Source organism: Cajanus cajan, chromosome 1 (genome assembly GCF_000230855.2).
Source record: "Cajanus cajan strain Asha chromosome 1, NIPB_CcT2T_4, whole genome shotgun sequence".
NCBI lineage: Eukaryota > Viridiplantae > Streptophyta > Magnoliopsida > Fabales > Fabaceae > Cajanus > Cajanus cajan.
In genome coordinates, this window is record NC_138517.1 from 3,962,485 (window position 1) to 4,106,663 (window position 144,179).

The 144,179-nt window shown below is 32.1% G+C and overlaps 13 protein-coding genes and 2 non-coding genes across 18 annotated transcripts; 9 read left to right on the plus strand and 6 right to left on the minus strand.

The window, feature by feature from the left end:
- Positions 1-14,458: 14,458 nt before the first annotated feature.
- LOC109801474 (Reticulon family protein) lies at positions 14,459-17,398 on the plus strand. The gene is made up of 5 exons (XM_020362553.3): positions 14,459-14,614; positions 15,449-15,629; positions 15,943-16,084; positions 16,166-16,235; positions 17,069-17,398. Exons 1-5 carry the CDS (start codon positions 14,515-14,517, stop codon positions 17,236-17,238), a joined length of 663 nt encoding a protein of 220 aa, XP_020218142.1. The 5' UTR covers positions 14,459-14,514; the 3' UTR covers positions 17,239-17,398.
- Positions 17,399-20,427: 3,029 nt separating this feature from the next.
- On the plus strand, positions 20,428-20,508 carry TRNAL-CAG (transfer RNA leucine (anticodon CAG)). The gene has a single exon. It is a non-coding gene; the product is annotated as a tRNA-Leu (tRNA).
- Positions 20,509-22,777: 2,269 nt separating this feature from the next.
- On the plus strand, positions 22,778-22,858 carry TRNAL-CAG (transfer RNA leucine (anticodon CAG)). The gene has a single exon. It is a non-coding gene; the product is annotated as a tRNA-Leu (tRNA).
- On the plus strand, positions 22,816-25,409 carry LOC109801306 (pentatricopeptide repeat-containing protein At5g66520). Its single transcript, XM_020362345.3, has one exon. The coding sequence runs from the start codon at positions 23,055-23,057 to the stop codon at positions 24,687-24,689; it is 1,635 nt and encodes a 544-aa protein (XP_020217934.1). The 5' UTR covers positions 22,816-23,054; the 3' UTR covers positions 24,690-25,409.
- A 537-nt stretch (positions 25,410-25,946) lies between these two features.
- LOC109801254 (uncharacterized) lies at positions 25,947-27,437 on the minus strand. The gene is made up of 2 exons (XM_020362274.3): positions 27,124-27,437; positions 25,947-26,490 (listed from the first exon to the last, which is right to left on the minus strand). Exons 1-2 carry the CDS (start codon positions 27,287-27,289, stop codon positions 26,219-26,221), a joined length of 438 nt encoding a protein of 145 aa, XP_020217863.1. The 5' UTR covers positions 27,290-27,437; the 3' UTR covers positions 25,947-26,218.
- A 3,022-nt stretch (positions 27,438-30,459) lies between these two features.
- Positions 30,460-33,804, plus strand: LOC109791305 (uncharacterized). The gene has a single exon (XM_083070280.1). The coding sequence runs from the start codon at positions 30,460-30,462 to the stop codon at positions 33,802-33,804; it is 3,345 nt and encodes a 1,114-aa protein (XP_082926406.1).
- Positions 33,805-33,942: 138 nt separating this feature from the next.
- LOC145955496 (uncharacterized) lies at positions 33,943-34,623 on the plus strand. The gene has a single exon (XM_083070313.1). It carries the CDS (start codon positions 33,943-33,945, stop codon positions 34,621-34,623), a length of 681 nt encoding a protein of 226 aa, XP_082926439.1.
- Positions 34,624-35,393: 770 nt separating this feature from the next.
- Positions 35,394-35,780, plus strand: LOC145955525 (uncharacterized). The gene has a single exon (XM_083070384.1). The coding sequence runs from the start codon at positions 35,394-35,396 to the stop codon at positions 35,778-35,780; it is 387 nt and encodes a 128-aa protein (XP_082926510.1).
- A 7,934-nt stretch (positions 35,781-43,714) lies between these two features.
- LOC109800787 (uncharacterized) lies at positions 43,715-50,101 on the plus strand. The gene is made up of 5 exons (XM_020361663.3): positions 43,715-44,340; positions 45,448-45,606; positions 49,007-49,105; positions 49,219-49,365; positions 49,737-50,101. The coding sequence occupies exons 1-5, from the start codon at positions 43,855-43,857 to the stop codon at positions 49,869-49,871; spliced, it is 1,026 nt and encodes a 341-aa protein (XP_020217252.1). The 5' UTR covers positions 43,715-43,854; the 3' UTR covers positions 49,872-50,101.
- A 1,696-nt stretch (positions 50,102-51,797) lies between these two features.
- LOC109801569 (uncharacterized) lies at positions 51,798-56,906 on the minus strand. Of its 2 annotated transcripts, none has more exons than XM_083073123.1 (10): positions 56,493-56,906; positions 56,057-56,134; positions 55,404-55,710; positions 55,089-55,312; positions 54,823-54,925; positions 54,319-54,423; positions 54,039-54,209; positions 52,464-52,634; positions 52,071-52,171; positions 51,798-51,943 (listed from the first exon to the last, which is right to left on the minus strand). In XM_083073123.1, exons 1-10 carry the CDS (start codon positions 56,760-56,762, stop codon positions 51,884-51,886), a joined length of 1,590 nt encoding a protein of 529 aa, XP_082929249.1. In that variant the 5' UTR covers positions 56,763-56,906; the 3' UTR covers positions 51,798-51,883. The 2 variants fall into 2 exon arrangements, with proteins under 2 accessions (XP_082929249.1, XP_020218268.1); XM_020362679.3 differs by having other exon boundaries at positions 54,039-54,213; positions 54,323-54,423; positions 56,493-56,904.
- A 3,837-nt stretch (positions 56,907-60,743) lies between these two features.
- LOC109799774 (Octicosapeptide/Phox/Bem1p family protein) lies at positions 60,744-63,739 on the minus strand. Its single transcript, XM_020360396.3, has 2 exons — positions 62,347-63,739; positions 60,744-62,080 (listed from the first exon to the last, which is right to left on the minus strand). The coding sequence occupies exons 1-2, from the start codon at positions 63,489-63,491 to the stop codon at positions 61,192-61,194; spliced, it is 2,034 nt and encodes a 677-aa protein (XP_020215985.1). The 5' UTR covers positions 63,492-63,739; the 3' UTR covers positions 60,744-61,191.
- A 20,557-nt stretch (positions 63,740-84,296) lies between these two features.
- On the minus strand, positions 84,297-86,905 carry LOC109799795 (heavy metal-associated isoprenylated plant protein 16). Of its 3 annotated transcripts, XM_020360425.3 has the most exons (4): positions 86,754-86,905; positions 86,555-86,633; positions 85,207-85,494; positions 84,297-84,619 (listed from the first exon to the last, which is right to left on the minus strand). In XM_020360425.3, the coding sequence occupies exons 1-4, from the start codon at positions 86,757-86,759 to the stop codon at positions 84,609-84,611; spliced, it is 384 nt and encodes a 127-aa protein (XP_020216014.1). In that variant the 5' UTR covers positions 86,760-86,905; the 3' UTR covers positions 84,297-84,608. The 3 variants fall into 3 exon arrangements, with proteins under 3 accessions (XP_020216014.1, XP_020216013.1, XP_082929269.1); XM_020360424.3 differs by lacking the exon at positions 84,297-84,619 and having other exon boundaries at positions 84,674-85,494; XM_083073143.1 differs by lacking the exon at positions 84,297-84,619 and having other exon boundaries at positions 84,674-85,494; positions 86,555-86,615; positions 86,754-86,865.
- Positions 86,906-106,502: 19,597 nt separating this feature from the next.
- LOC145953861 (uncharacterized) lies at positions 106,503-107,959 on the minus strand. The gene has a single exon (XM_083067652.1). It carries the CDS (start codon positions 107,905-107,907, stop codon positions 107,242-107,244), a length of 666 nt encoding a protein of 221 aa, XP_082923778.1. The 5' UTR covers positions 107,908-107,959; the 3' UTR covers positions 106,503-107,241.
- A 2,826-nt stretch (positions 107,960-110,785) lies between these two features.
- On the minus strand, positions 110,786-111,744 carry LOC145955544 (uncharacterized). The gene is made up of 2 exons (XM_083070440.1): positions 110,850-111,744; positions 110,786-110,805 (listed from the first exon to the last, which is right to left on the minus strand). Exons 1-2 carry the CDS (start codon positions 111,742-111,744, stop codon positions 110,786-110,788), a joined length of 915 nt encoding a protein of 304 aa, XP_082926566.1.
- Positions 111,745-137,169: 25,425 nt separating this feature from the next.
- LOC109800229 (disease resistance protein RGA2) lies at positions 137,170-141,589 on the plus strand. Its single transcript, XM_020360986.3, has 2 exons — positions 137,170-140,658; positions 141,247-141,589. Exon 1 carries the CDS (start codon positions 137,411-137,413, stop codon positions 140,636-140,638), a length of 3,228 nt encoding a protein of 1,075 aa, XP_020216575.2. The 5' UTR covers positions 137,170-137,410; the 3' UTR covers positions 140,639-140,658; positions 141,247-141,589.
- The last annotated feature ends 2,590 nt before the right edge of the window (positions 141,590-144,179 follow it).

The window sequence follows — 144,179 nt, forward strand, 5'->3', positions numbered from 1 at the left end:
AAACTAAAGTTTTAGTAGTTTTGAAGGATCAAGGCACACCCGTGAGAATACGAGGAAGTGTTTGGCAGTGTTTGGAAAATCCAGCCACAGGGTCTATGCCAATAAGTGCTGAAAAATTGAGGCTAGTTTTGGCGTAACCAAGTGCAACGGCAAAAGCTGTTTTTCCACCCTTGCTGTGACCTGATAGAACTAGTTTTTCCAAATTTGCTTCCACGTTCTCAGGAAGCAGAGGTTGAAGCCCCTTCGCTAGCCAATCCACCACTTTTCCTGCCAATTTCACTTCGCAGGGTCCAAACATTGGCAACCCATTGCAAAACTAATCATATGAGAAAGATGAAAACTCTGTTAGAGAAATCCAAGAACTAAAATACCTTTTGTAGATCAAAAAAAAAAAAAAAAATTCCCACAATTTCATACAAATTCATTATATCTCATAGGTTTATAAACGATAACTACATATATAAAAAGGATAAGTTGATTTATTGTATAAACAATTTTATCATTAAGTTCTTAAATAATACAAATTAATATTAAAATTAATTATTTTTACAAATATAAAACTCAAACTTGAGATATTAAAATTTAAAATTCAAATATAATATCAGTTGATTTAATAAATATCAATAATTTTTAAATATTTTTATTAAATAAAATATAAAGTCATAAAATACTCCAACTTTACTAATTAATTGAAAAGATATATAAACATGCGCAATAATTACCAATCTATGAACTTTTTTCTAGAAGAACCAATCTATGAACTAAACCGTATAACATATACTTTAGTTATGAAGAACATTGACATCAGAAAAAAAAAAATATATATATATATATATATATATATATTAATTTATATAAAATAAATGAATTTTGATTTTGAACTATGTAAAAAATTATCTTTATTTTTATATCTCTAAAATTTGAAATCAATATTTTTGAATCTTATGAAATCAACAAATTTTAGTTTTAATTTAAAAAAAAAATATTTTTATTCTAAAATTTAAAGTCATTAATTATGGTTCCAAACAATTTTTTTTTAAAGTGTCATATATTGACATATATCTTAGACAATTGTAGGTGTTGTTGGAAAAAAATCATTAAACCTTAAACATATAAGTAATTAATAAAGATCACATAATAATAAAAATTTAAAACAATAATTGCAAAAATGAAGAGAAATGAAAAATAAAGAAAATTGTATTATACCAAATTCAAAATCTGAATATTTTATGATAAGAACTAAAAATAATATATTTAAATATAAAATTATTATAAAAATATTGGTAGACAAGCAAATGACATTTCTTATGCAAAACTTAGCCAAGGAATATAGAAAATTAGGAAAAGACAAGAATCAATATAGAATTAAAAAAAAATAGAGAAGCGTTTCTCATATATAGCATTTCTTTAATTTTCATACAATTTCTGACACCTTGCTTGGAAATTGGTATTCAAGTAATAAGAAACATGGCGCGTTGAAAAAAGTTTTGTTTTGTTTTATTACTAAAGAAAATTGTAACGACTCATCTTAAGCCGTCACATCCAGAATCAACCAAAATAAAATAATATATAATAAAGAAAATAGAACAAATGTCAGCTACGCTAGAGTGTAAATATACAATAACATATAAAATTGTTTCCAAAATATATAACATATTTTTATAATAAAGTCATTATCTTCAGTAAAGTTATACATTAATGCAAAAAGGTAATATAATTACAACGTCATGAAGACATCAAAATAAGACACCCTAGGCGCTGGTCAAGCTCTAAACCTAGCCACTTCTCAAAGCAGCTATCCAAAAGACTCCTTGCTATCCCAATGCCTCATACCTGATCTGCTCCCTCACTATGCTCTAAACCTAGCCACTTCTCAAAGCAGCTATCCAAAAGACTCCTTGCTATCCCAATGCCTCATACCTGATCTGCTCCCCCACATAGTGAGATCATCACAGTCCATCATGGAAATATAAGGGTTAGCACATATAAAACCAATCATAGTACATCATAATAAAATATCATTAAACATATATTTATCCACAGTATTTATCCAGACTAACAAGTCATTTCTAAGCTAAATATAGACCAATCCAAAATATAATGTATACACATCCATGCCAATGCATACATATTTTATGATAATAAAGAATCCATAACCAATGTATACAATCCATACCATATGTATACATATTCCACATCCAAAACAAAGTCACACCACTGTATAATCCATGATGTAACCAACACATCCAAACCAAATGTTGGCCTCAACACATCCAAACCAAGTATTGATACGGTGAAACATATCATCAACCCATGTCTCACACCTAACCTCTCATGGAAAATATACAGTTGGATTACGTCGTCACGTAACCCTGGTGATCGTGGCCACCTCATCCATCGGTATGACTCGGCCTGGACCCATACCGGTAGCAAATAGAATATTTAGAGGAGTACTTCAGAATCCACCTAACATCTGAAGTGGTTTATTATATAACCTTTGGAAAAGTTCCATATTGGAATCCTCACCATGGGACTCCTAATTCCATATTTTTCCAAAGATTATATCCTGATCTCACCAAGAGATCTAATCCATACCATAACCTTACTCCTCTAAGTCCTATTAGCTTTCCAAACCACACACATATAGCATATTCCATAATTACATACAAACTTTTCCATAACCATGCCAAATCATTCAATATAATAATTAAATAATTAAACACCTAAAATAACCATCAACTTAAACACATGACTATCTTCATATAAACAAAATAGCATATTAAAAGTTATACTACCCCTATCATGCTCATACATACTAGATTAAGTCTTATAAGTACTACCCTTACTTGGATAAACCTGAACTGAAACTCGGGCAGAACCTCCTCCTCTCTCTTCTTTAAACAAGAACCGAAACTCGGGCAAAACCTCCTTCTCTCCCTCCTCTTTTCTTTCCCCTGGCAGAACCTCCTCTACTGGATTCCTCTTCCTCTCTTTCCTCTTTTCTTTCCCCTCCTCTCCCTTTCTCTCTCTAGGAATTCTTCTCTCTCAAGGCATGCATTTCCAACACCCCAAGGCCCCTATTTATAGAGTTTTGTCCTGCCTAACCCGGAACGGCCCGTTCCAAAAGTGGAACGCCCGTTCTGGGCCCTTCAAATCTACACAAATTTTTGAACTGGAACGGCCTGTTCCAAAATCAGAACGGCCTGTTCTCCTTGTTGGAACGGCCCGTTCTGGACCCATTCCCAACTTAAAATTTAGTGTCTTTTTATTGCTTGGAACGGCCCGTTCCAATTTTGGAACAGTCCGTTCCAAGTTACCCATTTACCCCTCAAACTTTAATAAAATTGCGAAAACGCCATTAATAAAAATTACAAAATTCCCCTTTAAAAGATGAATATTACAACAATTGTGACAGAGAAGAAATAGTGACAAAAAAGAAAGGAAAGATAAAAAGAGTAAAAATATCGATAACAAAGTTAAAGATTAAGAGAAATGTTTTACATGATAGCAAGTTTAACAATTTATTCGCCTTACATTTAGTATCATATTCTTTACTTAACTTATATTTTATTCTTTTTATTAAATTTCTCTCCTTTTCTTTTAATGCAACATATATGGTTGCACCACTAATATATTAAATTCATGTTAAAGTTTCATTTTTTTTATTCGCAACTAGTACAATGAAAGGGTTGGATGTTTGGTTCTTTAGATTATAGTATGTATTAAAACTTAATTATTGCAGTTTTTATGCGTTAATTAGATGAAGTTACATTTTTTTCCTTCTCTTTTATTTGCGATTGGAATGATGGGGAGGGGTCTAATGTTCTAGCTTTTAGATTGAAGGAGTACTATATTGAATTTTAATTATTGCGATTTTTCCTTTTATTTGATTTTCATGTGTTAAGTAGATTAATAGTTTGGTATTTTGTGTTTAGTTTTTATTTTATTTAATTTGATTTGTTGAAAATAATTGTATGAGAGTCATGTTTGAGGACCTTTTTATTTAATGAATAATTGTTTAGGATTTCAAATAAAATTAATATTTTTTAACTCATGCAATGATTGATGATATTAATTAAATAACAATTCTATCTTTTAATATCATCTAAATCAACAGTTTTCAAAATAGTCATTTATTATCAATAATTGTATGTAGAGAATAAATATAATTTGTTGTCTTCAAGATTATTGTTTAGAAAGTATTCAATATACAACAAATAATAACGTCAATTGAATAACATTTTTCATCTTTGATGTTATTGGATACGAGAGTTTAATGACTAGTCACTTGTTAACTAATTAAATTCTTATGTAAGGATTGTAAACGCCTAATCGTATTAATATTAATCATAGTAATATACGTGTATATATATATATATATATATATATATAATATTTCTAGCTAGATAAAATACATGTATAATAATAATATTATACATCATACCATACCATAAATATTTATCACTACGTGCGTAGTTGCTTACTTTTACATATATATTACATATTATTGAAAACATTTCCCATACGTGCCTATTTACACATCATAGTTTCTTTTTCTACTTCTATTATAATATTTACATGGGTGGTTGAAACAAATTTACAATAGGATTCACATGATTTACTGGAGGTAAGTAAAAAGTAACAACTATGGGCCCATCTATCACGGTTGGAATTTCTTGATTTGGAGAAAAAGTGAATGAAGACACAGCTACTCCATTGAAAGTAACTGAGTTGGCTACAACATCAACACCCCATGTTGTGCCAGAGAAGACTGCAGAAATTACTGAAGGAAAATGAGCTGGAATTGCTGGAACATCTATCTATATTTATTTAATTATTTTTATGATTATATTACACAAGAAAACATAAGGAGTGAGAACAATTTTCAAATAAATATTTATAATCACATAACATGCGTAGCAATAATTAATACTAAAAAAATATATATTAATGATAATTAACATTAAAATTTGAATTATACTTGTAGTGACTAGTCAGGATAAATGAGCATCATCATAATATATCAACCAATAAAAGGATATTTCACCTTAACCAACAATAGGATTTTTCACCTTCATTCCTTACTCACTTAAATCCCCAAGGTCAAACCTCCAGCTACAAATAATTCAAATTTTATCTTCTATGGCCATAGAACAATATTTATCTTTAAAACGAGTCAGAGACAATTTAACAAAGTTATATTATAATCAATCATAATCACGCTAAATAAATTTGAGAATTTATCATTATTTAAGTTTTAATTAAATAACATATACGTAAATAAAATATATTAGGAGCACCAATTAATTAAATGACAATGATAATCATTATAAAATAATTAAACAATATAAAATATGAACATATTAATAATTATTATGGATAACAATAATCATAGGTTAAGCAAATAAATGAGGTTAGGGGCACCTCACTAGATAAATATAAAAAATAACATAAATAAATAAACATAGGAGTATATAAAATTTCAAAGAGATAAAGTTCTCCTCCCCCTTACCTTAAGGTTGTTTATCTTTCTTTCTTTTTATCTTTCTCTTTCTTTCTCACTTTTCTCTTTCGCTCTCCGTTCACTCTCTCTTTCTTCTTTTTTTCTTACCCCGATTCCGTTCATTCTTCCCTATTTATAGGTAAATGAGAGCTCACATAGGTCACTGATTTGGGATAACATTCTTATATATATCCACTACAAAACCGGCTAGAAAGGTAAGGATTGCTTTCCACTTATATACTATTTAATTGCCTAATCTCTAGTCGATGTGGGACTTGGGTTTTTCCCAATACACCCCATCACGTCCAGCACTATTGGGTTTGGTACGTGGAGAAATGGTGAGTGACCCTTTTTAATGGTCTAGGATTGGCGAGACTTGATGGCTCTGATACCAGGTTAAAGTTCTGTCATGGGGGAGAGAAAAACAGAGAAAGTGTTTATGTGTATTCTGCTTATCTATGTGCACTTCATTTCCATTATATAAATAGCATTGAAATAGCATTGGTAGTCACGTGTATATATATATATATATATATATATTGAGAAAAACTTGTTTAATTATTAAAATAGGTATGTAGGAAAACCCAACATGAGTTGAACCTGTGACCTATACCTTATAGTCTCTATGTATAAATGCACAAACCATTGAGCCATTCCATTTTATATGTCTGTTGTTTTGTTATCTAATTATAATAAGATATTATAATTATTTATAATATAATTGGATATTAAACATATATATATTTATATATATATATATATATATATATATATATATATATAGTTTACTAAATATAAATAAAAATAGCCTACTAGTATTTACCTATTCATTTTAAATATACAAACTAAAATTTAAGAGTTTGTTTTAAAATAATAATAATAATAATAAAATTATAAATATTAGATGATTCTATTTTATTAATTAGATCATAATAATTATGTAATTAGGAATAAATATTTTATAATTTTATTTCAATAAAAATTTGATATATATATATATATATATTGTGAAAATACTATACTTATTCTCTATTTTATATATATATATATATATTATAATAACTAAAAATTTCAATCACTATTTTAAGAAGAGTACACTTGATAATAATATTGAGAATATTGTTATCTAAAAATTTAAGACATTACAAGGATTATTTCAAAAATAGGAAAGTCATCATCTTTTGTTCAAGTAATAATTCAATTTTTTTTACTATAATTAATAACGTTATTTGAATAATAATTATATTTTTAACTATATTTTGAGAGTTTAATTATTAGTCATTTACTAACTTAAATTCTTATACAAGTTTCCCTTTTTTTTTTAAAAAAAAAGAAGTATAAAAGAGGTTTATTTCATAGATAAATTATCTTCTTGTATGCAATGGTTTGTGATGTTAATTGAGTAGCATTTCTACCTTTAATATCACGTGAGTCATAAGGATTTCTAGAATAGCCCTTTGCTATCATGAACTTTTATATTTAGAGTAAATTATTGTCTTAAAAAATATACTTTAAAATTTACTTTAATATATAACAGCTAATAACTAGGATACAAGCTTTATTTCATCATAAGAACAAAGGAATCATATGTCTTTTATACAATTTGGTGCCCAAAACACAAAAATAGTAAAGTCACACAAAGACAACATAATAAGAATCAATGTAATTAACTATCCAGTCAAGCAACCAGTTCAGTGAAATCCTTACCATGGTGTATCTCTCAACAAGGTGAGTGTTTCACTTAATCCATACACTACATCAATGGAAGCCAACATTGATAGTTCATTCTTTTGATTCTTATAATATTTTAGGGGTTAAACACATGGTGAATGACCTTAACTCTCTAAGTGTTTGATCTTATGAATGATTTATGGTACATGTATCAATATTTAGGAAAGAGAAATCATGAGAGAGAACAAGTGTGAATAAGTTATAATGTGAGTTGATTGTTAACAACTTGAGGTGTTTTGGTGATAGTGATGCTTAAAGAATTAATGTGTGATATTAATAACATTTTTAGAATAGTTAAGTTATTAATCTAAATGATTAATTTGATGATGATTTCTTGGTGACTATGGTTGAGGTATTAACATATGATTAGACGATTTCATAATGATTCTATCTTAAGGTATATCAGATGATGTTGTGTAATTGTTATGCTTAAGCTAAGAACATGTGACTCTTGTACTAATTGATGTGAATAATTGAATATAATATGTTAAATATGTATTTATGATATTGATAGATATGATTGACATAACGATGTCAATAATATTGGTAAATTGGCAAATCAATGTGTGTGGATTCTATGAGGATCATATGATGAGAAGCCAAGGCTTAGTCACAATGTGAACATGTGATGATTATGAAGGAATGTGAAGTTATGAATGTGTGTTGTGATAACATGATATGACATTGAGTCTTGTGTAACATGCATCATATGCATAACTATTTTTGGATGCATACGATATAGAATACATTAGTAGGGAAGGTCCCCCTTGTGTAAAAGCTTGGGGATACTGAGACCTTGGGAATAACTGGATTTGAGAGCCTCAATTTCGCCATTTGTGTGCATCCTAGTGAATTTTCTCCTAGTCTAGAATGTGATAAGGGTGTGACCCGACATGATTTTCTAGGCTACTCTGTGTACTTTCATTTAGAAATATACCATAATGTGATTTTTACTAGCACTATCATGCATGTGCATTTTGTAGTCGTTTGTGTCTATTGTATTATGGGTGTGAATTCATTGTGTAATAAGTCATTGATACTTCTATGTTGGAATATGTTATATCATCACTTGTATTATACCTTGTTATTATGATAGAGTGTTAATACCATGCCTTATTATTGTCATACTCTTGTTACCTTATTGTGCGTGTTTGACTACTTGACTATATTTTGCACCGTGAGTCAAAGTGAGATAGTTTTCACCCCTGTTTCTTGTGTTTGTTTTATGTGAACGTTGCTACAGGTGAGGTTTAACATGATGATGATGTTGGAGAAAAGACTTAGAATTTGACTTGGGTTCATGATCTAATAGGATATGATATCGATACTTACTTAGGATTTAAATTTCGTTTTATGTTCATGTTTAGGATGAGTGTTAGTTTCCATCGTTATTAATTTTTAGTAGACATTTGAATTGACATATTGTTTTTTAGTTAGTATGTAATGTAACATCCTCTTATTAGACTTACATTATTTCTTTAGTTATGGATCCCTTTTTATTCAATTTTAAATATTGTGTTTAGTATTGTAACGACCCGCCATGGTCTCTACACTTAGTGGAATCGCACTACTACTAGTGAACTAAGGAAAATATTAAATTGGATAACTCATACGTACAGGTATAGATAAGAATAAAAATAACCAAATTCTTTAAATACAAAATAAAATGCCATATATGTACAGTTATCCCAAAAATAATATTTCCTAGTGCCGGTCAAACAGACAAAAATCGCTACCCAAAATGGTAACCCTAACACGAGGATCAAACTCCCCGTCTCGCAGCGGTCACCTCGACTCCAAGCTAGCCCTGATCTGCTCCCATATCAAGTATGATCATCGCAGTTCCACCACATGGAAACAGAAGGGTAAGCTAGAATTCACAAATGAATCATAATAATCTATACTACACAATCGTATTCATAGAGTCACACCATACACTCTATCCAATACTACTCATGCATAAAATACAATCCACCAATCATGAAGTCAAACACCACACTTCATCATATTAATAATCATGCAATAAATGCATCTCATGACAGATATCAATGCATATCAATCATCTAATGCGTCGTCACGCATACACCTAGGAGATCTCCATAACAATAGAGCTGTATAAGTGACATTCCATCCTACCGAAACCACCCCAACCGTTTTCACGCCCAAAGCGCCCGCTCGGTCACAGCTAAACAGGATATAATCCTCCCTCGGGTTTACTCGGATGATGTCACTTACACACTTGGAAGTCCAGATCCACCGTCAGGTATAGCACAGCTGGGTACGGGCTTACCACGACCTTGGCATGCATTAACCAAGTCAATAGTGGAGTTCGCCCACCGACTATCCGCAAGGATCCACGCACCTTCCCGAGTACTTGGTTAAGGGAATAACCCTCGACCTCATACCCCGCTCTAACACTAGCTAAGGACTTAGAGGAGACTCACCCAACCTAGTGGCCTATCTGAGCACCACTCTCCCAAATCCAGTGGCCTCCCAGAGCACCACTCTCATATATCAGTGGCCTATCCAAGCACCACTCTCAAGAGACTCTATGTGAGCTCTTCCAGTTCGAAAACATTTTTCCTCTCCTCAAGTCCTAGGCTAGACTCATGCCATAAGGCATCACATGCAATAATGCATCATACATCATAATGGTCTGCCCACCATCATGATCAACAATCATACACATGTCATAAGACGTCACATGCAATAATGCATCATACATCATATATGGTCTACCCACCATTATGATCAACAGTCATACTCATATGAACATATACGCATGTCATATCATATTCAAACATTCATACGTATCATCACAAAGCATACATATGAATCACACCTCACCATACATCATATATCATACATACATGATCTAAAACTTCAACTTTAAACATGCATAAGCATCAATTCATTCATAAACTTATTCACGCTCGACGTAGCCTGAGCTCGCCCAGCCTAATCCCAGCCTGAGAGTCCCAAGACTCATCCACGCCTAGCGCATTCAACCTGCGCCCGGCCTAAATTCCAGTAACAGAGTTCACAAACTCTCATCCACACTAACAAATCCAGCCACATGCAAACACAAAATACAATGCATAGGCTCCATACAACTTAAATAAACCTAGAATCAACATGCACCCATCTGATGCATCAAATTCACCAGAAACCCCATTTTTTTTCCAAGACTTTGAACAATTAGCGAATTCTCTGATCCAGCCATGGATCCTCAACTTTCATGCATCAATTGAGTTTCTAAACTCACATGCAACTTAAATAACAAATATTCTAGCTTCCCTTACCTGAAGATTGGCTCAGATAGCCAAAGACTGAACAAAAGTATAATTTCCCCTCGAGGCTCAACTCGGAACTTCAGTCCTCCCAAAACAAGCTTTCTAATCTGAATTTCAAGAAAAGTCAGAAGGAGTTAGTGATCTAGAGGAGAAAAGGAGTCAAACAGAGAAATTTGGGAGAGAAAGGAGCTCACTGACCCAGAGACCTTCTCTCTAAAACTTCTCTCTAAAAACTCCAAAACTCCTGAAGGCCCCCAACCCCCTATTTATAGACTTTCGGATTGGCCCAGAACGGCCCGTACCGAATTCGGAACGGCCTTTTCCGAACTCCCAAATCACGCACAAAATTAACGCCCAGAACGGCCGGTTCTGAAATCAGAACGGCCCGTTCCGGGACTCATCCGGAACGACCCGTTCTCCCTCCGGAACGGCCCGTTCTCCCTCCAGAACGTCCCGTTCTCCCTCCAGAACGGCCCGTTCTCCCTCCAGAACGGTCCGTTCTCCTTCCCAGAACGGCCCGTTCTCAACTACAATATGTAGTTCAATTCAGTAGCTTGGAACGGCCCGTTCCAGTTTGGGAACGGCCTGTTCTGGGCTACTGAATCAGCCTCTTTTTTTTTTTTTTTTTTTTTTTTTTTTTTAACAATGTTACAAGTATCATATATAGGATAGAGAGTGTCACACATAATTTTCATTTTATGAGCTTTTCTATCCTGCATATGTGCAACTTTGCACTCTCCACCTAATCAATTAAGAAGTCTTAAAATAATACAAAATTTTTCACTCATTTCTAATACAGTTAATCAAAATTAATGAATTGAAATGCAAAGATAACTTTAAAGATACTAAAAGTACATTATAAATGTCATATACTTTTTTTAATAAGTATGATTATTAAAAATAAAAATAAAAAATGTAAATGTAATAAAATTATTGTTCTCAATATATTGAGAATTAAAAATAAGTTATCAAATCAAATTATATACACTTATCTTATTTATATAAAAAAATAAATTATTAGTTAATTAAATTGTTTGTGAAAATAATTTAATTACCTTAAATTAAAATGTCTTTTTGCTATCTTAATTATCCTAATTAATATTTCTTATTTTGTTAAACTAACCAAAATTAGTGATAAAGATTAAAATTGAATAATTGAATAGTTAGAAAATGTCAAGGATCTTAAAATGACAATTTTTTTTTGCAAGAACTAAAACAAGACAAAACAATATTTGCACGAATTTAAAACTTATTTGAACCTTTAATTTTTGTATAGATTCAAAATGAGAAAAATATTTGAATGAAAAAGTAAAGATAAAAATTAAAAGAGTTGTTAATATGTTGAAAGGATTTAATACAATATTAAAAAATAAATGATATTAAATCACATGTTAATTAAATACATGTATCTATATTCTGTATGAATAGTCTAAAATAAATGAGTGAGAAATTATGTACTATTTCAAAGGCTCTTAATTGATTAGAGGGAATAAATAGGTATTGAATGCTTGTTAACCTTTGGAAAGTAACATAAGATAGAATAATCCTTAAACAATTAGTTTGTAGTTGTTCATGGATTTACAATGAAGAGAAATGTATTTACTTTTAAAAAGATTATTAGTTCCTAAGAATATAGAATTGAGTTTAACTCAATCCTATGCAATTAACTTATAAAGTAAGAATTATATATATATATATATATATATATATATATATATATATTATATCACTTGTTAATATGGAATCTCGAACACATCGTCTTATGTTAAAAACATAACATATTAAGTGAGTGTGAAGTCTACAAGAGTGAACATATGTGATAATCTGATAGTGGATGATAAGATAAACTTAATAACAAAACTTTGATACCATTTTAAAAATGTAAATTACGCTTGTTATATATTTTATTTTTAGTCATATCTTTAACTAATGTGAAATCTATGATATTAATGTAATGAAAAAAGATAAAATATAATAAAAAAATTGATATTTAAACATCAAAATTGTAAAAATTATTTATATGAATTTTTGTTAGAGTATCGTATATGTGTGTAAGTATGTAATTCATTCGTCAAATGTGTGTACAGGAACAAAAGTTTATTTCATGTTTAGGATGTCTACTGTTTTAAATAATAATATTTAAGGTTTAATTATGTTTGTAATTTTTGCAAATTAATATGTTTTATTTTGTTTATTTTTTTAAACATTTTTTTTAGTTTTGGTTCTTTTATTACAAAAATATTTACATAATTAGGCATTTCCATGTGTTAAAAAATACTTATGTGACAATCACATAACGTGACGGAATCATTTTTGTAATAGAAGAACATAAAATGGAAGATTTATTTAACCAAAATTAGAAGGAGATATATTTACGGAAATCATTAAAATAAGTAATTGCCAAACTTATATCTCAATTATTAAACATTCTACCTTTCTCCTTTTTTCTTTTATTACCTAAATATTCTTCATCGCTAAATGTACCTCCCAATTGCAGAGTAGAAAGATTCTTATGTACGATAGATTATTCAAATGACTCTCTCATGTGTAATATTTCTCCTTTAGTGTTCACACATGCTCCTAGTAGCAGCAACTAGCAGCATAATTAAAGATTGTATTAAATGTTAGCGACATTAAATATACTAAAATAAATTCGGAGAGTGTAAGAATAAATTAATTAAGTAGGTAGTCAAAGGTTTTACACCCTCCTTAACAGCTAAATCAAATTCAACTTCGTGAGAATTGAATTGAATTTTATAAAAAAAAAATAGTTCACTCAAATCAATTTGAACCAGCAAACAATTTATTTGAACTAAATTATATTATCTTTTTGTACGACAAATTGTTTTATTAAATTTGAACAAATTGAATTGAATTGTTTGAATTGAACTGATTTTTTTTTTTGTACATTTGAATGCAAAAGAAAGACTGAAAGTAGGGGGAAAAAATACCCTTTACAAAAAAAATAGTTCAATTTTCATGGTTTAATACTCAAAATCATATTAGTTTCATTTTTATTTAAAAAAATAGTTTGACTTAGTTTATATATATATATATATATATATATATATATAATTCAAATTTTTATGATTTAGTTCAGTTTGGTTATTTTTTGAACACCCCTACTTCATAGTTCATACCATTACCATGTTTACCTTGCTAGATTTGGATCTATTTCCTTCTAGAACCTTTTTTTATTTATACCTGATTTGTTTCTCACCCATCAAAAGCCCATACGATAGACAAAAAGAATTAGCCTTCTCTGGGCCTAACCCAATCCATTACCCATTACAGCAACGCACCGTTTTGTTTCTCCTGAATGATCTTTCAAACAATTAGGATTGTCATGTTTAAGATCTTGAAAACCTTCGTCGGATCAAGAAAAAGGAAAAAGAATAAACAGAAATTACATTCATACAATAAAAGTAAATAGATAAATATAGAACTAGAAAGCTCTCGAAAGAAACTTGATTCGAGGCCTTTAGGTTAATTTTGTCGCAAATGCATGTGAATATTTTATTATAAGTACACAAATTAAATATCCTATGATTATATGATTCATGTGATACGATAAATTATAACTATGTACAAGTGTTATGATTGTAAAGATATACATCTGTTTAGGAAAAAAAATGCTTTTATTTTTACTGATGGAAAAAATACTATAAACTTGAATGTTCGTGACAAAAGAAAAAAAAAAGTTTACTAATTAGTTTATTTTCCAATATGATGAATTGCATAAAAATTCATATTAGTTGGGAAATTAAAATACGACTGATCTAGATTCGGGGCATAGATACTTTAGAATTCTAAAATGCTAGCGGGAATGCAAAGGTATCCTAAAGTTAAACCCAAGTCATTCCTTACTTTAGTACTGAGCATAGAATCTCCTCTACTTGTGCATGAAAAAATGGAAGTAAATATGATATAGATTTTCAATATAAATGGTAGCACTAGAACACATTAATATCAGTCAAAGAAGAAACTATGGCTACATCATCGGATTCTGATAATGAAATCATCGGAACACGGGCAAAGCTCTTTGGACATGAAAAACCGATTCATCAAGTTCTTGGAGGAGGAAAAGGTACCATGATAAATTCAATTTCATACTTTGTTAGTCATGTTATATATACCATTTTTTCTTTTTATAAATGACCAGACTCCATGTTCACATCACACGAATTTACATTGGTGCATAATACACACTATTATTACATTGATTTTGAGGACACGGTATAGTTGCGCATTAATTTCAAAAATCTCACTGTGTTATTTTTATGTTAGTTGTTTTTGAAAAATCTTATTATTAAATGTTGTCTTTTTTATTTTTTATTTTTTATTAGTATTACTATAGGAAAAATGTTCAAGTCTCGTGTCTAATAAAAATAAGGCTAAGAAAAAATATGTATGTGGAGAATAATCTTCACTAGTTAATCTTGTAAAAATGAATTAGATGTACAAAATTTGTTTACATACAAGTTTATAAACATTTTTTAGAGTTTCTTATTAAAAAAATATTTTTTATTTTCAATAAAGAAACCCTTCCTAACTTATATTCAAATAAGCGTATACTTACTTTTCTTAATAGTATCATAGCTTCATAAATACCCTAAAATGATCATTCGATAAGTGTAAGTGAATGTCTTGAAAAAAATCAAATTTTATCTATCTTATATCATTAAAAATAGTTAATCAATCTTTACTTTTCAAATTAGTTTTATAAAATTGAATTCCTCAAAACATACACATTTAAAGAATTGCCATTTTGAAGGAACTCATGAAAGGGCTAATAAATGCTATCATTAATTTTTCTATCTTCTTTCTTAATTTGCATATTATGCTAGTGATGTGTCTTTGTCGAAGTTTAGACTTTTGAGGATCCATAAATTGATTCTGATAAATATTTGTGAACTTGCAGTGGCAGATATGTTATTATGGAGGAACAGAAATGTATCAGCTGCACTTTTGGTTGCAATGACGGTGATATGGCTTCTATTTGAGATCTTTGAGTACAATTTCGTGACTCTCCTATGTCACATTTCCATCACCACAATGCTTGTACTATTCATATGGTCCACTGTTGCAGATATATTAAAATGGTACCAAATTTTCTTAATTAGCATCAAACTTAATCGTGGCTATGAATGGACTCATACTGATATTTTCCTCTCAATCTTTAAAATATTGCCAAATATATAACACCTAATTTTCAGAGTGACTCAGCTTATAAGTCAACTTTGATCCAAATTCAAATGCTACTGCTTTTTTATTGTACGTGTAATGTGCATGTCAAATTGAAGGGTGATTTTGTATAATTATATGTGAGATATTTATTGTTATATTATCTTTAGAAATCAAATAATAATAACATTTTGAAGTGTATATTTGCTTTGATGAATGTTATATCTTCAGGAAAGGTCCCCAGATCCCGGACATAATTTTACAGGAATCTTTCTTCCATGATCTTGCTTCCATCCTCCATAAAAGATTTAATCAGTTATTGCCAATGCTTCTCCATATTTCATCTGGAATAGACCTCCCATTCTTTCTTCTGGTATAACCAATTTCATTGCCTAGCTCCTTCGGATTAAAAAACATACGAGAACCTCACATTCACTTCTCAAAACATTTTCAGATCATTGTTTCCCTCTATATTCTGTCAGTGATTGGAAGCTACTTCAACTTTGTGAATCTGCTATATATTGGTAAGTTTTTTTTTTAATTACACTTTTTGTCTAATTATATAATCTAATACACAATTTTAACTCGCATATTTTTTTAAAACCCACAATTATATTTTAATTTACTCATTAAATGTTCATCGACTTACGGTTGAAATTGTAAGATTAACCCTTAACCCATATGATATTTAATCATTAGTCTAAAATTACAAATTTTACAAAATTAGAATACCAAAATCGTTGGTTAAATATTATAAAAGACAAAGTGTAATTTAACTTTCTTTTATTATAATTCATTTTTCATATATTGTATAATTGTCAATCAATAATAAATTATAGTTAGTATAACTTTTAAAATGGTTATTATTAAAGTCAAGAAACTTACTAGACATTATATATATAATTTGTAATTAAATGAATACGTAAAAGATTATATTATTAGTAGATATTATCTACTCTCAAGACGGGCTTTAAGTATGGGACAAACAAAGTTCTTATTTAAACTCCTTAAAAAAATAGTTTACATTAATATTTATATAATTATTTTAATATTAATAATTAAAAGATTACTTTTTTATTTTTAAAAATTCATTTTAAAAGACACATCTCTAAAAAAATATATAAATATAAACATTTTTTTTCAAAGTTTAACTCTAAAATATTTTTTTATTATTAAAAAATTATTATTAATAATTTTAAAATTTTCACTTTAAACTTAACAATGTATTGTGTGGGTCCTGCTTACTTTTATTTCTTGATGCTTTTATTTACTCTTGTTTTTATTTATGATTTTATACCTAAGACATTTTAAGTGTCCTATAAGTTGTGTTGAATATTGTTGTTGATGGTTCATCAAGGTTTCCTGTGCATGCAAACGTTGCCAATTGTGTATGAACGGTATGAGGAAGAAATCAACAATCTGGTCGGTGATATGATAATAGTTCTGAGGAAAAGCTATAGGAGCTTTAACAAGAACTACCTCAACAAAATTCCCAGAGGACCAGTGAAGCAAAAGAAAACCCGATAAACTTTCAATATATGCTGCTGTACATAAACAGATATAACATGATGCTTTATACAAGTTTCTTTCCAAGAAAACAAATACCAACTATTAATTAATAATGTAATGATTTTATATTTTTCATACATGTCCAAAGTCCAATTGTGTTATTCAAAGGTATTTTATATGGCTTGTGTGTGAGGATCGAGTATTGCTTTATTTGTTTCTTTTTTCCTGTCAGTTTTCTTCACTAAACAATTGTTCATGTGATGTGAAGTATGTGGAAAACGTTACTCTCAATATTCTCCACTTTTTTATATGATCCCTCAAAGTTCACTTGTGTTGCATTCGGATTTGTTGAAGTGAATGTGATCACACATTACTCTCAAGAGAATTATTACATAATTGAATCAACACGTGCAATCTTTAATTATATTATTATGGCTCTTTCTTAAAACAGATCTAAACTGACAGCGACAAAAAAATTAGAGAAATTATATAAAATTCAAACTTCGATGAATTTATATGAAAAAAACAAAAAGATAATATTGGTCCCAATTTTTTGTTTGATTGGTTTTTATTGGGAAATAGGATACCCAACTTCGAAATTATTGGTGCCACTGCCCATGTTTCCATTCATAATTATCTAAGGTAAATAGAGGTCCAAACAATAATCCAAGATGGGTTTTCCACAAGACAGGTTGATTTGTCTAAAATACAACTATGTTGATGACAATACAATGTCAATTGTGGTAGTCACATGAAGCATATAATGCGTGTGGTGTGGTGGTAGTGGTACAGTAGTCTATAACCCACTTAATGTGGCAAACACATAGCCATAGATTACAAGAATTCCACTATCATTATGACTACGTACAGTGCGTAAAATAAAAATTTAACACGTTCTAGTGGCCTCAAGTTTCTGCTTTTGGATTTATAACAAAACTAAACTCACAAAGTTCATCTCAAATTCTACCCCTTGTTTATATGTATACAAATGAGAGTAATACAAGTAACTTTTCCTCTAAGCATGAATTTAGGAGTTAGATTCTTGATTTATGTTTATTAAAAATTATTTGTTAAGAAAAATCAATTTCTTAAATATTTTTTAATTAAAAAATTAAGAGAATGTGAGGAATTAATATATATACTAGCACAAGTCTTTTTTGACCTACATTCATGTGTCCAAAAACTATTGTTACTTACTTTTTATGGATATATAAACTAAGTGCGTGTTTGAAATGATATTATTTATTTATGTTAGCCTCAAAAGTTACATTAAAATTGATAATAAATACAAAAGTTACAAATATTTGTTTCTCTTATATTGTAGTTTCAAATACATACTAATAATCGAAGGCTTTTTTGACTTTTGAAATACTATAAAAACACAATACATACGAGTAACAGATAACCTACACTAGAAAGAGATCAAGTTTCGTATCAGAAAGGGCCAAGAATATTGGTTTTTCACCTCTCAAATCAATAGTGGGGGCACCAGTCTGAAATTTTAGTTGAACCTACAACCCACAAGTGGTGCTTGCTGAGACTGAATACTGGAAACATCTAAGTACATAACATAATTAATTAAGCAACCACAAACCACCAACAAACTAATGAGCCGTGGAATTAAAGTTTGCATTTTGCAATTTTCTTAATAACCAACAACCAAAACATTGTTGGTCTTCATCCTCCACTCAATACAATAAGTGGAGCCTCTAATAATGTTCTTTTATATAGTTTTCAAGTCTAAAAAGGGCTGGTGATAGAATCAGCCACTAAGCCAAATAATTGTATTTTTTTTACTGCTACTTAATACTGAACTAGTTACAACCTCCCCAGGTCAAAAACAAGTTTTGCATAGCTTACATTTTGCAATTGAAAAATAAATGCCAATTTTATAGTTGAAAGTGACCACTGAAATCACGAGATTTGTCTTATAAAACCCCAGATTCGGCTGTCACAAAAAAATTTACAAACTACAGGTCATGTTAGCTCCCACAACTAAATTTCATGACAAGAACTGTTTGGCCCACCGGAGTCTAAAGTAACAAAAAATTTTACTGACTACATACATGAGTTATCTTTCACCGGAAACAATCCTCTTCGAATTAAATAGAATCATTATGAATTATAAAATGTTATTTTTGAGTATTTAATACAACTCGATAATCAATAAAATTAAAATAATCTCCTACTAGTTGATCCAAGTATTTTGGTAGTGGTTTAAAGGAGCAATAACTTATGCTTTTTAAGGGTAATGAAAAATTGAAAACGTCTTCAACAGAAAAGAAAAGATATTTTTATTTTTTATTTACAACATTGACTGCATATAGCTTATATAACCAGCATATGAACATGTGCTGTGTTCACTCTTGAAACAAGGTTTGTACTCAAGTGCACACCACTACGCAAATGGTGAGAGAATTGGGAGAGGTGAAAATTGTGGATGCAAATCTTGGTTTCTTTGGTAATGCCTATGCAATCTTGTTGGTGGTTTTGGTTACATTTTGCATAATACCAGCCATCATCTTTTCTTGTGCGGATGGTGTATCTAAAGAGAAAACTTCTGCAGCAGATCAAGAGCCTTATGGTGCTGGATGTGGTGCAGGATGTGGTGCAGGATGTGGTGCTGGATGTGGTGCATGAGATCCTGCATGCTACTATGAATTTCATGCATAGATCTGGAAGAGGGATATACCAGAGTTCAAGTAGAAGTGAAATTTTAGTGGCTATTGTAATATTAGTTTCTTATATATTTCATAGCGCAGTTTGTTGCTAAGGCCTATGATTATCAATATGCTAAGTGCTAACTATTTTACTTCTTGCCACTGTATGCAACTCCTGCAATGGTTTTTTCGAATATAAACACTTTGATCTCAACCTCAAAAATGTAACTTGCCCTTTGTTGATATTTATTTAGAGGTTAGAACTTTGGTTAGACAAATCTATAATTGTTCTATTATTAAGCAAAATGTATGCCACCTAGAAAATGAAAATGCAGGTTAGGCACATGGAAAATTCTGGGTTTTGTGATAGTGTTACACTCAAATGTCAAGATGGCCCAGTTGGTCTAAGGCGTCAGTTTTGTTTTGGTACTGCCTAATCTAACGGACATGGGTTCAAATTCCATTTTGACAGAAAACAAAATTGTTTTTTTTTTCTGAATTAAATAATTTCTATTAATAAATTTGGAATAAAAATTTGCTCAATAGTGTCAAGATGGCCGAGTTGGTCTAAGGCGCCAGTTTCAGGTACTGGTCCGAAAGGGCATGGGTTCGAATCCCATTCTTGACAAAATATTGTTATGATTTTATAAATATTTCTGGGAAAAGAAAAAGAAAAAGAAAAAAAAACAGAGACCAGGATACTAAGTAGTAAGTGCTAAGCAAGAATAATTTATACTTTCTATCCGAAGTTTTATTTTCTGATACAATATGGAGCATCACAGTACCTAAAATTTCTTCTTAGACTTAAACTACCAGATTTCAGAAGCAAAATTCATACAAGTAGTCATGCCTTGCAACATATAAGGGTATAGAAAAAAAAACTCATTTTCTTCTCATGGGGCTTCAAATTGTGCTTTGATGCAACTGCATCCTACTTACATAGCAATTGATGAAATCTGCCTCTTCTGTCTTCAGAAACGCTACTAGGCTTAACCTTACCAGACGTGACATCAGAATCAATGTCAGAAAATGAAGAATAATCTGCACATACACTATTCTTTGATCCATAACAAGCCCATTGCCATGCACACCTAAGTGCTTGATGACAAATTCTGCATGGTATCTTGATGAAACAACAGACACAAGCTAGTGGACAACAAACACAAAGTAAGCAACTGTTACAAAGGAATTCAATCAATTTCTCTTTGGTTTTGTGGCCTTGTTGGTGAGAAGATACCAAACTTGAACAATTGCAAGGTTTGGTTTTGGAATGCCTTGCATCAACATGTTCATGCCTCTGCCTCCTTCTATGGAGAAATGTTGCAACTCTTTCTTTATCTTCAAGGGCTAGTTTGCACCCCATGTCACTGTGTGTGGGACCCATATGCCATCATCAAATATATGCTGAATGCTGTAGCTGAGATGAAACTCTAGAATTCCTTGTGAAGGGTTGATCGAAACATTTGCATGGAAATCTTCCTAGGAAAGTATTTTGAACATGCTGCAGTTATTTTAAAACGTTTTCTTCTGTTCCTTCTTTCTTTGGTTTTCTGCTTTTTGTCATCTAAGAATCTTGGTTGCTAAAGATGCTTCTCTACATTCAAGATTTGCTAATGGCTAAGATAATGCAAGTTATTGGGGAGATTAGAGTCAAAGCCTTGTTTGTCCTATTAATTTTGTACACCTAACACTATAGTTGTTATTGAAAGTTATTAATCCAATGTTTTTCTTTCCTTTCTATAATAAGTTGGGACCATAATTCTTTAGGTTAAAGCTTTGGTGTTACCACTACCAGGTTCACTAGTATTCACACAAACTTATTCGTTTTATTCTCAACATCACTTTATATAACTTGGGACAATGTAGATCACACAAGAAAGGCAGCAGGAAAAGGAGGCCTGAAATCGAAGCAAGGCATCTTCAATTGCCATTGCATCACACACAGGATAACATAACCACAATTTCAGCATCCAATTCAAGTTTCCTTTACCCTACACCTTTAGGCATATTGATTTATTTTTTTTAAAACAATCAATGAGTTTACTTTCTTTCTCTTTTTTAATAATGAAGACTTTGTAATCAAATCTGTAACCATTAGGATGTGGTCAGTTGATCCTTCAAATATACACTTTTTTTTATTTAAGCTCTTTCTTTTTATCAGATTTTAAGCTTGTTTTAACAATTAATAACCGAATAAGTCTGGGGAATGTTCCATATTTCATAAAACATTCAACATAGTTAAACTCTGGCACATTTTATGCAGCATCTCCATAAAGGCTTGATTGATCAACCTATCCTCATTAGAGAAATTAGTGTCCTTGAGCAGTCCGTTTTGTTAACTTCTTATTCATAACTACAAAACACTGCAAAAAAAGATTTTAAACACAACATATTCAATGTATCCAGAAAAGGTCTAGAGCAAATCCCTAAAATAAATAGAAGTGAAATATAAATAAATGGTACTTTAAAAAACGGATCCAATTTTTCTACAGTGAGTAACTCAATTTAAAAAGATAAAATAAGTAATATTAATTATTGATAAAAAAAATTGCTATTAATTAATATTATGTGTACTGTGTACATATATGATAAACAATAAATTACGGATGCGTGAAAAGTGAAAACACTTATTTTATTGGATGATTAAAATTATTTACTTTATTATTATTAATTTTGAAAGCAGCCATAACCGTTAGTTATTATTAACTTAATTAATCCTAAACATCACATAGTCAAACTTCTTTAGTTGTTCATAACCTTTTTTAGATTCACACTCCTCTCTCACACGTCAACTAGATCATTAAATTTTTATTTCAATTTTTTTTTATCTCATGTAATTTGAATGTTGCATAAAAGATTAGTGACATAGAATTTGGACATCTTTCAATATGCATCAAGTCAAGATGGCCGAGTTGGTCTAAGGCGCCAGTTTCAGGTACTGGTCCGAAAGGGCATGGGTTCGAATCCCATTCTTGACAAAATGATGCATAATTTTAACCATTTAATTTCTAAGTAGTAGGAAGAACTTCTAATGCGAATGCTTTTAAACTCGTCCAATAATCAATTCATTTGGCATACACAGATTTAAATTGAACTCATAATATTAAATTTTTTTAATTGTGGATTTAGATTAGCGTTCAATTTTGGTTCCCCCATGAATGATGTGGTGTGTCGATGATGGTTACCCTCCTTGAGTTCAGAACTTTGGAATCTCTAAGCCTAACCCTCAAGAACACACTCTCTAGATTGATTGAACAATGCAAGAACCTTAGAGATCTAAAGAAAATTCACACCCAGATTCTAAAGTCCCCTACTTTACACACTGGTGACCAATATCATCTCATCACCCGTCTCCTATTTTTTTGCTCCTTTTCCAATTATGGTTCTTTCAGCTATGCCACCAATGTCTTTCACATGATCAAGAATCCAGAGCTTCGTGTCTACAACATCATGATCAGAGCTTACGCAAGCATGGAAGAAGGTGATGGCATTGGCACCCATTTTTGCAAGGCTTTGGTGCTGTATAAGCAAATGTTTTGCAAGAACATTGTGCCCAATTGCCTCACTTTCCCCTTCCTTTTAAAGGGTTGCACTAGGTGTCTGGATTGTGCTACTGGCCAAGTTATCCATGCCCAAGTGATAAAGTTTGGATTTTTGAATGATGTTTTTGTGGGAAATTCTTTAATCAGCTTGTACATGGCTTGTGCGTTGTTGAACAATGCCAGCAAGATGTTTGATGAAATGTTGCTTACAGATGTGGTCACTTGGAATTCAATGGTTATTGGGTATTTGAGAAATGGAGGACTTGACATGGCAATGGACTTGTTTAGGAAGATGAATGGGAGGAATATCATAACTTGGAATTCCATTATTACAGGGTTGGCTCAAGGGGGAAGGGCAAAGGAGTCACTGGAGCTTTTCCACGAAATGCAGCTTTTGAGTGATGATATGGTTGTTAAACCGGATAAGATTACAATAGCTAGTGTCCTTTCAGCTTGTGCTCAGCTTGGTGCTATAGACCATGGGAAATGGTTGCATGGTTATCTGAGAAGAAACAGCATAGAGCGTGATGTGGTAATTGAAACAGCACTTGTCAATATGTATGGCAAGTGTGGGGATGTGCAGAAAGCATATGAAATCTTCAAAGAGATGCCTGAGAAGGATGCGTCCGCATGGACGGTAATGATTTCGGTTTTCGCTCTTCATGGATTTGGTCAGAAGGCTTTCAATTGCTTTCTAGAGATGGAAAGAGCTGGAGTAAGGCCAAACCATGTTACATTTGTTGGATTATTGTCGGCTTGTGCTCATTCTGGTTTGGTAGAACAAGGTCGCTGGTTCTTTGATGTAATGAAACGTGTTTACTCAATTGAACCACAAGTTCATCACTATGCTTGCATGGTTGATATCCTTAGTCGAGCAAGGCTGTTTGATGAGTCGGAGATTCTCATAAGAAGCATGCCGATGAAGCCAGATGTTTATGTCTGGGGTGCATTACTTGGAGGTTGTCAGATGCATGGGAATGTAGAATTAGGAGAAAAGGTAGCTCTTCATTTGATAGAATTGGAACCTCATAATCATGCTTTCTATGTGAACTTGTGTGATATATATGCCAAGGCTGGTAGGTTTGATGCTGCCAGAAGAAATAGGAATTTAATGAAAGAAAGAAGAATAGAGAACAAAATCCCTGGCTGTAGCATGATTGAAATCAATGGGGAGGTTCAAGAATTCTCAGTTGGAGGATCATCTGAACTTCCCATGAAAGAACTAGTATTGGTCTTAAATGGATTAAGTAACGAGATGAAGATATGAATGCATTGAATTATCAGCACAAGCATAACTTCAATTCAATGGTCGTATGGCGAAATCTGCTCATTGCCTTGTTACACAGTAGTCCAACAATCAATCGTGGTAGCATGTGTTGCAATTTGTGGCCAACCACCAATTCAATGAGAAACAAGGGTAGTTATGGTCACCACCCCCCCCCCCCCCCTCAATCTCCCCTTTTGGCATCAAAATGAAATCCATTTATTTATTCACCTGGATTCCTACTGAAAATATCAGACCTTAGTACATGATCCCATGCAAATTGCTAGCTTAGTCATGCACCAAACTTCACTATTTGGGCTCTCATGTTGATTAGTCAATGTAGCCTTCTACATGAGCTAGGCACTTATTATATGTTGTTGGTTGGGATATCATTGCCGCTTTATGGTCTCTGATGAAATCTTTCTCATTCATTTCAAGAAAGGGCTTTTGGGATGCTTGCGGTGGGACATGCGAGGCAAAATCTTGTTGCATTCGGGTCATATTTATTACATTCAAACATGTGAAAACAAATTGACGTGATATAGAGTATACACACATCTTCCGGTTCCTTATTTACATTGTTTTGAATTTCAACTGATGGCCAACTGGCTGTAAACAGAATCGGTAGTGAATTTTGTATCTCTTTCCTCGTTTATGATAACATTTATCCTTGAATCTGATTATTTAATCCCAGTTTTTGCCTGAGATAATGGCTTAATATAACGTACTTTTTGAATGAAAAGTAGGCATTAAAATCTTGTGGCAAACTGCAGGAAATACAATAGTATGATTTGTTTGAATGGTCTATAAATTGTCAACACATGAATTGAAGAAAGTGGAACTAGCGTCGTTGACTTTACCGTTATGCAGACCGTGTGATAATGGATATGAAATGTAAAGAGCCGTACAACGTGTACCAAATTCATGACCATACGCACTTGGATCCTCTTCGGAAAATCAATAAATTTTAACAGTAAAACCAGTTTCCATAGTAAGCGTACTAATACCTCAATGACCAATATTCTTCTGTCCAAAACTATCGTCAAAAAGCATAATTTAATATATTCCTTTTTTACCTTTGCTAGTTGCAAAATCATTTTAGTTTATTTTCAATTTGAACTCCCCGGCAATAAAGTCTCCATTAGTAAAACAGTATATGATTTTCCTATGAGAAGGTAATTACAAGAACCCCCCGAAAAAAAAATGTAGTCATACTAGTTTGCTATGATCACCACAAATTGTGGAAGTAGCATCGACAACTATCATAAGAGGTATAAAATTAATTAGCAGCTGCAGTATCATAGTATGTATGATGCGGTTTCTTATTGAGATTGAGTGATTGACCATAATTTCTTACCATGACAAAATGTTAGAAGAAGATAAAAAACCGCTACAACCAAAGCATAAAAAACAAGAACCATATAGTTTAACACCAGCGGTCCAATTCATCTCCTGTTATCTGTAATACACAACCAATTCAAGGTTGATTTAAAATCTTGACAGCCATTGCCACTTGCATTTGCAGAGTTCAATCATCTCTTATTCTTTCCTTCATCAACCCCAAACCTGCCTTTAAAATCAAGATCAACATCTTCATTATCAGTGTCATCTGTTTCCTCCCAATCAGAGTCGAACTCGTCCTCTTCATCTTCTGACCCTGCCCCCTTCCCTAGAATTTCCCTCATCAACTCATCGTCAGCTTCTATAGGCTTCCCCGCTAAATACCTCTGCAATATAGCCTCAAACACAGAAGGAATTGCCTCAGCATCACCCTCTTTAAGCTTTTCCACACGCCTCTTCAACTCTTTAACCCAAACAAACACAAAATAAAATTCTTTTAGCACAGGGTCAAAAGATCAAAATTGAGCAAAACACTATTCGAGTTCCTGAAAGTGTAAATTGCTGACACTTTAGTCCTTAAAAAGAAGGAATATCTATCTAAATAAGTTCTTGAAAATTACAATTGTTTCATTTAAGTCCTTAAACTTAATCATTTACTGTCTTTTTGGTCTCTAAACAAATGTCAATATTATCAATTAAATTACACTCTTTTTTTTTTTTTGTTGAATTTCAGATTACAGTGAATATCATTTCAAACTTTTTGAGTTTTTTTATTTTAATTTTCATGCTTTCAGAGACTAAACTACTAGGGACATAAACTTTCAGAGACCTGGTGTTTATCCGATAAAAATTGGAAAGCAATGTATTAACACCTTAACTGACACATTCAATGAGTTGGACTGTGATCTAGTTCTGTCAACAATTCAATTACCCCTCACTTCATAACACCAAAAATGTTACCACCACGCTTTCTAGCAAATTCCTTTAACACCCTAGTATTGAGATATTTGTTAACAGAAGCATTATATCAAACACGTAAAGGACACGAAAGTAATTAAGAAGGACGATAGAGAGATAATTGAGGAAGATGGGTTACCTTCATTGGTAATGTCCTGGACGAGTGAGTGGGGTTTGTGAGTGTCGGGGGTGTGGGATCGAGAAGAGAAAGAGGTGGATGCGGTGAAAGAGAAGAGGCGAGGAGTGGGAGAGAGACGAAGACGGCGCGCGTGGAAGGACAAGTTTCTCAGAATGTTTGCATTCATGGCTGTGCTGTGTTCCGATGAAGCTCCTCCTACGTTGCCAATTCACCAAATCCACCACACTGTCGATGGTTTCACGCTGTTCCTACTTTCCAGGAAACAGACCGTCGTCGTCGTCGATCTAGAAACTCAATACGCGGTTAATTGAATGTCGGTTAAAATGTTTTTTTTTATATTTTAATTCCAATAGTTTAATTACTTTTCCTTTTATTCTTATAATTTAAAATATATATTTTAGTTATTTATTTATTTATATTAAAAACTAGGGTTTTTTATGTCTATTCTTAGTCCTTTAATCATTTTATTCTTGTAGTTAATATTTCTTTTTTTTTTGTGTTGATGCGTAGGAATTTCTAATTTTGTAAGGGTAAAAGCAAATATTTTAACTGTGCACTTGTAAGTGAAAGTGTAAAAAAGACAGAAAATAGAAGTATAAGAAATAAAGAAATGCAAAAGTGTGTCAAGAAATCTAATTTTCCTAATACGTCAACATGAAAGAGATAATAATTATAAAAAAAAAGGCAAAGACAAAAAATTAAAACATTACAAATATAAAGAGACAACAATTAAAAAAAAGGCAGAAACTAAAAAGATTAAAACATTGCAAGTATAAAAAATAAAAATATTTATTTTAAATTATAAGAATTAAAAAGTTTGAAAAAGATAAACATATGACTGTGAATGTATATTTTAAACTATAAGAATTAAAAGATAAAATAAATGAAATTATAAAAATTATGAGAGTTCGTGTTATGATTAAGTTTGATTTTTGCATTAAAAATTACCCAAATTGAATAAAAGAATTAAATGTAATTCGGTTTTGTTCGATTTGAATGAATTAAAAATTTGAATCAAACTAAATTTTTGGTTTTGTTTGCTTCAATTTTTGCGGTTCTTAAAATTTGTTATTTATAAATCAATTTTTTGTGTGCTTTTATGTTACTTGTTTAAGATTGTACACCAAAAATAAAATTAAAAACATATAAATAATAAAATATTTCGGTTATTTAATATATTTAACATTAATTTTTATCTTATTATTTTAGTAAAAATATTTATTTAATACAATTTTAGTTATCATATTAAATATTCTTTTCTCATATATAATATCATTTAAAAAATTATTTTTAAACATGAAAAATAATTCATAATTTTTTATTTTAAAATCAAGTTTAGCAACTTACAATTTTATAAAAATACTTTTTAAGTATTATAATATATATTTGGAGAGAAAAAACCTTTTAGTAGTTTATAGTTTTATAAAACACATTTTATGTTATATGTCAAATTTGTATACATGTATCATGCATGAAAAAAAAATACATATTTACGAATAAGTGTGATTTTGTTTAATTTGGAACGATTTCACATTTTAATTCAAAAATAGAACCAAATTGCACAAATTTGGAAAAGAAAAACAATCTGAATCTCTAATTTGTGATTTTTCATCAATTTTCAATTTTTTTGAATTAGTTTGCGATTTTTCGTTTGGATTAGTTCGATTTTGAACATCGCTACCTACAACCAACGGATAAAAAGATAATGACATGTTAGAGATTCTCAAACTAAACACCACTTAATATTAGCTAAAGCTCAGTAATGATATCCAATTTGACTCAAAACTTTATTTGTTGAACTGAGTGTTAGTATACCAAAAAAGTTTCACTTCTAACGCCAAGGAATCTCTTTTACTAAATATATTCACCAAAGTAGAATTTTATAATCTTAGAGAATGTCAAACTCGTATCTTAAAGAACACAAACTTCAACTAGATTCTGTACTAATCTACAATAACTTTGAATATCAATATATAGTTAAGGAAAATAACACTTCATACTTGTTTAATAAATTTGTAAATTATATTTTTTTAGAATTTATAATTATATATGTTTATCATATCATTTCTTACATTTATTAATGATAGAGAGAAACATACTTAAAAAAATAATAGTTATATAAATTATTATACATATATGTTATTATAGTTAATAATATTATGACTCATGGTATTATTAAAATATTTAGTAACGGTTAATTTTACATCGCAAGTGATTAATAACGAGATTATTGATTATCATACATGATTAATTACATAAGTATGCATGATGAATTTTGTTTCGTAAATTGTTAAAAGTGCTATAAAGTTACTCACAATCACACGTAATTAACTAATATATATATATATATATATAGATATAGATACAATTAACTTTGTTTTATGAATAGTTAAAAGTAAACCAACCTAATCGTAACAATTATCAATGTGTGGTGAATAACGATGTGAAGTTATTAAAATGTCTATAAATAGTTAATTTTATTTTACTCCTTAGTAGTTTATGAAGTTATTGAAATGTTTTATAGTTAACTACTTAAAAAAATAAAATTCTCTCACATACACACTAACTACTTTAAAAACAAAAATCTCACACAAAAAGACACACACTAACTACTTAAAACACACATAATTAACCACGTACTTAAGTGGATATTGAGCCAAAAACTTCTATATTATGATAATCATTGGTTCATTACTCAAGGATTAAGGATATAAGAGCTAAGTGTCCCCTTCAAAAAAAAAGAAAAAAGAGCTAAGTGTCCAAAAATAAAAAAAATAAAACACAATCAAAAGATATAATTTTTTTTTTCAAATTTAAATTGAGAAAACAAGCCATGAACTAATAATTGTCATCTAATCATAAATTATCGTGTATAATAAATTTATTAAATTGTACAGGTAGAGACGTTCGGTCATCCCTACATCGGCCACCGAATGGAAGAACCAGGTAGCTGAACGCCAATCGGCCACCTGAATCAGCCCATCATCACTTAACACTTAATCTAGGCTTAGGGGATAATTACTTGATTAAGGTATATTACCTAATACGGTAAATACGCCATAGGGCCCATAAGGCTCAAGGCCCATAAATGTCAGTATAAATAGCTCAGGTTAAAAGGTAACGTCACTGTTCATTAATTACTCTCGATATTTGTGTTTGTCCTGACTTGAGCGTTGGAGTGCCTTTTGCAGGTACCAACCTCTCACTCACATCGGATCGGAGCAGTCGTTCGGCCCTCAATCTACGAGAAGATTATTGGTGTATCCTCTAGACAGGTACATTTGGCGCCCACCGTGGGGCCGAACGAAGTTGGTTGAAAGTTTGCTGAGAAGAACGATGCCGATAACTAGGAGAACAAACACACAAGATCGTCCTACTAAAGAGCATGTGGAGGTTGTGGATGAAACTGACCTCTCCGAAACAGTGCGATTGTTGAAACAAGAAATGGAGTTAATGAAACAACAAAGAGAGAAAGATGCAAGGGAGCTTTCGGCCTTGAGGGCTGAGAATGAAGCATTGAAAAGTCAGGATACTTCATGGAAGCCTACTCATGTCACCAACACACAAACTCAAGGGTCGTATCAATCTCACGCGATCCATACATCAGCTCCTCATGCTTCGGCAGTAGCCCCTGAGAAGTTCCCTTCGGCTTTACCTACTGTGGGTCGTCCTGCAGATATGACCACTGTCGGATCACACCGACATCCGTTTACTCCCTATATTATGCAACTCCCTTTAATGGATAATTGGAAGGCTTTGCCTATTGACAAATATGATGGTACTACTGATCCTGATGAACATTTAGATGTTTTTCTGACACAGGTAACTCTAAGTACGATAGATGACGCTGCGTTGTGTCGGATTTTTCCCACGTCCCTCAAAGGCAGAGCTCTCAGTTGGTTCACTCGTCTCCCACCCAACTCAATCGATTCCTTCAATACATTGTCATCACAGTTCACTATCCAATTCGCAACAAGTCGCCCTCATAGTCTAACGTCTTTATCTCTGGTTGGTCTTAGACAGGATAAAAAGGAGTCTCTTCGGGCGTTTATGGACCGGTTCAACAAGGCTGCTTTGGAAATCAAAGATCTCAACCCAGTTGTGGCACTACATCATCTTACAACAGCATTGAAGCCAGGCCCATTTGTCAACAGCATTTGTAAAAAGCCTCCTTCGGACATGAATGATCTACGTAGGAGGGCTGATAAATACATGCAGATGGAGGAGTTGGCAGAATTTAGAAATCAAGCCCGAGCCGAGCAGTCTGCTAAACCCGAGAGATCGGTAGAACAACCATACAGGGGGCGAGGCAAAGAAATATCCCTTCGGGAGCGGCCTATTCGGGGTCCGAAATACACTCAATACACTCCGCTTAATACCAATCGTGCGGCGGTACTCGAACAGGCTTTGGCTTCCGAAGTGTTAACAATCCCGAAGAGAGCGTCCACTCCACCACGCGCGGATATTAGCAAATCTTGTCGGTATCATCGCAATCGTGGACACTCAATTGATGAATGTGCGGCCCTTAAAGACAAGATTGAAGACTTGATTAAGCAAGAAAAATTGCATAATTTTGTGGACCGGTCAGGTTCGTCCCAGACTCGCTCATATCAACCCAGATATCAAGATCGGCACAGGCAAGATCGTTATGATAAAACCTCCGATAGAGCTCGGCGTGAAAGAAGCAGGTCGCGCGAAAGAAAAGATGACTCGGCACCTTCACATAGGAGGGTTATTAATACTATTGCTGGTGGATTTGCGGGTGGAGGCACCACTTCTTCAGCCCAAAAGAGACATCTCCGAGCTATCCGATCGGTCAATACTGTTCATAGACAGTCTTCTCGGCGGTTGCCAGCAATAACCTTCACTAATGCTGACTTCAAAGGCATTGATCCGGAGCAAGACGATCCGATGGTTATCAGTGTAGAAATCCACAATTGCATCGTCAAGAAAACATTGATCGACCAGGGCAGTTCGGCAGATATTATATATTGGAACACATTCAAGCAGTTGGGCATTTCTGAAAAAGAATTGCTTCCCTATGACGATCCGTTGGTTGGTTTTGCAGGGGAGAGGGTCAGTACCAGGGGTTACATTAAACTCTTCACACGCTTTTGTTTTGACGAACAAGAAAGCAGAGAAGTTCAAGTAAAATATATTGTGGTGGATGCTAGCACTTCATATAATATCCTCCTCGGCAGACCGTCTTTGAATGCATTGGGGGCTATCGTCTCAACACCACATTTGGCGATGAAGTTTCCATCCGACAAAGGGAAAATAATCACAATTCACGCCGATCAGAAGGCTGCTAGAGAATGCTATTATGCTAGTTTGCGAGTTTTACCGTTGGAAGAAAGAAAATCTAAATCAAACAGAATACATGCTGTGAACGCTTCGGCACTTCTAGAGGAGGCTGTGTGGGATCTTGATCCAAGAATGAATAATGAAGAGCGTGTGGAGCCGATTGAGTCAAAAATACATTTTCAGATAGGTTCACGTCCTGAGCAGGTTACATACATCAGTGCCGATATGTCCAAAGACGACCGTTCGGCCCTATGTAAGGTTATAGTGGAGAATAAAGATCTTTTTGCCTGGACACCTTCTGACATGCCGGGTGTAGACCCGAAGGTTATGTGTCATAAGTTATCAATTTGTGCCGAGGCAAGACCGATCGCGCAGCGGAAAAGAAAAATGGGGAACAAAAGAAAACTTGCGGTTGAAACGGAGGTTGCCAAGTTGCTTGATGCCGGATTCATTCGGGAGGTCCATTACACCACTTGGTTGGCAAATGTAGTAATGGTAAAAAAGTCAAATGAGAAGTGGAGAATGTGCACTGATTACACAAGTCTCAACAAGGCATGTCCTAAGGATGCTTACCCACTTCCAAACATAGATCGATTAGTTGATGGAGCCTCGGGTCATGGAATGTTGACTTTTCTTGATGCTTACTCGGGATATAACCAAATTCCCATGCATACCCGTGATGAGGAAAAGACGGCCTTCATAACCGATTCGGCCAATTACTGCTATCAGGTAATGCCGTTTGGGTTGAAAAATGCAGGGGCAACGTACCAAAGGTTGATGAACAAAGTTTTTCAACACCAAATAGGCAAGAACATGGAAGTGTACGTGGATGACATGGTCGTAAAATCCAAAAGCATCGATCGGCATGTAACGGACCTTTCGGAAGTATTCCAACAGGTGCGCAAGTATGATATGCGGCTCAATCCGGAGAAGTGCGTATTTGGAGTGTCCGGAGGCAAATTCCTGGGCTTCATGCTTTCGGCGAGAGGTATTGAAGCTAATCCTGACAAGTGTATGGCAATCGTCAACATGATAAGCCCTCAGAACCTTAAACAGGTTCAACAACTAGCAGGTTGGCTTACAGCGTTGTCGCGATTTCTCCCGTGTTTGGCCGAAATAACGAAACCCATGGTGGGATTGTTGAGAAAAGCGAAAAAATTTGAATGGTCTGATGAATGTGAAAAGGCCTTTCGGACCCTAAAGGAACGTCTCGGTTCGCCGCCTATACTTTCTAAGCCTGATCCAACGCTACCAATTGTGGTCTATTTATGTGTATCAAATGATACAATAAGTACAGCTCTAATTCAAGAACGGGAGGGACAACAACCTATTTACTTCATCAGTCGCATGCTACAGGAGGCTGAGACAAGGTACTAGCTCTTGGAAAAAGTGGCACTGGGGCTAGTCCATACCGCTCGGCGCCTCCGGCAATATTTCCAGAGTCACCAAATCGTCGTTCGAACTGATTGCCCGATAGCTAAAGTGTTACGTAAACCAGAATTGGCAGGAAGGATGATGGCTTGGTCTATCGAGTTATCGGAGTTTGACATTGGTTTTCAGCCTAGAGGGCCGATCAGGTCCCAGTGCTTGGTGGATTTTATCAATGAGTTGCAGCCGAAAGGTTGTTTTGTGAATAGTTTGTGGACGATACACGTGGACGGTTCCTCAAACAGTCAAGGTAGTGGAGCTGGAATAATTTTGGAAGGACCAACAGGATTGATTTTAGAACAATCATTACGGTTTTCGTTTAAAGCTTCAAATAACCAGGCCGAGTATGAAGCGCTGTTGGCAGGTTTAAGGCTTGCACGAGAGATCGGAGTTAGCCGATTGGAGTGCTGGACCGATTCAAAAATTGTAGCCGAGCAGGTGAAAGATAATTTTCAAGTAAAAGATGCGAACTTGTTAAAATATTATCATTTGTTTCAAAAAATGCGTGATATGTTTGAAGAAGTTCATGTAAAGCACACCCCAAGAGAAAACAATGAGAGGGCGGATCAGTTGGCTCGGCTGGCAAGCAGTACCAGAAAACCCGGACAGTTGAGAACCACGCTTCACTTGGAACTTGAAGCACCGAGTGTGGTAGCTGCCAAATGTTTGGCAGTGCAGGAGTCCGCTCGAACATGGATCACTGAGATAGTGGAGCATCTTGAATATGGTAAACTACCATCGGATCCAACGGCTGCTAAAAAGCTCTGAACGCAGGCTGCTAGATATATTGTGGTTGGAGGAGAGCTGTATAGAAGAGGATTCTCGGTTCCGTTGTTAAAATGCGTTGATAAAGAGCAAGCCAATTATATATTGAGAGAGATTCATGAAGGGATATGCGGTTTTCATTCGGGAGGACGAACTTTAGCCACTAAGGTGCTTCGGGCAGGATACTATTGGCGTACTCTCAGGGAAGATTGTGTAACGTTCGTAAAACACTGTATATCATGCCAACGGCATGGTAACCTTATTCATGCTTCAGCTGAAGAACTTCATGGTATTAATTCACCTTGGCCGTTCGCAATGTGGGGTATGGATATTCTTGGACCCTTCCCAATTGCCAAGGGTCAGTGCAAATTTTTGCTAGTTGCTGTAGACTATTTCAAGAAATGGGTCGAGGCCGAGCCACTTGCTAGTATCACAGCTGCTAATGTTCAAAAGTTTTTGTGGAAAAACATCATTACTCGCTTCGGCATTCCATATGCACTTGTAACCGATAATGGTTTACAATTCACCGATCAAAAACTTAATCGGTTCATTCAGGATCTCGGCATCAAGCACAGATTCACATCGGTAGAACACCCGCAAGCCAATGGGCAGGCCGAAGCAGCAAATAAAGTAATTCTTGGTGAATTAAAAAAAAGATTGGGAGATGCCAAGGGAGCTTGGGCAGAGGAGTTGTTAGAGGTTTTATGGGCTTATCGGTGCACGCCTCAGTCCACGACCAAAGAAACACCCTTTCGGCTAATGGCACTGATGCAATGATACCTGTTGAGGTAGGAGAACCATCTTTTCGGCCACAATATTTTGATGAAAATACCAATGATGTATCTCTCCGAGCTGAGGTTGACATGGTCGATGAAGTCCGTATCAGAACAGAGATTATAGCTGAAGCTTGCAAGCAGAAGATGGCTCGTAGGTTTAATTCCAACCTTATTAAAAGAAGTTTCCAGGAGGGCGACTTGGTGTGGAGAGTGCAAGGATCGGCAAGACGTAATACGAAAGAAGGCAAGTTGGCTGCTAACTGGGATGGTCCATTTCGGGTACGACATAATTTGGAAAACGGCGCATACAAGTTGGAAGAACTCTCGGGCAAGGTCATTCCCAGAACGTGGAACGCTTCTCATTTGAAGACATATTATAGCTAGTATATATTGTAAAAGGACCTTGTGTAAACAGATGGTGTACTCTTTTCCTTGATCGGTCTTTTCTCCCCTTATAAAAAAGTGAAAAGGGGTTTTGGCCGACAAGGTTTTTAACGAGGCACCCATTAATGAAATTACTTCAGTTCTTCCATTATATTTGACAATTCTTAACAGCTGTTCAAATCTCGCAACAGGCTTCCCTCCCGAGTTGTTCAACTCGGCTAAGGATGTGCCTTAAAAAATCTCGAAACAGGCTTCCCTCCCGAGTTGTTCAACTCGGCTAAGGACGTGCCTTAAAAAACCTCGAAACAGGCTTCCCTCCCGAGTTGTTCAACTCGGCTAAGGATGTGCCTTAATAAGCAAGCAATTCCGAATGAACCCATTTGGAATTGCTCAGAAAGCAAGCAATTCCGAACGAACCCGTTCGGCATTGCTCAAAAAGTAAGCAATCCCGAACGAACCCGTTCGGCATTGCTCAAAAAAGCAAGCAATTCCGAACGAACCCGTTCGGCATTGCTCAAAAAGCAAGCAATTCCGAAGGAACCCGTTCGGCATTGCTCAAAAAGCAAGCAATCCCGAATGAACCCATTCGGCATTGCTCAAAAAGCAAGCAATCCCGAAGGAACCCGTTCGGCATTGCTCAAAAAGAAAGCAATCCCGAACGAACCCGTTCGGCATTGCTCAAAAAGCAAGCAATGCCGAACGAACCCGTTCGGCATTGCTCAAAAAGCAAGCAATTCCGAATGAACCCGTTCGGCATTGGTCAAAAAAGCAAGCAATTCCGAAAGACCCGTTCGGCATTGCTCAAAAAGCAAGCAATTCCGAATGAACCCTTTCGGAATTGCTCAATAAGCAAGCATTTCCGAATGAACCCATTCGGTTTTGCTCAAAAAACAAGTAACTCCAATTGAACCCATTCGGTATTGTTCAAAAAATAAGCAATTCCGAATGAATCCACCCGGTCTTGAACGATAAGCAAATAAATTCACAAGTGTTCTCTTAATTTTGCTCAAGTTAAGTTTTACAATTGCATCGGTTCAATCTGTCGGTAACATAAAAATATTTATCGGCTCAGAAAATTAAATATCCATGCAGATCAGTAACAATTCAAGATGACACGTTTCAAAAGTGAAAATATTACTTCATTCAAAAAAAAAAAAAAAAGAGTGGAGGCTCTATCGGCCCCCTTGCTACAAGTTGTAGAATCCTAACATTACTCATCGGTGTTGCTTACTGGATCATTCTGGGCAGGGGCCTCCGTTTCCCCCTCGGGGTGGGGATTGGCAATTTCTTCATCTTCCTCACCAGATGAAGTATGAACATCTGTCGCTTGGGGGGCATCATCCGGCTCCTCGTCGTCAGGATTCGCCCCTTCGGGTATATCAGCAAATGACACGAGAGATCCTTGGTAAAAATCTTGAGTCATGTCGAACTCAAAATCCTCAGGAAATTGGCCGAAGTGCTTGGCCTGCCGAACGGCGTGTTTGAAACCAGCTTCATGTTGAGCAACAATTTTTTCTTTTGCTTGCTCTTTAAGATTGTCATACGCAGCTTGAGCTTCCTCCACTCGGCGACGCTCCTCGTTAGCTGCTTTTTGGAGGTCTAGACGAAGAGTATCATTGTCTCGCCGAGCAACATCCAGCTCAGCTGCTAGCTCCCGATTTTTAGCTAATATTTGTTCATTAGCTGTCATTGCCTCGGCTGCAATCTTCTCGGCTTCCTCCAAACTTTGCTTCAAATGTACCACCTCGCCGACAGGCTCCATGGCTAGATGGTGGGCTAAGGCCAATGAACGAGTTTGTACCTCGCAAAAAAGCCTCCATTTGGCCTTCGTGTCCAAAGTAGCCAAAAATTCCTGCCCGAATGGAGACACCATGTCAGGCCGAATCACTGTCTCGGCCGGAGCATCATCACTCAGAAAGGCCCGAGACATCAGCGGTGGCGGCACCATAATCACGGTTCGGTTAAGCGAAGCTATAGGCGTTGATTTGGCCTTTTTAGCTTGGTCTTGACGTTCCTCGGAGTTCTTTCTCTTTGTATGCTCCCGACCGGAATCTTTCCCTTTCTTTTCTTTCTTCTTCTTGCGTTCCGGATGAGGAGGCAGTCGGTCATCATTGGACGGTCGAGGGGAGTGTGCAACGGTAGAAGTTCCCACCCCTCCGGATTGCCGAACTTGCTTCACCCGAGCAGCAAGCAGATTACGAATATTTAGCTCGTCAGCACCACTGGTAACCATGATTCCTGCAAAAAGGATTATGTAAAACATCAATAGGAATTAAGTTTACAGTTGAATTAGGACGGATAACATACCTATCAAGTCATTCCACCAACGAGGGGATTCAACCACGTTGATTAAAGACCTGATCGAAAAACGCCGAGGAAGACGAAGCAGTAACTTGAGGTCTGTTCGCTCTTCGGCTGTCAGCATTTTTTTTGGTACGACGTCATAAGGCCGAGGGGTGCGCGTCCAGTACAATGGAAATAAAGGCCTTTCGTCCTTATCAAAGAAGAACCGCCTCCCATTCGGCTGGATAGTCACTCGGAAAAATCCTGCCTTGAAATTTTTATACGAAGAAGTGAAGCTATCCAATAATAGTCGATCACTCACTCGGCTTAAGGAGTGCCACTTCGCTAATATGGTAGGCCGAGACGAATAGAAATATAGGAAAAGGAGGGGAGAAAGCTTAATATCAAGACACTTACACAAGTGTTTGAAACCTTGTAACTGTGCCCAACTGTTCGGGTGTAATTGCGTGGGTGCAATGTTTAAAATCTTTAGTACTCCCATGGTAAACTCATCAAACGGCAGTTTCACTTTAAGATCCCGAAGAAGGCAGTCATATATATAAAATGACTCCATTCTAGCACCACTTTGATCAAGGCAGACCATGTCGGGATTTGGAGACGCATTGTTTCGGCATGACCGAACCCCAATTGGGTAGGGATTCTCGGTGGCATCGAAGTTCAGACAGTTAGTGTAATCCAATAGTCTCGTGATCATGTCTGTGTCTCGGTACCGAGAGTAGTAGGAAGTTACCTCCCCGTTTACCCATTCGTATCCAGGTAGTTCGGATGGACCGTATCGTTGACGATTCGATGCCCGCTTTGGTTTTTTCTCAACCTCTTCATTCCCACTGGTAGACGCCTCTCCCGAAGCAGAATCACCCTGATCTGGCCTTTCGGCACTCACAGGAGACGAAGATGCTGTGGGATGACTCGAATCACTGGACGAGGACCCCCCGGATGACGACGACCGAGAGCTGCTGGCCGAAGAAGTTACAGAAGTAGTAACCATGGCAACAAAAAACTTACCAGTTATCCGAAAGACCACAATCGTTCGTTGGATCGGCTTATGAGATCTTTAGCTATCACAATTCGGATGAGAGCAATGCGTGTGAATGGCCCTACCACACCACCTATTTATAAACTCAAAAAGAAGCGGGAAAATTCGAAGTTTCAAATTACATATAACCGTTCGATCCTCCAGATCCAACGGTTACAGTGGTGCACCCGTTCACATTCCCCTAACAATCGTCTCTTTGTTACCCTTAAGGGAAGCCTCACCTTCCCCTAAGGCTGGGGGGCAGTGTACAGGTAGAGACGTTCGGTCATCCCTACATCGGCCACCGAATGGAAGAACCAGGTAGCCGAACGCCAATCGGCCACCTGAATCAGCCCATCATCACTTAACACTTAATCTAGGCTTAGGGGATAATTACTTGATTAAGGTATATTACCTAATACGGTAAATACGCCATAGGGCCCATAAGGCTCAAGGCCCATAAATGTCAGTATAAATAGCTCAGGTTAAAAGGTAACGTCACTGTTCATTAATTACTCTCGATATTTGTGTTTGTCCTGACTTGAGCGTTGAAGTGCCTTTTGCAGGTACCAACCCCTCACTCACATCGGATCGGAGCAGTCGTTCGGCCCTCAATCTACGAGAAGATTATTGGTGTATCCTCTAGACAGGTACATAAATTTTAAAATAATTATTTAAAAATTTATATTTATAGTGATTTTTAATTGCCTAATGATCTAAACTTCTTCAAACAAGTCACTATTTAAGAAAACATTATCAATCTATAGAGTCAATATCAATCTACTTCTGAATATAGTTGTTGGCTACTAATTTTTCTGTATTGGTCTAAGGAACTATGTTTTTTTTAGATAAAATCTATAAAATGGGAATTTCAACGTGTTTAGGTAACCGCTTGCATCATTGCAAACGAAAATTTTCACTTTTCAATCCATAAAATTAAAAATGTGTAACTTTGTTTGAACATTTATTTGAAGACATGTTAATTACAAACCAAAACATATTGACTATCTAAAAAATTAGTGAAACATATATAAACTCCTTCTAATAAGAAGAGTTAAAAATCTCTTTATGAATATTTTTTGTACATAGATATATTTTAAGATTAAATACATTTTACTTGACTAGACTTATAAGAGATGTTTGGTAAGAGAGAAGTTTTTTCATACCTAGAAATCATGATTCTTAAAAATTACAAATATTGAAAATCATGATTCCTGAAAATAATTAAAACATGTTTGATTACTTACAAAAGTTTTCATGAATATTCATATAAGATTCTCGAAAAATTAAAGATTTTTCATGTTTAGTTATAATAGTATATTCTTGAGTATGTAAATACTTTTTACAAAAATATCCTTTATTAAAATAAACATAATAGATACATTTATTTACTTAAATCTTATTATAAATATGATATTAAACTATTTTAAAAAGTTGAAAACTTATAATTAAAATTATCTAAATATAGAATTCAACAAAAGAAATAAACAAAAAAAATATTATATAATAATTAAGAAAGATAAAAATATATTTTTATTTCATTCAAATAATAAATAAATAAGTACTAACAAATAATGTTAAACTGTAAAAATAAAATAGACTTTAATAATATTATTAAAATTGACAAAATTAATAAATAAGAAAATATGAGAGAAAGAAATAGAGATATGAGAGGGAAAGAAAGGGGAGAGGGAGAGGGAGAAGGAGACAGGAAGAAAAGGGGAGTGAGAGTGATAGAGACAGAGAGAAAGAGAGGAAGAAAGAGAAATAAAAAGAGAACGAAAGAATGAGAGGGAGAAAGATAAATAAAAATAAATAAAAAAAGAAAGAAGAAGAGGAAGGAAAGAAGAAAAGAGAAAAAGAAACAAAAGAAGAGAGATTTAAAAAAAATTGCAATCTTTTATATATGTTAAACATATTCGAGAGAGTTAGATTTTTACTATTATGAGAATATTTTTTTAAGTAAAATAAAAATATTTTTCAAAAAATTATATTTCAGATATATTTTTTTAAATAACTATCAAAAATGAAAAATTAATTTTTTTATTTAAAATTTCCAAAAATAAAAAATAAAAATATTTCCAATATCAAACACGTCTCTAGATTAAGCCAATATGAAATCATTGTAAATCTAATGCAACATATTCATAGACTCTATTAAAATCCCATCCGAACATGAACAAACATCCAATTAATTAGTATAATTATACAACATGGTTAATTATTCAATACGAGACGAGAAACAAATATAAGGATATCTAGATTCCAGAACAATATGTGTATTATAATCTCTCAATAAAACTATTTTTTTCAAGGAAAATCACATTTTTATCATAATAATTTATACAATTAATAATTGTTTAAAATATTTATTACCATATAAAGTAAGCGATGCAGGACATCATTCTACAATTCTGCCTCTGGCAGATTTGTTCTTTTGTCTCCATATATGGCTCCCAACTTCAATTAATTAATGTGTGCACTAGTCAAAAACAACCGTGGAACTTACTGTATTTTTTTTGTTCTTTTGCCTTTGTTCTTACATCTTAGCAGTCCCATTATTATATTTCTTTTCCACATTTCAAGGTTATTTATAAGCCACATTCCATTTCATACCCATCACACGAATTGAAAGGATACATGTGGACTTATATTTTGGTGATAACCCCATGTTTTGAAAAGGAGCATATACCTTTCATATGGGTCAAGGATTTTCTATAGAACCAATAAGGGTCATTTTCCAAGAATAAGGAGTTTTATTTGATGTACTCATCACCAGAAAACTCATAGGTAAGCTCAGATCTCACCAATACCAAAATAAAAATAAAAATAAAAAATGGATTTGGGTTCTTCCCATTTTTAAAAACTTTGAAAGAATCTCGACCCCAAAAAATTCTAACATTTTATTGTAAAATATGCTAACACTATTCATGAAAAGAAATATGAAAATAATTTGGTCTCTAAAAATTTCCAAATAATCCTTGAAAATGCTGATATATTAAAAAATTTAGGGAGAAAATGGAAAAATTCGTAATTTCTTACTATGTTTAAAAAGTTTGTTTATATGAAAAGAAAATAAAGTGTATATATCATTTTAATCTATAGAGAGAAGGAAGTTTAGTTTTAAAATTAAAAATAAAACTTAATTTAGTCATTTCTTACTAAAATAGTATAATTTAATAATAAAAGTTGGTTTAATTTACAAAAAATGAACTCATCTCTAAAGGACACGAGTATGATTATTCATGTGAAAATCTTATTAATAAATATTCAATATATACTTTTATAAATTCTCATAAAATTTAAACTTATTTTAATCTTAATAAATCTTAAAATTCAACTCATTTAAACATTTTCATATGACGAATTCAACATTTTATTTGTCCAGGACCTAAGATCACAATCACACATGGTAAAAAGAGCTCTGTTAAGTAGGGAGAATCTTTTGATACCTAAATTTCACGAATTGTCCAATATCTCTACTTCTCTCTCTTTCTTTGTTTTGCCCGTTTTTTTCTCTCCACCATCCAAAGACGACTTTTAGTGGAATACGAGTATGCAAATAATTTCCCCCACCGAAAAATACAATGAATTGCATGGAACTTACTTACATCAAGCTAGGTTGCTTTACATGGAAGACATTTGTGGTGTCAAAATTGAAGGCACCCCACAACACATGATAACAACCATTTCTGATTTTCTGCAAATGATGGGTGTGACACACTACATCCCAAAACACATTAACATTTTTTGACCTTGTGTGGGACCCTTTGCCAATATTCTAACCTCTGAAATCTAACTTTCTGCATAGTTTTAATTTTGTTTATTATCATATATTATGTGATGTGATCCCTGCCCCTTGGTACCTCCTTTCCATTCTATTTGAAGCCTCAGGCCAAAGCACTAGACTCCAAGAACAATAATCAGAGCGGAAGGGTTTCTCAACTTTTCCTCTGATGTTAGCAGCAGTTTGGCTTAAAATGCACAAAAAGAAGCAAAAGTAGTCACAGATTCCAGGGGCCTCACACACCCATTGAATAATAGCATATGCCCACAATTCCAACAACAAGACAAACCATACCCCACCTAACAAACAACCACGTAAGGAAAGTAACCCCCACAAAAAAAATAAATAACATTATTTCCAAACTAATCAATCCACATTCTTTCCACCACCGAATGCGTAGAATAACTAAACCAGTTTAACTAATAGTCTCTCATCAGAGTTTTATTCCTCACAGCAAGATTTTTTTTAGTACAAAAAGAATTCGGTTACCAAATCATCTCATAAATCGATAATTATTCTTCAACACACTACTTCATATCACAGAAAATTCACATTGATTATTTTATTAATTTATGCAAAATTTTCGACACATCATTTCATGTCAAAAACTGAATATTTTAAGATTATTATCCGCATAAGACTAATAACACTAAACTTTAAAATATACAATAATATTTTATATTTTTTATTCTTATCACAAGGGGATATAATATAACTATAAGATATTCCAACCTATATAATTTTGTAGAAGTCTTAATCAAGTTAAAGAGAATTGTGAAATATAATTGGCCTCTGAATCTGAAAGAAAATAAAATATAAAAAAAATCCACATTCTCTGCATTCCACACAAGTAGTTAGTGTTACTTTGCTTGGAAGAGCAGTTTGAGATTATGTTCCAGTCATCTCAAATCTCTTGTTAAATTCTGAACACACCTTCTCTTTCTCTTTCTCTCTCTAAAGTCTAAACCATGCCTGTTGTGACAGAAGACATGAAATGGAGAAGACCAAGAAGACAGTTGAGGCACCCCATTTCAGAAACTGATCCAAACCCTCTCAACAAATCATCTCACACCAAATCCACCATCTCCTCTCTCTTGTCCTCTTTCTCCACCTCCAGCGAAACCACACATGCCAGAGACCAAAACAACAACAAAAGTAACAGAAAATTCTCTGCAGCCACCCTGAGAGGGCTCGGTTGTAGCGCCGCCGCGTCGCAGAAGGTGTCGGTGCCGGCGGTCATTCGGTCCTCCGCGGATTGGGAAGGGAAGAGGGGCAGGAAGAAGAAGAACAGTGATGATGATGGGTCTGCTGTGGACTTTCAAGATGTCTGGTGTGGCCCTGGAATTGGCTTCTCAACTGATGCTGCATCTGCATCTGTGGACTGTGTTGTGGCTAGGAGGAATGTGTCTGCAAGAGGAAAACTTGATATGGTGGAGAGGCTCACACACAGGGAGGTATACTATATATATATACTATTCTCATTTTTGCACATTTTAATCATTTGGTTTGCTGGTTCAATCTGTTATCAGTTCCTTTTGTTTTTGTTTTCTTTCTTCTAAATGTTCTTGTGTGTCTAGTTGTAGATGATATATGGTATGCTGCACTAGTCTAATGTTTACAATTTTGTTGTTGGATGTGTTTGTCAGGTTTGTAGTTGGGGGAAATTGATCATTTTGGTTTGATTGATTGATTTATGGTGTTTTGTTCAAGGGAGATTTTTTTTTTTTTTTCTTTTCTAACTAATACAGGATATTTTTCTTGTTTTTTTGATTTTGGGGTATTTTTAAGATGTGCATATAAAAAACTATAAATAAAGATAATATATAAGGTATCAAGTTTAGCATCAATTATTTGATTAAATTAATTATTCACGAAAATCACTTAATTGATTTGATGTAGGAGTTAGGTAATAATTATCAACTAATGGGTATACTTTATTAAATGTCCTTTTAATTATTATTATTATTTTTTAAATTTTTCATACAGTAAATGTATTCTTTCCCAATTTCAATAAATAGATTTTTTACTTGCATTTTTGTTTATATTTTTTATTCAAAGGAGGGGATATTACTTTTATTTTCTAAAAGCTTAACATTATAATCAAGCCTTTTAATTATTTGGTAGTTGTGAGATCTTAGCATTCTCAAATTCTATTAATGTTAAAATAATATTAATGAATGTTCTGCAAGCGCTGAATAGCACATGTGTATGTCAGTAGAGTAGTAGAGAGTATGTGTGAGAAGTATGGATAAGCTGCCACATTCTCCAATGCGTGCACGCATTACATTTCCTAGTTACAGACGCATGGAGGAGTTCTTGATTGGTTTATTGTGGACTCCTTGAGTAAGGGGAGTCTTTGATTGAAGACATGAAGTGAAGAAAGACACTCATTATCACCATTAATATTCTAGATTTGTTTATTTTATTGTATTGTACAAAACATACACATCTGAGTGATTAGTTGCAATTTTTGTTCCATTTGTGTTAGTTAAGTTTCGTCATTGTTTTGGTTTCTACTTGCTTTGACATGGTCTAACTCTGCTTCATAAATATAATGGCAGCGTCCATCTTATTTTGGAAGGCGCACTGTAAAGCCAGAAAGCTTCTCCTTTCTTGATGATGATCCTGAGGTTTTCACATCACGCCCTGGATTAGAGCCTTTTCGAACTGCTAGATTCTATCGCCATGTTCCACATCCTTCTTCTGAAGGTCTTGCTGAGGTTGGTTCTTGCTCTAATACCCTTTCATGTACAAGTTTAATTTCTATACACGGAGAATGCAAAGAGTTTTTACTTGGTTTATCAATCATATATCATAGTAAGTATGAATATGTAAAAATTAATAAACTTATCGTATACAGCAATTTCTGATTAAATCACATTTACTCTGTGAGTGTCCGTGCATAGATTATTTTCTGGTCATGTGTTCTCGTTGTGAACATAGATTACAGTGCATGTTTGACTTGACTGAAGCAAAATTTGGGTTTTCCATACAAGAAGCTATTGCTTAATTGGTATATGGTCTGTCATTGAGTTTGATTTATTTACTCTTAATTGGCTATTTACATAGGGTCATTTATTGTTGTACTGCAATATTCTTGTTTCCATTGTTGGATTATGTCATGTATGTGAGGTCCATGTTCTTGCAGTAAATTACACCAAACACTAATTCAGTCTGCTGGTACTCTCTGACTCTATTAGAACTGTTTATGGACTGTTAGTTACTGTTCATGTAATACCAACAGTAGGACTTGTGTTTTGTGCAGGCCTTAAAAAATTCTCTTCTATTAAAACTTCCTACATGCATGGTTCCTGCATAAATCCTTTACCACAGAGTATGATGGTGCCAAAATAGAAGAATACATAGTCTTAATCGGAAGTATCATGATGGGAAATATAATTGAAATAGAAAAGAAAGAGAAGTGTGAAAGTAGTACTGTTTGAAAATGAGTATGAAAACCAGGAATAATATATAGGATGAAAACCCCACCCTTATTAATTAATTCTACACCCTAATTGATTAATGTCCATTTTGTTGAAATTTGTAAATAAAAATAACAATTACATATATTTATAATCCATCAAATTTAGGATAAATTCATTTTTTCTCTCAAATTTAAATTATAATAAATTGAGACAATTATATAGTGTAAGAGGGTTTAATGTGATATTTTTACTAACAGTGATATCGGTAAGTAGATTTTATGTGATAATATTTGACAGATTTTTTAGATTTTTTAACAAAATTAGAGTAAAAGAATTAAAATAAGATTTTTGAAATTACAAGAACTAAAAAGATTGGTTTTAAATTTAAAAGATTAAAAATAAATTTTTCTTAAATTTAAAAAATTAAAAACATATTTAAGTCTAGAAAAAAAATAAAATATAACCTTGTAACAAAAAAATATGTTAGAATAAAATTAAAGTCTTATATAGTTCGAATAAGAAAATAAACACGAGTTTATTAAACATACAAAATCTTTATTAATTAGAGACTTTTAAGGTGATACTCAAAAATAAAATCTTGAAAGCTTATATTTAAAATGAACAATATCTATCTTATTATTAATCGTAAAGATGTGTGTAAGTTAATTTCTGTGCACAACAAGTAATTTTTCAAAATGATGTGTGTGTAATTTATAGTATTGTGATGAAGCAGAGGTGTGTAGTTAGGATTTTTTTGATGGGAGATGATCCGATCTCAAGTCCTTTTGTCCTGAAAATGTGTTTTGGTTGGTTAATAAAGAAGGGTGGTTATAAATTACTGATATTAATTCCTAAACAAAGACTTAATTAGTATTCGAAACAACTTGCGTTACAGAATTTGAAAACTTGTGATTTAGACTCTAGATTCTTCGTATCTTTTTATCATAGGATAAAGACCAATGTCTTGTGAGCATTGAATATTTGAATGGGATAGCAAAGTATGTTCATGTACTAGTTGATAATCTAGGAATTACTTTTGAGATTGTTTTTCATCGCTTTAAAAAAACTAAAATACGTATTAAGTAGTTACAACTAAGAAGCTCCTGCCAACAAGTTTTCAAATTCTGTAACGCAAATCTGTTAGGTCATAGGTGGGGGAAGGGATGTGAAAAAATTTCGTAACCCCCTAGATATTTTAGGATAAAATCTGTTACATATAAAATATGAATATCATAAATGAATAGGTATATATAAGTATTTTCTATATTTAGATGTTAATGGAATGGGTAGGAGTATCATAATATCCATACTGATGAGTAATTGTTAATATTTAATTACATAATTATATGATTTATATTTTGACTTTTAAACAATTATTTTTAAAGAAATTATTAGAATAAATAAAAATTATTATTAAAATATTTTTAAAAAATTATTTATTTTTTGAAAATAAATATCCACTATTAAAAAAATATGTAAATACTCGCTTAAAGGATATCCAAAATAATATAGAAATAGATTCAAAGCGAATATTTATCCGATAAAAGATATGGAAGAGACTATTGCCTATATCTATCCTGTCCAATTGACATTCCTTAAGTGGGCCGAAGCCCATTTACATGTGTTAAGGGTTTTTTAATCCCTAATCAAGTAATTATTTGGAAAAGGAATAGAATGCAGCCGTAAGCATTATAATTAGAAACGAAAAGTAAGGTGTACTGAAAACTGAAAAGGTACGAAATAGAAAAGGGTTTTCGATGCAGCAATTGATAAGAAAAGAGGGTTCTTGGCATATGAGTTGGTAGAGCAAATGTACTTGTTTTGCTTGAAATTTTAGTATGCAGTTGTTTTTAGATAGTTTTTTTTTTGTTTTATTTTATTGGCTGTTTTAGGTACTCATTGTTGTGTTCTATTGTGTCAATTTTCACCTTTATGGTATTTCTTTTTTATGCCTTGTTAATTCCTACCGATGTCAGAAAGTTCTGCTGATGTAACCATTATTTCACACAGTGGAGGATTTTTCTTTACTAATTCTTAGTTTTAATTTGAGGTACTCCAATTTTTTTTTTCAATGTACATTATTACTATTATTGGAATTGGCTTCCCTTAGTTATTGTTCTGATTAGATTCCCACATGAAAAGAGTTTTTGAGCTCTTAATAATCCTAATCCGCTGTGTACCCTGATCACAGCAAAATCAAGTTACTATTCGATTTTGGTCATTGCTCTGTGCCTTTAGTTGAAGTTAATAGTTATACTATAAACAATGATTGGTCAAAGGAATTCAAAGACAATGTTAAGTAAGATTTCTTGCCCTACATATAAAAAATTGACATATAAAAGGAGAATTAAAGAATTTAGGATCCACATCTTAGTTATTTTGGTATGCCGTTTTAGCAAATTGTTTGACGGTAATGTTTACCCAAAAATAAAATATATATAGTTAGGTTAGCATGTTTCTTTGATTTATCGTTTTAAACTTTTATGTTGTATCATTTTCTCTTCTATGATTGGGTTACTTATCTAACCAGATAACCAAGGCTTGCTTTTTAGTGGATGTTTTGATTTATTAAAGAGAACAAACTTGTGAATAAAAGCATCAGTGTTACAATATAATACATCAATCATTGGCTTAGTTATTATTGTGTTCAAGAGGTAATATTGAATATCTTGATTGGTACATTGGCACTTTGAAGATAATGATAATTCAAGGAAGAATAATGATGGGTGGACGACTAAACTCACACGACCAATTTAGAGACTGGAGACTTGATGTTGATAACATGTCATACGAGGTGAGAATTCTTATTCCAGTTAAACTTTCCATTGTGTTTTATTTTTGTAATGGATTTTGGGTGTGTGTACATGCATCTTCATTGTTCATCAAAATTTCTGGTTTGTGTAACAGCAATTGCTTGAACTGGGTGAGAGAATCGGTTATGTCAACACTGGACTCAAGGAAGATGAGATGGGACTCAGCATAAGGAAAGTTAAGCTTTCAAGTTCAAATGATGCACCAAAGCATCAAATGGACAAAAAGTGCAGCGTTTGTCAGGTAAGTTTTTAAATCACTTTATTGCAGTACGTTTTGTAAAATGCTTTCTAATAATTTAAAGATGATGCACCGTAAGTTGCACTGTAAGTGTAAATTTTTACCTTATCAACCAATAAAAGATCATCATTAGTATAATTTTTAAGATAATTATTATAAAATTCAACAAATTCACTGTAGATAATATTTCCTTATTAGCCTTTTTTCTCTAATATAAATGTGTTGTTATTATAAAGATTTATGTATTGTCAATTAATAAGAATTACAATTTTTAAAACAATTATTATAAAAGTCAACGATATTGTGATTCTTATTATACAAAACAATGTAAAACTCATAATTTAATATATAAATTATTTTGTTTGTGTTCTCAGGAAGAGTATGAATCAGAAGATGAGTTGGGGAGATTGAAGTGTGAACACAGCTATCATTTTCAATGTATAAAACAATGGCTTGTGCATAAAAACTTCTGCCCAGTTTGTAAGCAAGAAGTTGTGGTTCGACACTGAGTGGCACTATCCTCATGTTTTTTACCCTCAAATTGGTGTATAGTTTTTTCATATGCAATATAAGCAAATCCTCTTTGCATATTTTAAAACTCTTGGCTTCCTTAGTGAGGAGTCAGCAATATTACTTGTAAGTGTTATATTCGGTAATGGTCTCGTAATTGGACAATGTTTTTTGCATATTATACTCAAGGTTTTCAAATTTGAATGCTGTCTGGTAAACAGATAAAGAAGCACTTGCTATTCCTTTTTGCACATTGCAACTCCAAAATTTCTAGTTGTAACTTTCATTGGGGAACACCCAAGGGCTCAAAACATTGGTCTTGTCTTAAGTAGGGTGCTTGCATTTGACAAAAGTATAAAAGCAATTTGTATGTTGAGAGATTGATTGAAATATCAATGTTCATTCAAAAATTAATAGTAGTTATCTTACAAATGAAAGTACCAAGAAGGATAAACATTTTTAGATTGATTGATCTATTTTGAATTTTTTTAAAACATTTTTGGAGAATTTTTGAAAGAGGATTATTTCTTAAAAAAGAAAAGGCTATTTCCAAATTTTATTGTCAAGATGTAGAGTTAAAAATAATTTTACGTTTATCTCATTTTTTTAAATTACTCAAATTGGCTAAATCTTGAGTTTGTTCTTCTTGATAAGATTCTCTCATATGCATATCTTTTGCATTTGTTATCCTTCTTTAGTGGGTTTTTCTTTATTTTAGAGTTTCTTTTAAAAGTGGCCTTATGATTGTAGGGTAGAGTTTCACATGTACTTTAGCAGGAAGTGTAATACACTCTTCTAGCCGCAATGCCTGTTGTGTTGGCCTCCACCATATAAGATGCCAAGTCATTGATATTCTTCTAGCTGAAAGATAGAATTGCAAATGATTGGTTACTTCAAGCTAAAAACTGGCTTCTTTTTTATTTATTTATTTACTAAATAGTCATTTGGCTGCTGAATTTAGAAAACACTGATATTAATCTCGAGTCAAAGAAAATTAAGAAAAAAAACGTAAAAGTATAGAATTAACAATTAGATTAATTTATTTAACTAAAATAATAAATTGAAACATATTTAAGAACTATAATAATATTAAGTAATTAAATTTAGAAATTTATTTAACATTTCTATGGATTGAGGAACTAATGTAACAGTGTACTTATTAGTATCATGAACGAAAGCGACTATAACTCTGTTTTTTTTTCTTCCTCTGCGCAAATATGACGAGTCTTATCCTATTTGTAAAATACTTATAGATAAAACCATGTGTGATTGCGATGTCACATTAATAAAATTTGCTTTCAAGATTAAGAAAAAGAACTCACGTGTGACTTGTTTGACACCGAAGCACAAAAGCATTTTTATAGGTTAAAAACTTGGGAAGTGGAAACGTGGTACATCCATAACATTTACAAAAGAAAAAAAAATGGTAAAATTGCAAAGTTCATGGCAACCTCACTTCAGTTAGTTCATAAAATCTTGTAATGTAATTAGAAATACCACGTGATTCCCAAGCCTTATTTGAATTAACTTTTCTGATAACAATTATAAGAGAAAAAAATTAAAAAATTAAAATGAAGTAAACATTTCTCAAATTGAAATCAACTCAGGCCGAAGTTTTTGATAAAGTTAAATGGAGGAACGTCTACATAAATTAATTTTAACTTACAAGAAAAGACTTGTTCATTTTTTATTTTTTATTTTCTTCTAGTGCCTATGCCTATTGAAAAAGTTTATTCAAACATGACCACATTATATACTTTCTGGCACCCTGTTAAAATCAGAACGATATAGGGCAATCTTCCCATAATTTTACTGTAACCTTGTATACTCTATTTAAAACTATACGTATACATTGTCTTTCACTATATACAGGAACTTGAGTATTATCACAGTTTATGCATATATATATATATATTGACAGGATATTGTAGGGTGTAGGGGTGTACTCTATGAAGATTTTCATCTAGCGTTCTTGTACAAAAGAATTGAGGCATTTAAAGATATCAATGGACTAATCCATGTCATGATAAATGAGAAATTCAGTTATACATGGATACAGTTGATCTGCTGCCTGCAATATGGAGCGTAAAGTGACTAAGTTGAGAAAATCCATTGATCGAAAAATATCAATTTGATTCAAATATGTATGCTTGTAAGTTGCAACTCCTTCAATAAAATAATAATTGGAATAATCATACCAGACGACCACCCACTAAGTCATAGTGGGCATAGTGTGGACCATCAGGCTCTCCAAAGACTTTGTATGTAACCAATTCTTCAGGAATAAGCTTTACCGTTTCTGCTTCACATTTATAATCATACTCATCATAAAAGCTAAATTACTTTTGCTTTGAAAAGAGTAAAGCATTTAAAGAATGAGGAGTCCTGACAAGATTCTCTCTAACACTCTTTTCTTAACATACTCATTTTTATTAGTTGAATTTCATGCGAGTCTCACTAGTTTGAGAATTGGACCTATCGAAGTGAGACTCAGATGAATTTCACCTAATAAAAGAGTGTGTCAGAAAAAGTGTTAGAAAATATATTGTTAACATTTTTCTTTAAAGGATAGACTAGTATAGTTTTAATACCATATACAGCTTCAGGAGGGCAGATTAAGTCTTGGTCACCAGCAACCGCTAAAACAGGAACCTTACTTTTGTAGATATGATCCTTGTAGAAGAATGTTCCGCTCCTGTCACGTAAACCACCTTCTTGGAAAACTGTTCTTAACTGCAAGAGAAGCTTAGAAGGCACGGTACCTGTCAATTATGGTCAGGTTGTCAATAGTATAGTGGAATAACTGAAAGTTTGTTTGAGAAAAAAATTTGAAAGAGCATACATAGATTACACTATATAAGAAGCTGCAGAATATCCAAATCATAGCCAGAAAGATCTGACATTTATCTATGACAGAAAACAAAAACCCAAACTAACAAGTTAGTGCTTTTCAATGTATGGATTTGGTAACAAGAATGGCATTTACATAGGACTGCAAGATCAACTAATAATTTAGCATCCTAGACTAAAAGCTAACTCTAAGGAGAAGGATTGTCCAAGTGTTATAAGGAGTATTTTGGTCATATTCCTATCCAATGTAGGACATCTTAACATACATCCTTATGCCTAGGACTAGACATCTGGTGCATAAAATTTGCAAGATTAAACATTTACAGGCAGTCTAACATCAAGACTAGAGAGACCCTAACACTATATTCAAAACTGATTGGGCCAATTCACTTCCAAAAGTTAACTTGAAGGACGAGGATTGCCTGAAGTCTTATAAGGAGTGTTCTAATCATATTCTTAGTCAATGTAAGACATCTTAATGTTAGCATTAACTAGATAGAATTGAAACTCGAACTTGGTAAATGGAAGATCCAGTGGACGTTGTAGTACACTTCAATTAATTATATCATTAAGCTTCAACGTTATCAAAAGGAGGAAGAGGACTCTAGCTACACAAATTAGTTAAACTGATGCATTCACAACTGTTTATGATAAAAAGTTGGTTTAAATATATTTTTAGTCTCTCAAATTTAGGATAAATTTATTTTTGGTTCCTTAAATTTAAAGTTGTTCTTTTTAGTTCCTATAATTTTCAAAAATCTTGTTTTAGTCTCTTAAATCACTAATAACACAACTAAAAGTGACAAATTAAGACAGTTATGCAACATCAACTGAATTTAATATTATGTTTTCATTGACAAAGACACTAGTAGGTAGATTTTATACGACAATATTTGACGATTCCCTAAATGAAATTGAATATAAGGACCAAAAACAAGATTTTTTTGAAATTACATGACTAAAAAGATCAGTTTCAAATTTGAGAAGCTAAAAACAAATTTATCTTAAATTTGAAGTATTAAAAACATATTTAAGTCTAAAAAGTATATAGTGAAGACTGTTGCACAGATTGTATAGCACACTGCACACTGAAGAATTGAAAGGCTGCTGACTGATATTTGCAATAAGCTGCGGGACATGGATCACATCTTAATTTATTTTAGATGTACCAGTATACTTCTCAATTAAACTCCCTGACATCCTACTATGTACAGTTTCATAAGGAAGTTTTTGCTAAAAATGTGCATAGATATTTTGTTGAAAGGCACTCTGTAGTCTGTACAAAAAGTTGCCTGAGGAAAAAAAATGGAACTTACCAAAGTTGTTCAAAACAAGCTTCTCAAATAGCTTTTGATCCATCATATCTTGAGCTGAAATCTGAGAATTTAACCAAGATAATACATATGGAGGATAGCTTGCAAGAGGGTAAGCAGTAGCCATCAATGGCCCAACTGGAATAACAGGAATGTTCAAAGCCTGAGTAGGTTCTACCTGCAAATACATAGTTTCTTATTACCTATATAGCTTAGAGACATATCACTGGCATGGAACAAATAAATAAAAACTTGTCATCACACAATCATTTTCTTTTAACACTTGCCAGGGGTAAAAGCAACTTGAGAGATGATCTTGAAGGGGTATAGTCCAGTGATGACGCCAAAGTAACAATAGATGCCAACCCAGAATCCTTTCCATCAAAACCTGACATATAATTTATGTAGAAAAGAAGAAATATTGATCAACACATTGATTCCTATAAATAATTTACAAATGGTCCTACACTTATCACAATTCACAACAATGTGGCTTATTTCCACATAAGATCTCAAGCTATCCTGAAATTTTCACACTGAATCGGAGGGGGATAACATGCTTGGCAAGAGATAAAAACCATCCACATTGGTTGCGGTAAAACAACTAAAAATATTTTTTTGGGTATTCAATAAATAGTGATGTGTGAAATAATTAAGTTGCAAATATGTTGCTCTGAATAAAAAAGGAATGGGAATAATAATAGATGCTCAACTGCCCTTCAAATGATGGGCACTGAATTAGATGCGTGAAAAATGTGAAATAAAACAGCAGATCTGTGAGACTTACAACAACGTGAAAGCTTTGCATACAACAAGATACCCCCCATTGAGTGACCAATCGCCAGCAATTTTCCATCCCTTGGTTGGCACTGAGCCTTTATGTACTCCATCTAATGTATGGATGTATAAAACCAACAATTGAGAAACATTTAATGAGATCATCCAAAAAAAATTATGTCTATTAAGTGGAACAAAAACATTAAAATAACACCAAAGTAAATAGAGATAAAAGAGCAGATCTTGCTAAATTATCACAAAGGAATGTCACCTCACCGCAGCAGGTATATCCTCTTCCAGATAATGGTCAAAGTCCCAATCGCACTTGACAATCAGCTCATACTGTTTCTGAAACTCTTCTAGAGTGGCAGCAAAACGATCTTGCAATTCTGAAAGCTGTGCTGGGAATGACTGTTGACCTTCAATAATAGCTCGAAGTCTCCGATTAAGATCCTTGATTTGACTAACAAATGCAGAGTCCTTTCCTTCATCCAAAGAGTCTGAAAAATATTAATTTTCATATTAGCTGTTCATATAATCATATCATATAATGATAAAAAAAAGACATGTTCCTAAGAACACGTCACTAACCTCTATTGAGAAAGCCTGCAAGCCTTTCAGACATACTTTTAAAAATCTCCTTGAACCTCACTGTGAACCGCATTTCCTCAGATTTAGTTATAGCCTCTGATCCTCCCCTTTTCTTTTGACGAACTTCTGATGCAAAAGCAGCGCTGCTTTCACCAATGTCATTATTAATAGCAGAATCAATCTCAGAAAAATTCTTGAGGCACTCATCTTCCTCCACCCTATCTCCAAGTGTGCTCAACCCAGCACCTCGAACCTCGAGAGTCCATGTATCAAAACCTTGCGCTGACATGTACCGAGCAAATGAAGACTGAACATAAACGACATGCACTCATCACACATCCTTCAAAATTGACCCTAGACTAGAACAAACTATTGTCACAAATAACTAACAACAACAAAGTCTTATCACACTACATGAGGTCAGCTACATGAATTACGTTCTGCCATTAGGCTCGGTTAGAAACCAAATTCTAAGGAATTATTGTCACAAATAAACAAACTTAAGATTTAAATTTAAGGGCACAAACAACTCTACTCAAAATCCAACAAAATGAAAACGTGGAACTATGAAAGTAATGTTTAATGGGTGCAGAATCTGCATCATAGCCATTCCAAAACAAAATCCTTTGACTTTTCGATGGAGACAAACTCACCTCAGGAGAGAGATCATAGCCAATTGCATTGGTGGCAACTCCTGACAACAACAAAAGCGGGTGATTCCTCACTGGGGCCTGCAAAATACATGCAGAGGCTTTTTGTTTTTAACAGCAACACCGTTGAATCTTGAAAACTAACGTGATGCATGATTAGTTACACAATAAATCATCCAAAACAAAATCAACTTTACGAGCATTCACCCAAACACTTATATAAAAAGTGGGGATTGGGATAACATGTACAGGTAACAGGATCCCAGGTTCTGACTTGTTAAACTCCTACTGATAAAAAAAGTATATGCGAAAAGTGAAGACTTTATTATGATTATCGATAAAAATGAGGGAATCAAAGATACCCAGAAGCTATATATCATAGCATTGTCCAAAGGGTATTTACAGAAACAAAAAGTTGAGAACTTGTGAAAAGGGTAACCTCAGGAGAAGGAAGGTAGCGCCAAAGAGCGAGCTTCCAATCGGAGTTCGAAACTGAGACGCGGTGAAGCTCGTCGGCGGTGCATATCGATCGCCGCTTCTCGCCTCTCTTCTCCATTCGTACGCCTTTCAACGCCGCAGTCCTCGCCGGACACGGCGGCAACACCCGCCGGCGGCGAAAACTAGCGGGGACCATTCGGGTTTTGTGATTCGGGTCGGGTCGTGGAGGGCCGACCCAACAGCATCCGGCGCCGATATGGTTAAGAAGCATTTTTATTTTACTTTAATATTTTGACAGAACACTTTATTTTTATTTTGTTTTTGTTTTGTTATTGTAAATGTTTGTTGTAAACGGCTCTACATGAAGATAAGAAGGAAGAGGAACCATTAATGGGTTGTCTAAGTTGCTGAAGGCGTGTAAGAGATGTAATGTAAGTGGATTTGAATGCTTGTACGATAAAGAAATTAAATTCACATATAAAATTTATGTATAATTATTATTTGTTTAAAATAAATAATAAATTAAATAATTAAATTAAGACTTTAATTGCATTAAAGTTATTAGTTTTAAGATTTTTTTTAACCAAATGTAATATTTAAAATCGTAACTTCCAGATTTGAACATCAAATACAACCAATTAAATTAAGAATAAGTGTGATAAAAAAAATTATTCGATATTTCAAAATTTGAAATAAAGTAATTGTGATGTACTATGTATATTTATATTTAAAAAAATGTAAAATTACATGTTTAATGTTTGTTTTTATTATCTAAAATTTTTGAATCATAACTAGTTATAACTATCTATTAAATAATGTCACTCATATTCTAAAATATTCTCTCGTCGAAAAAAAAAAATTCTAAAAATATTCTCATAAAATAGAGATTTATGTTTCATATACAAAGATTGATTTTTTTTATGACATGTTAAACATAAATCAACATTATTTAATTCTAAAAATCAGATGAATCAAAACTTGCAATGAGATTTTTTTGAAGATAAAAATTGCACATTCAAAAAGAAAATTTGTTAAGGGCTAGGTGGGGGAGTTAGGATCTCTTCATTTTCTTTTATTTATATTTCCTCCATTATTAAAGTTTTAAAAATATAAATATAACTCATCCTAAAATATGCATCAATTTATTTTATTATTTTTTTCAAAAACTTTAAGAAATGATGAGAAATTTTTTTTTTTTGTGAGGATACATTTTCACAGATTAGTGGGTCCTAAAACTTATCCACTTTATAGACGATAAACGTTAACGGTGAGTTTGTTAATTTGTTAGGAATGAATTATGGAAACCAGTGGACCATTAATTGAAAGAAGATTTATGAAGTCTATCCTTAATTCTAATAGCTCTAATTTGCCACTAGTTTGTTTGTGATTGTCTTTCTGCTCTGCATGCCTATTTTTGGCTAAAGCCTTGTATGAGAGATATCGACCTAATAACTTTACCTATAAAACTTCACTTCATTAATTTCTGAATCCAACGGAAGGTGTTGTTTCATGTGTTTAATTAGGTACTCACCTTCAAATGTTTGAATGAAAATTTTTATAAATTTAAGAAATTTAAATTTTTTTATATTTGAATTACTTTTATTTCAATTATTATTATTTTTAAAATATATTATTTAGATAAATCAAGTCAAAATTTTCAAATTTTGAATTATTAAATTAGATATGATAATTTGATTCTACCATGATAAAATTGATTTTAAAGATATATTTATATGTTAAAATTTTTAAATTAAATTTTATAAAAATAAATATTAACTAATTTTTAAATATTTAATAATTTTAAAATTTAATATTAGATAATATTTAATAATTTTAAAAATATTTTTGAATATTCAATAATTAAAAATATGAAGAGATAAAAGATGAGATAAAATATATAAGTGAAATAAGAAGAAAAAAATACGAAAAGTTTCAAATTCTTACTTTTTCGAGAGAATTTGAAATTCTACTATTTCAAAGAATTTCAAAAATACTTAAATTTCAAATTTTTTATAAATTTTTTATTCAAACAAGATATTTCACTTTAAAGAATTTAAAATTTTTCAAACAAATGAGTTATTTTATTTAAATTTCTTATCTAAATACACTATAAAGATGTAAATTGAGTAAATAAAGAATAAATCGTAAAAAGATTTTGAAAAAAAAAATTTAACGGTTAGATTGCACCTATAAATATAATATATAAAATGATTCGGAATTTTTGAAACCAAATTAAAAAAGGATAACAATTTTAAAGTTGTGTATGTTAAGTTGTAATGACAATACTGTATGATTAAAGATGATGCATAAAAATTTGGATTACAACTAGTTCTGAGAAGCCAATAATCCTAAAGAACAAAATTTGGAAATCACTCTAGTAGCCATTTTTTTTAAGACAGATGCTATATACTCAGAAACAATCGTCCGAAATTTTTTCCGAATGCTTAAAAAATTTCATGTTGGTTAACCTTCATATTTGACATTTTAAAATATTTAACTGTTCAGAGGATGATTCGGAATCCAAATTAGGAAAATTTAGCATTTTTCTTTCTTTAATAAGTATTAGTGGATCAAGACACTTTATGTTTTATATTTTATTTAAAGATTTAAAATAAAATAAAAGAATTGAAATTAAATAATAAAATTAGAGGTTAACAATTTGAAAATTTGAATGGTTACAGATAATTAATTTATTTGAATGGTAAGAATAAAAATAACTTATAATATTATTTTTTATTATTTAAAGATTTAAGAGTAAAATTATTATAAAAAAATGTGAAGAAAAAAAATATTTACAAATCAATGTATTCTCTATATATAGGTATAAATGTTATTCAATATTTAAGAGTTTTCTTAAATCTCATCTATAGTTGGAGGAGTTCCATGTATTTAGACCAGTTTATTAAATTTAAAACCTTTGTGATAAAATCAGCATTTAATCAATGTTTTACAAGTATGCCTGCTTATATCACAGTCACAGCAACTCCCATAAAACTTGGATAAATTTCCTAAGTGGTTATGTCGCTGCTTTGTAATGAAAACGTATCATATAATGTTATGTTGTTTTTTACGTCTGTTGATTAAACTTATATGGGAATTGAGAAGACAAGTGACTTAATAACGAAGCAAAGAGTGCCAAGTCATATCAAGAAAAGCCTAATCTCACGTCCCGTAGCATGCTAAACAGTAATGCTAATTTGAATGAACCTCTCACATTAGAGTGTTTGGTTTAACTTGCCATATCATGAAATGGATGTAACTAACCCCCATACCTCTCTTCTTTTCATATATGCCAAAAGTCTCGTAACAAAATGTCTCCATATTTCACCAACAAATTGCAGAAGATGCTGCAATTAATGTAGTATCTCAGTTTTTTCTTCTTTTTTTTTTAATATATGAACATGATTTATAGAGTATATCAAAACTGATAAAAGTAATATGTGATCATAAAAAATATTTTTGTTGGTAAAACATTGTTTTAACACTATAAAAATTATTCTAAGAGTACTAAATAAGTCTTAAAACTACTGGATCACGAGAGTTAATTTGTCATATCTCGTTAAAGTTTATGCTTGCAATAAAATATATTATAAAAGACAGAGGCACGTCCTAATTCAGGTTTCAAAGTTGTCAGTGAAAACTGCGCGTTCTAGTCTGTAGATCTTGAACTACAGCTAGATCTTATGCACGTTGCATGCATGTTCATAGATTCTCCTTTGTATTCATATATATATATAAAATGGCAATAATAAATGTGAGAACATAGTGAAACTTGCACCATCACGTCTATTAATTCTGTAGCAATGCTTGTGTAAAAAAGACAAAGCCCTTCAATGATTACGACTTGAAAAAGCTTTAGACTTGTGACACATAATTTCATAACAGACCAATCTTTCACTAGCCATCTTTATAAAACCATCTGTTAAAGAACAAGTGCTGCTAAGCCAATATAGAGATTTCAATGACAAGCCCTTTTGATATTATCCACAATTCCACCTAGCCATTTTCCTTTTGGCTAATGTCTTTATTAAATTACTCGAACCACTTTCACGTAGTACTGAGCATGCCTTATCTGAGATCTGATGCTCAAAACAAGACAAAGCGTATAGATAATCATAAGGCTGAATTACAATCTGAATCTGATCGTTGGTTTTGTTAATCAGAAGAAAACAAATAAACTGTCAAGTGACTTCAAGTCTAAAATAATATACCAAATTTTGAAAAGAAAAGCATTATAAGAGGTCCCACAATATAGCTAACGGTAACAACTTGCTTTATTCAACTGAGTAACTTTGATGACCATAAAAGCTAAGTTTGCAAAATATGATCTTACATGTCATTCTTTTCAGTACAGATAAAAAGAAGAAAAAAAATACCTATGATTTAGTCCTTATTTTGTTTTTAGAAAGTAGGCTCCATATGTTCATTGTTAAAAAATGAAAGTAAAGTCCAATCACCACTCACCCCATTCCTCTCCAATGTGCCTCATCCAAATGAGAAATTATTAGGTAGTTCTAGATCACATAGTCTCTAATCAATCTCTACGTAACATATAATTAAGTATTATTAATTTTTCTCATAAATTGAAAAACTTAAATGCATGTCATATAGTGATTGATTGAAACCGTAAACCCTTGGTGATCTTGGACTACCTAATAATTTCTGCCTCCAAACTAATTCATTTTATTCTGCATTTTAACTTATACTGGCTGTGATGCTCTATTTGGCTGCTGAATGTTGTCTGCAGGATATTGACTTGAAGCATCTGATAGTGCTGCAGCAGCTGCAGCTGGGGTCATGGATTGGTACTGAGGAAGCAATGGAGCAGTCGTAGTTAGTTGATGTTGTGTGTAGTATGCTTGTTCTTGCACATGGCCACCATATTCATAACCATAATTAGTAGTACTAGAGGGAGCCACAGCAATGGACTGTGGTGGATGATGGAACTGAGGCAAACCCACATACTGTGGCTGAAATTGGTTGGCGGGTATTGGAGCATATGCAGGATTTGATGCCACAGGAGGAGCCTTGTAAACACTTGGAGTCACCTCAGGTATAGTTGGGGGGGTAACTGACTTGGTGGGGTAGATAGGTGGAGTACCATCCTTGTATGCTGCTGAGGTAACACTAACAGCACTTTGTGGCATTAGTGGCCTTACCACATTTGGGTCACCTATATTGGGCTGCAAGGCCATGTTGTATGGCTGTGTAGGCCCAACAGGCATCACATAAACTGGGTACTGTTGTTGACCAATTGGAGGGTGAAGTTGTTGTTGTGGTGGTGGGGCATAGACTGGGTAGTATGATGAAACTGGCACTGGAACTGTGGCTGCAGTGTGGTGGATGTAATGAGTGCTGGCATGGGCCAATGGCTTCTGCTGATGGAGTTGCTTGGTTTGATCCACCTGTGGGGGTAACATGTAGCCAGAATCATGAACTTGTCCAGAGACCTGAACCACCTGATCAGATATTTCACTCTTGGCATTTGGTAAAAAAACAGCTTTGTTGTTGTCTAGTAGTGTGGCTTGGACTTGGTCTTGATAGTACACAGTCTTGGAGAATGAATTTGCAGATGCAATACTACTATCACTGGAAACATTAACCAAAACCAACACTTTCAAAATTCATATTATCATCACATCACCAAAAGTAAAAATTTTAAGCATGTTTTTTAACTTAAAAACCACTATATTCACAACAGGAAAAGGTAAAGACAGAAACATGGTTCCCAACTAAAGCAGATTGGTCAGATTCTCTAAAATTAGTTATCAGTGAACTTAATGGATATTTCATAATATATGGTTATAAAACATACCAAAAAAGGGTAATATACTAATATGATAGAAATCACACACCTTGTTACTGAATCAGGAGAAGGCAAACTCAAACCACCACTAGTCTTTGGCTGCACAAGTTGCAATGGTAAAGGGGGCTTCCTAAACACGTGATCTGGTCTCTCATCATCAGATACAACTCGATTCATCACAGTATCACTGGTGGTAGCTACCCCAACTGATGTCATAGTCACTGATGCAGGAATTGGAGGCACAGCCATTGCAGAAGAAACAACATTCACCAACCCATCATCTGGCTTTACTCCACTTGCAATTGTCATCTGAGCAAACTGCTCCTCCACCATCACCCCAACCTTGTTCTCTTGCTGAAGCCTACTACCATTGTCATCAACCCGAACCCGAATCGGAGGCAGATTAGCCATAGAAGGAGAGAAAGAAGGAGAAGAAGCACTGTTCTCCATCATAGGTGAACCAGGAGTTGATTGCACTTGCACCACTTCAGGCAAATTCTTAGCCTTGTTGTTAGCATCAGGCAAAGCCTCCAAGTTGTTGCTTGAACCACTAGCACTAACACCAACACCATCTCCATCAAGGTTTACAAAAGAATCCCCTGCAGCAGAATCTGACACCCCCCTGCTTAACATTCCAGAGTTATTGAGTGCATCAACAAACCATGTCTCTGACTTGACATCATCAAGAAGTGACCCCATTGAAACCGTGGCCTCAGGTTTGGTGAAGAACAGGAACACCCTGAGCCGCGAAGAAGCCGAACCTTTTGCGGCAATTCGATCGTACTCTTCCACCATGTTGTCAAGATCTTCATCAGTGGTCACAGTGATGAGGCTATCAAGGTCTTCACTCGGAAGCTGGTACTTGAGTGTGAAGGGTCTTCCATTGAGGATGGTGCGAGAAAGCTTTGCACACAGGTCTTTTAACGACGAGTGGCGGTCCACCACCACAATCCTCGTGTCGCCGCCGACATAGCAGAGGGACTTGTCATGAGGGCGTGGTATGATGTGGCCACCATAGCTGCACATCAGCCGCAGCTTCGCGCCAGGAACCACCGGTAGAGTCTCATCATTCCACGCTCCCGCAACCACTTCCACGTTGCGGGAACGCGGTGATAGAGACTCTACTGAGTCAGAATAAGTCTTTTGAGTGGTGGTAGGGGCGATGATGGCGACAGATGGGGGTGGTGGATCCATTAGGAGTGGTGGAATGGATCCTCTGTTTTTGCTCTGTTTTGGGGCAGAGTGGTAACAGAGGAGAAACAGAGTTAGTGGAGGTGATATTCTTATTACTTATAGGTTGGTGCTAGTGGGACTTATTCTTTCTTTTTCTTTGGAATGTTGCTTTATGAGTGAAAAAGCAACCAATATAGGATACCTCATACCTCATTGGTAAATTAGAGCCTTGTCTGTTACAACTTGTTTGGAGCTGTATTTTAGTACCTTCCAGCTTTTGCCAATCCATTCATTCCATGGGAAGTTTCAAAGATCAAAATAAAGATAAAATAAAATAAAATAAAACAGCCAAAGATTTAAAGAACTAAAGTGACATAGGATCACTTCAATTCAACTTTTGGCTTACATTCAGGGGTGCGGTGGTTATTTTCATTTTTATTTTCAGATGCTTAAAGGCTTGGCATGCTATTCCACACCCATATCATTATTTTATTTTATCATATGAGTGAGAGTTGGTTGATGTAATGAGTAGTACACCTATGGATTATTTAAGTGCTTATTTTGTCATGGAGTAATGCATAAAATATTTATTCAAGCATGTCACCTTCTATGGGGGAGGATTTAAGGAAAATAACACTTTTGTTTCACATCTAGTCCCTTGCAACAGCCTACTTTGTTAGAACCTTTATAATTTAAATCTAAAGTCAACTCTAATATAATTTTTCAAAATAAATAACTCACTTGTTTAATATTTCTTTCTTGCAATAATGGTATTTGCACCTAAGTGTGATTGAAACGAAATTTGTGGAAACTTTATCTAATTATACATTATTTTTTTGGTTTGACTATTCAAGCTCAAATAAGATAAAAAAATCTCTAGAGAAAATAAAATCATCCTTATAGAATTTTAGTGTAGTACATTTTCAACACTCAAATTATGAAATTATTAGTTGAGTTAGAATAACTTATTGCAAGTTGATCTATGGTTTTGTGGTTATCCATATGCATTCTGAATGGATATCTTTAGTCCTAGACTTCTCTCAATATTTAATGCACAATTTTGCTTTTAATTCCTTTTTTTTCTTTCTATTTTACTAGATTTTATAACATTTTTCTTTCTTTTATCATAAAACCTTATAATTAAACAAGTCCATAATATGTCAAACAAAAAATTAACTATGTACAAAAAATAATTACATTTTTATGATTTAAATGTTCATTTGATCTTTATAATTTCATGAACTTTATCTTTTAATTTTTATAATTAAAATATTTTATTTTAGTTTCTAATTTTTTTTTCTTTTAATCTTTATAATTTTATAAATTTTACCTTTTAGTCCATATACTAATATATGACAAAGACTAAAATAAATAAAATGGTATATACAGAAATTAAAATAAAATATTTAAACTATAAAAACTAAAATATAAAATTTATGAAACTAAAAGAGTATTTAAACTTTTTGTTATGAAGATAAAAAAGGACAATTGTATAATGCAATGTAGATTTCACTGAGCATAGTTAGATTTGAGGACAAATAAACTTTACTTAATTAAACCTAATGCATAGAAAAGAGAGTTGAATATTCTCTGATAAACATGATTATAGTTAAAAAAACATTGTGAATCTGTGATAAATGCATTTTTCCTTTCACTCTCACATGAATGACAAGATTTGTGTCCTTATATACCCTTTACATTGCGTCTCTGTATATTCCCTTAGTTGTAAGGGAATTGAACAATCAGATGCACATGGTGATGTATTGGTACTTGTGCACACCTTGCAAATTCAAAGCTTGAATTGGCTGGTCATGAACGCAATCTACAATGGTTGTGCATTTCTTGACTTGTCCTTTGAATTGGCCACCCCACACGCACGAGGGGGATGCTCATGAAAAACACAACCCAAGGGAGCAACTATAGGAGAGTAACATGGTCAACACAAAACTAGGCCACTCCATACCTTAGTGCCTCAATTTTTTATTCATTCAATTGTTAGCCATAAATGGTTCTCTTATTGTGGGGGTACAAGTCACATTCAATTCTTGGTTCTCACATCACATTCATTGGTTGCTGTGATTATTTTGGTTATATATATATATATTCTTAAATGTTCAAAGTTTTTGTCAAAAGAGCGCAAACGTAAATCAACTAACACGAAATTAATTGTTCCAATTTTATCATATGCAATGCCCAAAGACTTAATTAGAAATATGGCATGAAAATATTGTGTCGGGATAGAATTTGTTTCTTTTGAAAAGTTAGAAAATTCTACAATTCATTTTTGTTAAGAAGAGAAAAATTTGTAGTTTAAGTAAATCTAGGTACATTGCAATCAAGGTCAAAATAAAGTGAAAAAATATAAAAATGAAGTATTAAATAATTTTTAATTTTTTTTTAAATTTATAAATTTGGTCTAAATAATTTTAATTTTAACTATTAAATCATTAAAATCTGATATAAAATATAAATTATTAAACGAAATAAATTTAAATTAACTTATTTATAGAATAAATGAATCTTTTATATATATATATATATATATATATATATATATATATATATATATATATATATTACCATCAGATCAAGCCAATTATTTAGTTTCTATCTCCATTTTCATCAGATCAAGCCAATTATTTAGTTTCTATCTCCATTTTCGTATAACAATTACTATCCACAAATTCAAATTTAAAACATATTGTGAATTGTTTCAACAACATTAGTATATCAATTCTTAATTACAAGTCTTTTTAGTTTCTGCTTCAAATTAATTTTGGAAATATACAGAATGCTTCTACTTAATTTGTTGAGCACGATGTTTACAAACAAGTCCATGTACATATACGCATTATTCATGCAAGCACATGATAAAATTTTATTACGATACACTTTCGGAGTCAAACCAAATTTCTGTGATTAATTAAATTAAATTAATATTATCAAAAATAGTTAACACAGATTGTAACACCCATTTAAAATATGACTTATAATTATTTATTTATTAAAATGAATCAAAGAAAATTAAATAAATTATTATACAACTTATAATACCCAAAGTAATTAGAAATACATAAAGGATAAGTTTATTTACTACTCATACATATTATTACAAGTCATATTTACTACTCATACATATTATTACAAGTCATATTTACTGACATTTTTACCAACTATTCATAAAAGAAGGAAAGATTTTCTTTTATTTAATTACTATTTCACAAACTCCCTTCATATTTCCTATGTTATTCTTACAATAATAATATATAAATATTATATATTATGTACCTGTCTGAAGGGTACACTAGTAATCTTCTCGTATTCTGAAGGTCGAACAAGAGTTCCAAGCGAATATTCCGGCGAGGGGGAGGGTACCTGCAAAAGGCACTCCGATGCTTAAGTCAGGACAAACACGAATATTAATAGCAATTAATGAACAGTGACATACCTCATTTTACGTGACTTATTTATACTGGTTGCAATGGGCCCTGAGTATGGTGGGCCTCTTCTAACATTTGTCAAATTAGGTAATACAGTGCTAAATGATCAATTATGCCTTAATCGTGTGTTTGTCCTTGTTAATCGTGATCATTGTTCTAACCACAGTATTTAGTCATCTCGGTCGTTGGCCGAGCTGAGAGGAAAAGGGTCGGGACTTCGACGTTTTGGGCGCAAGGGGCGTTGTAGGGTTGACCATCTCGGCCGCCGACGCGTCCGAGAGCCTATGCTAAACCATGTGATGTAGAAGTCCTTGCATCTCGGCCGTCTCGATGGCCGACATGCCCGAGACTACTGTACTTTGGAAAACACCTTTGTCTCGACCATCTCGATGGCTGAGAGGGTGTGTCATGTGCCCTTTCACGTGACCGATGTGATCCTCCTAGTACACAAGCCCCCCAGCCTTGAGGAGCGAAGCGACGTAGAGGGTAATACTTGTCTGGGAGGTAACTCGTAATCTTTTCGTAATCTGAAGGCTAAAAAGGTTTAGGCTGCCAAGGGTGTCGAACGGGTTTAGGCTACCAAAGGTGTCAAAGGGGTAAAACTGTAGAGGGTTCCGTACAAGTTCAGGCTATCGAAGGTGTCGAACGGGTTGAGGCTGCCGAGGGTGTCGAACAGGTTTAGGCTACCAAAGGTTTCGAACGGGTTCAGGCTACCGAGGGTGCCGAATGGGTTCAGGTTGCCGAATGTGCTGAATAGGTTTAGGCTGCTACAGAGTGTCGAACGGGTTTAGGCTGCCGAAGGTGCTGAAAAGGTTTAGGCTGCCGAAGGTGCCGAACAGGTTTAGGCTGCCGAGGGTGCCGAATGGGTTTAGGTTGTCGAAGGAGTCTTTTAATGGTAACCGCACACCGAACTGAGTGACAACTCGGTAGGACAAGCCTTTTCAGAAAAGCTGAAGGTATATCTTTGGCCGAGTGACGACTCAGAAGGGAAACCTTTTCAGGAAAACTGAAGGTACATCCTTGGCCGAGTGACGACTCGGGAGGGAAACTCTTTCAAGAAAGTCGAAGGTACATCTTTGGCCGAGTGACAACTCAGGAGAGAAACCTTTTCAGGAAAATCGAAGGTACATCCTTGACCGAATGAAACTCGGGAAGAAAAAATTTTCAGGAAAATCGAAAGTACATCCTTGGCCAAGTGACGACTCAGGAGGGAAACCTTTTCAGGAAAATCGAAGGTACATCCTTGGCCGAGTGACAACTCGGGAAGGAAAACCTTTTCAGGAAAGCCGAAAGTACATCCTTGGCTGAGTGACGACTCAGGAGGGAAACCTTATTAGGAAAATCGAAGGTACATCCTTGGCCAAGTGACGACTTGAGAGTGAAACCTTTTTAGGAAAGTCGAAGGAGCATACTTGGCCGAGTGACGACTCGGGAGGGAAACCTTTTCAGGAAAACCCAAGGTACATCCTTAGCCGAGTGAAGACTCGGGAGGGAAACCTTTTCAAGAAAGCCGAAGGTACATCCTTGGCACATCCTTGGCCGAGTGGGTCACTCGGTCAGGAAGCCTTTTGAGAATAATTCGAAGGCACATCCTTTGCCGAGTGAGTACTTGGGAGGGAAGCCTTGTGAGCGAAATTCGAAGGCACGTCCTTGGTCGAGTGACTACTCGGGAGGGAAGCCTTGTCAGAGAAATTTGAAGGCACGTCCTTAGCCGAGTGGGTCACTCGGGGGGGAAGCCTTATGAGAATAATCCGAAGGCACATCCTTAGCTAAGTGAGTACTTGGGAGGGAAGCCTTGTGAGCGAAATCCGAAGACACGTCCTTGGCCGAGTGGCTACTCGAGAGGGAAGCCTTGTGAGAGAAAACAGGTACATCCTTGGCCAAGTGACGACTCGGGAGGAAAACCTTTTCAGGAAAACCAAAGGTACATCCTTGGCTAAGTGATAACTCGGGAGGGAAACCTTGTGAGCAGAATTTGAAGGCACGTCCTTGGCCGAGTGGGTACTCGGGAGGGAAGCCTTGTGAGAGAAATTTGAAGACACGTCCTTGGCCGAGTGGGTCACTCGAGAAGGAAGCCTTGTGAGAGAAATCCGAAGGCACATCCTTGACCGAGTGGGTCACTCGGGAGGGAAGCCTCGGGAAGCCTTTTGAGAATAATTCGAAGGCACATCCTTGGCCGAGTGAGTACTTGGGAGGGAATCCTTGTGAGCAAAATTCGAAGGCACGTCCTTGGCCGAGTGACTACTCGGGAGGGAAGCCTTGTCAGAGAAATTCGAAGGCACGTCCTTGGCCGAGTGGGTCACTCGTTAGGGAAGCCTTGTGAGAATAATCTGAAGGCACATCCTTGGTTGAGTGAATACTTGGGAGGGAAGCCTTGTGAGCGAAATCCGAAGACACGTCCTTGGTCGAGTGGCTACTCGGGAGGGAAGCCTTGTGAGAGAAAGCAAGTACATCCTTGGCCGAGTGACGACTCAGGAGGAAAACCTTTTTAGGAAAATCGAAAGTACATCCTTGACCAAGTGACAACTCGGGAGGGAAACCTTGTGAGCGAAATACGAAGGCACGTCGTTGGCCAAGTGGGTACTCGGGAGGGAAACCTAAGGTACATCCTTGGCTGAGTGACGACTCGGGAGGGAAACCTTTTTAGGAAAATCAAAGGTACATCCTTGGCCGAGTAACGACTCGGGAGGGAAACCTTTTCAGGAAAGCTGAAGATACATCCTTGGCCGAGTCTTGACTCGGGAGGAAAACTTTATCAGGAAAATCGAAAGTACATCCTTGGCTGAGTGACGACTCAGGAGGGAAACCTTTTCAAAAAAGCCGAAGGTACATCCTTGGCACATCCTTGGTCGAGTAGGTCACTCAGCCGGGAAGCCTTTTGAGAATAATTCGAAGGCACATCTTTGGCTGAGTGAGTACTTGGGAGGGAAGCCTTGTGAGCGAAATTCGAAGGCACGTCCTTGGCCTAATGACTACTCGGGAGAGAAGCCTTGTCAGAGAAATTCGAAGGCACGTCCTTGGCCGAGTGGGTACTCGGGAGGGAAACCCAAGGTACATCCTTGGCCGAGTGACGACTCGAGAGAGAAACCTTTTCAGGAAAACGAAAGGTACATTCTTGGTCAAGTGACGACTCGGGAGGGAAACCTTTTCAGGAAAGCTGAAGGTACATCCTTGGCCGAGTAATCTTCTCATACGCTGAAGGCCAAACGAGAGCTCTAAGCGAATATTCCGGTGAGGGGGAGGGTACCTGCAAAAGACACTTCGACGCTCAAGTCAGGACAAGCACGAATATCAATAGCAATTAATGAATAGTAACATATCTCATTTTACGTGACTTATTTATACTAGTTGTAGTGGGCCCTGAGTGTGGTGGGCCTCTTCTAACATTTGCCAAATTAGGTAATACAGTGCTAAATGACCGATTATGCCTTAATCGTGTGTTTGTCTTTGTTAATCGTGATCATTTTTCTAACCACAATATTTAGTCGTCTCGGTCGTTGACCGAGCTGAGAGGAAAAGGGTCGGGACTTCGACGTTTTGGGCGCAAGGGGCCTTATAGCCATCTCGGCCGTCGACGCATCCGAGAGCCTATGCTAAACCATGTGATGTACAAGTCCTTGCATCCCAGCCGTTTCGATGGCCGACATGCCCGAGACTACTGTACTTTGGAAAACACTTTTGTCTCGACCGTCTCGATGGCTGAGAGGGTGTGTCATGTGCCCTTTCACGTGGCTAATGTGATCCTCCCAGTACATATTATATAGTAGGTTAATGTGATTTATTGGAGGAAGAGTAAAAGTAATGATTATAAGACCATCGAGGAAGATTGAAGAAATCTTGTTTTGTAGCATTATTATTGAAGAACCTTGTTTATCAAATGTGACTATATTACTTTGTGTATCAATTGTCTATTGCATGTCAGAAAAAATGGCATGTACCAAAGCGATGAAAGATGTAACATTGGGTAAATCCATCTATATATCAATTTATAATATTTTTTTAAAAGAAACAAAAAAAATAATAATCCAAAACAATAACAAAAAATACAAAAGGAGTGAAAATATGAATCATATAAATCAAATAGTTAATTAAGTAGCTAAAATATAATATAAATATATACTTCTTTATATATATATATATATATATATATGTATATATAATAATAATTATTATTATTTTTACTCCTAGTCCATAAAGAGATTTTAATTATTGATTTGTAGTGACTAGTTAACATAAATAAGTTTACCATGATTTCAATAATACAAGGATATTTCACCTTAATCAAATATATGTTTATTTAAATCTTTAAAGTTAAACATCCAACTAAAATAAGCTCAAATTTTTACTACACTTACGTTATCATATTAATTATAATAACTTAATAATCATAATAAATTTAAAAAAAATACTTCTTACTATATTGACTATTATTATTATTATTATTAACTTTAATATATATATATATATATATATATATATATATATATATATATATATATATATATATTCAAATACTACGTAGGTTACAGAAAAAAATAAAATTTTATCACTATAAATAAGTAACGAGAACATAATATAAGCAATTAATATATTATAATCATTTGAATAAACTTGGCATCCTTTTATATAACTAAAAACACAATTTTAAAATAAAGTATTTGCAAAGAAGATAAAACGTGTTAAAATAAATTAAAGAACACACAAACAATATTTATAGTTTGTTAAAAGAACTAAGAATTGTTAAATAATATATATTATCTAGTATAAAATAAATCAACAAGATGAAGTTAGGGACACCTCACCAAACAACTATAATTATATTTATCTTTTCAAACAACGATAAATGTCTCTTTCCCCTATCTTATGAGTTTTAGCAATAAGAGAAGTGTGATGAAGTGGACTGTTAACTTATCTCAAAACAATAAATATACTGGTGTAAAACTTTACAATAGAATCTCTCGATAAAATTTCTGAACTTATAATATGTTTTCTTTCTTTGTGAAAGTGTGACTCCTATTTATAGTCAAAAAATGCTTGAATTTTTATTTTTATTTTTAGCTTAAATATGTTTTTAGACCCTCAAATTTAGGATAAATTTAATTTTGGTCCTTTAAATTTAAAATTATTGTTTTTAGTCCCCGTAATTTCAAAAAATATTATTTCAGTCTTTATATTCAAATTTTGTTAAGAAATTTATCAAATATTATTACATAAAATCTACTTATTGATATCTCTATTAGTAAAAATATCACATTAAATCTGATTGTCATTGCATAACTATCTTAATTAGTTACTTTCAAATTGGTGACTTAAGGGACTAAAACAATATTTTTGAAAATTACAAGGACTAAAAATAATAATTTTAAATTTGAGGGACAAATTTGTCTTAAATTTGATGGACTAAAAATATATTTAAGCCTTTATTTTTTTTTTTTATGATTACACTAGTTTCAATTTAATAAAAACTCCTAAAAATTTAGTTACATTATAATCAAGTAATCCGATTTCAATATATTCCTTTAATAATTATGCCCCCTCCCTTTCTACCAAATTCCTATTTTAGATAAAGATGCTCTTTTTCACAACTTCAATTCATAATTAATGATTATATATATATATATATATATATATATATATATATATATTTATTTTTTTTCATTTAAAGTTATGAATAAGAATTAAGAAAATAATTGATATTTTAATTTTTTAAAATATATATTATTTATTTTCTTATTATACTCTTTAGGTGATTGAAGAAAAAATTAAAAAATGAATAAAATATTATTTAGTAAATACAAATTAATTATAAAAAATAAAAATAAAAAATATTAATAAATCATTAATTTTAGAAGAATAACAGTAAAAAAATAATAATGTAATAACTGTAAATAAAAAACGGAGGGAATATATTATATAACGCAATAGTGATTTAGTGAAAAAATTTCTTGCATATGTCCATGCATATTTTGAATCTTCCTATCCATATTCCGACATATATTTAATTCCTTCCATCCGCACATGATTGTTTTTACAACTATATATATTATTTATATCATAATATTATCTATTTTATAAACTGTTTTATAATATATAATAATAATAATAATAATAATTTACATATATTTATATTATATTAAACTGTTATATATATATATATATATATGTAATTATTTTTGAAACTAAAAAATGATTAAAATTCAATAAAATACTAATATTATTTATTTTTTATTATTATTTTATTATTCGCTAAGTTGATACTTAAAATTAGTTATGTTAATTACTTTAATTTGTAGTATAAACTTTTTGTGGGCTTAGCTGACACTAAATGTTAATTATTTTTTTTTTAATTTTAGAGTTGGCCTAATGAGGGCTAAGCTGACGCTATGAGCAATTTTCTTTTTAAAATTTAACGTCAACTTTTGTTCTGTTTGGTTGACACTACATTTTTAGATATTTAGATTTTAATAAAAAAAATATTCTAATCAATAATTAGAATCCATAAATTAAGAATCAACTACATATATATGGTGATAACAAGTAGGAATCTGCACACCATTTATGTCATAAACAACATCAAACTCTTATGCCGAGATATTGAATTTTACAAAGTAAAAGTCCTTCTTGTCTCCTTTAAAAAGCAACATCTAAGAAATTAAAAATAATATAGAGTAAATGCTCTTGATATAAAAGTAACAAAGATGACAAGCCACAGATTCACATCATTCCTTACAAGAAGGTTAGTCCAATATTTCCATTTACAATTAGCTTACCTTGGAAGAAAAATAAGCATAATCACTGTCTGGTTCACTTGGTAATTGCTGAGTGACAGACACTTTACCTCTTGTAAATAAAGTCACCTGCCAAATTCATATGTTTATAATCAAATCCATAAGTACTTGTAGGAGTAATGAAAACTCATTCCTTACAACAAATGTAGGCTAACCAAAATGACTAACTAATGTGAAATAGACAAGTCATATACCCTCTTTGACAAGGAGCCTAGATAAGAAAACACTAATATAATAAACCTGATGTGCCTCCCATGATGAGGATTTTCTTGGTGCTTGATGCAGAGACATGGAAAAACCCTTTTGGCTGCCATAATTTTGTCTTGAATTGTACCCAAAGACATTGACCCTAAAGTTCTTAATTGCCAAGAAGAACAAAAAATGAGAAATACCAAATAATAAGTGAATAGTTATTTAATTTATATTGAACTAAATCTCAAGCATTTGTTGGAAGTAAAAATCAACCTTATCAAATCAAATGGAAACTAAATCAACCCCAATAATTATTGATGCAGTATAAATCATTGCCCCTTCAACAACCTACAATTTAGATCAAACATCAATGATACGAGCAAGAGCTAACATTGGCCATTTGTCAGTTGTATAAAAACTAAAATGCACTCTTACACACAAACACACAAAGGCATAAGGGTAACATACAACAAGGCCAACAACTCCAAGTCCAAAGATGGCAATAGAAGAACCAAGTTTTGGTTTGGCAGCAACAGTAGTCCCAAGACCTACAAGCATAATGAAAAATATGAGTTTGCGGTTTTTACTACCATTATCATTACATAAATATCTCAGGGCAAGGATGATCCAAACCTGTTTGATGCCAATTAGTTCACAATAATATGTTAAAACCTAATAATTTCATAAATTAAATAGTGAAAATAAGAATACAATAAGAAAACCATGCAACCAAACATATATAGTGATTATCATTATGTTTAAACATACATGTCAATATAGCAAAAAATAAGTAGATATGTGTACAAAAATTGACATTACTACTAAAGTCCACATGACCCAAAAAAACCACCAAGCCCATAAAGTCCACATGACAAAAAAAAGCACCAACTACTTAAGTTCCTAAAATGCTAGTATCTAAGAATGGCGACGACGTTGACATGGGGGACCCTCTTCATCCAGTGGCTACTGATCAAATTCCTCATCATAATGAGGATGTAACCGACTAGGACCTGTTAAACTGCCTCCAGATTGACAGTCCAACACCAACTGTAACTGTTGCTGCATCAATTTCATTTGCTCCTCTAACTTTTCATACTTCTCATTTACAACATCAACTCATGTAGTGGCTGCATCAGCTCATGCAATTGCTGCATCAGCTCACTCAGTTGCATGTTGAACCTCTTGGCGTAATGCCTCTGTCTCAGCATATTGGTGATGTGCATGATAGGTAGCCTGAACAAATAAAGAAACTTGTGTAAGGGAGGACACACCATGACGTATGTCAGAAGCTAGATCTCCTGTGCCATAACATCGACCCCTACTCTTACCTCCTGCTGCTTCCTTACAACACTAAATATTTTTCACCCCATTTACAGGTAATTAATTGTTGGACCCCTCAGCACCCTCTAACTGAATCACTTTCAACCACTCGTGATATTTTTCCTAGTCAATTATAATGCATGTCAGATATTAGAAATGTAAGTTTAAAAATTGAAATTGTAATGAAATTATCTTTTGTATAAGGTACATATGTATCACGATCACAGTCGTCAACCCAACTACCAATTTTCTTTGTGTGAGTGGTCACAAATAGCTCGTCCGGATCTAGAGGTCAACCATATTTACGCTCCTTTAAGAAATGTAAATAAATACAAGCAATATGTTATATAATGTCATTATATATGGGAATTTACACAAGTCATGAATAATACTTACTAGGCCTAATGCAACCTCAATGTGAGACTTACGTCCCGTTGTGTGCAATGCTCCACCTCTAGTAGAAGCCCGATTATTTTTATTTCAGGTAGATTTTTCTTTGAATTTATTGTTGTCCCAATACTTAAGAAGATCATCCCAAGCCTGTTCTCCTATCCAATATGGCCTATCCGTTTTACCCCTTGCTTTGGTAAGCATATCACGAAGGCGTTTTTTGACTTTCTTTGCACACACCTTTCTAATCTCCCATTCGTGATGTGGTGCCTGTTGAGGTTTCCGTTGAAGTACTTTTGTTATAATTGTAAATCAGTGTAACTCTATCAACGGTCTCAAACACGGCAAGTATACCGGCCGTTCAAGTAGTAAAAATATCGTATCCACAGGGATTAGAAGGTAATATAAGCATTTATTGACTATTCGTGACTAAAGAATAATTCCAATTTCATAGTTTGTGCAGTGAATTCAAAGTTGTGACTATTGGAATGAAAGCTGTAAATAAATATTGTTTTGTGAGTGGAAAAGGTAAGGAATGGTATTGTGGTATTGTGAGGTTGTGGGGGTCAGATTTCACCAAACGTAACACTAATGTATCCTTAATCTCTTGTTGAATTCATTGCTTAGTCAACCCAAGAGTTTACTCAAACCTAATCCCTTAGAGAAAGAGCCTAGGTGCGGATATTGAATATCAATCCCTTGAGTACCCAATATCTACACCCGCATTACGGGCTAGGGTTTAAGACTACTAATGGGTCAAACTCTATCCCTAGATACAATCACCACTAGGCATATGTTTCAGAACTAGTTTCAAAGGTTATTTTCCAATACCCATGGAACCTTAAATCATGCAAAGGGTGATCAATCCAAAGCAAGCATTACGAATAGAAACAAACACAACAAAGAATAAAACAACATGTATATATATCATTAAAACCGTAAAGATTACAATAGAGTACGTTGGTTACATCTAACCCCACAAAATGGGTGAAACCACTCACAACAATGAGGGCAAATACAAAATAGAGATGGAAGAGGAAGTGAAGAACCGAAGGAAAGATCCGCACACGGACGATCCCAAGCCCTGGGAATCCCTTCCGCAGCTCCTGGAGGCGCCCAATGTGAGAATGGAGAGAAAGATCCCCGAAAATGGCTTCAAATACGAGCCTGGGAGATCAGATTAGGGTTCCGCGCCCGGCGCACAATTCTTCGCGCCCGGCGCAAGTTCTTCCAGAGAAGTCAAGCACTCTCTGTCTCAACACAAGCCCGGTGCAATTCTTTTTGCGCCCGGCTTAATTCCTTTTGCGCCCGGCGCAATATAACTGGCAGAGATGAAATACTCTGTTTTTGTCACGCCCAGCGCAGGTTATATTGAGCCCGACGCAGAACCTCTTCTCTGCTCCTTAGCTTCTTAGGTTTCCAATCCTAAGAGTCTTCAACTTTCCACTCTTCCTCAATACCTGCACAAAAAATGAGGTGGATTAAAGTATTGTTAGATGAATTTGGGTTAGTTATATCTGCACACAAAATGAACCAAAAAGAGAACAATTATATTGCAATGGTTCAAAGGATGAGTGGAATTTGTTCAATAAGTCTCATCCAAAAAGAGGTAAAATTGAGACTTAACAGTGCCCAAGTAATTCTTGCCTAAAGCAAACAAAGAAAATAAGTATCAATTTCATCAAAATATATTAATAAATATTTAAATACATAAAAAAATAACATATAGTCATCGTGAACTCTGTCCACCATTTGACTTGCACATCCTCGGGAACAACATCATAACAATGATAAGGACCCCTAAATTGTGACTTAATTGCATGACCAATTGCCGCAATAGGGTGACTATTAGGGATCCATCTGTAAAATATTCAAATCTAATGTTAAGCATTAATTTCATGAATAAAACCATAAAAGGCATAAACATTAAAAATCAAATTTCTATTAAACATACCCATTTGCAATAGGCCGGATGATGATTCTACCATCACTATGACATTCCACTATCTCCTCAATTTGGACGTGCACTTTCCCTATATGAGCCTCCGGCTCTATTTCCTCATCTCCCTCAACATTATAAGGATCCTCTACTCGAGGAATATCAGCGGGATGAACTAGTGGAGGTTGGGTGGCATAAGATGATGAAGTAGGGGTGGCCTGAACTATGGGAGTATGGGGTGGAGGAGTAGGCTGAACTAGTGGAGGTTGGGTGGCATGAGAACTAATTTGGTCCTATGTTCAATATAGCATGGGTGTTTGAGGTTACTAACTCCCAAATTAAGGTCCAAACTCATTCTAGCCATTATCTATTCAAACAACTTCTCCAAAATCACAAAACAGCTGTGACATTCAAGTGTTTGTGACCCCATATAACAACCTCATATGTACTCTAAGCAAAGAAGTAACTATTTTACCTCCACATGAATTGAAATAGGCTTACCTGACATTCAAGTGCTTTTATAATGGAGTTGACATAGGTAAAACTCAAATAGTAATCATATCAGTGCTTTTTACCTCTAAGTTGTGCTCTAAAGTAGTTTGTTGTTCCTAGTCTCTTTTTGAATCAAGAGCAACCTTATTAAGAAAAAAATAAAGTTATTTATCATATAGAAAAAGGCCAAGAACAAAAATGTTTAGTCTTGTCAAATACATATCTAACGAAGTTACATAGGTAGCAATTCATATTGACAAATAGCTTTCTCAATCAAAATCAATAGATATCTAATAGGATTAGTATTTTAAAACTGTCCAATCTCTTAATTCATATAGACTACCTTACATGCTACATATCTAAAAAATCCATGTAGCCAATTATTTACATATAATTGGTGGTAGTATTTCCACACAAAAAAAAACACATATTGGTCATAGATCAGACAACTCAAAATATACAAAGTTCATCCATAGAAACTCAAATAATAAAAATAATTAGACAAATCATACTTTCAACCTTTGCATCCCCATTATGTATAGACAAGAAAGTAGAACAGGGGGACGAAATTTGAAGTTCAGTCAATTATCCACATAAATATAAATGTAGGCATTTCATAGTCTACTTGAGCAAGTGCATTCAATTTAAGGCACAAATGTAATTTGCATATACAACTCAACATCATAGCATAGATAACTACTGAACAAAAATTGAACATAAGGATGTCACTCTTGTAGAGAAATAACATTTAAACCTTGCAATCCTTTTAAGAGAAGATGGTTCAAGATACTTATTAATTAAAATCCTACATAAGTAATACCTTCAACCCAATGTAGATTAAGCAATAGCAATCCTCAAACCTCATCTTATAATAGAAGAAATAAAAATATTAACCACCTTTACATTCAAAATTTTTCACTAGCATCCTAATTGACATTTTCACCCATTTCCTATAAAGTTAAAATGAAAAATTTCAAGCAATCTAACCTCTGTGTTCGTATTTTCATTTAAAACTTCACATTTTTACTCATTTTCATTTTAGATTAGAATCCAAAATACCACACAAGCAACCCATGTCTCCCATTTGTGAACATGTGTTTTAGTCACCCAACAACACATGGCCACTGCCTCATTCTAAATATACAATATTGATCCAGTATACAATATTGTCCCTTAACCTCAACCCCTAGTCCCCCACGAAACGCACAAAGTTCAAAATTCAACACGTATTAAAACAAAAATAAAAAAGAGCAACTCAACAAAAAAAGCATTTTTTCTAAGGTAAGCTTAGAGAGAAAGCAAAAAATACCTTTGTTGTAAAACTTGGAGTTTTTGGAAACTAGTAGGGTTTTGTTCAAGGAGAAGAGCTCGAGCCTCAATTAGGAACAAGTGAAGAGGTGAGTGTTGCTAGGAAGAGTGGCGAAGGTTGTGAGTGTAGGTTTCACGACTCACTCTCCGTCTACCTTATGCCTACCTTATGCCTTTTCGATCTATTTACTTTACTTTCCTGCTTTTGAGAAGTGTAGAATTGATAGGTTAGGGTTCAATGGGAGTATAAGAAAAAGGGGGCGTGAGCCACATTTGGACATAGGGTTCATATTCTGCTTTTGGGAAGAGAAAATTTGACAAGTTAGGGTTCATTGAGAGTGAATACAGAAGGGGCATGAGCCATATTAGGACTCAGGGTTCATGTTCTACTTTCAGGAAGGGGAGAATTGATGAGTTAGGGTTCAAAGTCGATGGAGAAGGGGGCGTGAGGCACATTAGAACTTGGGGTTCATCTTTAATGTGTGAAAGGTTTTGACTTGGAAGATTTTAGTGAGTTTCGACCCTTTTCGAGTTTCTTTGTTCATATAATTACTTTTATTATTTTATTTTCAAATCTTTGTGTCAGCTAAACAGTCACTAATATTTAATATATTATCTTTTATAAAACAAACTGATTGAGTAATAGGTTTCATCCATAATTATAAATTTTTAAAAATATATAGTGTTGGCTAAACCGACACTAACCTCTATTATAATATATATTAAAATAAAATTTATTATTTAGTATTTGCTTTGACCGATGCAAATGAAAAAATTAATGAAATAATATAAAGAAATACATGACTTTTGTTTATTGTCCATTTAGAGTTAGCTTAACTGACGCTATATACGTATACTACATGGTCGATGTTGTGTGGCCAACGCTACTTTCAAGCATTCTTGTAGTGTAAATTGTTTCATAATATACCTATATATATAAGAAGTGGGTATTTATTTTTTATAATGAACTTATTTAACTGGCGATAATCTATACATAACCTAAAACTTCCATCTTTCTTCTTAACTAACAAAACAGGAGCCCCCCAATGTAATATACTAGGACAAATAAATTATTTTTCAAGCAACTCTTCTAGGTGTTTCTTTAGTTCAACTAGTTCAGAGGGTGACATCCTATAAGGTGCCATTAAAATTGGTCCGGTTCTAAGCATCAAATCAATTGAAAATTCAATTTCCTTATCAAGTGACAAACCAGGAATATCATTTGGAAATACTTCAGGAAAATTTTGAACAACGACTATATTTTTCAAATTAAAAATTAAATTTTTCTATCAGGTGATAAACCAAGAATATCATTTGGAAATACTTAAAAAACAAAATGTGAACAACGATTATATTTTTTAAATTGACTTCGTCTTTTACTTTCAAGGAAGATAATAAATATCCTTGGATATCATTTTTTGAAGATTTACTTATTTGATTGGTAGATGAAATCAATAGATTCTCAGAGTTAGGAAAAATTACATACTTTTTTGCACAATTCAAAAGAATATTATTGGAAAACAATCAATCCATACTCAAAATCACATCTAATTGTGATAAAGCTAAACATATCAAATTTACAAGTAATTTTTCACTTCCAATAAAAAAAAGACTGTCTAAACAAACATTGTGGGCAACCAAAGATTTATTTGTAGGAGTTGAACACAATTAAACTAGTAAATAGGAAATAAATTGACAATTCAAGGTATTTAACATAGTCATTAGAGATAAAAGAATGAATTGCGTCTGAATCATATAGTACTTTCAAAGCTTTACCTTTCATGAAACATGTTCCTTGAATTAAATAATTGTTTTGGTTAGCTTCCATTCCAATCATAGTGTAAACTCTCCCAATGGTAGTAGGCCTAAGCTTGGGTGTAAAATGTGTTTTGGTTTGTACACATTCAGGTAACACATGACCAGACTTTTCACACTTGAAACAAACAGGTCCTTTGAGATGACAATCTTTAGTATAGTCCTCTCTCCACACTTAAGACATTTTATCTAATTATTTATAGGTATGCTAGAATTTTTTTAGAAGAATTGAGTAGTTTGGGGTCTCTATTGATGACGATTATAGGGATTTCCTTCATTATTTTTCTTTTTGTTTAGTTGAGGGCCAAACTATTTTGATATATTGCCTTGATTATTTTCAAAACCCTCTAAAAAATGACATTTATGAATAAGTGTACGAAAATAAGAGATTTCTAATACTCCTACTACTTTTATAAGTTCAGGTCTAAGTCCATGTTCAAATTTAATGCAATTCATTCTCTTATCTGGATGATAGAAGAAAGTGGAGTATTTACCTAACTCTTCAAACTTGGAAGCATATTCTCCCATTATCATACTCCCTTGTTTTAATTGCATAAAATTTATTTTTTTTGCTCTCCTAACATCACTAGGAAAACATTTTTCTAAAAACTTAGCTTTAAATATGTAATGATTATCCTTCCTCCTTCTAATAGTCTCCTAATACTATCCCACCAATATTCAACTTCGCCAACTAACATAAAAACATCATAAGTTATTTTTTGGTTATTAGGACAATTCATGGCACAAAATATTTTTTATATCTCTTTAATCCATAATTCAACCTTTTTCAGGATTGTAAACCCCCACCAAATTGCAAAGGTTTATTTCTTTTGAACTCAATTAATCCCTGTGATTCAACAAGCCTTTTAGATCTTTCATTTCCTTGTCTTAATAGAATTACAACCATGTTCTTTATAGCTTCCACAACTTTTGTTACCTCAGTATTTCTTCTACCACTTGACATATGAAATTGTACAAGTTAGAGTTTATTATATTAAGAATGTGGTTAGCTTATTACCCAAATCACACATGGAACGTCGCTCTGATACCATTAAATTGTAACACTCATTTAAAGTATAACTTATAATTATCTATTTATTAAAATGAATCAAAGGAAAAAAAAGAAGAAGAAATTATTACATAACCTATAATACCAAAATTAATTGGAGATACATAAAGAATAAGTTTATTTATTACTCATACATACAATTACAATTCATATTTACTAGTGTTTTTTACCAACTATTCATAAAAGAAGAAATTTTTTTTTTTATTTAATTACTATTTCACAAACCTCCTTCATATTTCTTATGTTATTCTTACAATAACAAATATTATATATTATATAGTGGGTTGACGTGATTTGTTGGAGGAGAGTAAAACTGATAGTTATAGGACCATCGAGAAAGATTGGTAAAATTTTGTTTATTATTGAAGAACCTTGTCCATCAAAGTGACTATATTAATTTGTGTATCAATTGTCCATTACATGCTAGGAAAAATGGTGTGTACAAAAGTAGTGAAAGATCTAACATTGGGTGAATCAATCTATATCAATTTATAATGTTTTTTCAAAAAAAAACAAAAATAATAATCCAAAAAGGCAAAAAAAAAAATACAAAAGGAGTGAGAATATCAATCATATAAATCAAATAGTTAACTAAGTAATTAAAATATAATAATAAATATATGCTTCTTTATATATATATATATGTATATAATATACACACATAATTATTATTATTTATTTTTACTCCTACTCTATGGAGAGATTTTAATTATTAATTTGTAGTGACTAGTCGGAATAAATGAGTTTACCATGATTTCAATAACACAAGGATATCTCACCTTAATTAGAAATATACTCATTTAAATTCCCAATATTAAACTTCCAACTACAAGTAAACTCAAACTTTTACTACACTTATATATATAATCATATTAATCATAATAACTTAATAATCATAATGAATTTAAAAATAATACTTATTACTCTATTAACTATTATTCTTTTTAGCTTTAATTATATATATATATATATATATATATATATATATATATATATATATATATATATATAGTCTAATTATATGTAGGTTACGAAACAAAAATTATCACTATAAATAAGTAACGAGAACGTAACATAAGCAATTAATATACTATAATATTATTTATAACAATCATTTGAATAAATTTGGCATCCTTTTATATAATTAGAAACACAATTTTAAAATAAAGTATTTGCAAACAAGATTTAACGTGTTAAAATAAATTAAAGAACACACAAACAATACTTACAAGATGTTAAAAGAAGTAAAAATAGTTAAATAATATATATTAACATTATCTAATATAAAATAAACTAACAAGATGGAGTTAGAGATACCCCACCAAACAACTATAATTATATTTATCTTTTAAAATATATAATGATAAACATTTCTTTCCCTTACCTTATGAGTTTTAGCAATAAGAGAAGTATGATGAAGTAGATTGTTGTTGACTTGCCTCAAAATATAACAAATATATTGATGTAAAACTTTGCAATAGAATCTCGATAAAATTTCTGACCTTATATATTTTCTTTCTTTCTCATCGTGTGAAAGTGTGTCTCCTATTTATATCCAAAAAATACTTGAATTTTTATTTTTATTTTTAATTATTACACTAGTTCTGATTTAATAGAAACTCTTAGGAATTTAGTTACATTATAATCAATTAATCCGATTTCAATATATTCGTTTATTAATTACGCCCCCTTCCCTTTCTACCAAATTCCTATTTTAGATAAAGAAGTTATCCCTTTTGCACAACTTCAATTCATAATTAATGATTCAATATTATATATATATATATATATATATATTATAACATAGGTAATAGTGGTTCAGTGAAAAAATTTCTTGTAGATGTCGTGCATATTTTGAATCTTCCTATCCATATTCCGGCATATATTTAATTCCTTCCATCCGCACATGATTGTTTTTACAACTATATATATTATTTATATCATATTATCTATTTTATAAACTATTTTATAATATATATAATAATAATAATAATAATTTATATATATTTATATTATATTAAACTGTTATATATATATATGTGTAATTAATTTTGAATCTCAAAAAAATTAAAATTCAATAAAATATTAATATTATTTCTAAAAAAATCATCATACATTCCATAATGTAATTAAGTATAATTTATATCAGTTTAATTTACTAAAAATAAAATTTTGTTCATGAAGAGAAAAATTTGCAATTGAAAATTTAGAAAGTTATGTAGATAACACCTAAATCATTACTACAAGCATTCTTAAAAAATGTAAAAGGGATCGATCCACACTTTTGAGGAAATATACTAATAACGTTCAAATATTTTATAAGCCAATAATTGTTGGAAGGATCTTGATATTGTAGCAACTATACTCCAAGAAGTAGTCTTACTCTTAGCTGTGCCCTGCCCAAAAAGACAAAATCAAACAAATCAAAAATAACAAAAGCGAACAAGAAATTAAAGCATACGTTAATATTAATTTCTTTATTAATAATATCATAAGAAGGTGGATACAAACCGAGACTCACCCAACAATAAGAATTAGAATCCAAGTAGGAAAATTTACACGAAACGAAAGCAAATTACCATGAACAAATTAAGCGAAGATTGGATATTACAAACATCTTATTAAATACAAATATTAAAGCATATGGTTTGCATATATAGTGGCACTTAAGTTGTGGTGGATGATCACATGATGGAGCAAGTAGAATCAGGGCATGAATCATAATAAATTACTTGGTTAGGGTAAGGGTAATAACAAGGTTGATAGGGCAAACAGCATTTGGGACAGGTGCACCATTTTGGACATGGTGAAGGAGTACTTGGCTTACAACCATGGCACTTGCTGCTGTTGCAATTAGGGCATGGCTTACACTCATCATGATCATGACCCTCGCACTTACTGATCTCACATTCAACACTAACGATGAAACACTCCCCATCACAATTTGAGCTTAGGCACATTGTGCAACTTGTGTGACACTTACCATGGCAACTTGAGCTTTTGCACTTTTTACACAAAGCAATATGTAACAACTTTTTCAACTTTTCTTCCTTTTCCTGCCTCTTCAGCTCTAACTCCTCTTTCTTCTTCTTTTCTTCCTCATCCTTCTTCTTCTTCTCTTCGGCCGTTTTCTTCATGTCTTCCACACTCACAATGATCACAGACCGAAACTTTTTCTTCAGCTGGTTTGCCAAGCAAACCAAGTCCACATTTTCGCCAGTAGCCGCCACACGATCCTTGTCGTCGCCATCTAGGGACACCGAACTCACACCTGTTGGTTTAGGTCATCACTCAACAAATTAAATGCTAAGATGCATATTGAATTTCAACACATATTTTCAGACAAATATATCTTCGCTTGTAAAAACTTCCTTAACACTCAGAATTTTGTCTCTATTTTATTTCTGTTTACTCTAGAAGTAAATCTGTCTAAACTTACTTTGTTCAATAACTTATGTTATACATTAAATTTTAATGATTTAATCGTTGAAATTAAAATTTTTAATACATACATCAAGTTTGCAAATATTTAATAAAAATTATATGATACTTCGTTACATTAATTCAAATTGATAGATAATTATAAAAATATTTTTATATGTTGATTTGAATTAATGAAATGAAGTATTAAATAATTTTTAAATTTTTAAAAAAATTTACAAACTTGATTTATACATTAAGAACTATAATTTCAACGGTTAAATCGTTGAAATGTGATGTAAAATATAAATTATTGAACAAAGTAAGTTTAACTAAATTCATTATTGGAATAAACGAATTTCTTCACTTTCTATCTATATAATTATATATTATAGTTATGATGACATTTTTTTATGCGTCGTCATATGTAACATTTTTAGTAGAACACTTATCATATCTATCACTTTTATCTTTTTTATTTCTTTCTAATATTGCCGTTGATTGCAAAATCAGCTACTGAGATTTTAACATTCTACAAATTATATATAGCTTAGTTGTTGTATTTTTCTAGGTGCTTTTTAGTGTTGTTCACGATTAGAAATGAAGTTTCCTTTCATTAAATCGTGTAAAGTATATTTGTATTAAAAAGTTAATATCGATTACTTGAATCGAAATTTTAATTCTATCTAGAAAACAACACCAAAAATACCAAACAAACTGCTGTATCTTAATTAGTTTTTAATTTTCTTCATATAGAACAAGTTTTGTTAGGTATATGTGGATACTAATATGTATTTATATTTATCCTCAGAAAGAAACTTCTTTGCATTAGAGGAGCTACATCTATGTTCAAATCCATGCATGGTTCATAAAACCTATAAAAGGGATTGACATTGACATGTGACTTTCACCTGGTACCTCCGCAGCGATTTTCAGGGCTTTGTTTCGGCATTTGTCACAGTCCATTTCCAACTGGATAACTATTTTTTGCTGTATTAGACATGTTATGAGTAGGTTCTTGAGAAATTATCAAAAAAAAAAAAAAAAAAAACAGAAGGGACAGAAAAGCAAAACTGAAAGCATTGGTGAACTTAAGTGAACGGATCATACCTTCATGATTGCTAAACTAAAACAAATTAACACCCACTTCTTGCTCTTGTAATCCGAAACAAATTAACTGAAAGAGTGTCTTGGTGTTTGTCTTGTGCTTTGGATCTGAGCGAGCATCTATTTGTTTATAGACTATGTCTTCGTTGACTAAGCACTGAGACGGCTGGCTGAGAATGACACAATAACTAACTGGATTAGGATTTCCATTTCTCCACTAAAAGTCGCATTCGACAACTTCCAAACACATTGTTTTTTAGGTATAATCAAGTTGTTTCAATTAATGTATTCCCTAATCAAATTGGTTCGAATAATAGACCAGCCTAACTCAATTGGTTAAATTCACTATTAAAGTTCCTGAGGTTTAAATTTTTTTTATATCAAGTTTGATTCATAAAAAAAAAAAAAAGAGTTAAATTTTGTTTGTGATATCTCATTAGTGTTTTCACATTCATCATGGAAAATTTTTAGAGTTTAATGATTATTGCATTATCAAATGTAAAAAAATTTACACGATTAATTAATTAAAAACTATAGATTATATAATTTTTATAGTAGTTATTGTAAGAATCAACGTAGTCATCATTTATGATAAATTGTGATTAAAAATTAAACACTTAACTTTAATATAAATTATTTCATTTTTAATTCACTTTTAACTAAAATCAGTGTATATCTAAAGTAAAGTTTTTAAATAGTCACTTAAATGCTGACTTAGTGACGTCTTTAGGTTCAAAGTTTCAACAAATGCAACTACGTTCAAAGAAATAGAAAATTCATTTTTTTTTGTACGGTAAACATCAAATGTTAAATAAACGAAAATTGAATTAGTAATATGATTTCTTAAAGTCACATGCGTCTACGTACGTAGTAACTTAAGAATTAATATCCATGAGAAAATTTGACTCAAAGTAGCTATTCATATTTTTTTTTTGAGAACACCTATCCATATTTTTTTGTTAGCTTCAATAATGACTTTTTAATTAAAAAATAACATCTTAGCGGTAAACAAGAAATTAACAATAAAATATGTCACCATTAATGAGTTTTTTTTATTTCAATTGAATAGAAAAAAAAGGGAAATAGGTAATTCAATTTTAAATAATATATCTAGTCATCTGGATGCATGAAATGCTGGCGGGCACAAATATTTCTATTAGTATAATTATTAAATAGTATAAAACACCTTATTAAAATTTAATTGAATAAAAAACTATACACAGTTTTTTTTTATATGAATTGTCTTTTTTTATTATTATTTTTTTTTTTTTATGAATAGGTATACACATACTTAAGCGAGCACATATTAAATGATATAAAATATGAGACATTTATATTTGGACGCAGAACACAAACAAATTTGTGTATAACAAAAGATTACGCTAATTGTTAAAGAGACGTGTCATTTGTCTTGATCCTCATGTTTGATTATTTAGTGTTAATCGATGTAAAAATAGATTAATGGGTATCATATATACATATGCCTATAACCCACTACGGTTGGTTTAGGGGATTAGATGTATATTATTAAATACTGCAAAAAGAAAAGCATTAATTAAAAGAAGATAATAGCATACAATGTTAATTGAGTATACATTTTTTAACAAAACAAAGCTGGAGGTATTTCCTATTCTGAAAATGTAAAAAAAATTATTTGAATAATATATATAAAATGCAAAAATTACGAAACGAAAATCCTAACTTCAAAAATGTAATAACAAGTAAAAAGGAGAATCCTCGCGAACGTCAAATTTTTTTGAGAAGAAAATTTAAAAATAAATAACTAAATTAGGGCTTCAGCCTTCAAACAAAAGCGGAAGAAAAAAAAAACAATATGGTCGCGCGGTGCTGATTGTATGAATAAATTATGTTGTATAATTGAGATTGTCCAAAGGAGTCAATATATATATCATTGACTAACATTGAAAATACATGCATTATATTAAGCAATGAAGTGATTCCAAATTGATCTTGTCTTCTAATTATTTGTACATGAGTAGAAGGAATCCAACTCTTATTGGTGATATTGTTAACAATGATTAACTAAATGATGGTACTTTCATATTAGTATTTTTTAATTACTTTTTAATGTTACAAAATAAATAATAAATCTTAAATTACTTACTTTACTAATGATTTTAAACAAATCCTCCATTCAATAAAAACAAACAGGCCATCATTATCGAAATAAAAGGATTAATTGTGCAATCTCAATTTGTTTGATGGACATATTCAAGCACATTTTTCATATAAATTAGTGAATTCCGGTTGCATATATTAGCTCGGTTTTTGTCAATTTTCCAAAAAAACTAGTACAACGCAATAACCGGTTTGAACAAAAATATTGACCTTGCAAGCAATTTGTTGTTTGCTTAACAATTAGTTTTGAGAAAGCATTTTTTAGCTCGTTTAATTTTCTAGCTATTTCTATAAATATTTTTAAAAAAACTCAGTTTTTTTAACCAAAAAGTATCATTTTATTTTGTTTGTACTATTTTATTTTAAAATTTATATATAAAAATAAAGAAAATATTTTTTTTTACATTCATTAACAAGTTATTATTAATAATCTTTAACTAAACAAAAATAATGAAATTTCTATAATTATTTATAAAAATAAGAAATAAAAAGAAAATGTGTTCTAAAAAGTAGACATTTGATGTCATTGTTATATATATATATATATATGAGGAATATTATAATAATATCGGTGTAACTTTTTTAAGTATTACATCGTTTAATAACTTTATATTAAATGTAAATTTTGTAAATTCAATCGTTAGATTGAAAGTTCATTACTTTTATATTACATTACAAAATTTTATATTAATTCAAGATGATTTGATATTTTATTCTTATAAAATAAAATTTATAAAATTGATGTAATATATTTATTTTAAAATATACTAAAATATGAACACTTTGATTACCTTCAAGTTGTTGATCAATTTTAACAAAATTTGATATGCACATATAAAGTAATATGAATTTTTAATCTAACGATTAGATTTACAAAATTAACAATTAATATAAAGTTATTGAGTAGTGTAATATTTAGTAAAAATTACACCGATATTATTATAACTCTCTCTCTATATATATATATATATATATATATATATATATATATATATATATATTATATTTATACGGTTTGCCTAACCAAAAACTCAAACTTTGAAAACAACTGGAAGAGACAGTATGCATGTGGGACGTGGACAGATTATCTAACAGTTTGCCTAACCAAAAACTCATCAACTTTGTAACAAAATGGGAGAGTCAGTATGCATGTGGGACGTGGACAGGTTATCTAACTTAGGACATGAAGAATATGAGATATAAACCACCATGTTACAATCACACAATAATTTTATTCAGCTCTTATAACATAATAACAAAAAGACATTTTGTTTATTAAATCACCTAAATTAATGAGTGATATTTAATATCATGATATGTATACATGAATTCATATTTCGCTTGTATACACATATCTATCTTTAGATCTGTATATGATATATGATATCGAGTTTCTTTTTCTTATTAAAAATTCTATGCAATTGAGTATATGATTCATCATATAGTCATTTTTTTCATTTTTTTTTCTTTTTAATGTCTCTTTTCGATCTCAGTTTTCAAATAATACAAAATTTATGAAGTAAAAGCATTACTTTGCACATGTTGCACAAGTAAATTAAAACAAATGTTTACTAATAAACACAATGCTAACAACAATGTTAGGAGCAAGTTGGTGTTGACTAGTATCACCAATTTACATAAAGTTATAAATATACATATTTTTCATTGTACCAAATCCTAACAACTCTCTCTATATATATATCCTACAACATATAAAAGTTTTATTGAAGAAATAAATAAAAATATTGGTACAATTACAATATTGGGGTTAATTCAGAAACATATTTTCGTTTAACAACACATCTTTAAAAGTTTTCTTTTTATTCTTTTCCATTACATCTTTGTAAAGGTTGGCAAACATGAAAGTGCTGCTCTCTCCAACATGGAAAGTTTCGTCACATTGAGGCCCTGCTCCTCTTTTGATATCGTAACCAGGGTAAAGTTTTTTGTCAAACTTCTCTTTTCCAACCAATGACAACCCCTCACTTGTTGCCAAACCCGTTATGTTCCACAAAGTGAAAGGATATGTTGTCTTGTGGGTAATTTGAATTTCTCCATCGTGTTTAAGCATGCCTTTAGCATTTTTCAGAAACCCACTCACTAGAACTTTGTGAAGCCTGCATTTAATTAATTTCCATATATAGTGTGAATGAAAGCTAAAAGTTATAGGAAAATGTTAGGAAACACTCGCATCTACTTTCTTGAGTAAATTGTACTTTTTTTTCACTTATATTAATAATTTCATGAAGTTTGTTAATTGTTACCCAATTTTTTAAATTTATATTATGCTACCTAATTTTTAAAATTTTACATATTTAAATATTATATTAATTGATTGTTTAAGGTTCACAAATTGAACATCGACATAATATATTAAATATTTCATTTTATGTGATGGAAGTCAATATCAATAAATTACATGATAATTAATATATTATGTCAAAAATTAATCAACAATTTTAAATGGTTAATAAATAAAAGATAAAATATGAAAAAATTTATAAAATTAAATGACAAAATTTATGAAATCTTAAAATACAAGAGATAGGTGACAAAAAAATAATTAATTTATATTCCTTGTTGTTGACAAAATTTACTAAAAATTATTGAATTGTATAAGTCTCATTCTTATAATCGTAAATGCAGTTTGTAATAAATTTTGACCATGGTGTAAAACTAAAATACTTTTTTTAAAAATTAATAGAAAATTAAAATAAGAATCTCTAAGTTTTTTTTTTACGAACTAATTAAAAAATAAGATTTTGAAAAAATAATAAGAAAGAACTTTCACGAATTATTTAATACATAAGTCAATCTTAAGAAATTTACCTTATTTTTTCATCCTATTTTTCAGTTTAAACACTATTATGTAATTATTAAAAGTCTGTTTAGATAATTTTTTCTAAAATTATTTGTAAGATAAAAAAAAATAGGAAGAAAAGTAAATGAAAATTATCTATAAATTAATATTAGTGTATGTTTAAGTTAAAATAAATTTTTAAAAAAGATAATATAAGAGACCTTCTACAATCAGCTATCTTTTTAATTTTTGTATAAATTCATTTTAACATACCAAAAAGTTCATGTCATATTTTTTTCTTTACATATAAGTATTTTTAGAAAAATTCATCTAAACAAACTTAAGTCATCTGAATTGTTTCTTAAGAAATTAATAAATTAGTGATTGCAACTAATGATTTGAAAATTGCAAACATCATATACATAACTTTTTCAATTTCAATGGTTCAAAACATACTTTTGGAATCTAGAGAGGTAGCAACCACATGTTCTTGGCTGTGCCAAATGCCCTTGCCAAGCAAAGAGAGAATGAGAAATCTCCCTCTCCCACTAGCAAAATCCTATGAGAGCTACTGTAATATTTTATCTGTCCCATTGAGCACTATGTCACAGCTTAAGTGAGCCTATACTTTTAGGTGAATATGATGAAGAGAACCGGAATAAGAATGAATATATAAATAGGTATTAGCTTATGAAGAAATATTTCCTCCACAAAATGATATATGTAACTGAACCAAGTAAGGATGGAGTTAAATAATATCATGACCAATGCAATTAAGACAATTGCATTAAACTTGTAGCATGTGTGATTGATAGTATTGAAATTTAGTGCACACAATTGCATGTAAAAATGAAATTAAATAACCTAGAAATATAGACGAGGATGATGTTTTTGATGAAAAATATTTGTGATTTGTATAAAAATAACTCTTCCACAAATATCACGAAGACAATAGTATAATCTTCTGGTCAGTTTCGTTAAAAAAATTGTTTTAAAATAGTGTGATTTAAGTTATTTGATATAGTTTTATTTATTTATTTTTTATTTATACTCTTAATAGTATTTTTTTTTAGAAAATGGCTATGTTACCTTATATTTAGTAAAATAGATTAATAATAAATTTTAATTTTAAAAAATTACTATTTTTAATTAATTTATTTTCTTGATTTATATAAAATAATTTAAAATAACATTTGTTATAGACAGATATTCAGATAATGATAAATACAACATGCTTAATTGATTCATTGAAATTTAGGGTACACAGTCACATGCATTCAATTATTTTTATGCATGTAATCCTAATTAAGGTAATAAACTCTCCTTGTTGTCAATATATCATGCAATGTGATTTTTCTTGTATTTTATTTATAAATTGCATGTATTTTTTCATGTGAAAAAATTATGTTTAAGTAGGATAAGATTATTATAGACAATCAAATTCCTTTCAAGTATTCAAAATACAATATTCAAATTTGTGACTATTAATTAAATTCTAATAATCTTATACCTAATTCACATGTTTGGTGGTCTCTTAAAAAAATTAAGTTATTTTCTATTATTAATCAAATAAGAATAAATAAATTTTTAAAAATTACTTTTTGTTCATGTGAATACTTACATAATTGTGTCAGAACCAAAATAGACAGCAGAAGGAAAAAAATAATAATAATAAAATATTAAAATTTACCACTAAATTATATCATATAGAAAATTAAAAAATTATTTTTAATAATAAAACGAATGATCCACATAAACCAATCTGGACTCAATAGTGGATTATGTACAAGGCAGGGCGAAAATTGAATTTCACTGTACTCTTAATACATTCTTACAAGGGATTACCATGCTAATTTTAAAATTTTATTTTATCCTTTTTTGTTAACCAAATATATATGGAACAGAAAAAATATTATAATTTTTTTATCAAACAATAAAAAAATCATTATTTATTTTTATTTAAAAATATTTTGAAATTTATTTTGAACACGACAAATATAATCCATACCCTTACATATCTTTCAGTACAATAAAAAAAATTCAAAGTGACGTAATTCTCTAAAAATTATTTGTATGTTGATTTTTATTATTATTAAATGTGACATCACCAATATATCATAATTTGGGTGTCACACATTAAAATATGATATCAACAAAGTGTCATGCCTAAATTGATCCTATTTTTTTTATTTTTATATAAAAATAATAATGATAATAATTATAACAATGTATTCGTATCAAAGAAAAATGAGAATATTAAGTTATTATGACTCAAATATCTCAAACTAGAATAAAAATGGATTAACAAGTCATTTGTCTAAATTAATTCATTTTTTTAAAACTTTTATGTGAAATAATAATAATATTATTATTATTTATAATAATTCATTTATATCGAAGAATACTAGTAGAATTTATCTTATTATATATGATTTTTACTGCAAATTTTGTATTAAAATTTGTAGCAAACATTATTACTATGAATTTTTTTGCAAAATTTTATCTGCAGGTAATAATTTCGTGGATAATATGTTTTTTCAAATTTTAAAATTCGCAAGAATTTTTCCTGCGAAAATAATTCGCAGGAAAGTTTCCTATGAATTTTTTCGCAAGAAATTATGCAAGAATATTTTTTACGAAAAAATTAAAGAAATTGCTATAAATTCTATCAATAATTCTTCAACTTTCAAATGTCTCACAATGAATTCAAATGCTTACATAATCTTTTAAACTCTAATATTGTAGATTATAAGTCTAACACTTAACTATACAAATCAACTTGTAAGGTAAGTGTTGCCCTAACTTATATATTCTTTAATTGTTTTATTTTCAATCGATGTGAGACTTAAATTTTTTTTAAAATATTAAACTTATAAATTTAAATTTTTTAATCTTTCCTGCGAATTAAAATTGGTAGGAATTTAAATTTTTTTCGTAAATAAATTCGTAAAAAAATTTTGCAAAATTATTATTACAAGAAAATTCACAAAAAAAAATTTGTGAATATTTTTTTTAAGAAAATTCACAAGAAAATGAAAATTTTCTAGTAGTGAAAAAATTAGAATCATCAAGTCGTTAATTTCTCTTAAAATTACAGGGTTAACATTCTTTATGCTTAAATTAACCCTTTTCTATTTAATTTTTTTTCTTATTATTTTATCTATAATCAAATGATAAAAACTTGATTCTATTGGTTATATTTTAAAATATTTTAGTTTAGAATGAGTATTAGGACTATCAAGTTATGAGAACTTATGCCCTAAGAAATATTAAAGGCCAAAAATATGCTACCTGTGAGACCCTACTTCCCCTTTTTATTTTTTCTCTCCCCGACACCCCCCCCCCTCTCCCACTCACTCTCCATTTCCCTCCACCCTTACTCTCCTTACTCCTCCCTCCTCACTTCATTAATCTTTCTCCTTGGGGTGTGAATTCAAGGTGCTGTTTCGGGTGTTGAGGACTAGCTGAGGCGTGGGTTACTTTCTTCTTCGTGGAGCTTTCTCCTTCTTCTCCTTTCTCATTTCCGGAAGTTTCGATCTTCATTTGGAGGTAAGGGAAGCTAGTCTTTTGGTTTGGTTTGGCTGAAACGAGTTCTATGAAATCTTTGGTGGCTGATGATGAGTCATTATGTTGGGCTGAGTTGCTGAAAATTGGAGGTTTTGGTGGCTTTGTGGTCTTGAGTCAAAAGTATGAATTTTTCCTTGATTTGTTGTTGCATGCATATAAAGTTGGTATCTTTGAACTCCTTGATGAAAATGTGACATTTTGATCCGGTTGCATGTAAATTCTCTGTTAAGATCTGCAGGTTTTGAACCATTTTCGTGACAGGGAAGAGAGCCCTGGAACCAATCCGCTGAGCGGATTTAAGGCGCTGAGCGCCTTGGAGGCAGAGAGCCCCTGGAGCCAATCCGCTGAGCGGATTTAAGGCGCTGAGCGCCTTTGTGTTTTCAGAATTGGACCTTGTAGTCTAAATGAAAGTTGTAGCCTTGGATCTTAGCTTTCCAATGGCGTTAGAATCACTCAAAAAGGAGTTATATAACTCCAGATATGGCTGTTTTAGTGAAGAGAGGTCAAGTTGTCAGCTTCACATATAGCTGTTGCGGTTTTTCTCATTTTTAATAAGGTAGATAAAGGAATTAGGTCTTGGTGTCTTCATGAGAGTCGTAGGAAATTCTCTTATGTTTAATATGATATAAGGATGAATATGATAGGAGCATTATGACTCCAGATATTCTATAATTACTAATGGTTGTCATTTTACAATGAGTGATTATGATAAGTTGAAGGTTGTTTTGGGATGTGTTCTTTCATGAATATGCTGATTAATATTGATTAATGCTATTGAGCCGAGCTGAGTTGTATGATGTGTTGAAATGCTGTGCTGTGTTATGTTGTGCTATGCTGTAATATGCCATGCTGTACTATGCTGAATGGTGTGGTGCTGTAGCCGTTAAGTCGGTGTTGTTGTTTGCCACATACGTGGTGTCGAAATAACCGCTAGCTGGTGCTGATGTGTGCCTAAGTGAGAGGCCATTATAACCACTTGAGGTGGTGCTGTTGCTGTGCTGTTGCTGCTACTAAGCAGTGTTGATGTAGCCGCATCGCGGTGCTGATGTTGTTGAGCAGTATGAGCTGCGCAGAAGTGCTGATAATTATAACGATGAATTTAATTACATTGCTATGCCTTTGCTGGTATGTTTTGATTTTAAAGAATACTAGCTTACCCTTTGTTATTTTTCATGTTGTTGGACTGCGATGATCATACTATGTATGGGAGCAGAACAGGAATAGGTGGGCGTCTTGGAATGGTCTCCGGCGGACCTTGGAGCTGTTTTGCTTGTGTGGATATTTTGCTTGTAGCTACTTGGGATAGTAGCATCTGGTTGTATTTTGTCTTGGTACACATTAACTCTAGTCAGACTGGAACTTTGTATATTTATATATTCTAGATCCTATATTTATATACTTGTTCTATCTGTCTGGTGTTTTTAGTGTGTTGTGCCGTGTGTAGTGACCAGCCGGGTCGTTACACTACCTGTAATCAACTCCTAATTTGAATGGGCCCGAGGTCCATTGTCTATTATGTTCCTTATTTATTTATTATTTAATTCAATTTTTTTTTCTTCAAAATGCAAGGAAATAGATTATCAAATAAGGAATAAATAATTTAAAAAATCGAGCATAGATGATCAAAAAACATGCAAGATTAATGCTAGAGATATATTTTTGAGTTTACATGAAATAATCTAAAAATTGAATAGAAAAGAAAAACTAGGATAGTCAAAACATAAATAAGAGACAATTAACAAAATAAGTTGGTCAAAAATAGATATATTGTTTTAAATAGTACATATGGATATTTTCCCACTGAAATAGTTACAAAAGAAAAGGAATGGCAATATTCTGAGATATAAGAAAAATAAGAAAATTAAATTCCATATATATATATATGGGCAAAATTGTTCAAACGTTAAATATGATGTTAAAGTTATAAGTATTCATATAATCAAAAATATAAATTCATTGATTAGAAATTGATTTAGGGATTGGAAATGTAGTTAACGACCAATAATTTAGTGACTTAAAAAAATTATTTAACTAATTAAAACCTAATTTTTGATCTATAATTTATATATAACTATTATGATAACCTTTACAATTCATGTTTATTATATACAATTAAAAATTATAATAAATTATATATGAATAAATCTTATATTTGAATATAAAAATTATGTTTAGAAATTTATATAAATAAATATTTTTAAATATATAAATTATATTTAAATTTATGATAAATAATTTATATTTAAGTATAGTTTTTTATTTATTAATAATATATTCTAAAATATTAATATTTTACTCATAGATAATTATGATAAATAATAACTAAATTATATACAAAATTAAAAGAATTTTTATAAATTCTATTATCAAAGAAAAACTCTTAAAAATACTATCAAACTAAATAACAATTCATATTTAATATATAAAGATTGATTAGAAAATTAATTACTCAATTAGTATATAGGGGTTGATTAGAGATTGATTTTTTAACCTCTTTTTAGAAACATGAGTAGAGATTGATACCAAATTTTTTTCAAATTGAAATGAAATTAAAGATTGATTTTTTTTAATTTTTTTAAAATTCATTGAAATTATAATGATAGCATCGAGGTTCAAACCTAAAATATTATGCATACTACTCCAACCACTATATTGACCTAATGATTTTGATTTTTTACTTTCAATTAATCACTTTTATAGATACTATTTTAGGTCTTTAAATGCAATAAGGTTAAAGGTTATTTTTTCTCTAATTAAAATATGGTGATTTATGAGGTGAAAGGTTATAAAAAAAGTCCCTCACACATGTGAAATTGATTAAAGATTGATTGTTCAATTTATTTTTTAATCTCTTTTTTAAAACATGACTAGAAATTGATACCAATATTTTTTTAAATTAAAATAAAATTAGAGACTGATTTTTTACTTTTTTTTTATCCATTAGAATTACAATTATAATATCAAGATTTAAATTTAAAACCCTATACATATTACTCCAACTACTACGCCAACCTTAGTGGTTCTAATTTTTTTCTCTCCATTAATCACTTTTAGATACTACTTTATAGTCTCTAAATGCAATAGAGTTAGAGAGTTTTTTTTTCTTCTAATTAAAATATGGTGAATTATGAGATAAGAGGTTAAAAAAGTCTCTCACACTTGTGAGATTAATTTTAACTATTAACTATTATTAAAATAAAATAAATGATTAATCAAGATTGAGTCATTCTTTTATGCATCATAATCACTTATTTATTTTAATGTTATATCTAGTATGTAAAAATAAGTATACATGGGTGAAAGACTTTTTTGAATTCTCAGAAGAACCGTCAAAATTGATTCAATATGAATATATGTTGAATTGGACTAGACAGAACTCTTTAATTTTAAGTCCCAAAAAAATTAAATTTATTATTCAATTTAACCAACTAAAAATTGAACCAATAAAATGATTGTTTTAATTATTTTCTTTAAAATTATATATAAAATTATTTTTTAAAAAAAATAAAGTGACCTAATTTGATTTAACATAACTAGTCAAATTGAATAAGAGAAAACATAATTCATATAAAAAATGAGTTAAGCTAGATCCAACTTTAATTTGAAAACTCTAAGTAGAAGAGTTTACCTAAAATATGTTTATTTTTTATAGTCGAGTCCAGAGACCGAATTTTCAGTTTCAAATTAATTGTAATATAATTAGAGAGTAGTTTTCAGTATAATATTTTTGGTCATTATTATTCCGTTTTAGAGGTAATTTTTAGACTTTAACTGAACTAAAACTAGTTGCAATTTTTCAATCATTATGAGTAGTAACATAATTATTATTTTCGGACCGAATCGACTTATTATAAATTGTGGATTTGTTTATTAAGCTTTTTTAAGCAACATAAATGGAAGAAATTTCGTGTGTAATCAACTCAATGCTAAAAATAACAGTTTGGAAGCCTCCTACTGATTTTTTTTTAATTTTTTTTTAAAGCCTCTCTCTATATAAATTGGAATAGTTTATGATAAATAAGAGTATTTTTACTCTATGGAAACATTTTTTTTAAGTTCTTATCTCTTTTAATTTTTTTTTTCATTTTTATTGTTAAGTTGAATTTCAATATTTTCTCAAAAGAAATTAGAAATTATCGATAGTTAAAAAAATGTATTTATTGATTTTATATATATATATATATATATATATATATATATATATATATATATATATATATTATTTTTAATTTTTTATTCCACCAAACACTAGTAGCCATATATATCCTAATTGCAGATAAAGGTTCTAGAGACGAAAGAAATAACATAAAAGCATTAGTAAAAATTTGTGGTTAATTTAGAATAAACAACCAACAATTCTTAACAACGCATCTTTAAAAAACTATTATTTCCATTGTTTACCATCGCATCACTTGTTTTATCTTGTTTTTTTCTTTTGTGATCACACTTCACCTTTGTGAACATGAAAGTAATGGCTTCTCCAACAGAGAAAGGTTTGGCACTGTTGTTATCATAATCTGCATTAAGAAGTTGATAAAACTTCTTTTGCCTAACCAACATCAGTCCCTGACGTTGTGTCAACTTTGTGATATTCGACAAATCAAAAGAATGTGTTATCTTGTAGGTAATATGAATTTCCCCGTCGGAAGTAAGCATGCGTTTTGAATTCTTCAGAAACTCACTCACTATTGCCTTTTGATGCCTGCATTTCATCGGAAAGTATAGTGCCAGCTAAAGATAAAAAAATTAGAGTATAATATATGAATAATAATTTGTATAACATTTTTTAATGACTATTTCTCTATATCATTAATAAACGTAACAAAGAATGTAATGGAGACAGATAGATAAAAAAAACATTGACATTCTACAAATATCATTTTTTAAAACATCGTATACGTAAAACACTTTTTTCTAACTTACCGAAATTCTTGCTCATATTTTACATCGATCAAACTAGAATGTGGAAAATTATAAATTATGCGGTCAAAAGTCTTGTTTTTGAGAAGTGGGTGTCTGATCATTGTATAGACATTGACCTTAAACACAAGGGTGCAGCCGAGAGCGTCCAATTCAGACAAATTCCTAATTGCATTTTGATTTACTTGTCGTGCATGCCCTTCAAAATTTGAAGTATTCAAAAGTTGGAGAGAAACAAAATGAAGTTAGCAAATGTATTTGCACCCTTATGTAACTATAAGTCATTGAAATTGTTTCCACAATGGCACAAACTATGTTTGGTTCAGCATTTTGAAAAGAGAATTATGTCAATTTAGAAGCACAATGTCGTTAAGCTTCTATGTCTTTTGAAAATTTTATCATAAAAGAATTAGGATTTATTCCATGTTTTATACATGAAAATAAACATGCATATAATAAATCAACTAGTCATTAGTTTGAATAAGTCTGAATTTAATCTTTTTAAACAAAGTATTGGATTTGAATTTTGTAAATAAAAAAATTTGATTAGGAAGAAAATTCCTCTAAAGATAATTAAGTAGTCAAGTTCTTTAACAAATGTTAATTATCAGTATAATTAGTAATTATTCATATTAATAACATAATTATAAATAAAAAAACTCATATAATGTGTTAATATTAATAATTCAAAACATACGTATAGATATCATAGATGTAGCAGTAATGTTCACGCCCGTGCCAAATGCCCTAGCCAAGCATAGTGAGAAGGAGAAATCTCCCTCTCCCACTAACAAAATCCTCTGAGAGCTATCATAAGATGTTATCTCTTCTTCCATTGAACACTACACAGTTCAAGTGAGCCTCCACTTTTACTTGAATTTTAAGAGGATCGAGAACCAATAATGAGAATGAATATATAGACACGTATTGGTGTCCAAAGAAATTTCTCGTAGAGGGATATGTCTAATTGTCCTAAACTAAAAATAGAATTAGGCAACTTGTGTCAATATAAATAAGATAATTGTATTAATGATATATAGCACACATGATTATTTTCCTTGAAATTCAGTGCATACAATCACAATCATTTGTACACAATCACACATAAATGGAGTTCAAATTACCTCGTGACTAATATAATTAAGACAATTATATTAATGATATAGCATGTGTGAATATTATAATCCCGGAAATTTTCAATTCATACAAATAGAGAAATTAAATAAAAATTTATGAGAAGGCCCTGCTTATTTTCTCTAGCTAGTAATTTTTTTAAAAGTTATATTCCATTTTCTTCAATCAAATATACAAAATAAATTTTTAAAACAATGTATTAAATATAACACTTACATTTCACACGTTACATTAAGTTATAAATACTTGTGTAATTATGGCTACAAGTTCACTAGTTAGAAACGGAATTAGATACTGAAAATTAGTCTCTAACTACTAAAAAAATTAGACAGAAAATTTTATTTATTTAGTGAAAAATTATTTGGTCTCTAATTAAAATTTAGTCAAAGGCCCTCATTTCAACCACCAATGGCCTTCAACAAATTACAAACAACGCATTTATATAATTAGAGACGTACCGTTCTATCGCTATTAACTCATTTTAGTAATTCAATCGCTTTTTTTGAAATAAAATTTGAAATCGATTTTTGATCTCTAACTGAAAATAGCTTTTTTTTTTTTTTTTTTTAATGTAATTGATCGACTTTTAGTCACCATCAACTTTTTTAATAGAGACTGATATTGTAATCCCAAATTTTAATAAAATTTGAAATTAGATTTATGATCTCTATCTAAAATATAATTAGGGCTTATTTTTATTTAGCTATTAATCCATTTTAGATACCATTATTTTAGTCTCAAACTGAAATATAGTTGGACACCAATTAGGCCATTTTACATATAATTATTTTTTTTATATATAGTTGAAATATAATTATTTTTTCCTTCAAACTATTAGGCCATTTTATATATGGACTAACGTATTAGGCAGAGAAATCTACTCATTTTATTTATCCTAAACTCTTTTTCTCTATTATCTATTCCTTTTTCTTCTCTCTTTTTCCTTTTTTGGTTTAGTTTAGTAATTAGATTTTGTTATTGATTTTTCCGTGTTTGAATATTTTTTTGTCTTCCAATTACTTTATCCAAGGTGTTTGACTAATACATATCACTAGTACAAAAGAGATATTTTACGTCAGCTATTTTAAGGTTTTTACGTTGGAAAAGGGTCCGACGCTAATGCGGGAGACATAAATTTACGTCGTTTGTGAGAGATGACATAAATTTACGTCGGACACACCATGTCCGACATACATTTACGTCGGACAATGCTATATTTGACGTAAATTTACGTCAAACATGGTGTGTCTGACGTAAATTGATGCGTTCTTTTTTTTTTTAATTTCTTATTTTTTGATAAACCCAAAACCTGCATACAGTTCAAAATACAAAACCTAACACAAGCAGTCCAGAATACAAATTCAAATATAATTTATATTTCATAATTGAATGACAAAAGAAAATAATATATAAATCTTAAAAGCATAAATTAAGACAATGTAAGTCCTATTATCCTAAAAAAGCTATAAAACATATGTTTGTCAATGCTATCAAACTAGAAACATAATATTCAACTAACTAAACTTGAAAGACCTGAAACATTAATTTAAGTGTCATTAATATGCAATGTTAATTATCATAAAGATAAATATTCTTAAATAAATTTTGATATGAATTACCTGCCCCCAAGAATTAGTAATACCCGTAGAAACTATGGCTCTCATCCAATACATGATGTAATAGCCACATTTCAAACGAGTCTTGTTACTTATTACACTAAAATGCGAAACAAATAACTATTATTTCCAAAGTCGATAAATTCAAATATTATTACCTTTATTAATTAATTTGCTAACCCTAGGGTATATGAATTGCAATGTCTTTGATCTAACTCTTCCACTTAAAATATTAGCTCCATACACAATTCTAATTAATTGAAATAAAAATAGATGTTAGCCAATATATATAGTTACAGTTTTAAAACATAATGAAAAACTTTAGTTACCCTTGTAATTGACATTTAATTTTGTGGTTTGGTTTTCGATGTAGTGAACAAAATCACACCACGGTGTATTCCTTAGGAATGATTACCATTAACTGCCAATGAAACCTACATTATATGACAAACAAATCAGTTATAAAATTACCATGATTAAAAAACCAATTAAAAAACTAACCCGTCAACGTATGGAGCCATGTATATATCTCTTCCTGATTCACTCATCCATGTTTGCATATATTGTTGGATCTGGACCTGAGTGTTTCCTGATTTTTGGATGGATTGAGGCTCAATAAATCCATATACTTGTGCTTGTGCTTACTCCACACTCAATTTGTCCATGTACCTAACACAATTAATTATTATAAGTTAAATGTAATTATTGTAATTTTAAACTCAAACGAAAATATCACTTACATGGCCCACAGCTGTATAATAGATATATTTAACATGGAGTTTCCCCCAACAATCTCTAATGCGTCGGGCAGGGATATGTATAGTGGAACATTAGAGTTATCAACTTGAAAAACTTTAATGTCCCACTACAATTGAATTGGTTTCTTCTTCAATCGTGGTAATATATGGTTAGAAGCCTAGATATGGGATCATCCTCAGCTTCTGCGATATCAGCATCATGAACAACAGGTTCTCTCATGACCTCCTTACCACGATTAATAAAATCCTAAAGAAAGAATCAAAATTAGTTTAACAATAATAGAATTATAAGAATATAAAAGAGCAATAATAGAATTACCTTTGCCCGTGCTGAAAGCAACATCACCAAACGTTTTGGCCAAACTAAGAATGTGTCGGTTTCCTGCCCCACTAGTTGAACCTCTGTATTGGGCAAAGGCACTAGAGCAGTAGCATCTTGAACTTGGTCAACCACAACCCGTGTCCAGTCTGGTTCTAGAGGGACACCATGGATAGTTGAGCCACCCTCAAATACTTGACCAATAGCCACTAACCGTGGGGGGTCATCCTCAACATATAACTCATACTGATTTAGTACATCAATGTGAGTCTGTTCCCTTTAGGGATCTGGAGTAGCACAACTCCCTTTAATGCTGACTCGAACACCATCATGAGAAACTACAGTTTGTTGCTGAGAACGAGCCAAAAGCTCAAACTTCTATTCAAACTCTTCTCGAATGTTCTTTAATTTCTCTTTAAACTGCATCTCCATTCTCCGCATAGCCTCCTGACTGTAAGAGTCAATAGTACTGTTCCTCGATGGTGGTGCACCAAGAGTAATCTTGGTGACTCCAAGAACCACCAATATCACGCACACGCCCTGCGTGCTCTGGCCTTCCTATGGCCGTTGTGAGTATATCATCCTAACCATGGGGAACAAATGAGCCCTGGGTGGTCTGCTCAACTAAACCCCTCCTGCAACATATTAACAATAAGTATACCCTAAACTACACTTACGAATTGAATGAGTTAAAATGAAGAGTCTTAGTTTGTATATTTTTACTTACTATTTTATCAGCAATGACCCTTGTAGACTCAGAAGTCATTTGCCCATCTGATTTTGTTCGAGCTGCTATCCACATCTCATAGCGGGGAGGTGAATCCACACACGGTCAGTAGACTGAACCCCTGATGCCTCTGTGTGACACCCTTCTACCCCATAATAAATAAGTAACAACAATAAGAATAATTCAATAAATATAACATCAAGAAGGGTTCACATATTTTAATAAAAACTCATAGGTTCACAAGTCTTGAAATAAATAGAAATAATAATAATAATAATAATAATAATAAAGTTTTACTCTTAAAAGAAAATTATCAAGGTCTCTAAAGAAAAATGAAAGGAATCCAGAATTTACAAATATAAGGCGAATATAAAACTCTTAAAAATAAGTCTCCTCAAACGACAAATAACGATTCATAACTAAAGCATCCTAAATTCATGCCCCAATGTCACATCCTATCAGAGCAGAACCCTTTCCCTTTAGAACTCAACACTATGAGTGCCTTCATCTTCACCTAAAAGAAAACCACATAAAAACAGGACGGTGAGAGATAGATAACATCATATATGAACATAGAGCTACCCAATTCCCCCCCATACCGTGCACCAAAATATCATTAAATATAAACAACAAATACATCTCATATAATTACCAAACATCATTTTATTTTTTAATCATACAAGCTTTCATACACATGCTCACTATATGCTCATACACATCTCCTCTCCTAAGAGTCTCAACTTGGCACTCCGCACAATGGGCGTACCTCGTCAATTCCCTTAGTTGTTTCCAATGCGGGCATACCGTTCTCACACCCTCCCAGGGCCGGTATGTTGCACGGTTAAACATCCAGCGGCCCGTGCAAAGGCAATCCACCCACCGTTAAACCCTCTGTGGCCAGTGAGCTGCGCAGTTAAACACCCAACGGCCCACACATGGAATGCCTCCCGTCATGGTCCCCCCTGTCTCAACCCCTCTCTGGGCCCAGGGTCCAATGCAATATAGTCACGTCTGGCTTCTCAAGCACCACATGCAACTCATAAGCCTCATGCAACTCATGCATCCCACGTAACTCATAATTAATGCATCTCCATTATATAACATCATCACATATCAATAACAATCCATGCAATATCATCCTCACATGCTAGGTACCTATCATTAAGTTATCAACATCATAGATCACAAATTTCACATAATTCTTCACACACATCACAATATCTATGACATTCAGTTAATAATTTAACCATAACTCGAGATATACATATCCTTTCTAAGTGATCCCAACTCCATTAGAATCCTAACATCAATAACTACAACTTTCATGCAGAACACAAATCCTAATAAAGTCGTTTAGGTTACCATTTAGGGCTCACAAAAATTGATGTTGTGGTTCGCACACAGATTGGAAGGCTCAAATTGCAACTCACATAACTTGATCAAATATTAATATTTTTACACGATTCTTGTGTCTAAATGGTAGCCCCAGATGTCTAGTTTCTAAAAAAAACAAACGGCACTCGATTTGGATAACTACACAGAAAGATATCGCAAAATTACAAACGTATGTCGGGGTCCCGACGCCCGACGCCCAAAATTGGCGCTGAACGCCCAAATCTCTGCCCAGACTCCCCTCTGTGAAATTAAACCTGCGTTTTACGAGTTCCAACAAGGTTTTTACCAATTTTCACTACTTCTACACCCCGTTGGTTCAGTTTAACTCCATTTATATTCTTCATACGTTCCAAATCAATCCATACACATCTCAAGCCTCAAGAATTGGTTTCCATTGGTTTTACAAAAAAAAATCTAAACTCTTCTTAACACATAAAATTCAAGTCATCAAATTTAAGGATAAAGAATTAACAAGAAAGCCCCAATGGAATTCAAAGACAATTCAAGAAATAAGTTCTTCCAAATGAATTAAGAATTTAGAACATCAATTGCACAGATAATCGTTCAGAATTTTAAATAGAGTTCCTAGAGGGACGTAATTGCCCTCACTACCCGAACACCCCTATATTCACATATGAAGAAACTCATCTCCCCCGTACCTTAAGGATGATGAACGAAGGCCAACAGAAGAACGACGGAGCAATCTGAACACTTTACGCCTTCCTTCAAGAATTTTCTCCTCTCCCCTCTTCCTTCAAGCGTCTGACGTTAAAATGAATATTAGGTAACTGACTACCCCCAAAACCCCTCCAATAATTCCGACTGGGCCAGGCCCATACTCACCCACCCATCCCCCTCTATTTAATTAAAATGGTACATAAATAATTAAAAAAAATAAAACAGTTTCAACTTCTATAATTATTTAAAATACTAATTTATTTTCTGCTCTCTAGAATATAAATATAAATAACTACTAGACTCAAGTTTCTCTCGTAAATATAATTATTATTATTTAGAATCTACTGCAATTTTATAAAATTACTAAATAAAATGATATAAATTATTTTCATAAAAATAGTAATTAATTAAAATTTAATTAATTTAAAATTTAGGATGTTACAACTCTCCCCTCCTAAAAGAAAATTCGTCCTCGAATTTACCTGAAGCAAACAATTCCGGGTAAGAATCCTTCATCTTCTCCTCAAGTTCCCAAGTAGCATTTTCCGGTGTTGCTCCACCCCAGATCACCTTAACCAAAGGAATTTCCTTACCTCGAAGTTGTTTCACCATTCGATCCTCAACTCTCACCGGTATGGTTTCTACTGTCAAGTTTTCCTTAACTTCAAGATGATCCGACTCAATCACATGCGAAGGATCATGGATGTATTTTCGAAGTTGAGAAACATGGAATACATTATGAAGATTTGACAAATGTGGAGGTAAAGCGATTTGATAAGCCACTGTACCGACTCTCTTAAGAATTTGATACGGACCGATGAAACGAGGTGTAAGCTTTTTAGACTTCAATGCTCTACCAACCCCAGTCCACGGAGTGACTTTCAGGAATACATGATCTCCTTCTTTGAATTCTAAGTCCTTCCTCCTCTTATCAGCATAACTCTTTTGTCTACCCTGGGCTGTTCTCATTCTATCTTGAATTAACTTAACCTTCTCTGTGGTTTGTTGTACTACCTCCGGTCCTAAAACAAGATTATCTCCCGGCTCACACCAACACAAAGGTGTTCTACACCTCCTACCATATAGTGCTTCATAAGGTGCCATGCCTATGCTAGAATGAAAACTATTATTATATGTAAACTCTATCAAAGGTAAGAAGCTATCCCAACTAACCCCTTGATCTAACACGCAGGCTCTAAGTAAATCCTCTAATGACTGTATAGTTCTCTCAGTCTGACCGTCAGTTTGTGGGTGATAAGCTGAACTAAGTCTAAGTTGAGTCCCCAATGCTTGTTGCAAACTCTCCCAAAATCTAGAAGTAAATCTAGGGTCTCTATCTGAAACTATGCTAGATGGTACACCATGCAATCTCACAATTTCACTAATGTAAAGCTTAGCAAGTTTCTCTAGGGAATACTTAATATTAATAGGTAAGAAATGTGCACACTTGGTCAATCTATCTACAATCACCCAAATAGAATCGTGCCCTCCAACAGTCCTAGGCAAAGCAACTACAAAGTCCATGGAAATGCTATCCCACTTCCACTCTGGTATACTCAAGGGTTGAAGTAATCCTGAAGGTTTTTGGTGTTCTACCTTAGCCTTCTGGCATACTAGGCAAGCACTCGCAAACTCCTCTATGTCTCTCTTCATTCTAGGCCACCAAAACATCTTCTTCAAGTCTTGATACATTTTGGTTGAACCTGGATGGAAACTAAGTTTGCTTTTATGCCCCTCTTCAAGTATCAAACGCCTAAGGGTAGCCTCACTAGGTACACACACACGGTCACCAAATCTTACTACTCCATCACTACCCAATACAAACTCTCCACCACTACCTCCTTCTATCGCCTCTCGCCTAGCCACTAAGAATGAATCCTCTAACTGAGCATCTCTAATCTCCTTCAACATGTCATTACTTACACGAATGATGCCTAATCTTATGCTACTAGAGGTAGTCTCACAAGCTAAACTTAGATCCCTAAACTAAGCTAGAAGGTCCATCTCTCTAATCATCAAGGAAGATATGTGAAGTGATTTTCTGCTTAAAGCGTTCGCTACGACATTTGCCTTACCTGGGTGATAACTCAACTCAAAATCATAGTCCTTCAAGAACTCAAGCCATCTCCTTTGTCTCATATTTAACTCTTTCTGATCGAACAGATACTTAAGGCTCTTATGGTCGCTAAAAACCTCGAATTTAGAACCATACAAATAGTGTCTCCAAATCTTTAAAACAAATACTACAGCTGCCAATTCAAGATCATGGGTAGGGTAATTTCTCTCATGGATTTTCAACTGCCTAGAAGCATAAGCTACTACCTTTCCCTCTTGCATCAACACTCCACCTAGCCCCATCTTAGAAGCATCACAATATACTACAAAAGGTTTATTAAGGTCAGGCAAAACTAGAACTGGTGCACTAGTCAATTTTTCCTTAAGGGTTTGGAAACTAGTCTCACACCTACTATTCCATACAAAGGGAACTCCCTTTCTAGTCAATTCAGTCAAAGGCAATGCTATCTTAGAAAACCCCTCTATAAACCTCCTATAATACCCAGCTAGTCCAAGGAAACTTCTAATCTCGCTCACAGATTTAGGGGATTCCCACTTAAGCACAGCTTCTACCTTAGAAGGATCTACATCGATCCCCCCCTTTGAAATCACATGACCTAAGAAACTCACCTTTTCTAACCAGAAATCACACTTAGACAATTTAGCATACAACTGTTTCTCTCTTAAAATCTCAAGTACTACCTTTAAGTGCTCTTCATGCTCCTCTTTAGTTTTGGAATAAATGAGTATGTCATCTATAAAGACAACTATAAATTTATCCAAGTACGGATGAAAAATTCTGTTCATATAATCCATAAAAATTGCAGGAGCATTAGTCACACCAAAAGGCATTACAAGGTATTCATAATGTCCATATCTAGTCCTAAATGCAGTTTTGGGTATGTCCTCCTCTTTCACTCTAATCTGATGGTAACCTGACCTAAGATCAATCTTACTAAACACACATGCCCCCACCAGTTGGTCCATAAGGTCATCAATCCTAGGCAATGGATATTTATTTTTAATCGTTACCTTATTGAGTTGGCGGTAATCTATACACAACCTCATGCTACCATCCTTCTTCTTCACTAATAGGACAGGTGCTCCCCAAGGTGATACACTAGGTCTCACAAAATTCTTCTCTAACAGCTCCTCTAGTTGTTTCTTAAGCTCGGCTAACTCCAAGGGCGACATCCTATAAGGTGCAGCTGAAATGGGTCCCGTCCCTGGTATTAAGTCTATGGAAAACTTTGTCTCCCTCTCGGGTGGTAGATTAGACATATCCTCAGAGAACACATCAGGGTAATCGCATACTATAGGTAATCTATCCAAGACAGCGCTACTCTCAGAACTCAAAGAAGCTAGTAACATGTATACCTGGGAATCTTCTCTCACAGACACCTCAACCTGGTTGGCAGTCAAAAAGTCTTTGCTCTTTCTCTCAAGGGGTTGACCAAAAACAACAGTTTTATCAGCACAGTTCAAAAGAACATGGTTGGAAGATAACCAGTTCATACCAAGAATGATGTCTAGCTGACTCAGAGGCAAATAAATTAAGTCAACTAAGAAGTCTCTACCATTAATATGAACAGAACAATTCAAGCATACGCCGGACGTAGAAACTGACCCACTAGTTGGCGTCTCCACACTCAATACAAAAGGTAAGGAAGAAACATGCAATCTCAATTTGGAAACACAAGCATGTGATATGAACGAATGAGTCGCACCCGAATCAAACAATACAACTAAAGGAATTCCAGCAATAAAACCCATACCTTGGATCAAGTCGTCGGATTGAGCGGCTTCAGTACCACTCAAGGCAAATACTCTCCCTGTAGCTTTCGGCTTACTGGCACTGCCGCTAGCACTAGCACTCCTGCTGATACCGGTACCCCGACTAGCACTAGCACTCCCCTCAGCCTCTCCACTAGCCGTCACTGGTCCTTGCTGTGCACGAGGACAATCTCGAGAAATGTGCCCCCGCTCATTACATCTGAAACAGGTGACCTCCCTATCCCCATATTGATTAGCTCGGTGCCTTGGCCTCCCACACTTGAAGCAAGTGAAAGAAGGAGTAGAACCAGTACTCCCAGCTCTAGATGTCTGGCTCGTGGATGGAGCTTGACTCCTCCTATGCACTGAACCCTCACTACCCCCGTTACTGTTTGAATTTCCAGCAGGACGAGAGTAAGGCTTACTCCTGCTAGAAGACCCATGCCTGCTCTGATTCCTTACAGGCCCTCCACTTTTGTAGTGAGCAACTCTAGCCCGATTATCTTCATCATAAACTCTGCACTTGTTCACCAGCTCGTGGAATCTAGCAATGCCCTGGTAGTTGAAAGCTTGCTTGATTTCCGGTCGAAGACCACTAATAAATTTCACACATTTCGCTTCCTCATTTGCAACACCCTCGTAAGCGGGACAGAATCGTACCAGTGCCTCAAACTTGGCCACATAATCTGCCACAGTATCATCCCCTTGCTTCAGCTCAAGGAACTCCACCTGCTTTTTGTTGCGAATATCTTGTGGGAAATACTTCTCCAAAAACAACCTCTTAAAATTATCCCACGTCATCGGAGTACCCTCAGCAATCATCCTCTGGTAGGTACTCTGCCACCAGATTCCAGCATCTCCAGACAACATGAAGGCAGCCAAAGATACCCTCTGTACCTGTGGACATTCAATAGCTTGGGATATCTTCTCCACCTCGAACATCCAGTCAGCAGCACCATCCGGGTCATAGCCCCCACGGAAGGTAGGTGGATGGTTCCTCTGGAACCGAGCAAGCCAATCCACTTCTTGATGTTGGTTCAGGTTGCCTACAGCCTGAGCCATAGCCATCAAGGCCTCAGCGATAACACGGTCATTCCTACCTCCCCCAGACATCACTTTTCTGATTCACAGAAAAGTAGAGAGTCAAAACAAAACAAACCAATTAAAACAATCATCTCAGTTAAACAACATCACAGCACAACCCACAGAAACATAGCAAGCTCATAACTCAAGGCCGAATGAATCGACCTGTTCTGATACCACTAAATGTGACACCCTTCTACCCCATAATAAATAAGTAACAACAATAAGAATAATTCAATAAATATAACATCAAGAAGGGTCCACATATTTTAATAAAAACTCATAGGTTCACAAGTCTTGAAATAAATAGAAATAATAATAATAATAATAATAATAAAGTTTTACTCTTAAAAGAAAATTATCAAGGTCTCTAAAGAAAAATGAAAGGAATCCAGAATTTACAAATATAAGGCGAATATAAAACTCTTAAAAATAAGTCTCCTCAAACGACAAATAACGATTCATAACTAAAGCATCCTAAATTCATGCCCCAATGTCACATCCTATCAGAGCAGAACCCTTTCCATTTAGAACTCAACACTATGAGTGCCTTCATCTTCACCTAAAAGAAAACCACATAAAAACAGGACGGTGAGAGATAGATAACATCATATATGAACATAGAGCTACCCAATTCCCCCCCATACCGTGCACCAAAATATCATTAAATATAAACAACAAATACATCTCATATAATTACCAAACATCATTTTATTTTTTAATCATACAAGCTTTCATACACATGCTCACTATATGCTCATACACATCTCCTCTCCTAAGAGTCTCAACTTGGCACTCCGCACAATGGGCGTACCTCGTCAATTCCCTTAGTTGTTGCCAATGTGGGCATACCGTTCTCACACCCTCCCAGGGCCGGTATGTTGCACGGTTAAACACCCAGCGGCCCGTGCAAAGGCAATCCACCCACCGTTAAACCCTCTGTGGCCAGTGAGCTGCGCAGTTAAACACCCAACGGCCCACACATGGAATGCCTCCCGTCATGGTCCCCCCTGTCTCAACCCCTCTCTGGGCCCAGGGTCCAATGCAATATAGTCACGTCTGGCTTCTCAAGCACCACATGCAACTCATAAGCCTCATGCAACTCATGCATCCCACGTAACTCATAATTAATGCATCTCCATTATATAACATCATCACATATCAATAACAATCCATGCAATATCATCCTCACATGCTAGGTACCTATCATTAAGTTATCAACATCATAGATCACAAATTTCACATAATTCTTCACACACATCACAATATCTATGACATTCAGTTAATAATTTAACCATAACTCGAGATATACATATCCTTTCTAAGTGATCCCAACTCCATTAGAATCCTAACATCAATAAATACAACTTTCATGCAGAACACAAATCCTAATAAAGTCGTTTAGGTTACCATTTAGGGCTCACAAAAATTGATGTTGTGGTTCGCACACAGATTGGAAGGCTCAAATTGCAACTCACATAACTTGATCAAATATTAATATTTTTACACGATTCTTGTGTCTAAATGGTATCCCCAGATGTCTAGTTTCTAAAAAAACAAACGGCACTCGATTTGGATAACTACACAGAAAGATATCGCAAAATTACAAACGTATGTCGGGGTCCCGACGCCCGATGCCCAAAACTGGCGCTGAACACCCAAATCTCTGCCCAGACTCCCCTCTGTGAAATTAAACCTGCGTTTTACGAGTTCCAACAAGGTTTTTACCAATTTTCACTACTTCTACACCCTGTTGGTTCAGTTTAACTCCATTTATATTCTTCATACGTTTCAAATCAATCCATACACATCTCAAGCCTCAAAAATTGGTTTCCATTGGTTTTACAAAAAAAAATCTAAACTCTTCTTAACACATAAAATTCAAGTCATCAAATTTAAGGATAAAGAATTAACAAGAAAGCCCCAATGGAATTCAAAGACAATTCAAGAAATAAGTTCTTCCAAATGAATTAAGAATTTAGAACATCAATTGCACAGATAATCGTTCAGAATTTTAAATAGAGTTCCTAGAGGGACTTAGGGATTGCCCTCACTACCCGAACACCCCTATATTCACATATGAAGAAACCCATCTCCCCCGTACCTTAAGGATGATGAACGAAGGCCAACAGAAGAACGACGGAGCAATCTGAACACTTTACGCCTTCCTTCAAGAATTTTCTCCTCTCCCCTCTTCCTTCAAGCGTCTGACGTTAAAATGAATATTAGGTAACTGACTACCCCCAAAACCCCTCTAATAATTCCGACTGGGCCAGGCCCATACTCACCCGCCCATCCCCCTCTATTTAATTAAAATGGTTCATAAATAATTAAAAAAAATAAAACAGTTTCAACTTCTATAATTATTTAAAATACTAATTTATTTTCTGCTCTCTAGAATATAAATATAAATAACTACTAGACTCAAGTTTCTCTCGTAAATATAATTATTATTATTTAGAATCTACTGCAATTTTATAAAATTACTAAATAAAATGATATAAATAATTTTCATAAAAATAGTAATTAATTAAAATTTAATTAATTTAAAATTTAGGATGTTACACTCTGCCCTAGCCTTCATCAATTTTTTTTTAATTCATATCCCCCTCTTGACAATAGATGGGGTGCATCATTCTTGCTCTATCGTTCTTGGGCAGCTACTCTTTTGGCCTACAATAATACAAATAAGAAAATGAGATTAATTAAAATATACCTTAAGTATTTGTGTCAATGTAAGAATTATCAATAACTAACCTGTCAAGAAGGGTCCAATCGAGTGGCACGAAATTGCATCCACTCCTCATCAGTAATCTGGTACTTTAGACAGGGAGTTTCATTTTGTCGCTCTCCAAATACATACTCCCATGTCAAGAAAGTCTTGAAGTCTCTCCACCTGGTGGCAAGGACAGATAACATCTTCCTCCTCATGACCTCAGTGTTGAGAATATCAAAATTTTGCTATCAAAATAACAAAAAATAATAAATAACATATTTAGGTTATATAATATTAATTAAAGGGATATGATAATAAAAACATGACTTCAAGCTAGGACTCCCAAATAGCTCCTAAACTTTGCAGCATTTGGGCCTGACGCCTTGCCAGAACAAGGATCCACCTCAACCGGTGTCCTCTCCTTGGCAATGCGTCTAGCAGTCAAGCCAGACAATCAGGTGACAAATCTACTTTCCCTCCTTCCACTGCCAGACCTCGAATCTGCCATAATCCTAAAAAAATTAAACTCTCATTATTAAAATAACGAATTAACTAAATAGACAAATAAAGTAAAAAAGATAATAATAATAATATAGCAACAAAACAACTAATAAAAAAATGAATAATACACAAACACAAATACTTCTACTAATATGATGCTAAACTAAAGGTTAATGCGTAATTTGGTCCCTCTTAATAATTAAATTTTTCTTCTTTAATGCATCTGGAACGAGTCGTTTTTAAACCAGAACGGTCCATTCCAGTTGCATTATTTTTGTGTTAATTATTCATTTGGAACGGCCCATTCTGGTTTCGGAACAGCCTATTCTAGATGAACAATTAACAAACAATAACTTCAAGTAGAATGGCCAGTTCTGGTTGTAGAATGAGCCGTTCCAGATGAACATTTAACACAAAAGAGAATGCAGAGAAGAGAACTAAGTTGAAACTAACCTCAGATGTCCAAAACAGCTTAGAAAGGCGCAAGAGAACTAAGGTGTGTAGAGAAGAGAACTAAGGTATGTAGAGAATTGAAAAGATGACAATGTAAATTCTAAGGCGCGCGCGGGAGGAGAATGAAAAGGTTGTTGATATAAATCATCTTTTACATCAAACTAGGTATGGTCCAACGTAAATTATGTAATCTACGGCAGCCTTGTATTGTATCCAACGTAGATTATATAATTTACGTCAGACCATACCTAGTCCGACGTAAAAGAGTCTACTAGTATTTACAAAAATGCTACTGCATCTTTTTTACGTCGTATTTTGATATGTTTAACGTAAAAAAGGTGACGTAGTAGCCTTATTTTCCACTAGTGTATATTCACATTTCCTGCTCTTATATTTAGCATGGTGCAATATATATATATATATATATATATATATATATATAGTATGAATGATGTTGCATGAGGAGATGGCCTCAATTTCGCTCATATGTTAGTGGCAAAGCATATTAGTTATAGTGCTATTGAATTCTTATGATGTTTTCATTTTTAGACTTTATGATGAGGATTAACGTAATATATAGATATAAAGTTTTAAGTTTAAATTTTGTCGTCTATTTAAAAATCTTGTTGGAAGGAGCTCATCATAACTAGAGGACTGATCTAATTCTAGTAAATTATATATTGATTAAAGTTACTTCAAAGAACCTCTCAGGTTCTATCACTACATATTCATTTAATTGTTGACGTTTATTCTACGTACGAGCTTTGATAGTTGTTGGAATGGAGTAAATTTTTGTTTTTTTTGTTGGGGGTTAGGGTAAAAAGGATTGAATTCATTAGAAAATAGATGGTTAATTAGTTAGTTATCTAATTAAGAATCTTAGCTACCAGAATTACTAGTACAAAAGAGGTAATTTAAATTGATTATTTTAAGCTTTTTACGTCAAAAAAAGTTCGATGTTAAAGCGAGAGACGTAAATTTACGCCAGTTGTAAAATTCGACATAAATTTACGTCAACATTGCCAAGATCTGACGTAAAAAAGTTGTAAACAAAAAAAAACAACATAACCAGTGCAAGCAGAACGGGCCGTTCTGCTTGCGGAATAGGCCATTCCAGATGAAAAATAAAATTCTCTGCGCGAAACAACCTAACAAACTTAAGAATCAGGCGAGTTACATACCTTACCTGTAGATGCTCCATATCCTGAATAATCATAGCTGAAAGCATAGCACAAAAATGAAAGAAACTAAATAAACATAAAACTAAATATATCAAAGTAAAAAAGCAAGAAATTTTGGTGTTGGTGTGTTACTTCTAATGAAACCGAAATCGGAGAAGGAAAGTGAAGAGTGGCAGAAAATAAATCCGACCTAAGCGGCTGAGCTTCTTCTTTCTTACATGTCTCTTGTTTTCAAATACTGACGCGTGCGGGAAGATTAATAGACTTTTTTACATCGGACTCCTTTATGTCCGACATAAAAAAGTTTACAAAAATTACAAAAATGTCATCGCATCTTTTTACGTCAATTTTTGGTATATCCGACGATAAAGAGGTGATGTAAAAGACTGATTTTTTACTAGTGAATGCAAAATTAATGTTCCATCAATTATTCATATATCTAATTTTGCATTACAATTTAGTGTGCATTCCTCATGAGTTGTACTACTTTTTTAACCAACCATCACAAGCCATACTTTATTATTAGTTGGTGAAAATCCAAACACACATATAATTGTGTGAATTGTTAAATTTGTTTTTTTAGGAGCTAGATGTAATTCATTCTCACTCAGTCGATCACTAACTATAATGTTTCAGTTACGTGGAATGTTTTCTTTGTGTGAACATATATGTATGTATGTGTGTTGTAAGTTGTAACTAGGAGTATATAAAAAAATTTAAGTCAATCCATAATCAATTCAATCCAAACTTAAAAATATGATCCATTTAATAAAAAAAACTTGATTCGCTTTATAAAAACAGTTCAATTATTTTATCAACTTTTATAAAGTAAATTAGGTTTGATTCATTTTTTTAAAAGGTTTCTATATAACTATAAAGTGGATAATTTCATTACACCACACCGAATTGATCTAATTTTAAAAAAAAATATTCATATTCTTAAAAAATGGATTAGTTCGATTTAAATTTTTCAAAATTTTTAATCCATAAACATCCCTAGTAACATCATGTAAAATTAAGATTTAATAATAATAATAATAATAATAATAATAATAATGTTCTTTCCATTTTTTTATCTTATTTTTAGTAGCCTTAGTAGTCATAAAAGACAAAATATGGCTAATAAATGTCATATTTGCTTTAATATTGTAGTATAATTTGAAGCTCTTATCTTATTTCCTTTTAACTTGAGGCTTTGATTTGATCCCAATTATCTTAATTAATGAAAAGTTAACTTTAATTTATAACTTAGGCTTTTAGAAAATTTACAAATTTTTTGATGTTATTTTGTGGTTGAGAAGGAAAAGGATGAGAAAACATTGAAATAAGTGAAAATTTAGGTGAAACATCAAGAGAGAAGAAAAATATTTGACAAAGTTTTCATGCTAAGCATAGAAGCTTACGCCCATGCTTAGCACCACAAATTCATATATTCATTTCTTGTTGTTCCCTGTCTTATGCTAAGCATGGATCTCTATGTTTAGCACCAAAAGTGTTGACATATCATTATTGAGAAGAGACAAAAATGTTTATGACCTAAAGTGAAACATATTTGAGAATATATCATTGAAAATATTTCTTGAAGTGTGTGTAACATCTAGAGGACTCTCATGACTTCAAGATGAAGTTTTTCTTTCTTCACCATTTTTGTTGAATTTCATTGTGTATAGTTAAATTCTCCCTTGTTGAAATATGATATAACCATATGTATTCTTATGTTAATATTTAAAGTTATTAATCATTATTATTACTTTATCTTCTTTATTTAATGTTTGTTATAACCTAATCTTTTTTAACTTGATTTTATGAATTTAAAATAATTAAAAAAATATTTGTAAATCTTTGGACCAAAGTAAATAGATAATGATGCTTACCTTTAAAAATACAGTATTATTAGTTATTCATAAACTCCGGAATTGATTACAGTAAAAAACCGTGTCCAATAACAATTGTAGGCTTTTTAAAAATTATAAAAATATAGAATATGTTGGATAACTCTAAGTAGTTGCACTCTCTGTTGCGACTACTAGAATTTTTAAAAGTGCAATTGGGGAAATGGAAGAGACATGAAACATACTCTCTACCTCAATTACGATTTCAAATTACAAATTATAAAATATCTAAAATTATTATATAATCTTTAATATATATATAAATAATAAAAAAAAACCAATTGATGTGTACATTCATTTGTAGGCCACGTCACACACTTAATTCAACCGACAATCATACACAGCCACATAAGCATCCAACACATCAAATAATGGAACACAAAAACATCATAGACTAAAAGCAATAATGAAGTAAAAATTCATGTAGCATGATCGGTCAAAATTTAGTTTAGAAACTAAAAGTAAAAAGTCTAGAAAATATTAGAGACTAAAAACGTATACTTAGTCCTAAAAATATTTATACCCGATGTGCATTCAACTCACCAGATAACGAAACAAAATAACAGGATAGGTTAAAAACGATAACAGGATAAAAATTCAGAAATCTTATGACTGGCCAACATTTATTTATTTAGATTAAGGATTAAAACTGAAAATCTAGAAAAGATTAGGAACCATGGTTTTAAATTGCGGTTGCGGTCGCGGTTGCAGTTACTGCAGTTGCGGGTATTGCGGGTATTGCGATGCGGATTGCAGCTGTTGCGGTATGAAATTATTAATTATTTTCATTAAATATAAAAAATTTATAATTATCAATATATATTTTATTTTTAAGGATTTATACATTTTAATTCCTTTTTTTTTAATATTCTATTATTTAAATGAATAATTTAATTTATTTTAAAATTATAGTATCAATTTATCGTATTGCGTATGTATTGCGGTGCATTGCAAATGTGTTGCGGACGCAACACCGTTACATTGCGAAAAAATGTGTGATTTCTAATATCATCGCAATTGCAGTCCGATGCCATTGCGGATAAGGCCGCAACAGCAATGTTGCGGCCGCAACACGTGTTGCGGTCCGCAATTTAAAATCATGTTAGGAACTAAAAATTTATTTAGTCCTAAAAACAATTAGTTTCTGAAATAAGTTAATTCAACACCGTTGATTACTTTGGTATCACACATGGGCATGCACAACACCAGAAATTTCAAGAGATTCCATCGGCAATGTGAGTTGTGACTTTGAATGTCGACGAGTCCTTCCCAACACACACAATTTCACTTCTTTCAAGCCCTATCACTGTAACGTAGACGACAGCACAGAAATTTACTCTTCACTCATAAATGTTCGCCATAACTTTATCGATCGATGCTCCTTCTATTGTCTTCAAGCTTCATGTACCAACCAAGAACATATGAAAAATAGGCATAGCTCTGCCATGCTATAAAAATATCAGTCCCAAATTAAAAAATAAAATAAAATAAAGTGAATATTAGCTCAACAACCAAGTACACGATCTTTCTTTTATTTCATATTATATATAGCTTTGTCATATATTAAGCAAGTAATACATAAATAGAGTAAAGACGAAAACCCCAAGAAAAATAAAAAAGAAAAAAGAAGCATAATTTACATAAAATTTTTACATAAGTGCTTCCTTTGCGTAAGTGCTTCAAAATCCCAAGTTTGATGAAGCTATCAAGAGCTGAACATCATCATGATGATGGATCTTCTTGAGAAAGCAAATTTCGCCATTGTTCAAGTGGGCAACATGTTCAGCCAAAGTAAGCATGCGTTGCACATAAGCATCTCTCAACCTTTTCCAGAGATTTATGGATAACCTAATCTTTGGTTGAATTTTCTGATCAGAACAAGTACTGTAATCACTTACCTGATCTGTCACACTCTTAAGCTTGTGGTACGTTCCTTTTCTCCTGTGCTTCTTCATGCTTCCACATGTGGGAACAAAATCAACCATCTCCATGCTTCACAACTCGTGTGGTGTGCACGAGAAAGAGAGAAAAGAAACAAGGGCCAACAGAGGGTAGAGACAAAAGTCATTCATACTAAATATGTCTATGATAATATACCTACACATGACCAAAGCCATAGGGTGCTTCAATGTCTATTATAATTATTATTATTATTATTATATATTATAAAAAAATTTGAATCAGTTTACTTTTTTTATAAGATACAATTTATTATGTTTCATGCGATAGGTTTATATATATATATATATATATATATATATAGATATATATATAAATGTTTCTATTAAATATATCTACTATGTTTAAAAAAATAAGTAAAATTATTTAATTTATATTTGTTTACTAAATTATAAATAGTCTCATCTTTTCAGCTAAAAAATTTAAAAACATATACTAAGAGGCTCATTAATTTAAGAATAATTTTGGAAAGAAATGAAAATTTAAGACATATTTATTAATCTTGAAAAATAAAACTAACATTAATTAATCTTGGAGGATTATTTTTTTTTTGGTCCATAAACATGATACATGTAATAATATTTGAAACTAATAACCAATAACTAATATATATTCATGAAATGTGACTTACATTAGTCAAAAACATTATTTTTAATATTAACAAGAATCAAATTTGAGAGCAACAGGTTAATTCTGTCTCACAAGATAGATTTTACAATCACTAAATTAAAAGATAATTTAGTTATTTCAATCATATAATAAAAGTTGGAAGTTTTTTTTTTTTTAAATTATACATGAATTATGGAGAATACATTTTGTTTTATTTTATTTATTCATTAAATGGTTTTAAAAAAAAATAATAAGTAAAATGGAAAAGAATAATATTAGTATTTGAAGTGAGCTGTAGGAGTCTCCTCATTTGCCCCATCTAACCATTCCATTTGGTCTAAGTTAATTTTCACATGCTTTAAGTTCTAAAAAATTAGAACTTATGTATTTTTTTTAAGATAGATTCTAATTATACTTTGAGTTATCTAAATTTAGTCAATATTTTATATGCATTTTCTGATTTTTTTATAATTATATATATATATATATATATATATATGTATATAAATAACTTGAGAAATTAATAATAATTTAAATAATATAATATTAAAGACATTTACTTATTAAAAAGTAATTTTAGGCAGAGTTTAGGATTGATCAATAATCTATATTGAATCATAATGATTTAACTATTAAAATAAGAATTCTTAATTAATAAATTAAATCTATAATTTTTTATAAAATTAAAAAATTATTTGATATTTTATCACATTAATTTAAATTAATATTTATTAATAAAAATATAATATATGTTAATTTTAATTTATGTAATGAAGTATTATATGATTTTCAAATATTTTGAAAATTTGTATATTTAATCTATTTATTAAAATTTTTTAATTTAACAATAGAATCATTGAAATTTAATATAAATTATATATTATTGATGTAAATATTTTTTTTACTATTAATCTATCAGAAATTATAGCCAATATAATTTTTAAATTAGTAATTATCTTAAAAATTAACCGACCTATTATACATAATAAGTTATAATTAAATGATAATGTAAATATCATTCACTCCATATCCATGGATACTTTGTTTAAAAATTGTATACTAATTATGTTAATATATCAAATTTACCTGATCTTATTTTATATATTAGTATTAATTAAATCTTAGATTAGATAAATCAGTCTCATGAAAACTTTTTAGTCTCTGTTTGGTAATCTAGAAATAGGCAAGAAATGTGAATGGGAGAGCAAAAATGAAAGAGTAGAGATAAGTATATGGATATTTTTTTTTCATTATTAAAGAGTATTTCCTGTTGAAATATTTTTTTCATTATTAAAGAGTATTTCCTTTATTAATTTTTTCTTTGTTTTATATATTTTCCACTTTTTTATTTTTATTTTCTTTTACTTTCTTTTTTACTTATTTTAATTTATCTATTGATTTATTTTCTTTTTAGACTTATTTTTTCATCTCATCAAACATATATAATCTTATTTTTTTATTTATTTCTTTAAAATCAAACAGTCAAATTTGTATTTTATATTTAATTTTTTACTATTTGGGTGTTGAGAAGGAAATGTAAAGGAGTATTTTTGAATTGTTATAAAAGAGCATATTTAATGTGGGAGGCGACATGATATCAGTAATTTGATGAGAGTGATAAGAAAGTAAGTTGGACCACGACGATCTGCTGCAAAACATTAACAAGTGTAACATCGAGTAACCCTTCTGTCAAAGAAAAAGGATATGATTCGCTTTTATTGTCATGCAGCGTATGCCAAAGGACTCTGCAATCTGCATGCCTTCAATTCATATTTAAAGCCAACTAATAACATCACCAGGTGGGTAGTTGGCTTCAGAATAGTTTAATAATTTTAATTTATCTTTCATCTTTCAATTGTAATATACATATCTCAGAAACACTTTTTTTTTAACAAAAATCTAGAATATGAAAGGTTTAAAAATGAAGACTTAATTCAATAAAATTTCATGAGTTTTATAGAAAGTGATTAGGATTTTGAAAAGGAAAATTTGAAATGATCTAATTTTGTGAGTTTTGATATTTATTTAATGAATTTTGGAAGACAGTTTGAAATATATTTATATGTAAATTTTGAGTTAAAAATAATGCTTCGGAAGTAAGAAATTAAAAAATGAATAAAAGTTATTAAGAGATTGATATTACTATTATTTTTTTAACTCTACCCTAACTTCAACACAATGTTAAGCTTTTGCCTTCTCTTGTCAGAGAACATTATAGACTTTACTGATCACAATCACAACTATCCATTTACAATAAAAGGATTTTCCCTCCGTTATATCTCAGCAATTAAATTTAGAAATATTTTATTTACATGCATTATTATTTTTTTATTTTACATTACCCGTTTTTATTTATTTGGATATTGATATATATATCTATAAGTTCCATACTTAATTATATTGCTGATGCAAAAATAAGACTCCTAATTTGCAAAGTTATGCAATGGCTCTATATATATTTATAGTATAAATAGTAATTTTTAGTAATAAGTATCGTGTTATTATAGAATTAATGTGTATAATTTTTTTTTAGTGATAATATGCATCAAACATACCCTTGTAATTTTTTCTCAAAAAAAGAGAGTACATTCGGTTGCACCAAATGTGTATTCATTTTTCTAGTTACCTGTAGATTGTTGAGAATTGAATGACACGACTATTAATCCCTGAAACCAACTTCCCATTAACTAGTTAGCTTTGGTATTTAATATTTCTGTGTTTATTGTGGTTGGCAACAATATTGTTATTTATTTATTTATTTATTTTTGAAACAGCAATATTGTTATTTATTGTCAATATTAATGGAGCTTTGCTTTCATATGAGCATTAATTCAAGGAAAAAATAACACGGAGTACGTACTACTGTTTAGAGTACGTGTTTGAGAAGTATCTTGTAGTTTATAAATTCTCTTCTTCTTTTTTTCTTTTTTGTCCTCATTAATTTACTAGAAATCTCTCTATACCATTTTTACAATACGCATTGTACTAATTTTAATTTTTTCTAAAATATTTTGAGTAGAATATATTGTTTTCAATTAAAAATAAGATCAAACGTTATTAGTTTGGGTGATTTAACATTTATGTTTCTTAGTTAAGATTAGAGTTTGATTTTTGTCTTAAATATAGAATTGTAATCGGAAACACCACTTAATTCCTATAAAACTCGATTTGGTTAAAAATTATATTTCTTTATCAAACAAAAACAATTCTAAGAAACTAAAAATAATTGTCATAAATTTGTCTACTCAATAATTAAGAAAAATTGTCATAAATTAATTATAAGAAAATTATAATTACAATAGAAGAAATTACTTCTTATTAAAATATGATATTCTTTTTATTCCTTTTCACTTGTCAATTATTGTAGTAAAATTTTCTTTCTATTTGGTTGTGATTTTAAACTGTTATCATTATTATTAAGCATTGGGTACTAGAAATACTTGTATCTCTCCGAAAATGTTTAACCTTGTTCTCTTTATCCATTGGAAAGAAAAGTAAATCTCCATAACTTTATAAAATTAAAACATGTCAGCTAACTAATTACTTGAGTGACACTATCTCATCCGTGCTACCAAAGTAACAAATGCTCAATTATTGGCTTTGTTGCCATATTCGGGTGAAACTATTAAGTTTTCAACTACTTTTCTGGTCAACCACATCTACAATTGTGAAGCTTCGAGAGCAAGAAATGACATAAAGTTTAACAAGTTTGCTAAGTGACCAAAATCAAGGGTTAAGAGTCTGAATCACAAAATCCTCAATTCTAATGTGTCTGAATTGTGTTCTATGAACTTCATTGGGAGTGCCCCATTTAACTCTTCTGAGGCAATTATTTTCTTTAACAAAATGGACATTGCATGGGAAGTGGTTGTCCAACTTTGTCAAAATTTGCACTCTTCAATTGAGTTGTTGTCCAACTATTTATGGATCATTAGTAGTAATTAGCTGTTGTCCCTTTGACATTGCGAGCTGCTTCATGTCCCGTTTAACTCTTTCTGAGGTAAAATCAGTTCATCTTTAGTTGACTTTATTTTGAACAAATACAAATACTTATTAGTTTTTAAAATATTTTAAATTAATAGTTACTTTTTTTTTAATATTTAAAAAAATTAATTGAAAAAATACGATTAGCTTGAAACACAGGTTCTTCCTTTGGCCATTTCCAACATTCCTTTTATTCGTTTAGTTAATTGATCTATAAATCTCCTTTTACAATTTTAATTAGGCAACATTTATTATCCTTTTTTTTTTTTAAATTCTGGAACAGTCAGGCGAGCCCAATAGGTCCAAAATAATGGGCTGGGAAGATACTTAATGAGTCGTGAAACTGAGGTGCTGAGTTGAATTGTGAACCGAAAAGATCCAATTGGGCCACTGATTAAAAACTTTTATCTATTTATCTACATATTATTTCTATCTATTATCTATTAATATATTAATCTAGGCACAGAGTGTTCTCTATGGTGAAATTGGTTGGATGCGAGAGGGTGTGATCCTCCCAAAGGGTAAAGTGTGCTCTCAGCCTCAACCGTCCCACACCATGCACCATGCACCATGCATGATGCACCATGCACCGTCACGTGGAGAGCTATTAGTGATTATTTGAACGAAGCAGAACTGTGGGATATTCTCAAAGGGTTACGTGAATGTTACTTTCTTTTTTTTAGTGTATTTTCTTTTACCAGATAATCTTATCCAAAACATATGGTAATTTAAATGTTTATTTGTTGTTATAGAAGAATAATTCCTTTCACTGTTTTTAAGCTCATTGATGAATAATATTGGAACAAAAATGATTATATTTAAAATAGCATTGTATTTTCTTAATTACACCATATTTTTACAATATTTTTTTTATAATTTATTTTTTCTGTTTCTTCATTACATTAATAATTTTATTTTATAATTAATATTTCTTTTCTTCCTGTCTCTTTCTCTATTATATAAAATATTATATATAGTAATAATAAATATATGATTTCTCTTACGATCAACAAAGTTTGGACGACTTTAGAGTAGTTTCTTTTTAATTAACTCAATAATTATAAAAATGGAACCAAATTAATTAAGGCTAATGTCAACATTTTCATATCTTTTTATTACATCACAAATTTTATTTCATATTTTTCTCTTATATTTATCTTTCTTAAAATATAACAAAAGATTATGGAAAATTAAAATTATCCGTTAATCAATATTCATTACTGATAAAAACGTTGACAATTGTAAGTCAATAAATTTTGGAAATGAGAGAAATGTTATGTCTAGATTTATTTTTTATTTTTGTTTAAATTGATTTTCGTTCAATTATTTATCGAGAAATATTGGGCATATTTTACACATTTTTTATGAAATAAAGAGGCAAAAGCCCAACAAAACACTACACGCGAATGCCCCTCTCAAAATACAAGTTTATTTGGAACACGCCTTCCCCCTAAATATAATACTACGAGGTTCCAATTTGAGGATCCAGAAACAACTTACAGAATACTAAACATGGGATTCTTCATAATTTTAGTCTTAACTTAGTCATTCAAATAGTGTCTCCCAAGTCCAAATATATAAAGAGAAATTATATTCCTACAAGACTACAATAAATTATATAATAAATTGTACAATTGAAGAGTGAGAGAAAAGAAATTGAAATATAATATTAGTATATTATAAATTATTACTTAGTTAATGATTAACGTTAGAAATTTCTTTATCATTTCATAGGTTATTATTTAATATTAGTATATTGTATATTAATTATTAATAGTGATTATTTTAATGGTTTATTATTTATCTAAAATTTTGTTAGCATTTTATAATTCATTTATTTGTGTTTTAGTTTATTTATTTGTTAGGCCTGCCATGCATTAATTCGATTGGGGCAAGTTATGTGATCCTTGTTAGTGTGTTTTAACAAAGAAATGCTTGCTTTATAATTTAATTTTTATTTTGGTTGTGTGGAAAGGAGGTGAATGTTGTAATTTATAGGATTAAACATGTTTCTTTTTATATTGTAAAAGGTGCAAACATTTCAATTCACTATTCAAATTATCATTAATTAAGCAAGTAAGGTATCAATAGTTAACACAAATACTGTATGTGAACAAATTTGTAACAACACAAATGATTATCACATGAGTTTTACGTATTGGAAAAAATGGAATATGTGCTAAATTATTTTTGACAAAACATAACATGTCATAGGACTATCAGTTAATATCAACTTAAACCCAATACGTACTATCACCATGATAGAAAATTTTTCATAGCAAAATTGAATTTCATACCAAGTACAGCCACAAACTTACAATTAGTAATGATAAATCAAACCCAACTACAAAATTTAATTGTCAAGACTCATATCATATCAGAGTCAACAAGGTTTATTCTATGAGTATAACAAAAGCTATAAAAAAAAATAAATCAAAATAGCAAAATATAGGACAAATTATCGGTTCAAATGACTCCAAATTTATCATCACAGGTCAAATCATTACAAAAAACCTGCAAAGATAGGAGTGCACATTAGTTAGTCATTATAATAATATATTTAAATAAAAAACAATGAAAATAATTCAAAATATGAAAATCATTACATATATATTAACCTTGTCTATTTTTTTTTTTTGCAAGTTCTACTATTGTGACTGTGCTCCCCAAACTCATGGCATGTTTTCATTTTGACTAAGGATTTATTAAGTAATACTTCTAGCCCACTTTTAACTCTACAACTTTAATTATTTTCTCTCCATCATTTTTTTCTCCCTTTTGTTTGTGATATGTAGGGGTCTCTGATAATCAATTGTAATGTTTCACTTCCTTGCTCTATTAAGTAAACTTGGCTCTCATTGTTTTGGATTGACTCCAAAGGAGCTACTCCATCATCAGTAAACGGTTTAGTCTTCATTATCACAACTAAGGTGTGAACATGATTGATTTTCATATAAATAAATTTATATAACTCCTCTGATTCTTCATCAAGATCAACTAACATGTTTGCTTATTGTTGTGCATGCATTCTTCTCAAAATCTTTGATGTATTAGATTGGCCATCAAAGTTATTTCCAATATAACTAATATCAATATCTTTGTTAACATACTTAGTCCAACAGTTGAAAAATGAAATGACTAGGAATTTGAACAACCTTTGGCTTGAAATATTACTAATATATGTCTACACAATATCCTTAGGAAATCATTAAGTTGGCAACTATACAAATTATATTTTATATTTATGATAAATAAATTATATTGTAGTGATAAATTATTTTATTTAATGATAAATTATTTTAAAAGTATTAATATTTAATTCATAAATATTTATGATAAATAGAAAATCAAATCAAATATGAAATTAAAAGAATTCCTAAAAATTATCTCGTCAAACAAAAGTCTCTAAAGATATTTTTAGGTAATATAATTGATCGCATTTTATGTAGGATGGCAAAATGGGTCGTGGCCCGCAGGCTGGCCCACTGGCCTGCTAAAAATTGGCGGGCCGGACCCAGTATTTCAACCCGCCAACCTGCCAAGCCCGCCAATCCGGTGGGCCAAATAGCAGGCTGGCCTGTCCCAACCCGTCAAGCCCGCATAGGTAATTTATTGATTTAGTGATTGGGCTAGTATAAATAATAGGCTTAATAAAAAATTAAAAAAAAATTAGGCCCAATAGAGCCCATTTCTAGCCACAGCCAAAACCTAAATCAATTTCAGCCAACAGAGAACATTTCAGCCAAAACGTAAATCAATTCCATTCCAGCCGCAGCCACCGAAGAGCATACCATTTCTGCATCTCGCGTGCTTTCTGCTTGGCTTCGTCTAGAACAGGTGATTCCGTGCATACCATTTCTATTTTTTTTCTAATTTTTCCAATGACTACCAGCCCCTACACCTACACCCACTTCGGTCTTGAATATATTTATTTGCATAAACTCCAGATGTAAGACAAAATCCACTTTTAAAAAAGTTTGAGTATCTATTTACGCAGTGAATGAACTGAATTGTTTATTTGTATCCAATTTCTATTGGTAACTCTGCATGCAAAGTCTCCTTTTTTTATAATTTTTTTTATTTAAACATAAAATATATTTTCTTTTCCATTTTTTTACAAAATATTTTTTGGGTATACGGGTCGGCCCGCCAACCCATCCTTAGGCGGGGCGGGCCAGCATTTTCAGCCCGTTTTTCCTTAGCGGGCCAACCGACCCGACCCGTTTTTGACGGACCATTGGCTGGGCGAGCCAAAACGGGGCGGGCTGACCCGTTTTGTCACCCCTAATTTTATGTATAAGAGTTGATACAATGTCAAATATCTAATTTTTAATATGATTTGAATATATTTATCATCTTATTTATAATATTAATTTAATTATTTATTTTATTGTAAAAATATTTAAGTCATAATTACTTAATTAAAATAAAATTATGATAATATGTAGGGACTAAAGGGACAATGACAAAATTTTAGGGATTAAATTCATATTAAGTTACAATTTTATGAACTAAAAGTGTAATAATGTTACAACTTTAATGATAAAAGTGATATTGTGTTTTATAGTCACATGTCATGTGGAACATATATACCACATGACACATCATATAACATGTTAATTTACATATGTATGTCATATGACATTATCATACCACATAATTACTTTGGGTTAGAAAAATAGAACTTATTTAACATTAAAACTTAAATGAGTGTCATATTACATTTTCAAATATCTTTTTTTAATTTCCTTAAAATTAAGGACTAAATTAAGAGCATCATATAATTTCGTAAATTAATGTAATTATTTACTTTTATATTATTATTATTATTAAATATAGAAAGGTATGAAATATTTTTTTACAAAATTTTTAAATATAGAAAAGCATGGAGTGTTTTTTAAGTGTAGTTCATGGTTCTAAATTGTAGTTACAATCGATCATTGTACTTATTATGATGTAAATTGTAGTTATATAGTATGAAATTATTATATATTTATGTAAATATATACAAATAATCAGATATCTTTTTCTTTATTTTTTTTACGTAATATTTCTTTTTTCCTTTTCTTAAAATACATCATGATCTCTCAATATGCCAAACAACTATCATTAATTAGTTATCTTTCTCCCTCTCTTAACATATCTCATGTAACAAAATTTATTAGATTAAAAAATTAAAATTTTAATTTATATGTGTTTTAAAAAATAAAATAAAATTGTGAATTTATTGTGATTATATTACTTTACATAATAAATTTTTTAATTGCTTAAAATCACACTACAATTATAAGTGGGTGTGCTAAACTATTAGTGCAATTATAATAACAAAGATCTTTTCCACAACGCGGAATGTTAAATACTCGGTTAGCTTTTGTTTTGTTTTTTTGTTTTTTTTTTAATGTTTTTTTAGATTGACATAGCATGATACTAATTAAATATGAAAAATTCTCCGGTACTCATATTATTTGGAAGGGTATCGATACAGTTATAATTATAATTTTATTTTATATTTTAATATTTATTTAAATAATATTTATGATATTTTATTTTTAAAATTTTTAAATTATTTAGTTATTTTATTTTTATTTTATATATTCTAATTTTATTTGTAATAAAATTATTATATATTTAAATAGTTTAATTTTAATAATGTTTTAAGTATATTTTTTGTCTTTTCACTTAAAATTTTTAAATTTTTAAAGTTTAATTTTAATAATTTTTTAAGTATATTTTTGTCTTTTGTCTTAAATTTTTGAATTTCTATATTGTAATTTTAATAATTTTTTTATTTTTATTATTTATTAATTCTTTTTTTAAAATATTTTATTACATTATTGAAATCTTATAATTTTGATCTCTATAATTTTATCATATTTTTTATTTTATAAATATAATTTGGATTATTTATTTTATAATTAAATTAGTATTTTTTTTATAAATTTACATAAAAGAATATATTAAAACCTCTCAATCTTTGAGGGTACCGTATCAACTCCATTCTTTATTTTATTCCTATTTATATATGTACAAATAACGTTAACCTGCCGGAATTTTAACATACTTTTGCCAAACCATATAAACGTGTATGTGAAGCTTGGTTATAGTTTTAAAAAATGCAAACAAAAAAAAATGTTCATTTCACGATATTTTAGGATTTTAAACATCCAAACAATGTCAAATAAATTTCAGGATTTCTCCTATGTTTCACTCCTTATATATTCAAGATAACAAATTTTTTTTTTGTTACCTCTATCCTGCCCTAACATTCAATAATAGTTTATGTGACACCCTCTACCCCAACATAATTACACAATAAGCATGAACTATATTTTAAAAAAAATTCATAGAGTGATATAAAACAATAAGTATCATAAAGTAGAAGATGCACGTTCATAATTCATAAACATAAGTATTAAACTCAAGAAGTTATAATAAAACAAGGATTATAAATTAATCCCAGTAAAGGTGGCAGTGTCTCCTAGTTAGGAATCAATTTATAATTTCCAAATCATAATATTACAAAAATACAAATTTTAATCGTTCAAAATCATAAAAGAAAAGAAAAAGATAATAAGAGTAAGCCTAGCTAAGCCCGATGTCACATCCTATCAGAACATGCCCACTGAAGCCTTTAGGCCTCATCACCAACATCCTCATGATGATGATCACCTGCAACATAAATTTAAACATGTACAAGAATAACAAGGGAGTGAGAAACTTCTCACTCAGTTTCAAATGTAGAAATAAAAATTAAATAGCGCACACACACACAATATAATACATATATAATCAATATCACATATATGCTCATATATCATGCAATGATTTTATTGACTCGACTCACAAATGCATGCATTTGGCGCCATACAGAAGTTTCAGAATTTATCACTGGTGACCCAAAGGTACACCTATCACTAGTGACCATACGGTAAACCTATCACTAGTGACCATACGGTACACCTCGTTAGCATGTTACGTCCACACCTTGTTAGCATCACTGGTATGCGGCCTCAACGGCACACCTGGAATAATATGTGCATATGATGCATGTCATACATTCATTGACTCACATATTTGACTTAGAATTTAATACATCATGTTTTATTCTTTTAATCATAGTCTATTTTCATTGTTCATTAGCCCAGTTCAATAGTTCAATAGTCCAATAATCCAATAGTCCAACGCCAGGTCACATATCATAGGTACATATTTCATATAGTCATATCATAATAAGGTTCTCATAAGGTTCGCATAGGTATTTACAAATTATATCTTTTATTCATATTAAAACTTAATCGTTTTAACGTTAATTACACATTTATTAATTACCACAAACAAGGATTCAAGTAATGCAAATAGAAAATAAAACAAAACACATTAATAATGCATAATATCCAAATAAACAACACAACAGACACAGGATCGGGAACCAATCCAACAAACAAACTATTTAACAATTATTCCCACACCCCCAAGCGAGGTTTCCCACTCCCCCCTTACCTGGAGTAAGCAAGAGTTGAGACTAGAGTAGAATCTCGCTAAATCTTAGAGCAGAACCTCCTCCTTCTTCTCTTTTCCTCTCTCTTCCTCTCTTTTCTTCTCTCTCTCTTTCTCTCTCTAGAATTCCTTCTTCTCAAGTTATCCATTTTCTTCAACCCCTAGCCCCTATTTATAGGAATCTGGACGACCTAATTCAGAACGACCGTTCCAAAAAGTGGAACGCCCGTTTTGGGCCTGAAAAATCTACGCAAAAATCTCGACTGGAACGGCCCGTTCCAAAACCAGAACGACCCCTTTCCAAACCCAGCAGAACGGCCTGTTCTCCCTCCGGAACGGCCCGTTCTACAAGGAAAATGCCTCGTTCTCCAAGCAAAACGGCCCGTTCCACTTGGAGAACGATCCGTTCCAAGGCCCATTCTGCACAACCCAGAAACACACATTTTTATCATTTGGAACGGCCCGTTGCACTTTTGGAACGGCCCGTTCTGAAAACCAAAAATACCCCAATAACTTTAATAAAATTATGAAAGTGCCATTAATAATTAAAAACTGGGTGTTACAGTTTACATTTCTCAAGTTATCAAAATTGAGGTATCACCTCATATGTTTCAATTTATTAAGAATTCAAATTACTTTTTTCCTTGAATAGTTTAGATTGCTTCAATATAAATTGACATGGTTTCTACTAGCTTATCCATGATATTGTATTAGTGGTGTTTGAAGTGCCCAATGCTGTTAAAGAGGGACATTGATTTCAGGAATATTTCATTTTATACATATATAATTTTTTTTCATCTTATTTTGTTGTACTACTATTGCACAATGTGTTTTATTCTGCAACTGAAAATTATGTTCTTCCTTGTGATCAGGACTCTTGCCACTTTGAGATCCAAAATTTGAAGCTAGCTTCCTGTAAGCTGTATTTGAAGACGTCAATGCTTCTTCCTTTCATTTATGTTCACAACAAAGTTTAGTTTATTATAATAAGATTTGTGTTAAGTCTCAATTTTACCTCTTTTTGGATGAGACTTATTGAACGAATTCCACTCATTCTCTGAACCATTGCAATATAATTGTTCTCTTTTTGGTTCTTTTTGTGTGTAGATATAACTAACCCAAATTTAGCTAACAATACCTTAATACACCTCATGTTTTGTGCAGGTATTGAGCTAGAGACTTGAGGATTGAAGATCCATAGGATTGGAAACTAAAGGAGCTAAGGAGCAGAGAAGAGGTTATGCGCCAGGCGCAAGGTGATCCGCGCCGGGCGAGCAAAACAGAGTATCTCACCTCTAGAAGCTATTGCGTCGGGCGCAATATGAATTGCGCCGGGCGTGTCCTGAAGACAGAGGGCATTTGGAAGGCCATGCGTCGGACGCGAAGACTTATGCGCCGGGCGCATGAACCCTAATCTGTCTCCCCAAGCTCGTATTTGAAGGCATTTTCGGGGACTCCCCCCCCATTCACACATTGGACGAGTTGTAGGAGCTGTGGAAGGGATTCTCGAAGCTTGGAGCTGTTCGTGTGTGGGTCTTTCCTTCGGTTTCTTCATTTCCCCTTCATCTCTATTTTGTTTTGCCCTTATTTTGAGTGGTTTTACCCATTTTTTGTGGGGTTAGATGTAACCAACGAATTCTAGTGTAATCCTCACGTTTTCAATGATATATACATATATGTTGTTCATTCATTGTTATGTTGTTTCTATTCTTAATGCTTGTCTTGGATTGATTCTCCTTGCATGATATAGGTTCCATGGGTATTGGAAAATAACCTTTGAAACTAGCTCTGAAACAAATGCCTAGTGGGAAATGTATCTAGGAATGGAGCTTGGCCCATTAGTAGTCTTAAACCCTAGCCCGTAATGCGGGTGTAGATATTGGGTACTCAAGGGATTGATATTCAATATCCGCACCTAGGCTCTTGCTCTAAGGGATTAGGTTTGAGTAAACTATTGGGTTGACTAAGCAATGAATTTAACAAGAGATTAAGGATTCATTAGTTTAACGTTTGGTGAAATCTGACCCCACAACCTCACATTACCATAATACCATTTCTAACCTTTTCCACCCAAAACCAAATATTTTTTATAGCTTTCATTCCAGTAGTCATGATCTTTAATTCATATTCACATGACAAACTACAATTTGGAATTATTCTTTAGTCACGAATAGTTAATAAATGCTTATGTTACCTTCTAATCCCTGTGGATACGATATTTTTACTACTTGAACGGCCGGTATACTTGCCGTGTTTGAGACCGTTAATAGAATTTAACTGATTTATAGATTTAAACAAAAGTTTTAACGGAAATCTCAACAATTTGACAAACATGTAGTAATGTACAAAATTCTTGCTTTTAAGTCTGGTGCATTGAAATGTGTGAATTCTTATGTGTATTAATGCAAACAAACTCTAATGATGTGTTTGGATGAGAAATTTTACAAATTTAAGGAATTTTAAATTTTTGATATTTGAATTACTTTGATTTTAAATTCTATCATTCTTAAAATATTTTGTTTGGATAAGTTAATTCAAATTTTAAATTGTTAGGTTGGATATGATAATTTGATTCCACCATGATAAAATTGATTTTAAAAATATATTTATATGTTGAGATTTTTAAATTAAATTTTATAAAAATAAATATTAACTAATTTTTAAATATTTAATAATTTTAAATATTAATATTAAATAATATTCAATAATTTTAAATATATTTTTGAATATTCAATAATTAAAAACATGAAGGGATAAGAGATAAGATAAAATATACAAGTGAAATAAGAAGAAAAAAAATGAGAAATTTCAAATTCTTACTCTTTTGGGAGAATTTGAAATTCTACTATTTTAAGGAATTTCACAAATACTTGAATTTTAAATTCCTTGTAAATTCTTCATCTAAACAAGTCACCTCAAAAAATTTGAAATTTTTCAAATAAATGAATTAATCTATTTAAATTCCCCATCCAAACACACTATAAAGCAAAAAGGGAATTTGCTTTGTTGCATAAGAGAACTTGTCAAAGAGATCAAGGAGTTTTAAAGAAGAGCAAAAGGTTGCTCTATTGTAAAAACTTACTTTCAAATAATGGAATTTGCTTTCTCCCATAAATATAGGTTAAACTGGTTGAATTATATAAATCTATTGTTTCATCTTTGAATTATATAAATCTATTGTTTCATCTTCTTTTAATCTTTTCATTTTCTTATTGGGTTTTTTCCATGTTTACATTTTAAGTTCTTCTTGAATATCCTCATTGTCTATGTTTCTTAGTCTATTTTTGCATAGGATTCATTCTTGATGGCTTTCTTTTTCATTTTAAAACCAACAAAGAAATTTTTATATCTCGAACACTTTACTAAGATCTATTATTTCTTTTATATCTATATGAATCACAATAAAATATTTATCATAATACATTTTTTTTTCTCTTGATGTTTTGTTTGGTTGGATAAGAATTATGAGAGGAAAGTTTGAAGAAAGAAAGAAATATATTAACTTTTTTTTTCTATAAAATATATAACTCAAAAAAACTATGTCACCTTTTATTTATTTATTTATTTTTATTTCTTCTTTCTTTTCATTTTCTTTGATAGAAGAAAAATATCTTAAGTGTGTCAACTAGGATTGTGATCTGATTTTCCAAAAAATAACCAAAATAAGACACAATGAAGTATTATTTTTTTCTTTATCAAAAGCAATAATACCGGGTCGATACCATTACCTGCCCACGGAATGATGAATTCATTGAACACCATTTACTACAACTTCCAAAGTTTTGATCTTATTATATGCCAGCTTGGTGAATGGTGTTCCTCTTTCATCCCCATGAATACATTTATTTCCACTTCACTAAAAGCAGTATGCATTATGCAATAAAGGACGAAGTTTATTTATAATATTAAAGGAATGTGGAAGGCACGCGTTTCTGATTTTTATATACATACATGAAGCATTATTTTAATAATCACATCCCAAAGTTTTTATGAAACCAATGACGACTTCAAATTAAGTTTAAAAATAACCCATTGAATTTCGTGGAACCCCGTATGAGCCATCATTCATCAAAATTTTTATAATTTTCTGCTTGATCCCGTTTGAAGTTGAAACTTGGGCATCAATTCAAGATTCTTCTGAATTGCCATGCACACAGCACATTCCCAATAAAGCTTAATTACTAAATAAGCGCTACGCGTAACGAAGAAGTAAAATATTTTTATAAAATATCACCTATCTTATGTGAAATAATCGAAACAAAAATTGTTAAGTTAATTAAACTAGTAATATTTTTTTTCTTCTTTTTTTTAGTTTCACCTATATATATATATATATATATATATATATATATATATATATATATATATATATATATATATATAATCACGCATCCTGTTATTAATATCTCGTTAGTAATAGTTTGAGTTTATGATATAACCTCGTCAAGACACCTTTTTTAAGTCCAAATATTCTTCATAAGTCCTAACACTAATCTAATAATGATGAAAACAATATGGACTCTATTAAAGAAAAGGTGATAATATACTTGAAGTCATTGTTAGCAATATCAAAATATAATTCATATGGTAAAGAGAGCACAACTGATACTTGATTTTGGTAAAATAAAATAAAAATAAAAATAACACATTGCCGAATGCAGTTAGCTAGAAAAGCAGCTCATGACCCGAGGGAGGGTGCTATGCCTATACTATATAAGAAGAAGTTCTTGTCGTACTCCTTCAGCCCACATCAAGACTATGTTATGCTTTCTTTCCTAAAGGAATGAGTTAGTTCGCCTAGCTTGAAGGCAAGCAATAGCCTTATAAAATCAAAGTTTAAGGAAGAAGAAGAACCAACTCTAAACTCGGAATCATATCAGTGCTTTGCGATTTCTACTTAGAAGATGGCCGAGGCTATCCTTGGGGTTGCCTTTGAAAAGTTTAGCTCTCTTGTTGGAAAAGAGCTGGGACGGTTTCTGGGTTTCGATCGAGACATGGAGAGGCTTCAAAGCATGTTCACTGCAATCAAGGCTACGCTTGAAGATGCTGAGGAGAAACAATTCTCAAGTAGGGCCATCAAGAATTGGCTGCAAAAGCTAAAAGATGTAGCTCTCCAGCTGGATGACATCATGGATGAGTGTGCTTATCAAGAATTGAGTCTATCAAATCAGGTACAAAGCTCTTTCTTATCATCTTTAAATCCCAAACATGTTGTTTTTCGTCACAAAATGTCAAAGAGAATGGAAAGAATAAAAAAGAGATTAGATGAAATTGCTAAAGAAAAGGAGCACCTTCATTTGACTGAGAGGATTCTAGAGAGAAGAAGTGAAGTCCGTGATTGGCGCCAAACCTTCTCTTCCATCACTGAACCACAAGTCTATGGCAGAGAAAATGATAAGAATAAAATTGTAGACTTTATGGTTGGTGATGCTTCTCATTCTGACAATGATTTAGTAGTGTATCCAATCAAAGGACCTGGCGGACTTGGAAAAACAACACTAGCCCAACTTGTCTTCAATCATGAGAGGGTAGTCAAACACTTTGAGCTAAAAATTTGGGTTTGTGTTTCAGAAGACTTTAGTTTAAAAAGAATGATAAAATCTATAATCCAAGCAGCATCTGGGGATGCCTGTGGAGATTTGGAACTAGAGCCACTTCAAAAAAAACTTCATGATTTGCTTCAAAGAAAAAAATATTTACTTGTTTTGGATGATGTGTGGGATGAAGAGCAAGAAAATTGGAATAGGTTGAAATCTGTTTTGTCTTGCGGGGCAAAGGGTACTTTCGTTTTGGTTACCACTCGTCTTACAAAGGTTGCAACAATCATGGGAACAACTGATCCGCATGAATTATCAATGTTATCTGACGGAAATTGTTGGGAATTGTTTAAACACCGAGCCTTCGGATCAGATGAGGTAATACAGGTAGAACATGAAAACATAGGGAAGGAGATAGTAAAGAAGTGTGGGGGATTGCCTCTTGCAGCAACAACACTAGGAGGTCTTTTACGCTTTGAAAGAAAGGAAGAAGCATGGCTCAATGTTAAGGAAAGCAACGTGTGGAGTTTATCAGACAATATAATGCCTGCCTTAATATTAAGCTACCTGAACTTGCCAATAAAACTCAGACAATGTTTTGCTTATTGTGCAATATTTCCCAAAGATCAAATAATTCAAAAACAAGATTTAATTGAACTTTGGATGGCTAATGGATTCATTTCCTCTAATGGAATGTTAAATGCTCAAGACGTTGGTGATGATGTGTGGCATGAATTACACTGGAGATCACTTTTTCAAGATCTTGAGATAGATGAATTGGGCAAAGTTACAAGTTTCAAGTTACATGACCTTGTTCATGATCTTGCACAATCGGTTGCTGAAGAGATTTGTTGCATTGTGAAAGATACCAATGTTACTACTTTGTCTAAAAGAATTTACCATCTGTCACACACTAGGCAGGGGAGCCTCGAGTTGCCTAAAGTCAAATCATTGAGAACCTGTATAATGTCGAATTATCCGGATGAAAGATATTATTCTAGTGTGCTGAAATGTTATTCTCTACGTGTGCTTGATTTTGCAAGTAGAAACAAATTGTCATCTTCGATTGGTAATTTAAAACATCTAAGGTACTTGAATCTTTCCAATGGAAGCTTCAAAACTCTACCAAAATCGTTATGTAAATTGTGGAATTTGCAAATATTGAAATTAGATCAATGTAACAATCTCCAAAAGTTGCCTAACAGTTTGATACAGTTAAAAGCACTACATCAACTATCTTTGAGGCATTGCTACTCACTATCAAGCTTGCCTCCTCATATAGGCAAGATGACTTCCCTAAGAAGTTTAACCGTGTACATTGTTGGCAACGAAAGTGGGTTCCGTTTGGAAGAATTGGAAGCACTTAATCTTAAAGGAGAGCTTTTCATCCTGAATATGGAGAAAGTAAAAAGCGTAATCGATGCCAAAAAAGCCAACATGTCAAACAAGCAACTAAACTTCTTGAGTTTTGAATGGAATAGAAATAAAGAGTCTGAATTGCAAAATAATGTTGAGCAGATTCTTGAAATGCTTCAACCTGATACCCAACAACTTCAGAATTTGATAGTGTTAAATTATGAAGGTGTCCATTTCCCCCAATGGATGTCTAGTCCTTCCCTCAAATATTTAAATTCTTTATTGTTGGATGGTTGCAGAAGTTGTTTACACCTTCCAGTGTTGGGAAAACTACCTTCTCTAAGGGATTTAACCGTAAGGGACATGACTCAAGTAGAATACCTATATGAGGAGTTTTATGATGATGGAGTGGTTTTCTTGGCTCTAGAATCTCTGTTCCTATATAGTCTTCCAAACCTAATAAGGTTATCAAGGGAGGACGGGGAAAACATGTTTCCTCGCCTTTCCAAACTTGAGATAATTATATGTCCTAAATTGTTGGGTTTGCCTAGCCTTCCATCTATCAATGTTGTACAGATAAAAGGAAAATGCTGTCAAGACTTACAGAGTTCAATTCAGAAACTCAGTAATCTTAAACTCCTGGTATTCGAAGGGAATGATGAGGTAACATGCTTTCCAGATGGGATGCTACAAAACCTTGCTTCTCTAGAGATGCTACAGATTAATTATCACCCAAAACTTGAAGTACTCCCAGCTGAAATCTTTAACCATAATGCTATCAAAAGTCTGGATCTCCGTGATTGCGACAACCTCCACGTGTTGCTACAAGGGTTGCACTCTCTTGAGACATTACGAATTTTCACGATTCGCAAGTTCAGTGTGTCGGCAGGTTTACAACACCTAACATGTCTTCAATATTTGTCGATTGACACATGCGATGTGGAAGGTTTGCATTATGCTTTACAACATATGACTTCCCTCAAGGAGTTATCATTAAGAAATATTCCAAACTTGGAATCCTTGCCTGATTGCTTTGGAAACCTTCCCTTGCTTCAAAGATTGGATATTGGAAAGTGTTCCAAGTTGAGGTGTCTTCCAACGAGCCTAAGCCTTAGCAATCTTGAACATTTGTTGATCTACGATTGCCCTATGTTACAGAAGCGATGTGAGAAGGACACAGGAGAGGACTGGTCAAAAATAGCACACATTCCCCATGTTGATGTTGAGTACGGTGAATAATATATTATGATGTCGTGCAGGTATATTCTTTATTTTATTCCTATTTATATATGTACAAATAACATTACCCTTTCATGCCGGAATTTTAACATACTTTTGCCAAACCATATAAAAGTGTATGTCAAGCCTGTTTATAGTTTTAAAAAATGCAAACAAAAAAAAAGTTCATTTCACGATATTTTAGGATTTTAAACATCCAAACAATGTCAAATAAATTTCAGGATTTCTCCTCTGTTTCACTCCTTATATATTCAAGATATCAATTTTTTTTTGTTGCCTCTATCCTACCCTAACATTCAATAATAATTTACATTGCTCAAGTTATCAAAACTCAGGTATCACCTCATATGTTTCAATTTATTAAGAATTTAAATTACTTTTTTCCTTGAATAGTTTAGATCGATTCAATATAAATTCACATGATTTCTACTAGCTTATCCATGACATTGTATTAGTGGTGGTTGAAGTGTCCAATGTTGTTAAAGAAGGACATGGATTTCAGGAATATTTCATTTTATACATGTATCATTTTTTTTCATCTTATTTTGTTGTACTACTATTGCGTGTTTTATTCCGAAACTGAAAATTATATTCTTCCTTGTGATCAGGACTCTTGCCACTCATGAGATCCAAAATTTGAAGCTTCCTGTAAGCTGTATTTGAAGACGTCAATGCATCTTCCTTTCATTTATGTTCAAAACAAAGTTTAGTTTACTATATAATAAGATTTGACAAACATGTAGCAATGTACAATTATTTGAATTGTTTGCTCCTTTGTGTTTTCACCTCTTTAAGGTCTTTTTAGCAACATATTAAAATGTGCATTTGTATTCTTTGATATCTATTTATGAACTTCAAAGGTTAAGGTCTTGTGTTTACTTAATTTAAACTGTCCACTTCACTGGGACTGCTTGTTGTGCTTGTTGATGAAAATAAATTTTCTCTTTTATCTTTCACGTTTTTGACATTTACAATTTTCATATTCTCAATAGGTGATTTGATTTTTAATATGTAATTGCTAAGCATGCCTGAAAATGCTTCCACTTCTTTTTGTAATTTATTTATTTGATAAAGCACTTTGAAAATTATTATTTTTTCTTCCATTATTATTATTATTATTATTATTATTATTATTATTATTATTATTATTATTATTATTATTATTGCAATTCATTTTAAACAAGAATTGAGTTGGTCATTTTTCTTTCCGTTTGGATGATTGGAAAATCAAAACCAGCATCACCAAATGAAGTTGTGGATATATAAGAATGGTACTCTAAACCCCTTGGACATTTAGAAGGTATGCGAGTTTGTAAGCAACTGTGTGCATGCAGCTGTTTCTGCACCCATAAACTATTCCAGGCTTGCTACATAGGTGATCCCTACCTTACTTGTTACCCTGGTTGCTTACAAATAACTCCAGTATTTCATTGTCAGTAGGCAACCTTTTCACATGTCAAAAATATGTCTATATTTCTTAATCAATTTGGATAATTATCAAACATGTTTTATGCTCTTGAGTCATGTTTTTTTTAGAAATAATTATTATAAACTTATTGTGCTTATTTATTAAAATATCTGAATTATTAAGTATTTTTTATATTTTTTTGTTAGCATTTTACACGTTGGAAAAGAAAGAAGGAAGAAGAGTAACACTAGAATCCTGGTGGAAACACCACTGAGGATTGATATTAGCAAGAAAGTCTAGTCTAGACTTTAATAAGTTTGGAGCAAAATGAAAAAAGAAGGATAACTAAAAACTGTGTTTGGCAAGATGGTGAACAACTTGATCAGTCGATTAGAGGAAAACAATAGTGTCTAGGATAAGAACCTTTCTTGATAAGAATAGTGGCTAAGTAGAGGCCATGGAATATCCCCCATAACTCAGTTTGAGTGATACAACAGTCTCCCAATTTGGCTGAGAATATCATGTTCCCCAAATGATCTCTAATGATCACAACACAACCTGCTTGACGAGAATTGCTTGAAACAAACCATCAGAATTAATTTTCATCCAAATGGATTGATACCAATAGAAAATTCTGATGACCGTGCCAATATAAAATTACTATTTACTACAACAACAACAACAACCAAGCCTTTTCCCACTAGGTGGGGTCGGCTATATGGATCAAACGACGCCATAGGGATCTATCATAAATCATCTCTCTTGATAAGGCATTGATCTCCATGTCCTTTATCACTGTTTCCCCTATAGTTTTCCGAGGCCTTCCTCTCCTTCTAGCTCCAACAGTAGCCTCCATCTCATCGACCCTCCTCACTGGTGCGTCAGCCGGTCTCCTCCACACATGCCCAAACCATCTAAGACGGGACTCAACCAACTTCTCCACAATAGGTGCTACCCCCACACTTTCTCGGATGCATTCATTTCTAATCCGATCTTTTATCGTGTGTCCGCACATCCACCGTAACATCCTCATCTCTGCTACATGAAGTTTATTCTCTTGTTGCCCCTTTGCGGCCCAACACTCGGTCCCATATAATAAAGCCGGCCTAACAGCAGTACGGTAGAACTTTCCTTTAAGCTTACGAGGCACCTTTTTATCACATAGCACCCCGGACGCCCTCCTCCATTTCATCCAACCCGCTTGGATCCTATGATGTACATCGCCTTCCAACTCTGCATCTTGCTGAACAATAGATCCCAAGTACTTAAACCTTGGGACTTTTGTTATTGCTTGCTCTCCAATCTTCACCTCCTGAGTTGCCCTTGTGTTCCGCGAGCTAAACTTACACTCCATATATTCCGTCTTACTTCGGCTTATCCGCAAGCCATGTTCTTCCAGGGCTTGTCTCCATCTTTCGATCTTCTCATTTATCTCTTCCCTAGAGTCTCATGCCATGTACAAAAGGAAATTTATTTTGAAAATCACTAAAAATTGTTTTTTGAAAAGCATACTTTCAATTAGAATTTAGAACATACATACTTACCAATCACGGATAGTGCTGCATAGCAGTCAACTCTCATTTGATTTGTATAGAATTCTAAAAATGTAAATTGTATTGAACCAATGAAAATTTACAAAGACTGATAAGCTTCACACTATATCCAAACAGAAGCTCATCTAAAGAAGGTCAGTTATATTATAACTATCTAACACTATTTTAATGTTTTATGAGCCAGGAATAAAAATTGTAGGTAAAAGAAAGATTGAATTGAATTAAATGGAAAGATTGTTGTTGAGTCGATTCTGCTTGAATGAGTTGTTTGTTCTCTTTCCATGAGATCAGAAAACAAAGAGGTAGAAAAATAAAGATAGTATAACAGAGATACTTGAGAAGTGTTTTTTTCCCCCCTTTTTTAGTGAACTAGGATATCTCCTAACCGGAAGTTACGGAATAATCTTTCATGGTAAAGAGATCCATTTAGGAGTATGACTTTTCCTAACAAGTGTTTTTCTGTAGACATACGCCAAAGTTCGAATCCTTGACAACAAAGCACACTGCTCACTTAAGTTTGCTAGTAAATTGAGTTTCAACTCAAAGCAACATCAAGGTTGCTTTTAAAATTTCAGTTCTC

Coding starts and splice junctions, on each gene's coding strand:
- LOC109801474 (XM_020362553.3), top strand. CDS start 14,515: ATGGCTACATCATCGGATTCTGATAATGAAATCATCGGAACACGGGCA. Junction 14,615..15,448: donor AGTTCTTGGAGGAGGAAAAG/GTACCATGATAA, acceptor GTGAACTTGCAG/TGGCAGATATGTTATTATGG. Junction 15,630..15,942: donor GTTGCAGATATATTAAAATG/GTACCAAATTTT, acceptor TTATATCTTCAG/GAAAGGTCCCCAGATCCCGG.
- LOC109801306 (XM_020362345.3), top strand. CDS start 23,055: ATGATGGTTACCCTCCTTGAGTTCAGAACTTTGGAATCTCTAAGCCTA.
- LOC109801254 (XM_020362274.3), bottom strand. CDS start 27,289: ATGAATGCAAACATTCTGAGAAACTTGTCCTTCCACGCGCGCCGTCTT. Junction 26,491..27,123: donor CCAGGACATTACCAATGAAG/GTAACCCATCTT, acceptor TTTGGGTTAAAG/AGTTGAAGAGGCGTGTGGAA.
- LOC109791305 (XM_083070280.1), top strand. CDS start 30,460: ATGCCGATAACTAGGAGAACAAACACACAAGATCGTCCTACTAAAGAG.
- LOC145955496 (XM_083070313.1), top strand. CDS start 33,943: ATGGCTTGGTCTATCGAGTTATCGGAGTTTGACATTGGTTTTCAGCCT.
- LOC145955525 (XM_083070384.1), top strand. CDS start 35,394: ATGATACCTGTTGAGGTAGGAGAACCATCTTTTCGGCCACAATATTTT.
- LOC109800787 (XM_020361663.3), top strand. CDS start 43,855: ATGCCTGTTGTGACAGAAGACATGAAATGGAGAAGACCAAGAAGACAG. Junction 45,607..49,006: donor CTTCTGAAGGTCTTGCTGAG/GTTGGTTCTTGC, acceptor GGCACTTTGAAG/ATAATGATAATTCAAGGAAG. Junction 49,106..49,218: donor TTGATAACATGTCATACGAG/GTGAGAATTCTT, acceptor TTTGTGTAACAG/CAATTGCTTGAACTGGGTGA.
- LOC109801569 (XM_083073123.1), bottom strand. CDS start 56,762: ATGCTTCTTAACCATATCGGCGCCGGATGCTGTTGGGTCGGCCCTCCA. Junction 56,135..56,492: donor GCTACCTTCCTTCTCCTGAG/GTTACCCTTTTC, acceptor TGTATTTTGCAG/GCCCCAGTGAGGAATCACCC. Junction 52,635..54,038: donor GCTTGTTTTGAACAACTTTG/GTAAGTTCCATT, acceptor CATAATTGACAG/GTACCGTGCCTTCTAAGCTT.
- LOC109799774 (XM_020360396.3), bottom strand. CDS start 63,491: ATGGATCCACCACCCCCATCTGTCGCCATCATCGCCCCTACCACCACT. Junction 62,081..62,346: donor TCTCCTGATTCAGTAACAAG/GTGTGTGATTTC, acceptor TAATGTTTCCAG/TGATAGTAGTATTGCATCTG.
- LOC109799795 (XM_020360424.3), bottom strand. Junction 85,495..86,554: donor AATCGCTGCGGAGGTACCAG/GTGAAAGTCACA, acceptor CTAAACCAACAG/GTGTGAGTTCGGTGTCCCTA.
- LOC145953861 (XM_083067652.1), bottom strand. CDS start 107,907: ATGGCACCTTATGAAGCACTATATGGTAGGAGGTGTAGAACACCTTTG.
- LOC145955544 (XM_083070440.1), bottom strand. CDS start 111,744: ATGTCTGGGGGAGGTAGGAATGACCGTGTTATCGCTGAGGCCTTGATG. Junction 110,806..110,849: donor GGAGGTCACCTGTTTCAGAT/GTAATGAGCGGG, acceptor CCTCGTGCACAG/CAAGGACCAGTGACGGCTAG.
- LOC109800229 (XM_020360986.3), top strand. CDS start 137,411: ATGGCCGAGGCTATCCTTGGGGTTGCCTTTGAAAAGTTTAGCTCTCTT.